General features: G+C 48.5%; 1 protein-coding gene across 18 annotated transcripts; it reads right to left on the bottom strand.

Moving 5' to 3' along the window:
* Positions 1-1,131: 1,131 nt before the first annotated feature.
* On the bottom strand, positions 1,132-88,884 carry MAPT (microtubule associated protein tau). Of its 18 annotated transcripts, XM_080924267.1 has the most exons (15): positions 88,756-88,884; positions 43,357-43,469; positions 39,325-39,411; positions 36,664-36,750; positions 32,205-32,270; positions 28,245-29,006; positions 25,062-25,117; positions 22,313-22,510; positions 21,001-21,133; positions 19,850-19,903; positions 17,211-17,476; positions 9,746-9,838; positions 6,582-6,663; positions 5,498-5,610; positions 1,132-1,609 (listed from the first exon to the last, which is right to left on the bottom strand). In XM_080924267.1, the coding sequence occupies exons 2-15, from the start codon at positions 43,454-43,456 to the stop codon at positions 1,394-1,396; spliced, it is 2,313 nt and encodes a 770-aa protein (XP_080780393.1). In that variant the 5' UTR covers positions 43,457-43,469; positions 88,756-88,884; the 3' UTR covers positions 1,132-1,393. The 18 variants fall into 18 exon arrangements, with proteins under 18 accessions (XP_080780393.1, XP_080780403.1, XP_080780406.1 ...); XM_080924277.1 differs by lacking the exon at positions 19,850-19,903; XM_080924280.1 differs by lacking the exon at positions 22,313-22,510.
* Positions 88,885-121,896: the final 33,012 nt, after the last annotated feature.

Genomic DNA, 121,896 nt, shown 5'->3' with positions numbered 1-121,896 from the left:
GAGGCATCACCAGGCACACACTGGCTCCCATTCAGCAGGAAAGGGATGGAGTGAACCAAACAAGGTTGTAAGGTTCCTTGTGGGAGGCACACTGGTTGGATTCGTGGAACGTAGGACTAGAGACTAAGGCCCAAATCTTTGCCTTCCCTGGACTCCCAACCCCTAGTGTAGAGCAGGTATTGCCTATATCTACCCAGGGGCCAAGGGTGGGGCTGGGGGAGGCTGAGCACTCAGGACAGTGACACGTGATGTGCAGACGGCAGTGACAGGCTCTCATGGCAGACGTGGGCATGATAGGACAGGTAGAGTGGATACAGTGGCTGTGTGAAGGACTGGGAGGCCTGGGACCTCCATCCCAGAATACCACCTCCATCCCTCACACTGCAGAAGTGCCAGAGGACCAGGCTTGAGAACAGGCAGATGTCCCCTAAGAGGCACAAGTCCTTACAAAAAAACTGGTTAGCCCTAAAGTCCCAGGTCTATATGGTGGCCAAAATCATGGCTGTAGTTCCAAACTTCAGAACTCAGTAAAGCAGGTTTTCCTGTGAGAGCAAAGGGAAGCTCCTCAACTCAGGACCTCCCACCCTGCAGCGAGGGTGCCCTGGGATGTCAAGATAAGCCTTCAGAGAACCAATCTTCAAAGTGCCACCTTCTGGCCTACCTTCCTTCTGCCCAATACCCCTTCTCCCACGGGCTGCCCTTCCAAAGGGGTGCACACACCTACAGTACCCCACTGTGCTCCATCAATGGGCATCTGTGCTAGCTAAGACCGCTGCAGGCAGCCGGGGCTACCAGTGCTTCCCAAGCTACTTGGCAAGGAACCAGTGTCCCCTCTCCCAACCCGTCTTCCTCGCCTCTCTCTGACTCCCAGCCCACCCTTCTCTCAGCCTTCACTATCACAAAGTTAACATCGCCTGCCTACAGGCTCCACAAACACACCAAGTCTCAAATCTTTCATTGCTGCAGCTGTCCCTGATGCCCCTAGGAGTCCCTCAGCCACTCCCCAGAAGCAGCCTCCAGAGCCTCCTTCACCCTCTAATAGTCAGAGAGGGAGGGCGGGGTAGGGGGAAAAAAATCAATAGCAATTGCCCAAGGAAATATTGTGGGTTTTTTTGGCCATGTTTTTACATGTTTTTTTTTTTTTCTTTAAAATAGTTTATTACTAGCCCACAAATCAATTTGGAAAGATGAAATTTACTTTTTCCCATCACTGATTTTGAAGTCCCAAGCCAAAGCCGAGCCATAAAAGCAGGTTAGGGGACAAGCCAGTCAGCCTGTCTAGGAGGAGCAGTGGGGAGGGCAGAGGGTGAGGGGCCAGGTCATTCTTTTTTTTTTTTTTTTCCACACTCTCACTCTCTCCTCTCCATGATTATTGACCGCCCCAGGGGCCTGATCACAAACCCTGCTTGGCCAAGGAAGCAGACACTTCATCGGCTAGTGTGGCAAGCTGTGGTGAGTCCACCATGTCAATGCTGCCCGTGGAGGACACATTGCTGAGATGTCGTGGAGATGTGTCCCCAGACACTACAGGTGACTTGTACACGATTTCTGCTCCATGGTCTGTCTTGGCTTTGGCATTCTCTCTGAAGGTCAGCTTGTGGGTTTCAATCTGCAAGAAGCAGAGGGTGAGTTTAATGATAAGGCTGGGGAAAATGATTGTCTACACACCAGAGCTAGTCTGTGGTAGGAGGAAAACATTCATTCATTCATTCATTCATTCATTCATTCATTTATTCATTCATTTGTTCAGTTTAGTCTTGTTTTTATGAGAGTGTTTTTTAGGCTGGAAAGATGGCTCAGCCATTAAGAGCACTGACTGCTCTTCCAGAGGTTCTGAGTTCAAATTCCAGCAACCATCTACAATGGGATCTGATGCCCTCTTTTGGTGTGTCTGAAGACAGTATACTCATATAAATAAAATAAATCTTTTAAAAAGAAAAGACGGGGTTTCTCTGTATAGCTCTGGATGTCCTAGAATTTGTTTTATAGACGAGGCTGACCTTGAACTCAGAGCTGCCTCTGCCTCTCAAGTGCTGGAAGGCATGCACTGCCACACCCCATATTTACTTAGCACAGGCTCTCACTTAGCACAGGCTGGCCTGGAATTCTCTATCCTGCAGAGGATAACCTTGGACTTTGGATCTTTCTGCCTCTTGGTCCCCAAAGCTAGCACCTAGGTGTATGCCACCATACCTAGTTTACATAATGGTAGTATCAGACTCAGGGCTTCCAGCAACCTAGGGAAGCACTCCACCAACTAATTTGCATCCTCAGGAGCCACCACCCTACTTGTTTTTGTTTTCCAATTAGCAATAGTTGGCCGGGGTCCATCCACACCCGGCTGCCCAAAGACTGTGGCCTTTAGATATCCCACTTGTATAGAAATGGATACACATGTGCAAGTAAACACACGGCTTTGAACTTTGCTTTTCATGCTGGATACTTGCTTCATTATTGCTCACTTAATTTTTGTTAATTAATTAATTTATTTATCTACTGTGAGAAAGGATACCACTATGTAGCTCTGGTTGGTTTGGAAATCACTATGTAGACCAGTCTGGCTTGGAACTCCAGGAGATCTGCTTCCTGACCATTAAGGAATTTTAATCCAGCAACACGGCTGCTCTAATTAAATGCAAAAACCTTCTGGGTATATGTGATCTAAGTGGAATACAGACACACCCTTAGTATATAAATATCCCAAACAATGCAAGTAAAGTTAGTTTGTAGAAGGAAGCAGACAAGTTTGAAGGTGATGTCCAACTGAGGGGCAGGCAAAGTGATAGATCAGAGGAAGATCTGAAAGAATAAGTCAGAGATAAGATATGCCTAATTCTCACAAGAAGAGAGAGGAAGGAGAGGCAACTTGAGAGAGCAGGGGAAGAGAGAGGGAGGAGGCAGTTTTGCTGGGAGTTTTACCGAGGCAGGTTTAAGAGAGAACACCCTAGACACGGGTGAAGATAAAACAATCCAGAGAAGTAAGAAGAAGCCAGAAGATTAAAACAGACTGCCAGAGTTGGTTTGAGGCCAAGCAAGGTAATTCAGTGAGAAGGAGCAGAAAGAAGTCAGTTTGAATCAGCTTGAAGAATGAGCTTTGAACCAAAACAGGTGAGTTGAACCAGCCAACCAGAGTTCAGAAAGAAAGAGTGAGCTTGTTCAGCAGTAAGTGTAGGAGGCTGAAAACACTTTAGGCCTAGATTAGATTGTACGGAGACTAGAATCTTCCAGTACTAGGTCTAGGTTAGCAGACTGACACAGTAAGCCTTTGGAAACAATTACTACAGGAGAATAAAGGTTACTTTTCACCTGACTGATGGGATTAAAATCACGTACTACCACATGTGGCTGTATATCTACTCTCTCTCTCTCTCTCTCTCTCTCTCTCTCTCTCTGTGTGTGTGTGTGTGTGTGTGTGTGTGTGTGTGTGTGTGTGTTCACGTGCCCTAGAGCATGTGAAAAGATCAGAAGACAACTTGTGGGAATTGGTCTTCTTCTAACATCTGTGTCCTGGGAGCCAAACTCAAGGCATCAAGCTTGACTGCAAGCACCTTTACCCATTGAGCAATCTCACTGGAGTGGCTCGGTTTTTTGATTAATTACTATTAATCCCAGGCTGGTCAGGAACTGGCTGTCCCTCAGTCTCTCAATTGCTGGGATTACAGGTGTGTGGTGGTAAGGTTCAGGCATGATATTTTGATATTCCACCGAGTGTCATGCCAATGGCTATACCACTGCAACATCCACATCGTAGTCTATCTACTTCCTGCTGACGCATGTGGAGGCTCTTCTGTCTTTCCCAAATTACAAATAATGCTGAGTATGAATAACCTTAAGTGGCCTCACACATCATTTTACATGTTGTGTTTAAGTGTATCCTACAAATGTAATGCCTGTCTGTCTGTCGGTCTATCTGTACCGGGGATAGAATCCATAGCCTCAAGCATGCTAAGCACTTGTCCTCCTGTTAATGTATTTTTCACTGGCTTGATGTAATTGTCATCTTGGAGGCTTACTGACTCAGTCTGCTAACCTAGGCCTAAGCCTAGAGTGTTTTCAGCCTCTGAGACTAGCTGCTGAATAAGCTCACCCTTTCTTGTTCTTTCTGAACTCTGGCTGATTCAACTCAGCTGTTCTGGCTGAAGCTCCTCTTCAAAGTGAATTATTCAATCTGACTTTTCTCTTGGCCTCTCCTGAATTTCTCTGCTCGGCCTCAAATGAACTTTGGCAATCTGTTCTAATCTTCTGGCTCCTTCTCATTCTCTGGCTCATTCTGTCTTCACCTGTGTCTAGCTTGTTCTCTCTGCAACCTGTCTCTGAACAACTGTCCCAGTAAAACTGCATCCTTCCTCTTCCTGCCCTGTTCTTAAGTAGCTTCCCTTTCTTTCCTTACTGGACATCTCTGATTCAGTCTGTCAGATCTTTCTCTGGTCTGTCAATTTCTCTGCCTCTCAATTAGAAGTCACTTTCAAACTTGGGTGTTTCCTTCTACAAGCTAACTTTATCTTTACTGTTAGGGATTAAAGGTGTGTACTAAGGGCCTGGCCACACCTTGAAACAGGTTTATTCAGTAAAGAACATAATTTTGGGGCTCACAGTGTGATCAAACATCCTGCAACACTCCACTGTTGCTTCACACCACCAGCTCCGGACTCTGATGCTTACAGCAAGAAGGTAGTAATCTGGCAAACCAAAGAAGCCACAAAGGAGAAGCGGGCTATAGAACCGCTGATGCCGGTGGCAGCCACCACACACCCTATACCAGAGATTACTAAGGTCATTTCAGGTGTCAGCTTAAGAAATCATGTCACAGGGCTGGGGAGATGGCTCAGTGGGCAGAAGTGCCTGCAAAAGTTTGCTCTGCAAACACCAAGGCCTGAGTTTGAATCCTTGACACCCAAGTCAAAAAGCAGAGCATGGCTGTGCACACCTGTACCCTGTCACCTCAGTACTGAGGGATGCAACCAGGTACATCCCAGAAGCTCACTGACAGCCAGCTTAGCAAAACCTGCAAGATTCCAGTTCAGTGAGAGACCCTGTCTCAAGAGTGAAAGGGGAGACACTTGATGTTCTGCGCTGGGCTCTGCATGTATGTGCATGACTGTGCTCACCTGTACACTCATGTGCATGTAACACAAAGTGGGGGAGGATGGGTAGGGAACAATGCCATAGAAAGCATGAGATGGCAGTCTGAGGCATGACCCAGGGTTCTGTGCAGGCTGGACAACCTCTCCGCCGGCTGGACCACAGCCTCAGTCAGCATTATGACTTTAATACAGTTCCTTATGCTGTGGTGACCCCCCCATAAAATTATGTTGTTACCACTTCATAACTGTAATCTTGCTACTGTCATGAATCGTGATGTAAATACCTGATATGCAGGATAGGATATGCTATCTCCAAAGGGGATAGGACCCACAGGTTGGGAATCATTGCTCTTGGACCAATCCACCCGTTAACCCTCATGTCCCCATCTGATCTCCCATTTGGCCCCCTTTACCTTCTTATTCCCTCCTCCAGGGACATGAGTGATATTATCCAAGGAGCCAATCTTTGACTGGACTCTGTCCTTGAAGTCAAGCTTCTCTGATTTTACTTCCACCTGGCCACCACCTGAAATACAACGCACATGAGCCTCTTGCCATCTTCTGTGGTCTGGGGGACCTAGCATATGTTAAATGAGCTTGAAGCCTTCAGAGCAAAGTGCTTGGACTGCTGAAGACTTTGAAGAAAAAAAAAAAGTAGGTTAAGTGTCACCATTCAGGAAACATGGCCACTCTGACTCCAACACAGGCTGGGCCAGTGATCAAAGGAACAGCCCATCCTCTGAGAGTTGCCAGGGCTCTACTTTATTTAGAAAGAGGCTTAGCCACAGGAAGCCCCTTTTAGGGCTTGCAAACTACCCGCCTCTTCTCTAATGGAGAAGGTGCAGGTAGGATATTTACCCTGCAAAATCTTCCTCCTGAGATGGTTCAGTGGTACGCTTGGCCACGAGAAGGCGTGCTGCATTTTAAACCAGACGCCTTCCAGCTGTGGAAATTTCCTTAAGAACACTCTGTAAGCCACAGCCCCTCAAGACCTTGGAATCAAAGTGCCGGTCAAATGCGCAATGAGGAGAGAGACCCTAACTTCTCCTTTGGCTCAGTCACCACGCCTGAGTGTAGAAGGAGAGGAGGTGACCTGTACTGTTTTTGGGGAGGGTACTTTCTTTGAACAATGTTACCTTGAAGATAAGACAACAGCCCAGAAGGTCTCATGTTATAGCTGGTGCATTAAAGTGGCCCCCATGCTGGCTAAGATAAAGTTGGGATGTTCACAGATCCAGCCTTTGGGGGACCCCATTCAGACCCATGGCTGGTCCTTTTGTACGGGCTTTTCTGGACAGCCACAGGATGGGCTCTAAAACCAGTTCCTCGTCCCCTTCCACCCCTTGTCTAGGCTGACAAGCAGGGACAGACCCAGGTTCCAGGACACACAGTACTTTCACATTTAACATTCACTGCCCAGGTTACCCTATTCCAGGAAGCACCCACCAGCCCAGCCGGCCCTCGCCTGCCCCAAAACCTGCCTTCCTCAAGTGCTACCTGGCTTGTGATGGATGTTCCCTAATGAGCCACACTTGGAGGTCACCTTGCTCAGGTCCACTGGCTTGTAGACTATTTGCACCTGCAGGTCAAAGAGGATGGGAAAGAGACAGAATAAGGGGGGTTAGGTTACTAGGGGTGTAGCAGTGCATAGCCTGATGGACCATTCGTCAGTGGGTCTCATCAGCTACTGAACACATCCCACTCATGGAAAATATTCTCCCCAAATCCAGCCATCCCCCATCCCCCAGGGAGCTGGGTCCTCACCAAGTAGTTGTGGGACCTAACCATCTTCAATCCCAGAAACACAAGACGCTCTCATGGAAAAGCAGAGATACCTGGTCCTTGTATGAGACCACCGTATCTATGTAGCGGATACTTAAATATAAAAACATGAATCCTTCTACTGATGAAAGACCGATGACACCCAGTGGAGGAAGAAGCGATAGGCCTAGGCAGCCCCTGCACCTTCTCCTCAGAAGAGTCTCAGAGAAGCCGGTGAGGATGGGCGTGCTTCATTCAGGAAGCTCCCATGGTCCTGGACCACCAGTCAACCAACAGGACCTTGGACAACTCTCTGACTCAGGGTAAGAGCCAGTTGGTGTCTGGACACATAATCTCCTGAACACTTCAGCCTCTACTGAGAAGAACAAGCGACACCAACAGGAGGCAGGCACAGCTTCGGTGAGTGTCTCAGCAAGCGTGAGTGAGCAGACAGGACACACAGGGGGACCTCCCAGCCTAGGGCCCTACATGTGGCCCAGCAGCAATGCCTGCTCTGGTTTGACCTACAGGACACCCTGAAGGAGACCACCCAGGCAGATGGGGCTCCTGAAGGCCAGGCTCTCAGATCTGTGGTTTTACAGCTTAGACAGATGCTCACTAACTGCCACTGGCTGAGCCCCATGGGCCTCCCATACAGACAGACTGTGGTCTTTCCAGGGCTGAGGAGGCTCATCTCCTGTCCCCGTCCCAGGAGAGGGGTGGCCTCATGTTCAAGAATCAATAAAACAAGGTGGTTTTTACAGAGGTCTTAATGGACAAATCCTTCTTGTTTTCATGGGTAGCTGTGCTGATGGTGTTTTGTGGTGTGTGTGTGTGTGTGTGTGTTTCCTACTAATGGACCTGACGAAAGAAGAGGGCCACAGCTTCATATATCATGTGCTGGGGTGTCAGCCTGCTCTTGAAGAGGGTGGGGAAAGAGGAGATAATCCCAAGGCCAGTAGGAGCGCTGGGGCAGGTGATAAAAGAGGAGCCAAGGGCCTCCAGGAAGAAACAGGAATGCTACAGGGACCAGGGCTTCCCTCTTTCCCCTCTGGCCCAGGTAAAGTCACTAGAGAGTCAGTACTAGGGGGTGGGATGGGGGATAGGAGAAGTTGGGAGTCTGGAGTGGCCAGAGGAGAACGGAATGTACTGTGTAGAGAATGGAGGAGCAGCTGACTGGGGTCCTAGACCTGACAGACCAGCCCTGGAGAGGAGACCACAGCCCAGCCAGGAGGTGGACATGGATGAAACACAGTTTTCTTGCCTGCTTCAATCCCCTCCACCCAAGAGAGCCAGGAGTAAGCTAACTATACAACCCAAATGCCAGAGGCTTTAGCCACCAGCCCCCTCCCTCAAGAGAGCTTTCTCTGCAGGTCCATCCTGTAGTCAATGGTGGCCACAGACCACACACCCGGCTTTCTCGTGACTCTATATAAGGTCTTATCTAGCTAGCAGGCTGATAATTGCAGTGCACATTAGAAAGTTCTTTGATATCCTAGGCACTGTAGCCCCTTCAGGCAATCAGCATGTGACCAGAGCTGCCCTGAGCTGGCTATTCTCAACTTCCCCTACAGGAGCATCCGCCCTCTACAGCCTTTGGGAGCCCGAGTGAGTCCTCTGACCCAGCAACAGACCAGCTGCGAGCAAAACCAGACGCTTCTGGCTTTCCTCCCGAGCCTCAGCAGGCCTGGGTTGGGAAACTAAGGTATCATAAACAGCATTACAGGGCCCAGGGACAAGGACACTGATCTTAAAGAACACCTCTTCCCACAGCCCATGCCTTTCTATATACACTGAGAGCCCATCAGACAGGGCAGTAAGTACAGTATAGCCAACAGCCCCGCCTTTCCTCATGAAACAAAACAAGTATGGGAGGTGGGGTGGCAGGAGTGGAGGACGGAGGAAGAGGCAGACACGGTGAGTAAGCGCGAGGAGGCAGTAGCCACAGGGCCAGCACTTGCTGCTCTGGGGCCAAAGGTCCGAGAGTCAGAAGGCAGGGCAGGTGTCAGGCTGGAGGCAGAAGCACATTGCAAGAATAAACCCTGTGGGCTAGGCACTTTCTGGAAAGAGAGCCCATCCCTGCTTCCAGCACTCACAAGGCGGAGTCAGAAGCTCTTTCAGAGAGCCCAGGCCCCTCCTGGGACTGACCCAGAGCTGGTGAGCAGGAGCTGGCAGGGAGAACGCTGAAGCCACTTCACATATTCTGCCCTGTTGGGCACAGGCCAGCCGAGAGGACAAGGGAGTCCCTAAGTCCATGGAGGGAGCCGAAGAACATCTCACTGTTAATTGCTGAGGGTGTGCTGGGTCCCCAGTGGTGTTTAAAGAAGGACAAATTTTTAAAAAACCCTTCTCCGGCAAACAACACAGGCAATGTTACCTGTCACCTCTGGTTTAGGCTCTGTGCAACCAGAGTCCCTGTACTAGGGGGAGAGGAGTGCTAAATTTAACTGAGAGGCTTGGGAATTGTTTCCTCTCTTCTAAGATGAAGGAGACCCAGATGAAAAATGGAGGGTGGCTAGGGTCCTTTCTGACCTTGGCATGAGACAGTGTCTAGTGGGGTCCTATGAACCATTCACCCACAGCAGGAACTGTGGGAGGAGGTGTGCCTCTGTCTTCAACCCCATTTCCAACATCCACGGGGCTTCTAGGAACACATACATGGCACCGTGGGGACCCGGCTTCTCAAGAGAAGGGCCGGTTGGAGCTGACTGCTGTCCTTATTCTGTGGGACCCTCCATGGAGCAGGGAGGGGAGCCTGGGGCCACAGACACAGCATGGGGACACAGGAGGTCCTGAGCCTGAGATGATTTATTCTATGCAATGTCTCACAAGGACACACTCGTGACACTTCTCACAGCAAGGGCTGCAGCACACCTCGTGGAGAGCGTGACAGTACTCACACTGCCTCCGCCCGGGACGTGTTTGATATTGTCCTTTGAGCCACACTTGGACTGGACGTTGCTAAGATCCAGCTTCTTATTAATTATCTGCACCTTTGGTAGCCAGAAAAAAGAGTGAGTGACGACCACACCCAGAACACGGCCCCCTGACCTGTGGGCAGCTGGGGAGAGCCAGGGCTGAGCCCCGCCTCCTCAGGGGACTCAGCTGCCCTGGGACAGCACACTGGAAACCTACCAGAAATCACAAACCTGGAAGTAAACAGGACTGGGAACAGGATAACAGAGCTGGGAGGCCACCAGGTTGGGTGGAGTGACAACGGTAAACAGGGAGTCCCCGATGTCAAGCGATCGGAAGGAAGACAACAAAAATCCAAACAGCCCCACCAGTGCAAGGCACCTTACAACAAACACATCCCACGAGGCTGGAGAGTTGGAAGGGTGAAGGTTCCGAGCCAAATTATCTTGAACTGAGCTGGTGAGATGGCTCAGGGTAGACACTTGCCACAAGACCCCCACGTTGTCATCTGACTTCTGTATGCAGCGGTGTGCACATACAACACTTTAAACTATCCTAGGGTAATATTTTAGTTTTTTTTTTTAATTGCGTTTTGAGACAGGGTCTCTCTGTGTAGCCCTGACTGTGCTGAAACCCAGTAGTAGACCAGGCTAGCCTTGAATTTACAGAAATCCTCCTGCCTCTGCCTCTGGGGCAATGAGATCAATAGTGTGTACCACCTACCCAGCTTATATTTTAGATTTTTAAAAAAGATTGTACTATTTATTTATTTATTTATAGATAGGATTTCTCCGGATGTCCTGGAATCCCCTTTGTAGATCAGGCTGACCTCTTGCCTCTGACTCCCACATGCCATGATTGAAGGTATGTGCCACCACAGCCCAGTTGAGCTTTAAAAAAAATCCTTAAAAACCCGGGCAGTGTTGTCTCACGCCTTTAATCCCAATACTTGGAAGGAAGAGCCAGGCACTTAAGGCCAGCCTGGTCTATAGAGATAAACAAATCTGTGGACAGAGTCAGCTTGCTTCCTTGCTGGGGGTATTTAGCAGTGGTTGGTTTTCACCCATGAGGTGAGTTCCAGGCAGGGGCATGCATTTCCTGGTTGAGGGCACTGGCTGGCACTAAAAAGTTTCTGTGTGAGACCCACTCAGCTGTTGGTCTTGGATGGCCGTTATACCCTTCTGTGTCTCAGTTTCCCCACGTGTGCTACTCTCATCAGTTCCTTGGGATAGTGCCCTATCTATGTGTGCCTGCATGTGTTTGGTTTTCTTGCTCTTTTTTTTTTTTTTTTTTCTTCTTTCTTTTGAGAGAAGAGTCTCATGTAGCCCAGGCTAGCCAGGCTAGCCTCAAACCTGCTATGTAGCCAAGATAATGTTGCACTCTTTAGCCTCCTACCTTGGCCTCTCAGGGCTCAGATGACTGACATGTGAGACCACCAAGGTCAGCCTTACTCCTTTTTAACCTTTCCCTGATAAACTTCTAAAGCAGATGCGTCTGCTTTCAAAAAGGGCCAGGAAGCCAAGTGTGGAGGCCCATGCTTACCATCCCTGCCTGTCTGAGGTAGGAGGATAGTGAGTTCCAGGCCAGCCTGAGCCATAGAATGAGACCTCTATACACACAAAAAAGAAAAAGAAAACCAGAATGGGAGCAGTTTAGAACCAGAAAACAAGCTGGGCGGTGGTGGCCACGCCTTTAATCCCAGGAGGCATGCTTGTACGTTGTGATTTTGAGGCCAGCCTGGTTTACAGGGCTAGTTCCAGAACAGCTAGAGCTACACAAAGAAACCCTGTCTTGAAAAAAAAAACCAAAATAATAATAACAAAAACCCCAATAATAATAATAACAACAAAAACAATAATAACAATAATAAAACAAGCAAGAAGATGACGTTACAATACAGGGCGGTCACTGAGATACACATACAGTTCTATTTAGCACCAAGCTTCCTGGAAGTCAATGGGAAAAAGGAAACGTGATTGATTACATAACTCGAGATTTAGCAAAGAAAACGTAATGTTTTTTTGAGGAAGACGACTGTTTGCTAGACACGAATTAATCAGAGGATGTTAAGCAATCACACATGGTCTGCAACATACATAGAAACCCCGCCCTGTGTGTGTGTGTTTCTTATTCTAACCCCACAGGAAAGGAAACAGCTTTTGTGGGGTTTGGCACTAGATAGAATTACTGCTAGTGGTCATGTTAAGTCGATGCTCTGTCTGACACTCAGGTTCAGAGGGGGGAGAAGAGGGTGGTGGTTGGCCTTGTGAAACTGGAGCCCTGAAATACCGTTTCTCAGCAACAGCAGCAGGGTGGTGCCATGGCACTGGGCATTGGCTCTGACTAGACACTGGAAATATCCTGGAGGGAAAAGAGGACATTTTCATCTGAGGGCCTTCTATTCAGGAGGGAAGTGTTTGTGGGTGAGGAGTGGCTGAGAAGCTGGCTGGACCCACTTTAGTTTACACATCCCAGAGATCCTAAGCCATGCCAAACCCTAGGTGGACTTTGTTGTTTCTGCTTGGGTTCAGAACTCTCAGGGGATCCTTTCTTGGCCCCAAGCCTCTAGTCCCAGGAACTCCCAGACTGCTGGTACTAGCTGGGCTGGGCTTCACTTGGACAGTGGGCCAGGGCATCACCCCATGTGAAAAATAAACCTGGTGTGAGCAGCTGAGGCCCCAGGAAAAGCCTTTCCTTAGAGTCCGAGTGATGGGGTTGGGGACGGGTGCAGAAAGCCTGCCTGTATCCACACTAGCCAATCTGTGAAAGCCAACAGGTCGGAGGTCAGGCTCCGTTAAGGCTGCCTTTCAACAGTGGTAGTGGCTGGGGATAGAGCTCAGTCAGTAGAGAACTTTCCCAGGATGCACAAGGCCCCAGATTTAAGCCCTCACACTGTAGAAAACAGGATATGGTTGATGCAAATCTGTAGTCTTAGTACCTGGAGTACTTGGAGGCAGGAATATCAGAAGTTCAAGGCCATTCTCAACCACATGAGTGAGAGAGACTGCTCTTCCAGAGGTCCTGAGTTCAATTCCCAGCAACCACATGGTGGCTCACAACCATCTATAATGGGATCTGATGCTCTCTTCTGGTGTGTGAAGACAGCAACTGTGTACTCATATATATAAAATAAAAAATTTTAAAGGCTTTTGTTCTGTGTCAGTGAATATGTTGCATTTAAAATACAACTCCCACCCTACACACATACATAAAATGTTAGCATATTTTAAAAGTGTTCATAGCTCTGCATAATCATAGGCAGACAGAAACAAAAAGAAATGGGCAGAGATGAAAGACAGACAAAGACTGCCGGTTAAGGAAAGACTACTCTGAAAAGGAAGCAACAACTGTGTGGGTGTGGGGTGGGGGGCGGGGAGGTCCAAGAATGCAGGCTGTCTACAGCGCTCCATCGCCATCTTGTGGTCAGTCATGATACTACAACTTCTATAAGCGTTGACTTGGGGGACTCGCAGGAGTGTCCTGCGTGGACCTGAAAATCTTCAGAGGGGCTCTCCGTCTGCTCAGTCAACCAGGAGGGCAGTAACCAAAAACTGGCTAGGGAAAACGTGCAGTAATAATGGGAACCACCATTATTATTATTAATATTATTATTATTTCTTGCTCCTCTTCTTCTCCTCCTCTTCCTTCTTCTCCTTCTCCTCTTCCTTCTCCTTTCTCCTCCTCTTCCTCCTCCTTCCTTCTAACACAATCTCAAGTATCCCAGGCTACAGCTTTGGTGACAGTATCAGAATGGGACTTGGGACCCTGAGCCACACCCTTGGCTTGTCATTTTATCTCTTACTTTACTATCATTTCTCGTTATTTGATGCTTTCTTTCAGTTACGTGTGAATTTCTACAATTTAAATAAAAATTGAGGTGGCCCAGGCTGGCCTTTAACTCCCTGGTCTTGAACTAACGATTCTGCCTTCGCCTCCCACGTGGTGCAGTCATAGATGAGTGCTATGCCAGGTTTCCTCCATTCCAAGAAAACATTTCTCACTCCAGGAGAAGCCCTGGGACAGGATGAGCCAAGGTGGGCTTCCTAGGCCTCTCGTCTGCAGAATAGAAGTCCTCAACCTGTGGGTTGAAACCCTTCCTGTAGTGGAGGTCAACCTTGAACTTCTGAGCTTCCTGTTTCCTGCAGCTCTAGGACTATGGGTGAGTTCTACAAGGAAGTGTTTATCTGGTGCCTGGGACTGAACTTCAAGCATGCTAGACACATACTCTACTCCTGGACCCACATCTCCAGACTCTTACAATTTTGCCTTTCATGGCTAATAATTATTTTGCGACAGGGTCTCATTAAACAAACATTTCAGGAACCCAAGTGGTCAGCTCAGCTCTCAGAATCCCTCACCCGTGGGTGTCACCGGTCTTGTCCATCAACCTGGAATAAACGGCTTAGCATAGCTTCTGGAGGCGGTGACACCGCTCTGTGCTTGCAGGGCTGAGGGCTTGTTCAGACAACCCTCCTGCCCTGTGTTCCACGGCTCTGTCACATCCCATGCTGTCACCCCTGAAGTCCCAAGGCAAGTCGCTTTGTCTTCTTGGTAGCCAACAGCTTCTGTGTAGCTCAGCCCAGCTCCTTAGATGGGGCCAGCCAAGCCCTTTTCTTCTGTGGAACACTGCAGAATGGTGCACTCCCTGTTTGGGCCAGTTCCTGGTACTGATGTGAAAGAACTACCCAACCTGGTAAGCAGCCCTGTTTCAGGAAGGCTCAATGCTCCTGGGGCATCATGGGATGCAGAAACTCCCCTCAGTAACCATAGATCAGAGCCCAGGGGGAACTTGCCAGGGGAGAGCTAGGGGAAGGGCTCTCTAGGTGGATGACTGTCCCTGCAGATCAGAACAGAGCAAAGCAAAAACCAGAGCTTCCCAAGGGGTAGGCAGCAGAAGTGACACTGAGAAGCCCAGATTGGGGTTGGCAGAGTCATGGAGGTCACTGGACACAGTGCGGAAGGAGCCATTCTCCAGGACCAGAACAAATGGGAACAGGATGATGTCTCAAGGAAGGAGGGGCACAGAGGGGACAGGAGCCTGACAGTGGCTGAGACCCGGGTGGCATCTGAGATGGTGGAAAGAGAGGAGGTGTCTGTGTCTGCCTCAGGGTCTCTGACTTGCAGGTATTGTGTTCTCTCAACGACCTTGATGGATCTGCTTCCTAGTCTGGATGCTATGGTTGGGAAGGGAGGTGGAGGAGCCTGTGTTTCATAGATTCTGGGCAACCTTAATTCCTGACACCCAGGACTTTGATGGTCACAAGGGTCCTGAGTTGCAGCTTCCAGGAGGTGATTTGTTTTTATTTTGACATTTTTGATTTAGTGTGTGTGTGTGTGTGTGTGTGTGTGTGTGTGTGTGTGTGTACAAATCACCTGCAGGAATCAGTTCTCTCTCCACTCAAGTGGGTTCTGAAGATCAAGCTCAGACCGTGAGTCTTGGTGGCCCATACCTTCACCCTCTGAGGGGCCCTGACAGTCATTTTTGAAAAGTGGATAAGGGCTGGAATTCTGGAGACCATGAAGCCAAATGGTGGAAGGCAGCTATGGTTGCTGACCAGAGCCTCCACGTGGCTTCAGACTCACTTTGCTGAGGCCCTGACCAGGTGACGGGGGTCCCATGAACCTTTCCTTCTATAAACCACGTGTAAGCTGCAGTGGGGACACTGAGGACCAGCAACGTAAGCCGAGCTGCTGCCACAGAGAGAGGCGCTTTTCACCTCCCTCCAGAAGCCCTGGCGATGCAGGAAGTGAGCGGTAAGCAGCTGTCATGGTTTCCTCCACAAGAGGGACCTTTGCGAAGGTCTGGTTCAAGGGTGGGAGTGGCACCCGGAGGCCGAGGGCCAAGGCGTTCTGAATGCACATCCTCTTCTGCCTGCTGGTGCTCTTTCTCAGGGAGGGTGCAGTTCCACACCCACAGCTTCATCCTGTCCCTGGGGTTATGGGCAGCTACTGAATGCTGGAGGAGCTTCAGGGCCTAGAGCTTGGACCAAGAAGGTGCTGATGGCCACCAAATCCCTGTTGCTACAAGTCATTGTGACCTTGCTGTTCATTTTCCTCAGATGGGCATGTGGCTCTGCGGGCTTTTCTCCTCCTCTTCTTTCTTCTCTTCTTCCCCCTTCCTGTCTTCTTTGAGGCAGGGTCTCCTGTATAGCCATGCCTAGTTTAAAGAGCACTGTACGGACCAGGTTGGCTTGAAACTCACTATCACAGATCTACCTGACTCTGTCTCCTGAATGCCACCAAGCAACTTGTCTCTTTGAGGCGGGGTCTTGTCACATAGCTCATTAGCTTCAAGCTCATGTTCCTCCCAAATGCCATGCCCTGACCCCTCCGGATGGAGGCAGGCAAGTATCTTTGGGAGCAGGAGAACACAGGCAACTCTGAGAGGAGTTGATACAACCTAGGACCAAGCCAGTGGTCCAAGCCAATACCCAGTGATGTCACGGAGAGACAGCACTGAGCCTGAGGCCAGCCTCTGTCCTGGAGAGAAGAGTGTCGTGAACTTTAACCCAGATGCTCACCGTGCAGAGCCAATAGGAGGGTCTGGAGCTCCCCAACAAAGTACAGGGTTCAGGGAAGGTGCCCACAAGGTCTGTAGCCAGCTTCCCTCTAGTGACCAGCCCCAACCAACTTCAGCAGTAGGGAGAGTGCCCACTGTTCTGATGGAGGGTAAACACTGGCCCTAAACTCTGAGGAGCTCCTTTAGCCCCTTCAGAGATGTGTGGTCAGGGCCCAAAAGACAGAGAGTAGTTTGAACAATGGTCCACAGAACCACACCCCACATTTGCCTCCTCTCAGTCAGTGCTGGGTGGGGAAGGGACAAACTGTGTTCCTGTCCTTTATATGTTGATACCCCAACTTTACAATGACTGTTTAGAGATAAGGCCTTTATGGCAGTGTTGAAATGAGGTCAGTAGGGTGACCATAATCCCTCAGGGCTAGTGCCTTCTAAGATGAGACTGGGACTCCCTGAGAAATACCAAGGGGTGCAGAAGGGAGGACTCTGGAGAAACTTGGGGCAGGGGGGTGTCATGCCTGCTGACACCTACATAATCTCTCTCTGTTGCAGATTCCAGAACCCTGAGGAAATGTCAGTCAGCCTGAGCAACTCTCAGGAAGAAAGGAAGGAGGAGCCTCAGGATGCCTGGGGACCAGAGGTCTAGAAATTTCAAGACAGCCATAGAACCAGCTGCTCTTATTAAAACCTTTGAATTTCCCCAGAACCAAGGGTGGAAGCCCAGCCCAACAAGGGTGGTGGCACCCAGCAAAACCCATAGGCCACCATAGGTGGGTCCCCTTACACAAGTGATTGTCACCTGCCCAATTAGCAAGTCTAAAGAGAGGAAGGGAGGAGGAAGTACTTTATTGCAGGGAGGGGTGGAGAACATCTGGCTGGAGTGGGAACTACCCGCCTGGGCTGGCTTCCCGAAAGGCCCGCCACGCCCTTACCTTGCCGCCTCCTGGCTGGTGCTTCAGGTTCTCAGTGGAGCCAATCTTGGACCTGACGTTCTTTAGGTCCGGCATGGGCACCGGAGCAGTCTGCAGGCGGCTCTTACTGGCAGACGGTGACTTAGGGGGAGTGCGGACCACGGCCACTTTCTTGGGCTCTCGGGTGGGCGGCGTTGGTAGGGATGGGGTGCGGGAGCGACTGCCAGGGGTTCCTGGAGAGCCGGGGCTGCTGTAGCCGCTTCGTTCTCCGGATTTTGGTGGTTCACCTGGAGGGTGGAGAGAGGGGAAGGGACTGAGGCCACGTGGGCATGCGGGATGGGGTGGGGCAGGGGCGATGTCGGCAAAGTCCCCGAGGCCCCGGGACTGGGTGCCCACTGCCAGGATGCAGAGGGGGATCTGGGAGAAGGCCGTTTGTAGAGAAGCATCGCTCCTGCCCTGCCGCTTAGATATAATGATAGCTACTTCTCAATAAAACAACTGAAATCTCATCAGTGCCCAATATGTTATACCTCCTCCCAGGGAAGGTTCAACACTCCCCAACCCCTGAAGTGCCCCGAAGTCAGGAAGATGGGTTCTAGCCAATGCCTGTCACTCCCCTTGGAAAGGGAGTGATTGGGTGCCATGGTACTTTCCCTAAACTGAGGGGGTGGTGCAATGGCCCAGCCCTTATGTAGACTTCAAGCTGGGATCCTCCTGACCCTTCCCCCACACACCCAGAGCTCCTCTTAACTGTGGGAATGCAGAACAGTGAACCAATCCCCTGCCCAGAGCTTTTGGCACAAGCCACGCCCCCACATTGCCGAAGCCCAGAATGGCCTTCCCCTTGCCCCTTTCCGAATACCATCAGATTCCAGGAAAGCTGCCTGGACTTCTCACTAGACGCTGTCCACCCTGCATCCTTCACCTCCGCTCGCTTCCAGAACAGTACCCACAGCACGTCCAACACACCTAGAGTTCACCGAGCCACCACACCATTGTTTAGTATTTGAGAGCTTCCGATGTTAGCAGGAGGTGGGACTTGTGGCATGCAAATTTTGGGGGCCCCCACCCAGATCTGATAGAACCAGATATGACAGAGGCATTGGTCCTGCAAAACTGGTCTTTCTCAAGCTTCCCAACCCATAGCAAGGAGCATCATAGCTGCAGCCGGTCTCCCTCAAAGCATCAGTGTTCAGACTCAAGTCTCACTTCTCAGAAACCCCTAAAGCCATCAAGCTCGGAGATATATGGAGCTGCTGCTACTCTGGGCTTAGCCCTGCCAGAGATACAGCGTGGTAGTGTCTTTTGGGCGTCAGATCCCATTATAGACGGTTGTGAATCACCATGTGGTTGCTGGGATTTGAACTCAGAACCTCTGGAAGAACAGTCAGTGTTCTTAACCACTGAGCTATCTCTCCAGCCCCCTGGGTAGTAGTGTCTTGTGGCCCTTCTTTGACACTTGCAAAGCAACCTTGGGTGAGCCAGTGACCCTGTCTATCTATGCCTGTGTCCTCATTTGAAAAATGGGGGATCAGAACCTTCAAGATTTTGCTACGAAGGGTTGGAGAGATGGCTCAGTGGTTAAGAGCACTGGCTGCTCTTCCAGAGGTTCTGAGTTCAAATCCCAGCAGTCATATGGTAGCTCACAACCATCTGTAATGGGATCAGATGCCTTCTTCTGGTGTGTCTGAAGTGTGCTCATATACATTAAATAAATAATTATTTTGCTATTAGAAGGGTATCTGGGGGTTAGAGAGATGGCTCAGCAGTTAAGAGCACTGGCTGCTCTTCCAGAGGATTCGGGTTCTCTTCTTAGTACCAACATGGTGGCTCAGAACTGTCTGTCACTCCAGTACCAGGGGATCTGAAACCCCTTTCTGACTTCTTTGGGCACCAGGCAAACACCCATACACATAAAGTAAAAAGAAATCAATGTTTAGGACAGGTGAGGCAGGGAGGTCACAAAGGACCCTGCATAGCACCTTGTGTGCTGAGTGAGCAGTCACTAAACGCAGAAAAAGTTACGTGCGGTGACATGCTTCTATACTTTCGGCTGTCTGGGAGGCTGAAGCAGGAGGATTATTTGAGCCAAGAGAGAGCAGCCTTGGCAAATAGAGGGAGAAGCCTGCCCCCTTTTTTGAGACAGGGTTTTGGTGTATAGCCCTGGCTGACTTGGAACTCATTCTGTAGACCAAGCTGGCATCGAACTCAAAGAACCATTTGCCTCTGCCACTCAGATGCTGGGATTAGAGGCATGTACTGCCTGATGAGATGCCATTTTTTTTGACCAACAAACAAACAAAAAAACAAAAAAACAAACCAAACCTCAGTCCAGCAAAACCCTCTGCCTATTAGTAATGCTTCCCCACTGGGACTCAGGTTAGAGACGGTCCAAACCCCCAACACTCCCAGATGTCTCCAGACACATGTTCCCCATCCTACAAACAGCCCCAGTTCCCAGTGTAAATCTGAACACACAGGATGTAGTCCATAGATACCCCAGTGCAAACCGTACTTGAGAAGTAGGTTCAAGACTGGGCCTCTCTGGGGTAGCCTGGGCTAAAGCAGCACTCCCTCCCAGCCTTGCAGACAAAGCAGGAGGGCAGAACACACACCAAGAAGGTCTGCTCACCCATTCAGGGCAATGGACCCAGAATTACCTCTCTCAGATTTTGCCCCTGCAGGGGGTAGTTTTCTCTGCTGTTGCTTGGAAGCTTAAAAAGAAAAAAACAAATCCATAGACAGCTTCATTATAATGAGGCTCACAGGAGTCTCTGTGAGTACTTCAGGTGGTATCATCTGGCTGGTCCGCCTAGCATAAGAGGCAAGCGGAGACAGATGCCGGGACCAGTGAGGAAGATGTAGCCAATCAGCATGGAGCCACCTAAGCATGGGTGGGCCTGGAAGAGCCCCTGTTCCCACGCTATTGTGTGAGTCAGGCCAGCACAGTATTAAGGGAGAGGTGTCAGAACAGAAACACTTAACACATCATTAATGCTCCTAGATCATTAGTGTATGAGAAACACCAGACCCATTGGGCAGCCCAGCTCTCAGGCAACACCATTTACAATGCCAAGTAGAAGCATGCAGCAGGCAATAAGGGCTGCCTCTGGCCAAGAGAACAGGGACTCGAGCCAGGCCATACACAGAGCCCCACAGGCCTCCTGGGTACTACCAGGGAGCAATGCTGGCCAAGCAACGGCATCCAAAACCCTTCTGGGAGCAGGTCCTCAGGGCTTCTATTCCTGGTATCTATACTGGATGTGAAACAGACCCACTGTAGCCTGACCAGGTTCTTAGTGCTAAGTGGCTTTTGTTCACAGGAGGTTGGAGTAATGACCACAGCACTGAAATAAGAGCCTTGAGCTTTGGAGAAGGTGCCTAATACCCCAGCTGTGTGAGGCTGAGATGTTGGGGAAAATCGTGGAGAAAACCCTCATGATTTCCGGCCCAGACTACTGATCCTCCAAAGAGGCCGGGGACCTGCCAATACCTTCCTCTGGGGCTGCCTCCCCAGAGTCGTGGGTTCAAGGTCACGCCCCTTCCCTGCAATTTATTAATCACGTGACTGCATTTCTCTCATGCTTGTAAAATGAGCAAGATTTATTTCACCAATTAAAAGGTGAGGGCTTATTAACTTGCCTCAGACAACTGTCAAAGGATTAAGACCAAGACAAACGCTCTAGTGCTCAGCAAACCGCAAGGGTTAGTCGGTGCCAGGGGTTACTAATTGTCGGTGGCCTCCTGAGGCAAGGGTTAGACCTTCTGGAAGTTTCTGGATTATAAGAAAGACTCCAGAGAGCATTCTCACCTGACCCCGGAGGAGTCTTTGGGCTGGGTGTGGTCTTGGCTGGGATCCTGGTGGCATTGGATGAGCCTTTCTGGCCCGGAGTGGCTGCTCCCCGAGGTGTGGGGGTCTTCGCCCCAGTTTTGCCATCAGCCCCCTGTAAACCGAATCAGGGTAGAAGGTTTTCACCACTGAGAAAGGTAACTGTCACCAAGGAAACGTCAACCCCACCCTCCCACCTTGACTGAAGAAGGTGAGAGCAGAAATAGATGCTGAGGTCTTAGACCAGACTTGAGGGTTTGTGGAGCACACAGCCCCACCGTTCACCTGCACGTTAAGCACCAGGATCCTCTTAGATGAATTGTGGGCTAGCCTGTGTTATAAAGTGACAGTACTGTTTGAAGCAAGATCAGGGTCAGAGTAGATCAGTAGGCTGACCCTGAAAGACCACACCTGGTGGGTGGACACCCATTTTTCAGACTCTTAATTACAGGTGTAACTGACAGAGGCTGGGTTCAGCAGAGGCCCTTGAAGACCCACATGTGCTTTAGGCCTCAGCAGAACTAACGAACAACCAAACCACGTCTTTATCTGCTGTCTCCACGGCCCCTGAGGTCTCGGTGACTCCTTAGGTGTGCCTTGAACCCTTGGCCATGAACACTGGCTGAAAGCCGGGAGCCAGAGGTGACACAGCCCGTTGGCTGTAAGTGAGTCTGATGGTCGGCAGAAGACCATTAGACATGGCATGAACTACACAAAGAAACCACATGAACCACAGACTCGGGAGGAAGGGAGGAGAGAAGGAAGTGTTGGGATGGATGCAGCTGGAGGCCGTGCCACCCACCTGGAGGCGTGGTCAGTTACCATAGGAACTCTAGGATTTCTCTATTATTTTTAAGAGGAAGAGTCTTTCTATACATTACTGGCCTTCTAGGCAATTGCAGTGACTCCCCTGCCTCTTACTCTAGGGTGCTGGAATTATGAGTGTCACCACACCTGGCTTCTTTTTTATTTGCCAAGCTAGAGCCTCACTCCCTCTGTAGCCCAGGCTAGCCTGAAGCTCTCGCTCTATAACTCAAGCTAGCTTCAGACTTAAAGGAATCAGTTACAGGCATGAGGTACCACACTCAGCTCAGAGCCTTACAAACTGGGATCCTCTGGTATCTTGGGGACTGCTGCCTCCAGGGAAGAGAGAGGAAAGAAGCACAGGTCCAAGGCCCCAGTGCCCTCCTTGTTCCTTCTTCAACCATGTAGCCCTGCCTATGAATTTAGCTGAAGAAAGCATTTGAACACCATGGTACAGCAGCCTGGGTCTTGCCAAAGGTGGTTTCCTTACCTTGAGTTTCATCTGCTTTGTTCCAGGACTGCCATTTCGGGGTGTGACAGAAGAGACGTGTTTAGGAGAGGTGGCTGGCTCAGGGCACACGGCAGGGCTGGAGGGTTTGATCAAAGGGTCTGAGCTACCAGGAGAGGGGCGTGTGGGGCTAAGGCAGGGCCTATTGCTCGGGGTTATAGCACAGGAAGGTGTGGATGTCTTAAACATAAACATAAATAAAATCAAAATGAAAGTCAGCACATGGGGGATGGAAACAAGTGGAAAAAATGATTAAAAAAAAAAAAACTAAACTAAACTAAATGCAAAGAAGGTAGTCACAGCTCAAAGCAGCCCTCTCCACTGCCCTTCCAATAAGAAAGGACAGCAACTCTGTCCCCTTTGGTACCGGGTCACTTGTCAGCTACACACATACTACACGGCTGACATGGGATGGACATAATTAAAATCAAATAGTGTGGAACTTCTACAAGACGCCGACGGACAGATGGACGGGGCTGCTGTGCTTTCTCTAGCAATCGGACCTTGTTGTACCTCCGACTTGAACACCGGCCTAAAGTTGCTTCCCACTTAGTAAGCACGTGGAGACCATCAGAAAAAAAGGCAGCAAGATTTTTCTCAAGAAAGAAGGGTAATGTGTTATGGGTCAGAGACTCAGTCTCAGGGAAAAGCACTCAGACACCTCCCCTCTCTCTCCACGGTGCCAACAAAATCCTGATGCTTCAAAGAGGATTGTGTCAAAGTCAATCAAAAGCGTCTGTCTGTCAGATGTCACCAAGGAGACACACACACATATGCAAACACCCACATCCATAAACGTGCATCTGTGAACAGATGTGCTCATACACACATGCATGCATGAACACACACACACACACACACACACACACACACATATGTACATGCATATATACACATGCTTTCTGATTAAACAAAGACTCAAATATAACTAATGCCATCAATGGAATCTTGATCTGGCCAAAATTAACTTGGAAGGAAACAGGTGTCTGTGTGGCTGCATGTCCTCTGAGAAGGATCTAGGTAGAAGGCTGAAGGCTCACACCATGGTTGCCTCTGGCAACACTGACTGGGAAGTATGGCCCTGGTGTGGTGCAGGGTGTGAGACAGACTGTTGGAAATACAGAACTGAGAGGCCAACCAGGCAGTAGTGGCGCCTTTAGTTCCAGATCTTAGGAGGCAGAAGCAAGTAGACCTCTGAATCTGAGGCCAGCCTGGGCTATAGAGCAAGTTCCAGGACAGCCAGGCTACACAGAGCAACCTTGTCTCCAAAAAACAAAAATTAAAACACAAAACAAAAACAAAGAGAGGAAACAGAACAGCCAAGTGTGGGCTGTTCTAGAGTCCTGACCAGAAACTATTGTGTTTCCTAATTCTCTCAAACTTTCCACCGAAGGGGTCAGGGCTAAATCTGTGTCACCAGCACCAGGAGGAGAGTCCAAGAGACAAGCTCTCTAGGGATTCTTTCATAGGAGGAAAGCAAGGGCGGGTACTGGAACCCCGTGTTCCCTAGCTGGACAAGACCCCTCTCCCTATTGGAAGTTTCCTCTACCCAGCCTAGATTTGGCTCCATGCTATCCTGTGAGTCAGTCTAGGGCACGGACTGTGTACAGTGTGTACACTTGAATCGTGAATACATGCATGCTTGAGCAAGCATGAGATCAGGACTCTCCATCCCTCACTCTGGAACCCAATGAGCATCTTGAATGACAGCTGTCACTCCTGCTTCAAGAAGTGGGGCAGGGCTAAGTCCTGAGCACTGTGACAGGAAGCCCTAATGAGTACAGAACAGGCCCTTCTGGGTATGGTCCTTAATCTCTGTTGCCTGAACCTAGCTAGTACCACCCACATCTGGAGACTCATTGGGGCTCTTGCACCATTTACAGGACAGATGTTCTGGGCAGCATTCATAGAACTGTCCAGTTGATCCAATCTGGGCTGTGGTGGGATTTTCCAGGAAAATAGTTCCGAACATACAGCTTCAAGGTTTTCTAAAAGGTGTGGAGGGAGAGGATAACATGATAAAAATGGAAGACAGGCGGGGCTTGGGATGCTGGTCTGTGGGAAGCGGGCTGCTTTATCTACTGGGGTTGGTTGCAGAAGATGGGAAAAGGCTTTCTTTGAACCACGCTTTTCAACCCACACCTTTCCAGAGTTCGTTTAAAGGAGGCACTGCTAATTCAGAACCCAAGGCAGCTCTACATACAACTCAGCAGCCGAGGCCACCAGCCTGTTCTCCCTAGACATGGCTCGTCTGATCCTCCTTTCTCCGTTTGCTGTTTCCTGCTTAGACACACTGATGCTTCCTCTCCCGTTTGCCTCCTAGCTCTTTCTCTCTGAGAGCTCACCCAGAATCCTCCCTGTCTTTGGCGGGTCACTGCCTCCCTAGCTCATGGATCTCTGGCTCCCAGCGTACTCTGCGCATATTAAACATTCTACGTTTACTGAGCCTAGATCTCTAGTGGTCAGAGTCAGAAGTGCAAACTCCCAACTTTACACACACCTTCATTTAAACTATGAGAGACAGGCAGGAGGTAGGGGAGGAACTGAGGACCGCAGACCACTCTTTCCTGTGTTAAGTATCAGGACAGAAACGCTGCCTTTGTAAAGAACAAAGGCTTTGAAAAGACAGCTGTCCTCTAGTGACAAACACTCTCCACCCATCATAATGAGAGCAAACGCAGGCAGGGAGCGGAGACTTTTGGCAAACGAGACGGGCTGGTCTATAGCTTACCTTGGCTTTCTTCTCGTCATTTCCGGTCCTGTCTTTGCTTACACTGGCCACGCGAGCTGGTAAGAAACAAAGTGAGAAAGCACGTGATGCCCCGTTCTTGAGGCTCACAGAAACACCAGAGTTCAGGGGTGGTGGAATGAGTTTCCTTTGGTTGAAACCGGCTGACTTTCTTAGTCCTCAGGTGTTCGAGGTCATTAGTATCACACAGTACACACAGGGCCATTGCTCACAGCAGCCCGGTGAGAGGGGAAGCAGGCTGGCTGAGGGTGGGAACATGCAGAGAAATGCAGCAGGTGCGGTTAGAGGTGCAGGTTGATACAGGGCGGTGGGAGCTCTCTCTCCTCATCGTCCACCCCACTGAAGGCAAGGCCATCTAAATGCCCCAAGACCACGGATGGGGATAGCCCAGCCTGGCTTCAGGCTGCAGATTGATCCTTCAGTTAGGGTGGTGGATTTCTCTTACTGTGGCCAGGCTTGGCCTTGCTTTCCCGTGAGATCCCCATTTTCTCAAGACCCAAATGAAGCCACCTTTATTTTCCTGTTCCATGATAGGAAAGATCCTCAGACCACCTTCCTGGCCACCTTATGCTGACCATCCCAAACCCCATCCATTCCAGGTCATCTGCTACCAGAACAGACAATCCCAGTGAGGATAGCTTCATCTTTGTTGTGGAGTGCAACCTCAGAGCAATTTACTAACCAGGACCTTCCACACCAGCTGAGGCTGATTTCAAAGGAGCCCTTCCTAGTCTGAGCCAGCCCTGAGGGCGCCTTGCCACTACTGGAACCTTCAAATACAGCACATGCCACTCACAGTTAACCTGTGGCTCCCTGCAGGTGGATGAAGACTGGACTTAGAGAGTGACCAGTGTTTACTCTCCAACCCCGTTTTACTGTTGAAGAATCACCTGGGACATAGCATGCAGACTCCGGGTGCACCAAGGCTGTGTGTGCACTGAGGCTGTGTGTGCACTGAGGCACCCAGGACTCTGCATTGCAATAGGAGCTCTTATGAGTTCCTTCCTCTGTCAACCCTGTGTGTCTGTTTAGGGCACAGGGCTGTGCCAGCCCATTTCTGACACGGGGAAGGACCACCATTTCCTCAAGGTTAGACTGTCACAAACCACAAAAGCTGCAACTGCGACTGTTCCCAGGCTCGGTGACAGCAGAACCCCTGACTATCTGAGTAGTTCCCTTGCCTAGGGTGAGAGCAGTCCCTTGGCTGCTGTGCAACAGTGTCTGCTGTTCTACCCTTTGCATCTGAACCACAGTGTAGCTGATACACTCTGCCACTGTTTCGTTTCATTTTGGTTACTCTTTCACTGGAGTAACCAGCTGATCACTGGCATTGATACTTGTGTGGACTCCAGAAGAGGCCTCCTCCTTAGAGCCCCCCCCCACCTCCCCCACGCACAGTACAGCAAGGACTCTGATGAGCCTACAGTGGTGGAAGTGGTTGAGCTTTGCTAGGCCTGTTTACTGACTTATTTTTCCCTTCTAAATTCACTGTGCCGTAGAACTACACCCCTCCCTACCCCTTATCCCAGACCAGACAGACCTATTGACATCTGGAGGACAAGAATTCTATAGAGTGATACTTCGGAAAACAACCTATACAGTTGTTTGTCCTCTTTTGCCTTGGGTTTTGAAACATGTCACAAGGCTTCCCCTCCCTCCGCCTTAGCTTTTGTTTTAAGATAGGGTCTTACATGTCTAGTCTTGAACCCTATTTCCCTTCTTCTCCATTCTGAATACAGTGCTGACTGAAGGCATGTGGCACCACACCCAGATTTTTTAGAAAACATGATCATGCTATGTAGCCCAGGCTAGCCTTGAACTCACTGTGTAGTCCAGGCTGACCTCAAACTCACAGTGCTCCTTTTTTGTCTTAGCCTCTGGAGTGCTAGGATGGCACGCTGTGCCACCACCACCCCTGCAGGCTCTTTCATTTATGATATAGTGCACTGTTCTCTGTAAGTAGAGTCTAATCAGTCGTTAAAAGACAAGTTTTGACTCTGAGCTTGAGAGAAATCAGTTTTTAAGTCCTGCAAATAATTCTAAAATGTCAAGTCTTCTATCCTTACATTTATTTATTTATTTATTTATTTATTTATTTATTTATTTATTTATTTATTGTACAAGACATGACTGTTCGTGTGTGTGTTTGTGTGTGTGTGTGTGATATACATGCCTCCACACGTCTGTGGGGGTCAGTGAACTGAGAACTGACACCCAGAGTTGTCCTTTAATCTCTATGCACGTGGTATGTCCTTGCACCATGCGGGTCTTCAAAATGGAACTTAGATCATTAGGTTTGGTGGTAAAGTAACTTTACACGCTGCACCATCTCTGAGGCCCAAGTAACAAGTGTTCTAGAATCTTAAAAGCCACGCATGGCCCTACCATTCTGCAGGTTCCAAAGGGCTCCAGAATGGGTTCCACACAGGGACCCTGCCTGTCCCCGACTGAGAGAAGGGTCACTTTGGAGCTGGAAGGTGTGCCTCACTGCTACAGTCAGGATGGGGGAGAGGTTATTGGGCCACTAGTCACCTTCACAGGTGTAGCTGTCATCTCCAGATGTGACAAGCTGTCTGCTAATAAGAGCATCAGAAGACAGGCTGGTGGACTCTGTCTCTGCACCAGGAGGACACACTCTAGCATCTTCTGGAAGATGATGTGGGGACCAGAGCAAGAGTGTGCCTTTCAGAGCAGACCTAACTGGATTCTGAACTTGGCTCCATCCATTACTTCATCGGGAGGTCTATCACAAGGTCAATTTACTGCTCCCAGGCTCAGTTTCCTAATCTGCAAAGTGGGGCTAATGAAGCCTACTTTGGAGTGCTGGGGGTATTCTAGATTGTGAACGTCAAAATACATCATAAGCCCTCAAAAATGAGTGATGCTGTTATCCACTCTATGACGTATGCCTAGGCCATGGTGGATACATCGGGTGGCAGAGAACCAATCAGGGCAGAAAGCACAGGTGTTGGTGACATGCAAGCATGAAAGGAACACGTGATACCAGAGGCTGAGGGCAGGGCTTGGGGAGCGGGTATCGGCCCAGGCGTGGGTTTAGTGGTTATCCTGGAATCTCAGGGAGCAGGAGTCAAGGCCAGAAGCTCGTGACAGTGTCCACAGCCTGAAGGGGACCAGGGGAGGAGTGAGAGAGCTTAAACCACAGACCTTTCAGTTGAGGAACCCGACTGACTGGCCTTCCCGGTAGGCCGGCTGCAGGCTGCTTGTCAGGTGGTTCCAGAGGGCTAGCCTCTTTCGTGCCCTTTCCCACAGAGGGGCTCTGGGCCTTTTGCTCCTCTCCAGGGGCCCTCACCACTGTAGCCCCTTCCAAATCCTGTTCCTTCGGCGTGCTGGCTTTGATTTCCACGTGGAATGTGAATTCAGGGGCGGCCTCATGCCCTTCCTCTACGGGCCCTGTGCCAGGCCCGTCTGCCTGCGAGACCTGGGTCTCTGCGGAGACTTTGGAGGAGAAATCAGCAGCAAGTGGGATAGAACCCTCAGCTGGGAACCCAGGCATGCTGGCGGTCTCTCCGGAGACCCCGGAGGCAGAAATGGAGCTGGCCTGAGGGGCTTCCCTGCCAGGGGCCAGGGAGGCCTGGGAGGGAGGGGAGTCCTGGGATGATTCATCCATGGTGGTATCTTCATCCACCTCCTCCTCACTCCCCAGCCTGTCTTTGCCCCAGCTTTCCTCCTGAGGTGGCTCTTGCTGTAGCAGCTCAGAGGCTGGGCGGCTTCTCTCTCTGTCCTCAGGTCTTGTTCCCAAGGGTTGGCATGTAGCCTCTCTGAGGCCTTGTGGCAGGAGAGGAGCCCCAGACATGCTAGGCACCTGTTGGTGGGTCCAGTCTGAGATCCCTGTATCTGGGGCCTGGCCTTCACGACGCCCTGGCTCGACAAGCAAACTTTGTGAGAAAATCTCGACCTTCTCCGGTTCTGTGTGAAGATACCCAGCAGAGGGAAGTTTCAGAATGGGCAGGCCCTCCTGGGTAGGTTCTGGTCCCTGATCCTGGATGGGCTCCTGAGGACCAGCTAGTGAAGGAGGGGCTGGGTGGGTGGGATGCTTCAAGGGACAGTGAGTAACCGCCAAGCCCAGAGCATCTTACCGTTTTTTTTTTTTTTTTTTTTTTTTTTTCACCTAGTGCAGTGAGAGGCCAGAAACATTTGTACTCAGTCCGTACTGGACTTGAATACCAAGCTCCTGCTTAGAAGCCTCTCGGGCATCTCTGTCTGCTGGCTGGGAACTCTCGGCCTCCTCAGGGTTTGAAGAGGCAGTGGGTGGCAAACGGTTATCAAGTGTTAAGATACCGTTTGGAGAACCATAGTCCCTGGCATAAGAAAAGATCCCTCAAAGGTACTAGGACCCCCCCCCCCAAAAAAAAAAAAGAGACAGGAGCCTGGCTCATACCCAGCTCATTGTTTTTATCCACTTGGAATAAATGCTCTCTCTGCCTGTAGCTTGCTGTAATACCCTCTCTGGGCTTCAGTTTTCTTGTCTGTAAAAGGGAGAAGACGGGCTTGGTGACCTCTGAGGTACCTCTGGTGTCTGGCCCAGAGCCTGCTGGCACCTCTGTGGCTGGCTAGCATGTGATTATGGGTTCACCTTACTATTCACAGAACCCAAGCCCCAAGAAGATTCTGGGCTGCAGATGGCCTTAGCTGGATTATGACAGTGGCCTGCCTTTCTGTTGTCTGTCAGAGCCTCTCGCTGATGGAACCTTTGTTAAGAGAGCCGCCTTAGGATTCCTGTACATGGAATGGTAGCACATTTATAGCTCTGTGGTCATTCTTCACGGCCTGCCTCAGGTGAGGCAGGAGCACTGGGTTCCCGCTGACTGCTCACCCAGCACACTGTCCAACAACTCAGCGAATCTAAGCATATTGGGTTTCTTTTTTTCTGGATCAGTCACGTGATGCTCATGTGGAACCCCCTCTAGGGTATTTGACTGTGCACTGAGGATGCTGGGATAGGATGGAGGGTCCAGCATCTCCTGGACCTCAGGCTAGCCTTAAACTCACAATGAGGCCAGGAACGACCTCAAACTCCTTCCCCTCCTACCTGTACTTCCAAGTGCTGAGATTACAGGCATGTGCCACCACACTTACATAAGTGAACTTTCTGAACGTCCTACCTGGTTCCCCACAAACTATCCCAACCATCTAACTAATTTTCTTTAAATAAAACCAATAATCATAAAGGCCTCAGGGATATAGAAACTGGATAAGGGATGGAAAGGAGAGGGGAGGACATGTATACCAGAATACGTGTGTAACTCTAGACACACATAAGTAATATGTACACAATACCTCTGTCTCTGGCCAAGTGGGACTTGCCATGACTGGCTCACCAACAAGGGACCCAATTCTGTCCTGGCCCCTCCTTCCTAATGGCAGGTTGAGTTTACAGTTACATTTAATTATGGTGCCAGTATCAAGACTGTCACGTGGCAGCTGATCGCTGAATGCATTCCACATACACCAGCTACTGTCCGGAAAAAACACCCTTTTCTGCTCCCTATCAGGTAACTTACTGAGGCCTTTGGTCAGTTTCAAGAAGTAGGAAACCAACATGGGTCTGGGCTGCGGAGCATCAGTTGGCTCACAGGCCAGAGGCCAAGACAGCTACGGACCATGATTTCACCCAACAGATTTGGGCCTCTATTACCTTCAGGAAAATGCTCCCTGGGCTGGAGAGATGGCTCAGTGGTTAAGAGCACTGACTGCTCTTCCAGAGGTCCTGAGTTCAATTCCCAGCAACCACATGGTGGCTCACAACCATCTGTAATGGGATCTGATGCCCTCTTCTGGTGTGCAAGTGTACATGCAGGCAGAACTCTATACATAATAAATAATTCTTTAAAATCTAACCTCCACCCCTAAGGGGGGAAAAAAGGAGAAAAAAAGATTCCCTAGAAATTATTTTTGACTTGGGTGTCCTGGATATACTGTCTGCTATACTGTAATATCTTCAAAGATTCCAGTTAAGTTGAAGGTCCAAACATACACAGCACACATACAGAGCAAACACACACAGTAAAAACACACAGTAAACATACACAGCTAACACACACAGCACACATACACAGCAAACACACACAGTAGGTATACTGTGTGTGCAAACTAGTGAGAAACCTATGCATAATTAAAACTAGAAGGAGATGGGCTAGGAGGATCATGTACACAGCTCCCAGGGGGACTGTGAAGTACTCAGTAAATATGAAGTGAAGGCCAGGATGCAGCTCGGTTATTACAATGCTCTCTTGGCACACAGGAAGCTCTGAGTTTGATGGCAGAACCGCTTAAAATGGGGTGTGTAGGGCACATACTTCTAACCTCAACATTCCAGAGAAGGTAGAAGTAGGAGGGTCAAAGGTCAAGGTCATCCTTGGATACAAAAGGAGGCCAGCTAGGGCTTTGTGGGATCTTATCTCAAAACAAAACCCTTGTTTAAACACAGGTGCACTGGGAGGGGCAAAAGGAAAATAAGTCCCAGGTAAACACAGGACCATGACCAAATGTCTCCAAGTCTCAGGAGCCTAGTGTCCAAGTCACCTAATGAGTGACAAACTTGGCTAGAGGTCAGTGGGGCAGAGCTTTTCATGGGCAGCCAGCACCACTAGACAAAAGACATCGCTTTATAGAGCAAAGAACACCACCTCCCAGCTCCTCTGTCACCCGTGCCTGACTGTTCAGCTCTCAAGTTCATTTATCCAGAAAAATGATAGAGAACAAAGCCGGCTCATGCTCTGTGTCAGAAATCTCAATCTCCTAAGGCTCTCTGAGGTTAAGAAAAGGTAATTAGGTGTAAAGACTGCAGAGAAGAAAGTTCGAATGAACGGACTTTGGTGGTGATGTGATTGACAGGCCAGAGGGCACCCTGTCAGAGTATCACCCACCGGGTTCATCCCCAGGCTAGGCAAGACCTTTTTCTTTAGGACCCCCCACATCCTGGATAGGAATCAGGATGGCAATAGAAAACTATAGAGCCCAGCTTTGATACAGGCATCCCCCTCAGGTCTCCTGGACTCGTACATTAGGTCCCAGGGCTAAGATGTCTTTTCGAAGAAGAGCCCACTAAGTGCTCCCATCTCCCTCCTCCCAATCTCTGGATCCTAGAGTCGATTTGGGACACACCTTGAGTCACGTGCCCAGCGGCTTGGTCCTCCAGGTTCGGGGTGTCTCCGACGCCTGCTTCTTCAGCTGGTCCGAGGCAGTAAAGGGAGAGGACAGAAGGGAGACCTGTTACTTTTTGTTGCAACCCATGCTCTGTCCCTGTGTTCCTCACATCAAAGGTGTGCAGATGTGCATCCTGCAGGTCCAGCTGCAGTGCTTTGGTCCTCTGCCATGGCCATGGCTACAGACAGTGATGATGACACCAGCACCCACACGCCTTCCAGGTGACTGCGACCCCAGGAAAGAGCTTTCCCACAGGGATGCCAGGACTTAGGGGGGTCACAGATGAGTCACAGTGGCACTGCCTGCCCTGGCCAGCACTTTGGGAAAACTGGGGTTCAGGGAGAGATTGTACTTGGTGTGTGCCCAGGAGCCACCACATGTCTGGCCTCTCTGAACCTCTAATTCCTTATTGGGAACCTTAAGGATGACGTGGGCTTGTCTTGTAGGAGGATGCTGAAGGTCTAAAGAGGTACCCCAAGCTGCTATGCTTCTTCCCTTTAAACTTTGCCACACATCATACCTAATACAAGCACTGCGTGGCTGGAGTGAGGCCAACGGGGCCAGTGGGCAGATTTTGGGGGTCTTTGGGCTCTTCCAGACCCAAGCACTGATCTCAAGAGCAAGGGGAAATCAGAACCCAGCAATGGGGTGACACACACACTAGTCTGGGGGCAGAGCTGGGGTGGGGATAAAGCTAGCCGGCCCCTGCTGATCTCAAGGCCTCGAGGCACACCAGAGGCTGCTGCCTTCCAGAAGCATCCACACAGTGCCAGCTGGGCCATCACCCTTGTCTTCAAACTAAAGTGGTCAAGCACACTTGCCACAGGGATTACAGAGCCTGAGTCCACCGTATGTCACAGGTAGCCAGATGGCTGTCTGAGGGAGGGTGGGGCCGCAGGGAGGCGGCTGAGAATTTAGAAGCTCTCCACCCAGGTTATCAGCTCAGACACATCTAGGTCTTTTGTGCTGCCTTTTTTTTTTTTTTTCTTTTTTTTTTGGGGGGGGGTGACTGTTTCTTGTCAGATAACACCGCACTAGCCACACACTGTAGACGGCCAGGAAGGCAAAGTCCAAGTGTGGATTTGGTCTGAGCAAGGTTAAGGAAATGGAAGACAGACTGAGCGAGAGTAAATCCAGCTAAGCAGTCATGGAGTCCTTAGCAGACATAAAGGGATCCTGGCTCTACCACTGCCCCCAGCACTGTGAAACTAAGAAAGCATCCATCTCACCAAGGGGGTGCAGAACTGTGATATCCTGCCCCTGGTGTAAGGCAAAGATGGTGGGTGATGGTAACCTGTCTGAGCTCAGCTGGGGGGGGGGGAATCAAAAATCTCAAGGGGCAGGGCAGAAGGCACTGCGGGAGTTGGTACCTCTTTGAATGTTCCCAGGGGAGCACTTTCAGGGAGACACAGGTTCCCTGCTCTCTAGGGAGACAGCCACCCTCCCTCCAGGTAGAGTCACACAGCGCCCCTGAGCAGCTCTACTGAGCACCAAGAAGCAGCAGACACGTGCTAACAGAAAGTACAAGGTGAGGCCCTAACTCCATCACCAGCTGGAACCTTATCAACTCTAAATCCACCAGAGGTTAGTGGCCTGGGGCTGAAGTGGCACCCTAGGGTCTTGCAATGCAGGTCAAACTGGCTTTGCACCCACTCTGTAACTCAGCAGGTCTTGAACTCCTGATCCTTCCAGCTTAGCCTACCAAATGCTAGGATAATAGTCGTGTGTCGGCATGTGTAGCTTGGCCCCATGGTCTTAAAAGCCCCACCCAGAGAGATTCTTGGCTTCTTTTCCCTCTGGCTTGGGATCTGGTGATGGGAAGTCTGGGCCCTGCCTGGGAACACAACAGGCTAGGGGCAGGGCTGGCCCTTCTATGGTGGCTGAGTAAAGGTGGACTGTAGCAGTCTTCCAGCAGGCCGTGCAGCCAAGGTTGCTGACATCTTCACTATGGAATTGTGGGCATGGGTCAGAGATGGCATTGGGGCATCTTAGATCATGCCTTATGGGTCACTAGTGAAAGTAAGTCATCTCCCACAGGTGATGCCATAGCTAGGTCCCTAAGAGGAGGGATGAGGCATCCTTCAGAATCCAATGTAGAGGAAGCCATCTTTATGAAAGTAGGAGATAGGAGCTGAAAGGGGAGAACCTGGAAGGTTTTAAGAAAGGTCTCTGCAGTAGCTAATCTTCACTGTTGACTCAACTAGATCTAGAATCACCTTGGGGCTGTTGCTGTCCACACGTGGCCATGACTAAAGATTCATATAGACAGGATTAACTGAAGGAAAGACTTATCTTGAATGTGGGTGGCACCATTCCATGGCTCAGGGCTGGGGCAGTAAGGAATAAACATAGAGAAAGGGAGGAGAAACCACATCCAATGCTACACTCCTTTCTGCTCTCTATCCACCAAGAAGAGCTTTCTTCACCCCAGGCAGCTACCACAACGCTCTGTCCATGGTCACAGAACCAAACAGCTATGAACCCTCTGAGCCCAGGAGCCAAAACAAAGCTTTCCTCACTGAGTCATCTCTGTCAGGTGTCTGGACACTCAGGAGATACTCCATGAGAGAAAGGGTATCCTTTAAGCCCCTGCAGAGAGTGCCAAGCAGCCCCTGCCCCTCCTATCCACCCGTCTCACACTAGCTCAGAGCAGCACAGCTGGTTTAGAACAAGGTTGTGGGCTTGACTGTCACATCAGACCAGCCCTTCGGATGAGCATTTATGAGCTGTGAGGTCTTCTTCCTTCTCATCACACTCAATTTATAGCATGGTAGGGAAGGCCCTCCACCAAGTAAGTGAGCTACATCCAGCCCTTCGCCGCCTGTTTTGAGACCACAAGAACTATAAGGCATTTCTGATTACCCAGTGGAGGTAGGAAAGTCTAGAGTTTTTATTCCAGCTGGGGGACAAACCTCTTCAATGACAAAACTTTGAGGGGCTGGAGAGATGGCTCAGCAGCTAAGAGTACTGACTGCTCTTCCAGAGGTCCTGAGTTCAGTTCCCAACCACATGCTGGCTCACAAACATCTGTAATGGGATCTGATGTGTGTCTGAAGACAGCTACCATGTACTTGTTTACATAAAATAAGAAAATCTTAAAAAAAAAAAAAAAAAAAAACTTTGAAAGAATAGCCAGAGACAGAGAGAATCATGGGACCCCATGACCTCACCCTGTAAGGCGTCCTGTGGCTTTCAAGCATTCTTCATGTTCAAGGCTGAGGCCTGGCCGGGCGTTAAGAACATCTAACCCCATCTGTCTCAGAAGCCATTACTCCAGTCAATCACTTTGCAAAGCGGAAACACAGTGTGAAAGCCAGGGTGACCCTGCAATGGGTTTTCTCAGTGGATCTGCCAGAGGCTTGCTATAGGCTCCTAGTCTGTTCCCTCTTCATTGTCAGTCTTGCTGGCGTTGGAACCATCTAGAAGACACACCTCTGGGCTTTCACAGAAACATTTAACTGAGGCGGGAAGACCTACCCTGAACATGGGTGTCACCATCCCATGGGCTGGGGTCCTGGGGAAAAAGGAGAAAGCCAGCTGAGCACCAGCGTCCGATGCTGTCTGTTTCCTGACTGCAGATGCAGTGTGACCGCCACTTTCCTGTCACATGGAGTCCGTCCCCTCAAACCATGAGCCCTAACAGACCCTTCCTTCCTTAAGTTGCTTTCGTCAGACATTTGGTCACTGTAAGGAAAAGGGGTGACTGGCACAGTTGCAGAGAGGCCCTCCTCAGGAAGGGGTGCTCCCATCTCCGCAGCCGTGGTGATCAGGCATCCCTCAGTAGGTAACTGGGCAACTCAGGTCCATCCTGCTAACGGCTGGAGTTCTTTGTGAGCCGGTGGAGGGGGCACAAAAGGAAAGTACCAGGGGCTCTGGGCTGTGTTGATTCTTGCCTAAGGTCCCAGCATAGGATGACTTATGAAAGTCTGAGCACCAGAGCCCAGGGCTCTTTCTGCTGCTTCGATGCCTAATTCCTCATCCACAGGGGTGGAGCACACAGGGTTGGAAGGCAGCAGCACATCCTAAAGATGGACGTGAGGTCACACTTCCGAACGCCTGCACCATCCCATTAGACCTTCAGAAGGATCCAGTTATGTGGTCACTGTAGCACGCTTGGTGCACCTGGGGGTAAACTGTCCCCTAAAGGTGACCTGCTTGCTACTTACTGTAGCGGGGCCTGGAGAAACTGTGAGGAAGGCAGAAAACCTTCCCTAGAGGCACTGACTGAGATGAAGGCCAGCAGGAATCAGAGGACTGTATTGCCTTGTGGGAGGCAGTTAGACTCCAAGGCAGCCACTGCCAAGTAGCCAGGATGCCCGGGAGCCAGAGCAACTTACTCATCTGCTGCACCTGGCTAAGAGGATGACCCGTCCCCGAGGCAGGTCAGCTGGCTGGCAGCCCTGGGGCTCACCCTCACCTGTGGTTCCTTCTGGGATCTCCGTGTGGGACTGGGCAGCCGCCTGCTTGTCGGGAGCTCTCTCTTCCACTAGGGGCGCAGTCAAGTCTGGAAACCACCAATAGTCACCCTTCTGCTTATGCGGGGGCAGTGCAGGGAGGGGCCTGCCAGCCACATGCAAGAAAAGCCAGCTCAAAGCAGGGCCACAGTGTTCCCGCTCATCTCCCCAGGAAGCACACTGACAGTACCCCCTGCCTGGAAAGCCTAGGGGGGGCCATGTAAGTACTATCAGGGACGGAGACTGACTCCTTGGATGTTGAAATCCTGTGTGATCTTCGCGGCAATGCAGGGGGCGAGGCTGGGACTCAGGCAGTGTGAAGAGAGACTGAGCCTCAGCTCCCCCCCCACCCCCCCCCCGCAGGGCTTGGAGTAAGCCCTCTGTCGGCTATCTTTGTTTGCACATTCATAGAACAAGAGCGCCATCTCTAGGTGACCTTTAAAACTTCTATCGGTTCTAACCCGCCCCCAACCTCCTCACATCCAATGAAAAGGCACAGAGTTCCTTGTGTGGCAACAACCAGACCAGATCCAGTTTCCTTGATCAGAGAGAGATAGAGATCACAGGCCGGGAACTGGAGGATTCTTTTCAAGGCCAGCACTTTAGCTCCTCGGGAACCTACGGCCTCTCCTCTAGGTATGCGAGGCACACCCAAGGAGTGGCCGGCTTCAAGGGATTCCCAGAATTCCACACAACTTGTCCACAAAAGCTGTTTTCATTATGATCCTGTCCAGTGCAGATAAAACAGCCCTGACTTCCTTTCTCTGAGGGTGAGTGAGGTATGTGGGGACCCACGCACGTACGGGTCCAGACTGCCTGAGTGGGTTGTTTCTTCCTGGACAACGGTGACACAGTACTGAAAGCCACCTTTGGGAAGCCCGCAGCCAGGTTTGGTTCCAAGGCATTCTCAGGGCGGCAGACAGCTTGCAGAACTGTTCTAACAGGACGAGCAGGAAGTGCTTTGCGTCACTGTGTTTTTCAGAAGGGCAAAGGAAATGTAGCCAGGAGGTTCTCACCAGGCTAAGGGCCATGCCACCTGCATCCTCTGAGGATGAGCCAGCATGCCAGACAATTGGCAGGGGCTTGACAGCCGTGTTCTTGATTTATCCAAAGGCAGATGCTGGGGGAGATGGTTTAACTAAATCCTCATTCTGTAACAGAATTGCCAAGCCATGATCGGGGTGCAGAGAGGGCTCAAGAGTGGAAGCTCCAACCCCCTTGGAAGGCTAGAGAGACGGAAGGAGAGAGATGTTATGGGCCATTAGTTAAAAGCCATTCTCCCTGTCCTGCCTTGATTGGTTGGTTGAAAAGCAAGGTGCCCAGCACCCCCAGTTTTGCAGCCCACGGTGGCCAAAGACCCTGTTCTAGCCAGTGGATGAAAGTGGCAACTTCCAGGAGGAACTTATAGAAATTCATTCTTTTTTTTTTTTTTTTTTTTTTGTTTTTGTTTTGTTTTGTTTTGAAACAGGGTTTCTCTGTAGCCTCTGGTGTTCTGGAATCCACTCTGTAGACCAGGCTAGCCTCAAAATCAGTGATCTGCCTGCCTCTGCCTCCCAAGAGCTGGGATTAAAGGCGTGCACCACCACTGCCTGTCACTTGTTCATAAATTCATTCATTATTATGAGACATGTGCACAGTATGTCTCTGTAGTCACATGCCATCGTAATGTGCGGGAAGTTAAAGGACAACTTTGTGGAGTTGGTTCTCTCCTTCCTCCTTTACGGTGGTTCTGGGAATTGAACTCTGGTCCCTGGGCTTGCACAGTAAATGCCTTTATCCTCTGAGCCATCTCACCAACCATGTTCTTGTTCCAAGGCAGATAACGGAGTTTGGGAGTGCAGCAGCCATTCTTCACAATGAAGCAACCGTCCAACCACTGAAGATGGCAAAGGACAAATACAGAAGCACTTACATGACATTACAGGACTGTGCCCATGTCCGGATAGCTTATACTGCAAGGCAAAGAGCCTCTTTAGTTGGTAAAACGTTTGAGTTCCAGCAGCCAAAAGTGGTAGTCTTAACTAACCCACATGGGAAGCAAGAGATCCGACCAGTGAGCATTTCAGGAAAAAGACAAGGAGCTTCACAAGCCAGACACCACGTATCTGGAGTGAACAGATTACACGAGCTGAAACACACTCCATGCCCAAAGTCCAGAGCCCAAGAAATGAAGATGCCACACCCAAACCCATTCCTAACAAATGACCCGCCTCCCTCCTCAGTCAAACGAACATTCTGGGCTTTGAATCCCTGAAAGAAAAGGCGTGGGCTTATGATGGGATCACAGAGGGTAGCAGATACAGGACAAGAACCCTACTGAGCCGTGTGTGTGCCCCGCCGTGCCACACAGACTAGCTTCTCCAAGCATGGAACACCCAGGACCACACACGATAATGATGTTCAAGGTGCATACCACCGAGCCAGTCGCAGAAGCAGGTCCTAGCTCCCACTGCCCAGCAAAGCACTGCGCAAGCACATCTCAGCCAGCAGGACAGGAAGCTGCGAGTACAGCCGGGAGGGCGGCACGCAGTGCGCAGCCGCAGTGCAGCCATGGCGTTGGGAGGGGAAGCTCAAAGCAAGGTAAGCATAAGCTGAAGGGAGTGGTGGGAGTAGGGAGGCCCCACCTTCAGCAGTTGGAGTGCTCTTAGCATCGGAGGTCTCCGACCCTGGTTCCTCCGATCCATCATCGGCCGGGGGCTGTGGGGGAGACTCTGGAACATATACAGTGAGCCCTCAGACCTCAAAAGGAACCTGAGAGCCCTGTCCTATTGAGCTGCAATCTCTTTAGTGTGGTTATTGTAGCCTTATGATCAAACCATGAAGGAACCAGCACCTCCAACGCAACCATGTTCCACTTTTTGGGGTCCCTGGATGAAAATGTGGGTGAGATAGAGGTCCTCTGAGTAGACTTGGCTGTCCAGGAACTCATTTATAGTCCATGCTGGTCCTGAACTCACAGAGATCGGCTTGCCTTTGCCTCCTGAGTGCAGGAATTAAAAGCGTGCACCGCCCGGCATAAAGGGATAGATAGATAGATAGATAGATAGATAGATAGATAGATAGATAGATAGATAGATAGATAGATAGATAGACAGACAGACAGACAGACAGACAGACAGACAGAGATATCCACACATTCTTTAATCACCTAGGTTTAACTGAAGCAGAGGCTCTAATATTGACAGCCTGACAATACGGATCAGGAAAGCCTGCCCCTGAATGAGCAGAAAGCCCTCTCTTGCCTTCCCAGTGGCCTCTCAGCCTTCAGGTCTCAGCTCCTCATCCCTGATCTCAGTTAACCCATTAACTTCACTCTCATACCTGTATTGGCTGAAGGTTTTTCTTTTGCTAACTCCCCTAGGCCTTCGTTAGCATGGCTGTGTTTAAAGAGATGCAATGCCCTGCTCCTTGCCTAGCAAGTGAGCCTCACCATGGGAGGTGGTAATTCTGGTGGTGTTTACTTCACCTTGTGTGCTGGTTTGTATATACTTGATCCAGGGAGTGGCTATTAGGAGGTGTGGCCTTGTTGGAGGAAGTGTGTCACTTTGGGAGAGGGCTTTGAGAGACCTTGCTCCTAGCTTCTTTCCAGGCAATCTTCTGTTTGCCTTTGGAACAATATGTAGAACTTTCAGCTCCTCCTGCACCATGCCTGCCTGGATGCTGCCATGCTCTCACCAAGATGATAATGGACTGAACCTATAAGGCAACCCCAATTAAATGCTGTCCTTTCTAAGAGTTGCCTTGGTCATGGTGTCTTTTCTCAACAATGGAAATCCTAACTAAGACTTCTTGGTTGAAGAGCTTTTAGGGTAGCTCTGTGCATCAATAAGAATGTACAAGGTTCTTTTTTCTTTATTATTATTTTTTTTTTGTTATGGTACAGATGTTGACTGGTACTCTCCAGAGGCTACAAAAGCCAGCTGCATACTGTATCAGTGGGACAAATGGGCTCTCACCAGGGAGGAAAGTCCAATATCACCCTATTCTCTACAACAGATTAGCACCCCATTCGGTGGTTTGAATGAAAATGGCCTCATCGGCCCATAGGGAGTGGCACAATGAAGAGGTGTGGCCTTGTTGGAGTAGGTGTGGCTTTGTTGGAGGAAGTGTGTCACTGTGGGGTAGGCTCTGAGGTCTCAGAAGCTCAAGCCTGGCCAGTGTGTTACCGTCATTTCTTGCTACTTCCTAATTTAGATGCAGAACTCTCAGCTACCTCTCCAGCACCATGTCTGCCTGTGTGCCACCACACTTCCCATCATGATAACAATGGACTAAGAACCTCCGAACCATCAGTCCCAATTAAATGCTTTCTTTCATAAGAGTTGCTGTGGTCATGGTGTCTCTTCATGAAAACAAAGCCCTAACTAACACACTCCATCAGGTGCAAGCTGAACACCTACTGTCATGGCAAAGAGGTGCCCACCTGGAGCCCATTCAATCTGTTGTCCTTGAAAATAGAATTTCGATAGAATTCAGGACAGACCTGTGCCTACTTAGGAGGCCACATCTTTCTTACTCATGAGACACCTTGAAAATGGAAGCCATACACTCATGATGGTTGGTTTTCTCAACCATGTAAAGAGCAGGAACTGTTCTCAGGTAGATGTGTGTGAGGCTACACACACACACAAGGTAAAACTATTGGCTTGAGGGCCACGACTGTCACAGCAATGCTGTAACATTAGAAATGGCCCTTGGGATGGGTGTGGTGGTGTATGCTTTTAATGCCTGCACCCAGGAGGCACAGGCAGGCAGATCTATGAGTTTAGACTAGCTAGGACTACCTAGTGAGCTACAGTATAGTTAGGGCCATGTAGAGAGACTGTCTTTCAAACAAACAGGCACCTCTCCATCTTGGTGATGATTGGACAAAGCAGGGAACATATTTAGGTCACAAGGATGCTGAAGGCAAACCTGGGGTTTGTACCAAGAAGGTCTAGACTAGATGAGATAGTGTGAGGTCCTCAGGGAGCTACAGAAAGTCATGTAAAGTCTGACCCAGGGCCGGGAATCACTGAGCATGGATGGTACTTGCTAGGAAGCCCTGTGGTTGGGTCATTCAGTGGAGACCCTTGGACAACAGTGAAATTCTGGGCTTCTAGGGTGCCGGAGGGGCAGCTGGTTCTATGTACAAAGCAGAACACAAAGAAGAAAGGCAAATGGAATCCAAGTACACTGAGGGATGAGAGACTTCCCACATCCTTCAGCGCGCAGGCCAAGAAGGGCCCTTTCCATATTTTTTTGTTTTCTCACAGTGTCTCTTGTATCCTGTGTTGGCCCCAGACTCACTATGGACCCCCATCCCCGTCATTTTATCCTTGGAGGGGGAGAAGAGGGAGAAGAAGCCTCCTTGGAAGGTCTGGAAAGCGTTACAAGGCGGCACCTTTTGATTCACGAGTGTGTGTGACCACCTCTCCCACTCCACAGGCTTTCTGGCTGCATCTACTCACAGCCCAGTGTTTAGCATCCACTTAGACACGAGTATTCAGAGTGTTGTCCCTCATCATTATTCTGTCGCTCACTTATCTGAGCTGTCATGATACCTTCTGCCAAGTCAAAGCTGTCACTCCACCCCTACAAACGGCTCATCCTAAACCCTCGGTCGAAGACTGAATTTGATGAGAATCGCTTGGGTGTCTTTGGCTTCTAGGACAGCATGCTTGTTTCATAGCATCTTCCAATGTGTGTTCTCTCTCTCTCTCTCTCTCTCTCTCTCTCTCTCTCTCTCTCTCTCTCTCTCTCTCTCTCTCTCTCTCTCGTGTGTGTCCCTGAGCACCCCCACAGCTCCTGCACACACTCACACAGTGAAATGGACAAGCAGCGAGTTTGAAGGAAGAGAGTTTGAGGCCAAGCTAACACAGGTGGAAGACTACATTATAGACCCTGCAGAGGCTGATGCAGTTTCAATGAATTAAACTAAATCTGGTAAGTGCTCTAAAACATTTACATCCATTATTTTTATTTATGCATATGTATGGAAATCTGTGAATGCAATGTAGGTTGTAGGGTGTCAGTTTCCCAACACTGGGCTGATTGATGGGGGTGGGGGGTGGGGGGCAGGGATTCTGGGAACCAAATTCAGATCCCCTTGAAGAGCAGCAAGTACTCTTAGCCACTGAGCCATCCCTCTAGCCCTAAGCAGTCTGAGACAGGATCTCTCTATGTAGTCCTGACGGAACTTGAACTCACTTTACAAACCAGGTTGGCTTTGAACTTTGAACCTGCAGTGGTCCTCCTGCTTCTGCCTCTTGAATACTGGAATTACCAGACAGTGGCAACATGCCATACCCAACCTAATGCAGTTCATTAATGAGGATATGCTCAGAATCCCGGAGTACCATACTCTTGCCTACAGAGTCCAGATGGCCAGGTTTGTGTAGCTAAGGACTTAAAGAGGCTCCTGTGAACTGAGAATGACAACCTCTCTCCCACTTTGTCACCCTGTCTGGGGAGGTGAATATCCAACACCCTCACATTTTTACTTTTCTTAGCCCATTCGAATTAATGAGACATCCCTCTCCTCATGCTCTAGTACGATGAGGTAAGAACAGCTCCGTTAAAATCTAGGATTTGAACCCCTCTTGCCAGCCCCTGCTGAGGCAAACACAGACTGTGTTCCACTGCGACTGGCCAGTTGTGTATGCCCACCCACTGACCTTTTAAGCCATGGTCCATGTCTCCTTCTTGGTCTTGGAGCAGAGTGTAATCTCCAGCCTGGTCTTCCATTGTGTCAAACTCCTGGCGGGGTTCAGCCATACTGCTTCAAAGCCTGGGGTAAAAAGGCAACGGAGCAGGTTACGGGTAGGTGGGAGGCTGAGCCTAGCGACCTGACTTAGGGTAGTGAAGTTGGGGACAAGGAGAGAGCCACATCTCCCCACAAGTCACAGCAAACTGACAACCTCCCATCCAGCACACTGATGCCCAGTCTCATTGAGTGTTCAACGTCCCCACTAAAGCAGGCGACGTTTCTGTCTCCTGTCACCTGCCGTCTCTTTAGCTCATATCTGAAACCACAAGAAGATGAGGCAGTGACTCACAGTTGTTCCTTACTCTTCCCATGTCACTGAGAAGCTCTGTTGACTCGTAAGTAGTTCAGTGGTTATGGAGGGAAGGTGGTTGCAGGGCCCTGTGCATGCTGAGCTTGCATCTTTACGGGGTAGCGCCCTGCCTTGCATCTATATGGGAAGACCCGCCAGCATCCTCCAGCCCTTGCATGTCCACCCAGTCAGTGACAAATGGAGTAATTTGCAGGGCATAGCAGCATCTGGAGAAAGATGAAGCGGCTGGTTTGGGCTCTGCTCATGGGCAGAGACAACACCGAATCGGTGCCCTAAGGTGAAATTGGCTGCCATGTGCATGGTTAATGGGGGCGTAAGAGTACCTGCTGGCATGGGGGTGACAACCATGTCCAGGGGGAGAGTTCAAAGGCTAGAACTTGATGTGGGTAAAGGAGACAGGAAGGAAGACGTAGGTGTGGGAAGTGTGGCTTAGAAACTGGTAGAGTAACTCTCAAAGTTGAAGTGCAGTTAGGCAGGGGATTAGAATCCACAAGTATTCTAAAGGCAGGGGCTCAGATGGCTGGGCAGAGAGGGGTAAGGTAAAGAGACACCATGGGGACAGGACAATGGGGCCATTGCTGAAGATCACTGCTTGAGAGAAGACGCTCCTTCCCCAAGGCTGCATTTCCTAACCAACGATTCAGTTCACACCGCTTTGATTGGGTTTCCACTGCTGTGATAAAACACCATGACCAAAATGGAATCAGAGAGGAAAGGGCCATTTCATCTCACAACTCCCAGGTCACACATAGCAGAGGTAAGCTCAAGGCAGGAACTAAAGCAGAGGCTGTGGGGAAACACTGCCTTGAACTGGCTTGCTCTTCGGGGCTTGCTCAGCTTGCTTTCTTATACAAGTCAGGACCACCCGGTCGGCTAGGCCCGCCTAGCCTAGTCGTCAATCAAGAAAAGGCCCCACTGATTTGCCTATAGGTACACTGATGGAGGCCTTTTAGTAATAGACATTCTCGGACAACTTTAGCTTGTGTCAAGTTGTTAAACAAAGCAAGTCACAAACAACTGGAGATTTTTTCATTTAATAAGCTCTGGGCAATTTTTTTCAACCACCTGCTCTGACTTCCATAAAAATTACATTTATTTCATGGGTCTTTGCTTTTATGAAATTTTTTTGTTTGATTTTTTTGGTTTGTTTTTTGTTTTTGTTTTTGTTTTTTGTTTTGTTTTGTTTTGTTTTTACAAAGCTACTTTTAATACTTTGAGCTGTGCCCCACAGAAATAAAAAACACTGGGAGGAGGTAGCCTCCCCTCACCCTCATGAGTGGTCCAGGGGGAGAGAGGCTACCTGAGGGAAGGAAGCACAAAAGGAACCCTCTGCAGACTCAGGGCAAAGGGAACGCCATCAGTGCGGGGACCTGTGCGCACTGCAGGAAGAGACTGGGGCATGGTGGGACTGGCTCCAGGCACACTGCTTGGGTTCCTGCTTCTGCTGCATGAACTTCTAGTCCTCTGCCGGTGGGCAGAAGCCCATCTTCTCCTTGCTTTTCCCGAACCAAGTTGCTCTGCTTCTTCTGGCCTGCAAGCTCTCTCTGGTTACCATGGTGACGATGATAGCAGCGACTCCAACCTGCCTCCTTAGCGTCTTGGTTTGCTTTTTTGAGACAGGGTTTCTCAGTGTAACAGAGCCCTGCTATCCTGGAACTCACTTTGTAGACCAGGGGATTTTTTTTTTTTTTTTTTTTTTTTTTTAAATAGAGGTATTGGGCTGGAGATATGGCTCAGTGGTTTAGACCATTGACTGCTCTTCCAGAGGTCCTGAGTTCAATTCCCAGCAACCACATGGTGGTTCACAACCATCTGTAATGGGATCTGATGCCCTCTTCTGGTGTGTCTGAAGACAGCTACAGTGTACTTACATATAATAAATAAAATCTTTTAAAAAATAGAGGTATTGCTATTATTATTATTATTATTATTTTAATTTATTGGTGTGTGCATGTGTGAGTGGAGGTCAGAGATCTATTTTAGATATCACTCCCCAGGCAACAGCTAAACTCACTTTGTAGACCAGGCTGGCTTCGGACTCACAGAGATCCACCTGCCTCTGCCTCCAGAGTGCTGGGATAAAAGGAATGTGCCAGAGCTACCTGGCCTGTGTTATCTTTTCAGTCAGTGTGTATGAGACTGTGTGTGCACACTTGTGTGTGTGAATGCCACTTATGTGTGCTTAGGTGCCTCAGGATATGGCAGAGATGAGAGGCCGACCTTGGGAGTCTGCCTTCTTCCTCTGCGTGATTTGAGACAGGGTCTCTTGCTTTCTTCTCACTGTGCATAGGTCCTCTCTGCCATTTTTCAGACCTCATCTCCCAATGTGCCGTTGGAGCACTTTGATTACAGACACACGTGCTCTTCGTGTGGTTTCTGGGGATCTGAACTCAGGTTCTGACGCCTGTGCCGCAAGCCCTTTATGCACTAAACCATTTTCTCGGCCCTTCATTCTACTTTTGAGACCCGGGTGAGCCTCAAACTCTCAATCCTCCTCGCCAGACCTGTCTCTTCTCCAGTGTACTTTCTTTTCTTTCAAAAATTACTTCATGTGCATTGGTGTTTTGCCTGCCTGTATGTCTGTGTGAAAGGGTCAGGTTGCCTGGAACTGGAATTAAAGACGGTTATGAGAAGCCATGTGGGTAGTGGGAGTTGAACCTGAATCCTCTGGAAGAGCAGCCAATGTTCTTAACTGCTGAGCCAGCTCTTGAGCCCTTTCTCTGGTATATTTCTTATACTCTCAAAAAAAAAAAAAAAAAAAAAAAAACAACAACAACAACAAAAAAAACTTAAAACTCTGTAAATAACTGAGTTATTAGCAAGAATCCCTGCACTGTGGCCCCTCACTGTTCTTCCATTCAAGTACCCACCAGACCCTGTGTAGATTCCAAGATCAGCTGAGCTCAGCCACATTCAGGGTGGTATGTTCATGGACATCCTGTTTTCTCAATGTGGAGTTTCAATTGCTTTCCATGTTACATTGTCTTCAGCTATTTCTAGAAGTTTCCATACCTGCCAACTGGGGAGCTGGAGAGCCAAGAATCACTCAAGCATCTGGGCAATGCTCTGCAGCCTACCGGTTGGGGATGGTGGTCCAGGGTTTGTCTGATGCTCAGTTGTCTCATTAAACCCACGCACACACCACTGTCTAGGCCATGACCTGGCTCCTAATGATCCCTCTGCCCCTGCACACATCCCACCCACTTGTCAGGGCTAGAGGTCCAGACGCCCCCGCCCCCAGAAGAAGGATGAATTGCAGGGTCTGTGCGGAAATTAAATCATCCTTAAAACCACAGGCTACTATTTGCCATGTAAAATAAATACATCTCAAGGGTCACTATTTTCCTTGTGGGGGATGGGAAAACTGTCTAAGTAGGGAAGGTTCCCAGTCCTGAGAGGGCAGGTGCCCTTAAGATCCAGTCCCTTTGTTATATATATATACCTTCCATGGATGGGCTTGGTCAGCTGGGGTTTCAGGACCTAGGAGCCAAGCCAAGAAGGAGCTTCATGGTAGAACACTAACTAGCACATACAAGGTCCTGCTCCATTTGCAGTGTAGGGAAGGCAGATGGAAGAGAGGAGAAAGGAAGGGAGGATAATGAGAAAAGAATGTTCTGGAACATCCTTGGGGTCCATTGGTCCAAAGCTCAGAAAGGACAGATCCCTGGAGAGCGAGAGGGAATGAACGACTCTTTCCTCGGCCTTATGACACACTGATGACCCAGGAGTGGAAGAGGCCCACGGGACACCTGCCTGGGCTGGTGCCTCAGAGCCTGGCACCAGGAAGTATTTACCAGACACCTGGCAAGGAGGCGAGTCATTGACAGCACGCTCCTCGTAGGCCCCTTGGGAGCCTTTGCGGGCTATCACTTTAGATAAATACCTCCACTGACATTATTACCATTGTCACTTTAACAGATGCATCTCCCAGACCTTTGGAGGCCCAGGAATGTGCAGATGAAGCCCCAGGTTCTTCTGTCCCTGAAGAACAGTGGCTTCCCAGCCTTAAAGACACCGGTCCTTTTGTCTTCTGTACAGCCCGTTTGGCATCTTGGGTGGCCCTCTGAAGTGTCAGGAGGTGGACAAGCAACTGTCCTTTTGCCTACCTCTCTGAAATCCTCCTGGGGCCCTGTTCGCTCTCTTAAATTTGTCTGCTTTTTCCCTTGGCTTTCTATGACAGAGCCTCTGAACTCACTACAAACCCTTAAAGTGGGCAGGACAAGAATCCAGGATAGGCAAGCAGCCACAGGGACTTGACAGGCTTGTGAGGCTTTTCAGTCCACTGAGGATATGGCTGATGCCCTCTGGTTTCCAACCCTGCTACCCTGAGAGCAAGGGTCCCAGTGGCCTGGGGTCTGGGGACTGATTCCCCATCTGGGACCTCAATTTGCAGATGTCTACAAACCCAATTAGCAGTTGCCTTCAGGCTTCAGAAGGAAGCCCTGGTCTTTCCTAGCTCCCAGATCTTCCAACCTTCTTCCCAAGGGAGATGGGAACTTCCCTGGACTGCAGATTGCTCTAGTCTGGTGGCGTTTCTTGCTTGAGATGGGGCTACATTAGGCTTCCTTCATTGCCTGGGTCCCGCTCCTGGCAACATGGTTGTTTCTGGAAAACTCCTTGGGTAAGAGAGCGGCCTCAACGCCCTTAGGTAGTTGAGTAATTAAATACAATGACTTCTAAACTCCAGCCTCTGCATTTTGCAGGATCGCCAGGAGAAATAATTAGTACCTTCTTATACCCGAGGAAACAGGCTCGGAAGTGTTGAGTAACTGGTGTAGCTAGAGTCTGAACTCAGATCTTTTGTCACTAAAACCCATTTCTAAGCTACTGTGCCACATCGCTCACTGCATTTCCCACAAAAGGGCAGTAAGAGGGAAATTCGGGGAAAGCCAGAGTGAGGCTGGTCTGGGTTCTTTGATTCGGCGGTGCAGACGCCTGTGAGACCCGGATCCAGCAGCTTCCTGGAGCAGGTGGTGGACTGGGCAGCTCCGGGTGGGGTGTTTCTGCTGCGCTCAGGCCTCGCTAGGGAGCGCCAGACGCCAGACTGGAGGTGGGGGTGGGGGAAGGAGACACCGGCGCTGTGACTCAGCGGATCTGCACAGCCAGGTTCTACTCCTAAGGAAGGATCGTCCTTACCAGCCTTGGCTTAAAAACCCAAACTGGCCTCAGGTAAGAGGGATGACTGCATTGCTGAATGTATTGAAACATCACATTTACAGCATGTTAATTAAGTCCATAAAGTGTTTTTGTTTTAACAGAAACATCAACAACATCAGATCCTAACTGGGAGTAGTTACGCATACCTTTAAGCATACCTTTAACCCCAGCACTTGAGAGGCACAAGCAGGCGGAACTCTGGGAGTTCGAGGCCAGCTGAGGCTGGCTACCCACCTACCTACCTACATATATACATAAAAACATATGTGTCTCAACAAACAACCCCACTAAATCAAAAATAGATAGCAGGCAGATTTGGTAAAAAGCAAGTAGAGACAGAGTTTCCAAATTGCCTCCCAATGGACATTGCTCTCAAGGGTTATTTCCGACCACACGACTAGCAAGGCCAACTGGGAGAACACAGTAAGACCTGGTCTCAAAAAATCAAGGGCTGAGCTGGGCTGTGGTGGCTCATGTTTTAATCCCAGCACTTGGAAAGCAGAAACAGGTGGGTCTCTTGAGTTTGAAGCCAGGCAGGCCTATAGAGAGTTTCAGGACAGCCAGGGTTATACAAAGAGAAACCCTGATGGGGGGAAGGGGGGAGCGGATCAAGGTCTAAACAGACAGCTAGAGGTTAAGAATACTTGTTGCTCTTGCAGGCGACCCAGGTTTGGTTCCCAGTACCCACAAGGTGGTTCACAACCACGCCCAATGCCGTTTTCTGATCTCTGGGAATAGGCATGCATGTGGCACAATATGTAAATGCAGGGTAAACAGCCTTCCACACAAAGAAGGGACATCTTTTAACAAGAGCTATTTTTTTTTTTTTTTTTTTGGTGGCCTGTACGTTGCACCTTTCCTCTGCTTCTGTTCCCCTGGAATCTGTCAGGGTCTGTCGGCAGGAAGCAGGATTTTCCTAAGAGCAGAAACCATGTTTTTACCTGGTTCCCGGTACTGGTGTATTTAATCGCTACAACAGCTGGTTACTTCTATAGGGGGCTTAGGAAGATTAATTTGTTGAAGCCATAGAGAGTCAGGGTTCAAAACCCAGCACTTGAGTGATAGAGGGACTCCTAAGCTATCCTGAGCTACAAGTCTAGTTTGAGGCCAGCCTGGACTATGTGAGTTATCGGCAGTGGCTGATGGCAGCTAAGGAGTATGAGCACATTGGCTCAACCAAAGGGAATCCCCGGATTCCCCCAAGGACCATCTCCTTGTACTTGAGATGCAAATGCCTGTGGTCCAGCTCTCGAACTTTTCCTGTAACAGCAGGCAGCCTTGCCACCACTGAAGCCAAGGCATGGAGGAAAGCCCTCCAGTCAGGACGCAGAAGAGCCTGCAACAAAAGACAAAATCATCCCCCAAAGTTTAAAGGTATACATGCCCTCTTGAGGCCAGGTCCTGGCAGCTCAGAAGTTACATATTCTTTTGGATGTCATCACCTGTCTCTCTAACAGGGGAGGCGAGGACGGGTGCTCTGCAACGCCGATCTCTAATCAGTGGTCATGTCACATTGCATTTACCACAGAACATTCCAGAATCGAGCAGCAGTAACAGACCCAAGGGTGAAGCAGAATGGCTGAGTTAAATGTGAGGAAACTGAGCATGCACAGAGGAGACTCACGTTGGTGAGGAGCTGCAGTGACTCTGGGCCTCTATCAAGAGAGAACAATCATCATTTGTGTAAAAAGATGAAGGGAAGTCGCTTCAGAGAGGAGGTGGCAATGCTGTGTGCACACAGATGTCATGGCTGATGTCAGCTGGCTGCTGGCCACCAGGGTAGAAAAATCATACATTGTGCCTGAGAGGACAGTTCTGGTGTTTTCGAAACATCTTGCTATAATACCCCAGGCTAGCTTTGAACTCATGAACTTTCTGCTTGACCAATCCGCCCCCTACCTCCAGCCATCTCTGCCCCTGGCTAGGATTAGAGGTGTGTACTACTATGCCTGGATGCAGTTCTGGTTTTATGTAAGAGTTTCTGGGGATTTTGTTTGCTTGTTAGAACTAAAAAGCTTTGTAACTACTGATATGGTCAAAAAGTTCAGCCTTAAAGGCGGGGCACGCCGGTAATCCCAGCAATCCCAGAGGCAGGCAGATCTCCATGAGTTCAAGACAAATGTCATCTACATAGTGAGACCCTCTCTCAACTCTCCCTTCCCAAAAAAATAAAGATAAAGGTTGCAATGCCTGTGTGACTTTAGTTTTCCTCTACTTTCCCTCTCTGAGATGTTTTTTTTGTGTGTGTGTTTAGTGTAATTGCTCTGTTACTGACAACACCCCTGCCCTCCAGACCCAGGTAGCTTTGGGGCAGGAGCTGTCATGTGACATATCCTAATGGTGGTAGAGGTGGGTTGCTGAGTCTCTGTCTGGGTTACGAGCCACTTTAAGTCTACCTAAGTCTCTGAACTCAGAGGCATAATAGATAAGGGAAGCTTTTAGATCCTCTATTCCATTTTCCCCATCTTTTGAGGCAATGTCTTATGTGTAGTACAGGTTGGTCTTGAACTCTCAATCCTCTTGTCTCAGTCTCCCAAGTGCTGGGATTACAGGCAAGAGCTACCACGGCAACTTTACAGCTTCCGTCTTTGTAAGCCATGTGTATGTTCCTTTAATAAGAGCAAATACTCCTATAGCCAGGTACTACTTATGTGTTTTTCTACTCTATACCGAAATCGCCTTGCCTTCAGTCTGACACTGGGCGAGGTTTTGTCTAACTGCAGACCTGCGTATGCCACACTGTGCACGGAGAGTCAGGTGTCAGTCCTCACCTCCTGCCTTGTGGTTTGTTAGGTCAGCTGGCCTGCCAGCTTATGGAGAGTCTCCTGTCTCTGCCTCCTGACTCAGGGGATTATAGATACTCAATGTGACAGTATCCGGCTTTACACAGGGATTCCAATTCAGGTCCATATGCTCGACCTCAAGTGCTAATTTACCCACTGAACCTTCTCCTCAGCCCTCACCTGTCCTTCTGAAGGCACCCGGAAGCACACAGACTCATCTTCAGGGGCTTAGGGAGGCTCACAGGAGAGCCCAGGGGACCCCCTTTGATCCTTTTGAACCAGGTTCCCCTGAAGCCAGACCCCAGGATCAGAGATGCCCTCTTTGTATCAAGCCTGGTACAGACTGACCCCAACCTCCCTCCCCCCTCCCCAGAATGCCCCGGGTTCAGCTTACTAAGTGAATTAATTGGTGGTCAACTCTTCAACTTCGTGGCTTTGGGATCTGAATCACCCTGAGGGAGAATCTTGGTTCACATTTCTCTTCAGATTTGTCTAGACAGAATACTAGTGTGGAGTCAAAAGCCAGTTTGAGTCAGCTGGGGAAGTGGAGGAACTCTCGGGTGGTTTTAGGGTAGAGAGAGGAAAGAACACCCCAGGGGAAGGTTGGAGTGCTGGCTCCTAGTACAGTCCTTGGGTGAGCACAGGGGAGATGAGGCAGATCTGGGGGGGACAAACCGAGCCTGGAACTTTCCCCCGGAGAGTCTCAGCTTGCTGGGAACTTGCACACAAACAGTGGGGGAGGCGGGAGTTTGAAAGGCCACGGAGAACAGGTCAAAATTGGCTCTGTTTTTTGAAGACATTTCATTAGATGGGGACAACAAGGCAGCCAGGGGAGGAAGAGGAGAGAATTGGGGAGGAAAGGTGGCAATTTTTTAGATGTCTTCATACCTAATTTTTGAGTCTGAGGACATGTCCTGAGGGGCATGGGGGAAAGGCCAGTGTCAGGAACCATGGTTAAGGAGCAGTTGCCTCTCCATAATGAATGACCTGAACTTCGTGTTGTCTTGGATGGACAGAAAATAGACAGTGTTCGCAATCACATGGAAGAAATGACACCCTGGGTCTAGGACACGAGGTTTAGATTCTCTCTTCAGTGGAGGAGTGGGGGGAGGTATCGATATGTAGCCCAGGTTGGCTTTGAACACCTGATCCTCTTCCTGAGCCTCTCAAGTCCTCAGAGTTCAGATGCATGTCACCATAACCAGTTGCCACCCCCCCCCCCCCCGCTGCCTTCCTTCTATGTGGAGGCAGCAGGAAAAGAATTCACCACCAGGGCTGCCTGGGTTCTTCATTACTAACTGTGTGACCCTGGGTCAATCACTCAACCTGTTTGAGCTTTAGAAGTTGTCTAGAGGATGTCGGGGTTAAGCAATTAATACATGTGTTTTAAAAGCTACACAAGGGCCATGTCTGGTAATTATCATTAAAGCCTTATGGGTGAGTCTAAACCTTTATGGCATAGTTGTATTTTCAGACCAAAGAGCTTCTCAGGGCAAATGTTCCAACTCATCTCAGATCCTCACATGGAACAGGTTTGCTTCAGGTTGTGTTATAATAATACTCTACCTGAAGCCACCCTTGCAGAAGCCCCTGAAGTTTTATAAAATTGGGAGCCTACCAGGGGAGAAACACCCACTAGCAAAAGAATTGCCAGCTCTCTTTAAAAGCTCGTTTGAAAATACCCAGGGCACGTGGTGCCCCTTGGCCCTCTTGATGCAGCCTCTGGCCAGGCAGGGCAGATGGCGGACCCAGTGAGATCATCCCCTGGTCCCGTGACACCCTGGGGACCATGCCAAAACCCTGTCCTGGCACACCCTTCGTGAAGCCAACCACTTTGTAGGAGGGGTGAGGGGCCTACAAAGGCCCCTTCAAGAGCAAAGAGAAACAGTAGAAATTATTCATGAATATCACTTTTATAGAGAACATGTCTGTGAATGTAGACAAAAACCCTCAGGCTGCAGAAAGAACAGGCATTTCTTCAAAAGTATGGCAGGGAGATGTCCCCTTGGGAGACACCCTCTTATAGATACCCCCTTAGGAGACACCCCTCAGGAGATGTCCCCTCAGGAGACAACCCTTTTGACTGCGTGTTTTCAAACATCTGCTATGTTGACAGCTGATAAAGAGAAATAAACACACTTGGGCAAAACAAAATATACACTCACCAGAGGTCAGCCCACTGAGGACAGACTGGCACTGCAGACCTGGACCACTTAGAGTGAACACACAGAAATCTAGGTCAGGGAGAGGCAGGAAAAGGAGGCCTGGGCACACATTTGGGTTCTGCGCCCCAAGAACACACTGCTGAAGTGGCAGCCTTGGCGGATGCCAAGTGTCCACTGTGCAGCCGAAAGACCCAGAGAAAGCCTGGATGGGAATTATGTCCAGAAACGGGGAGGCTGGTGGGAGTGGGGGAAAGTGGGATTCAGGGAAAGCTGGGGGTGTGGGGGTGGGGTGGGAGGAGGGGAGGAGGGAAAGAGAAAGAAGTCCAAAGAACTTAGGAACTGAGATTCTACTTGAAAAATTGAAAGTGACAACAACACTTCACTGGGGTGGAAGAGCAAGAGGGAGAGCATGTTACTGCGTGTGTGCACACTTATGTGTTTGTGTGTACGTACTGTGTGCATATGTACACGAGCATGTGTATGTTGCTGTGTGTATGTATGGCTGTACCGTGTATACATGTACATCAAGAGGGAAAAAACGGTCAGTGAGAATTATAATCATGCCGTATGCCTCCTCTGGGTTTCTGAGTGTCCCAGGAGTCACCAGCAGAACCACACACAGATGAGTGTGGCAGGTCCATGCTTATAATATTGGCACTTGGAAAACTGAGGCAGGTTATTAGATGCTCAAGGCTGGGCTACAGAGCAAGATCCTATCTCAAAAAGATGAAGAGGGAAAAAGAAGAGGAACCAGAGGTTGTTTTCAAAAGTCACAAAAGTTACATGATGTGGCAGCTCATGACTAATCCCAGCGACGAGGTGGGACAGACACAGGGACAGGTCTGTGATTTCGAGGCCAGCCTGGTCCCTGTTCTACATAGTGAATTTTGGGCCAGCCAGGGTAACATAGTAAGAAACTGTCTAATCGCAAAACATCAGTTTAACAACGAAACACCTCAGATCAAAAGTTGCATAAGAGGCATGAAATTAAATTTCTCTTCTCTGGTCATGTCTAAAATTAGAGATGCCCTTTGAGCCTGGGCACAAGCTAGGACTCCCAGCTGGCCCACAGAGTCTGCTGCTGGTTGGCCTCAGCTTCTCTGTCTTCAGTCTCCCAGCAGGATCCTTGGGATCCACAGGGTAAACAACAACTCACCCCAAGGAATGACTGTACACAGAGTTCCCTGCTGTCAATCTGGCTTTGGCTTAAACCATGTCACTAAGGAAATTTTGTCTGTATTAAACTGTCAAGGTGGCTTGCCCATTGTTTGTAGAGTCTCAGGATTGTATTGGAGGTGGGAATCTCAAAAAACAGGGCAGTGGTGGAATTTGGACTGTTGCCTACCAGGGAGCAGAGGGCATAGGACAAAGGCCCTGCCAGAGAACATCTTCTGGGGCTGGTGGGCCACAAGACTTGCAGATGAACCATCCCTGCAGGGAGAGGGACATACCACATGCTGGGCTAACACGTTAAAGCACAGTGTTCATGAACAGGATAGGGCAGGAGTCATGGACAAGGAGGCCAGACGGTTACCAGGGAAGGTGCTGGGGCAGAGGGTGGGTTTCAGGAGCCCCCTGCCCTTCAAGGCTGGGAGTGCAGAGGAAACTTAGGAACACCAGAAACAGATCTTTCATCATAATCTCTTTGGAAGAATTCCATAGTTGGTCTCCCTGGCCCTATTTCCTTCCCTGGAGGATTGGAATCTAACAATCTGGACACTGGGGAGACAGGTTATCAATGTCACACCATGCACACGGTTGGTAAGCACCTTGAGGGGAGAGACTTCTGAATGAATTACTTTGAACTACTGGAAAGCCCTCAATACTTGTGCATGGGGCAGGCGCCTCATCAGTGAGCGGGAGAGTGGAACAGTGTTCTCAGAGTGTTCTCCGTATTCCTGTGTGTCGCTTCCAGGCCTGCATGTGCAAGCACACAAGCTTTCCTGTGCTGAGCCTTCGAGCTAGACATTAACAAAGAGCATCACTCCCGAATTTGGGTCCTGAGACTGTTGGGGATGCCAACAGTCCTGTAGAATCCAGATGCCTTTGCTACCTCTAGGTTCCCAAGGACAGGTATAGTGAGCACCAGAGTCCCCTACAGGACCACTCTTGACCATTGCTCCAGGCAGGTCTTGGGCCAAGAACATCCCAGGTTGCATATGAAGGCTTGATGAGGGGCCCTGGCCTTGTGAGTAGAAGGAAGTGGGGAGGGGAATGGTGAAGGGACATCAGGACAGAGGCAGGATACCCAAGGGAGTCTGCCCAACTGCTGGGAGGAGGGGAAGGTCTCTGAGGGACAAGGCCAAGCACAGTTTCAGCTGCTGACCTTCTGCAGAAGGTCACCCTGTGAGGCTGGGATGCAGGCAGCTAGCTCCTGGAGACAGAGCCAAGTGCTTGCCCGTGCTGTTCCCAGTCATTAACCCACAAAGGTTAAACTCAAAGGAGAAAAGCTCGAGACAGCCTCAGGTCCAGGGTCCACCTTCTCTGTGGGAAGGAAAGCAGATGTCACTGTGATGAGCCTACACAAGATGTGGAAAGTGACCCAACCAGTGAGTGGCAAAGGGAAAATAAGAAGTTGGCTGTCCTCTTGGGCTGTGCCAAGTCTGGGCCAGAAGCTTTCCATGTTTCTGAGAAGCGTGTGCTATAGTCTCAAGGTTGACAGGGAAGCTGGAGCTGAAGACAGAAGGTTATGAGCTACCTTAAAGGGATGCTGGGATCTGAACCTGGGTCTTCTAGAAGAGCAGATGACACTCCTAACTGCTAGGCCATCTCCCCTGTACATGCACCTGCATGTGTGTGCTTGTGCGCACGCGCATGCACACACACCATTTCTCCAAACTGAGGATATACCTCAGTGTGTAGAGTGCCTGCTATAAGATGCACAAATCCTGGGCTGGACCCCAGACCTGCACAAACTAGATCTGATGACACAGACCTATATGACAGAGCTTGGAGAGGCAGGGGTGTCACGTTTAAGGTCATTACAGACTTCATAGCAAATCTGAAGTCAACCTTGGATACTGAAGTCACCCTAGGAAAGAATTTGCTCTTTACGGATGGAGAGATGGCTCAGCGGTTAAGAGCACTGGCTGCTCTTCCAAAGGTCCCGAGTTCAATTCCCAGCAACCACATGGTGGCTCACAACCATCTGTAATGGGATCTGATGCCCTCTTCTGGTCTGTTTGAAGACAGCTACAGTGTACTCATATGTAAAGTAAATAAATATATATACATTTTAAAACAGAATTTGCTCTTTAAAGTTAAAAAGTGAGTTACGAGAGCAAAGCTGTACCTAGAGGGTATGGCTCAGTGCTTGGTAAATGGAGGTGGCGCTGCAGATACTTCACTGCCCTGTAAATTCATTTATTAGCAATCCAGGTGTGAGTTACAAAAGCAGAGTGCTTCTATGGCAGCTCATGCCTGTAACCCCAACACAGGAAGCTGAGGCAGGGGAATGCCCACAAGTTTGAATAGACCCTACATCAAAAAATTCAAACAAGCTGGGCATGGTACACCTTTAATCCCAGCAATCAGGAGGCAGAGGGAGGCAGATCTCTGTGAGTTCCAGGCCAGCAGACTGGTCTACCGAGTGAGTTTCAGGACACTAGGAGTGTACAGAGAAACACTGTCTTGTGGGGGAGCCAAAATAAAACAAAGCTTCATACTAACAGGCTGCAATGGGAAGATCAAAACACAGGAATACTGGGATTAAAGGCATGTGTAACTGTGTCACCAAGGCGAACTCCCTCTGCCTTGTGTGCAGTATTTTGCAGGGAGGTAAGGCATTGAGACAGGGCTGGTTTGTAGCCCTGGCTGACATGAAACTCATAATGTAGACCAGGCTGGCCTTGAACTCACAGAGATCCCCCTGTCCTTGCCTCATGAGAGAAAGGGACACACAGTGAAATACACAAGAGTTCATTAAAGTAATTGTCTCTTCTCTGGCCACTGTTACAAACACCTCATACCGTGGTTATTTCTAAAAACGATATAGAAAGGCGGACTGTTAAAGCAAAGGTTAGCTCTGGGCATCTGCTGACTGGAGATGTGGCCGTTCTGTAGGACTGAGTTAAAGAGCAGCCCTCCTTCAGTGCCCAGGAGCTCCCAGTTTGCAGTGGGCCCCAGGAGAATAAAGAGAGATGCTTCCAGCTCATCAAACGCCTGCCTATTGCCAATGTCTGACCCTCTAAACACTGCCTCACACAGCAGCCACAGATAGAGAATTCTAGAAGGCAAAACTCAGCGCAGTGTGAGAGCTGGTTACGGCTCCCCAGGATCAAGAGATGAAACCCAAGCAGGGCCTGTGGAGGGTGACACCCCTGGCAGGCTTTGGCCATCCCTTGGTCCCAGAAACAGAAGCAGCAGCCAGCGCGTGGTCCCTGCAGCCGTGACCTACTTCCCTGGTCTGTTGGCAGGGACCAGACAGCTGTGACAAAGCAGAAATAGGTGTATTTAGGATTACCGTGGGCTCGTTTCTAAACAATAGTTATCACATTCTGGGGATGAAAATCATAGTTAGAACATCTAATCTTGGAAATCAAACAATCATGGGGGTGGAGTGGAAGGTATTAAAATATAGGCTGTGGCTGACAGATCTGGGTTTTAAATCCCGACTTTTTTTTTTTTTTTCTTATTTTGTTTTTGTTGAGACCGATTTTCTCTGTGTAGCCCTGGCTGTACTGGAACCCATTTTGTAGATCAGCCTGCCTCTGCCACCTGAGTGCTGGGACTAAAAAATCATGAAGCTGAATCCAAATTCTAGTTTTTGATGTGCTGGCCATGTGATCTCAGGTGAGTGACATAACCATTCTGAGCCTCAATTTCCTGCTTTGTGACATGTGCTGGGGATAAAGCAAAGTCTAAGAACCTGGCATCTCAGCTCCGTTCCCCACCCTTTCTGTATCTACCTATCTATCTACCTGTGTACTTTATTTATCTACCTTTATCTATCTGTCTATCTACCTATCATCTTTATCTGTTTATCTATTCCTGCATGTGTGTACACACGTGCTATGTCACAAGCATGTGAAAGTCAGAGGACACCTGGTAGGAGTGACCTCTGTTCCTCTACCATCTGGGATCTGGAGCTTGGACTCATGCTGTCAGCTTGGTGGCACGTGTCTTTGTCCACTGAGCCATCTCGCCATCCCCCCTTTTAGTCCTTAGCAACAAGACAAACTCTACAGGTGCACAAACCCCTCCTTAGAGCACCAGACCCCATCCAGAGGGCACTTAGCTTGGTAGAGGTGGGCATGTCATGGTCCTGCCCTTCAGGAATCTACTAACAGTAAACAAAGACCAGGCAATCTATGCCTGAGAATTAGGAGACTGGATTGCAGGTGGGGAGACTAACAAGGAAAGAGGGGAGGTTTAAGTAGGATTAAAAAACAATGAGGTTGGGTGTGGGTAACGTTTATTGAGCTCTTTCTGTATTTTCCTAAGTAGGTCACAAGCCTGGACGGGTTGGGAGAAAAGTTCCCTGGGGAAGTGACGTTCATGTTTCAACCCAAAGGATGTGGACGAGCTCTCAAGGAAAGTGAGGCTGGAGGAAGGGACAGTCCAGGAGGAGGGGCTAGAACAGAAAACTACAGGGCAGGAAACCACAGATGTCTTAAGGAGTCAAAGTGTAAGGCCTCCCTGGGGTATATAAGGAGGCCAAGACCAGCTTGGGGGAATTGGGGGAATTTACTGAGACCTTGTCTTAAAATAGTCAGAAGAACTGGAGGTGTGGCTCTGTGGTAGAATGCCTTCCTGACATGTGTAGGTAAGGCCCTGGTTCAAACCCAGCACGGAAAGCAAAAACAAAACACAAAACCACAAAAAAACAATTCCAGATCAAACCCAGCTGGGAGCAGAAGAGGGTTAAGGCCGAATGAAGGAGACTCTGGGTTTAATTTGTCATAAAGATGAAGATTGCTTACTTACTTAATTTATTCTTTAACTATTAATGCCTTTGGGATTTTAAGTGTGTGTGTGGGGGGGGGAGCACATGTGTAGAGGTCACAGGACACCTTTCAGGAGTTGGTTCTCTCAGTCCACCATGGGTTCTGAGGATGGAACTCTGGTCATTGTTCGCATTTGTGTTGTAATAGCCTGGACCATCTCGCCCGACCAAGGAGAGTTATTTAGTTTAATATATACTGGCAGGGAGGCCATGGTGGAGAACACAGAAGTATAAAAGGGGAAAAGAAACCTAAGCGAGGGTCCTGAGGTGAAGGAGAGGCAGTGAAAGGCAATGGGCGGAATCTGAGGCTGGGGTGGGAGGCTGGGCCGCTGCAGGGCAGGGAGGAGGAGGCGAAGTACGAACTTCAGCTGGTGGACTCTGCTGAGTACAGCTCAGCTACAGACCAGGGCCTCCCAGCCCACAGGTCGGTGGAGCGAAACATTTGCACACTGGAAGTGTGGACATTGGACAGCTGCAGCCAAAGCGTTCCCACCCCCAACACCTAAGGCTCACCAAACACTCAGTGAATTAAACTGTCAAACTATCATTATGGGCTCAAAGTATATTTCCATTGTGGCAAAAGGGCAGAGGGCCGGCTGGTACTCCTTCTCCCAAATAACCATTTTAGAAAGTTTCAAACCTACAGAAGAGTTGCTTAAATACAATGAACACCATAGGTCCAAGACCCAGCCTTACTTACTGCTAAAGGGGCAAACTTCAGCTGTCTCTATTTAGATATATATTTATACAATGCTATCTATATAATAAAGTGCATATGTGCATGAATAAATATTTATATTCACATTTTCCCCTGTATGTGAGGATCAGCTGCCTATATGTATCTAAGAAACTTACTGTGGGAGGGGTAGCAATGCTCAGTCTGAGAAGGGGACAAATAGAGAAGATATAGATAAGTTTCATTTCAAAGAATTAGTCTAACTGGGCTGGAGAGATGGCTCAGTGGTTAAGAGCACTGACTGCTCTTCCAGAGGTCCTGAGTTCAATTCCCAGCAACTACGTGGTGTCACACAACCATCTGTAATGGGAGCTGATGCCCTCTTCTGGTGTGTCTGAAGACAGCTGCAGTGAATTTACTCATATACATAAAGTAAATAAATGCTTCTAAAAAAAAAAGAGTCTAACTTCTTGAGTTCTTTGTATATATTAGATATTAGCCCTCTATTGGATGTAGGATTGGTAAAGATCTTTTCCCAATCTGTTGGTTGTCATTTTGTAAGCCACCATCAAAGAGTACACATGGATGGACCCATGGCTCCAGCTGCACGTGTAGTAGAGGATGGCCTTGTTGGGCATCAATGGGAGGAGAAGCCCTTGGTCCTGTCAAGGCTCGATGCCATGGTGTAGGGGAATGTCAGGGTGGGGAGGCAGGAGGGGGTGGGTGGGGGAGCACACTCTTAGGAGCAGGGGGAAGGGGATGGGATAGGGGATTTCTGGAGAGAAAACCGGGAAAGGGGATAACATTGAAATGCAAATTTAAAAATCCAATAAAAGAAAAAATATGAAAAAAGAATGAGTCTACCTCCTACAGAGCCTTTGGAGCCAATCACATGACACCACAGGGTGAGTATCCCAGGCAGGCACAGTGGTGCATGCCTTTAATCCTAGCACTTGGGAGGCAGAGACAGGTAGATCTCTGTGAGTTTGAGGCTAGCCGGATCTACAGAGTGAGTTCCAGACAGCCAAGGCTACACAGAAAGACCCTGTCTCAAAAACAAACAAAAAAACAAGCAAGCAAGCAAGCAAGCAAGCAAAACCCCAAATACTTCTGTCTGTCTGTCTGTCTGTCTGTCTGTCTGTCTGTCTGTCTATCTATCTATCTATCTATCTATATCTATCTATCTATCTATCTATCTATCTATCTATCTATCTATCTATCTATCTATCTATGTGTAATGTGTCTGTATGCACACGCATATACAGGCCAGAAGAGGGCGACATTCTCTATCATTCTCAGCCTGTTCCTTTGAGGCAGGGTCTCTCCCTGAATCTGGCACTCATATTTTTCTCAGCTAGGCTGGAAGCTTGAAAGCCCCAGAGATCCACCTATCCTCATTCTCCCAAGATCTGGGCTAACACATGCTTGGGATGCTCAGTTCGTTACTTGAGTACTGGGGTTCGACCTCCAGTCTTTGTGATTGTGCAGCAAGCATTCTGAACTGCTGAGCCATCTCTCCACAGAGTCTCTGAAATCTAAAACGTTTTGATGATCCAAAGATTCAGATTTTTGAGCATTTTGGGATCAGGGATATTTAAGTAGTATATCTAAACAAATTTTCCCAAACCTTCCAGAACATCCCCCTTCAATCTAAAACACTCTTAGTTTCTAACATTTCAGGCAGTCTTTGGGGGTGATCCACTGTCCAACCACATTCTTCATAGATTGGTTGTCATTTTGTTCGTTTTGAGACAGGGTCTCACTATGTAGCTCTCATTGGCTTTGAATGCAAATCCTCTTGCCTTAGCTAGACTATATGCTGGGATTACAGACACAATGACTGACAAGTGGACTATTTTCTTCAACCTACTTTATATTAGGAGACATGACCTTACTCTTAGGCAGGCTGGTCCAAACTTTGAGTCAAGTGATCCTCCTTACAGATATACACCATTGGACTGTTCTTGTTTTTAATATTTATTTGTTTATTTAACTTTTTATGTATGGGAGTACATTGTTGTCTTCAGACATGACAGAAGAGGGCATTGGATCCCATTACAGATGGTTGTGAGCCATCATATGGTTGCTAGGAATTAAACTCAGGACCTTTAGAAGAGCAGTCAGTGTTCATAACCACTGAGCCATCTCTCCAGCCCACCACTGGTCTGTCTTAACTCTAGCTTTAAACTCCACATTTAAGAAGTAACATGTGCCTACATTATGAAGAATAGAGATAAAACTGCTGGCTACCAATGGAGACATTCCAATGAATCTTCCCACCCATTTCCTTTTTCCTCTGCTTGTTTGTTTGTTTGTTTGTTGAGACAGGGTCTTACCATGCAGCCTAAGCTGGACTTGAACCTGCATTGACCTTCCTACTGCAGTCTCCCCATGGGCTGGGATTCCAGATGTGCTCTGCCACACTCAGTCTTTCCTGCACATTTTGAATCTATTTAATGCTGGAGAGGTGGCTCAGCATTAAGAGATCTTCCAGCTCTTGCAGAGGATCTGGGTTTGGTTTCTAGGATCCACGTAGTGACTAATAAAGCACCTGCAATCAATTTCCAAGGGATATGTTGCCCTCTTGTCTTCTGTGGGCACCAGGCACACATGTGGTACACATACATACATGCAGGCAAACAAAACTAAATACATCTTTTAAAAATTCCAGTGTGGAGAGATGGCTCAGTGGTTAAGAGCACTGATTGCCCTTGCCAAGGTCCTGAGTTCAATTCCCAGCAAGCACATGGTGTCTCACAACCATCTGTAATGGGATCCGATGCCCTCTTCTGGTGTGTCTGAAGACAGTGACAGTGTACTCATGTACATAAAATAAATAAATAAAATCTTAAAAAAAATCCACAGACACAATTTTCTAATGGCTGTGCACTATACTACATATTTATCTCTTAGAGCAGGGGTTTGGGGGACACATATCAGATATTCTGCTCATTAGGTATTTACATTATGGTTCATGACAGTAGCAAAATTATAGTTATGAAGTAGCAAAAACTATTTTATGGTTGGGGTTCAGCACAACATGAGGGGGGGCTGTATTAAAGGGTCACAGCATTAGGAAGGTTGAGAAGCACTGAGCTGGAGGGTGGAACTGTAGCTTGTCTGAGGTTTTCTGCAGTTAACAACAGCTCGACAGACGTCTTCATCTGTAAACCAATGTTTGTCCCCCATTTTCTGAGTCAGTGTTTTTCTATGTAGCCCAGGCTAGCCTACAGCTCGGGACCTTCCTGCTTGAGCCTGCACAGTGCTGGATGGCAGGCATGTGGCACCCTGCCTGGCTCTAATAGTAACCCCCAGCCCCCACTAATTATTTCCTGAGGACAGATTCTGGAAGTATTCGGCACCAGAGGGCTCGCATCCCTCCCCGAACGTCTTCCTTCCACATGCCCTCTCTCCTGCACCGTATAGGCGCCCGATTGAGCAACTGCTGCCTCTGAAGCAGAGGCAGGCCGAGATGTCTGAGCGGAACGAGGAAAGGTCGTGGAGCATAGAACCCACTATGTCTCTTCTTATGGAGACCCCGGAGGTGAAGGGGGGAGGTCCAGGGACCACTGACTCCACCCTGCCTGGTTCTCACTCAAGAAATGGTTGCGGCATGACTCGGCATATTGCCACCATCTGTCTGACACAGGAGGTGAGAGGAGGGAGGTAAGGCCGTTGGGGAGAGCGCAGGAAAGAAGCCTGCCTCCACTCATGCTCAGGCAGCAAGACGAGTCTCACCCTGCCCCTCCCACCCCCCTTAGCTCCCAATACAGCTGTAGAAAGGCCACGGGAGGGACAGAGTGGGTACACATTCATCCACCCCTCTTCACTGCCCGGAGAACGGCATCTTTATAAGGATGGAGGGGGAATCCCACGGGATGCTGTGCTTCTGATGACCAGCAAGCATTGCTCCTCTGCCAGGAGGCTCCAGCTAGGGAGGAGTAGCAGTGTCCCGTGTCCCTGGTTTGCAGGGTGAAGCACCACCGGAGGTGTCTTGGTGATACCATGGGGCTGGGAGCAGCTCTACTGGTTGGGATGGGTGAGGTGGCCTAAGAATGGTTCTGGGGACAGGAAACTGTCTGTGTAATAGAAATAAATGCTTTGGTTCCTGAAGCTGAAGACTTAGGTCACATGACAGGATGTCATAGTTATCCCCAGATCTTCCTCAGCTCTGGCACTGACAGGAATCTTATTTACTGGGGGGTAGGGGGTGGAGTTTCCTCGAGGGTTTGTGTTTCTCAGGAAGAGTAAGCAGTGCGTGGGTAACAGAGCTGCTGGTGAACACATGAGACACATGACTGGGGAGGACATGGGTCACCGTCACAGGGGCCTGAGGGATGAACATCCCCAGGACATCTTACTCTGGCTAAGGTCAAGAGTAAACCCACTATGGAAGACACACTGTGGACCCAGCCATGACTATACCAGGTTTGGGGGGGGGTGGCGGGGCTCCTGTTCTGTGAGCGCCCCAAATCTCCTCTAGACCCCACTTTCTTTACTTTCCATGTGGTCTAGCTCTCTGGTTCCTAGAGGCTTCCAGAGGGCAGGGGTTTGTCTCAGTCACTCCAGAATCCACAGTCCCCAGCAGCAGCCATCAGAAGGAGGGAAAGAGACAGGGCTGCTGGTGGTCCCTGCTCTCTGACTTGCCTACCTGTCCCCTTCCTTACAGTCCTACTTATCTCAGGAAGTTCTACCTGCCATCTGCCTGAAGTGCTCCCTCCATAATCAGTCCAAATCAGACACCCAGGAACATATTCACTCCTCCAGTTTAGTTGCCAATGTTTAACGAGAAAGATCTCTCTCTCTCTCTCTCTCTCTCTCTCTCTCTCTCTCTCTCTCTCTCTTCTCAACATCTCTCTCCCAGAGCAGCATGCTGTCTGCCATGCCCCCCTCTCTCTCCAGATGATTTCACTTTGTAGCTCTAGCTATCCTGGAACTCACAGTGTAGCCTGTTTACTCACAGAGATCCTCCTGCCTCTGCCTCCTAAATGCTGGGGGAATAAAGGTGTGTGTCACCACACCTGTTGACATGAGGGATTTTTGATGGAAGCAAATTTCTTTAACTTTTTTGAATTACATTTTAGCGTGTGTGTGTGTGTGTGTGTGTGTGTGTGTGTGTGTGTGTGTGTGTGTGTACATACCAGGGTGCAGAAGGGTCAGAGGGTAATTTTTTGGAGTTGCTTCTCTTTTTCTACTGTGTGGATTGTGAACTCAGACTGTCTGACTTGGCAGCAGGTGACGTTACCCTCTGAGCCATCCTGCCAGCCCTAATGGGAGTATATTTTCCAACTGATCTTGAAATATTAGGATGATCTGGCCACCCTGGGCTCTCATTATCTTCAGATCATTGGTGGCACTGGGGGGAGAGGGACACTAGGTGACATAATGCTCTGTGGAGCTTTTTATACCCTGTCTCTTGGTTAATAAGAAGTGTGCTGTCCCTTTAGTCCCAGCAGTTGGGAGGCAGAGGCAGGTGGATCTCTGAGTTCAAGGCTCTCCTGGTTTACAGTGTGAGTTTTAAGACAGCCAGAGCTACACTGAAAAACCCTATCTTGAAAAACTTACAAAACAAAAAGGAAGAAGAAGAGGAGAAGGAAGAGGAGAAAGAGAAGGAAGAAGAAGAGAAGGAGGAAGAGGAGGAGGAGAAAAAGGAGGAGGAGGCAGAGGAGGAAGTGTGCTCCCACCTACTACTGTAAACACTTTGTGATACTCTTAACCTCCTCTCCAGTCTGCTAAGCCTCTCCAGGGAAAGTGGTCCTGCCCTGTAGGTTGGGAGCTGGGCCTCTTGGCTCTCAAAACCTCTGTGCAAAGAGAGAATGCTAAGCAGCCGCTGGACTCTGGTGAGGTTGGGTTTGTCTGAGGACAGCTCATACTGGCTGTCAGGGCCTCAGGCCAGGTATGGAGTTCGTCGACAAGGACAATTGCTTCTGGAACGTCCCCACCGCTGGCTCTGTACCAGGCTTTCCATGAGTAAGGGACACCCTAAAGGAACACTCTATTCTGATGGAAATCCATGCGGTGTTACATGCCTGTGATCCAGCACTTGGAAGATGGAGGTAGAAGGTTGGAGTTCAAGGTTAGCACTGTCTACATGAGATCCGATCTCAAGCCAAAACAGCTAAGAGATGGCTCATTGCTTAGGGACACTTGTTATCTTTGCAGAGGACCCAGGCTTGATTCCCAGCACCCACATGGTGGCTCACAACCATCCCTAACTCCAGTTCCAGGGGTTTCCGTGTCTTCTGACCTCCCCAGGCACTAGGCATGACTGTGGTGTACAGACATCCGTGTACGCAAAGCACTCATATACCTAAAATAAATAAATCTAAAATGGTTTTTGGTTTTTTTCTATTCAAGATTAAAACAAACAAACAATGGAGAAGTTCATAAGAGTCTTGATTCAATATTTTCAGATCCGAACACAAGTATTAGAACAAATGAAGGGCTAATATCAGCTTAGTTTCACCTAAAAGTCCTTGGAGGGTAACGGAGTAACAATGTCCTCTGTCAGAGATTTCCCTGGATTTGTGTGGAGCTGTGTCTCTGTCCCACTATGTGGCAAACCTGTGTGATGCTTGCAGCCACACAAGCAGTTAGGTGGTGCTGGACAGCGCTAAGGGCCAGGCAGGTCTCAGCTGCACACTAGTCAGTGTCTAGAACCCTTCTGTCTCCTGTTCTCACCTGGGCCAAACAGCAGGGCTCTGTGGATGTGTCTCAGTGTGGACTTCATATGTGTCCTCTGTAGCCTGCAGATGACGGGTATGTGTGGTGGGTTTGGGGGGGATCCCAATGCACAGGAAGGCACCCACACAGCCACCCTATTCCCTGGCATCCTTGGAGGACTGGGAAGGGTCAAAGGGCAATGCTAGGTCTCTGGTAAGTGGGCACTGGGGTGGGGGACCAGACAGGGAGGGGAGAAGAGCTCTCAGGAAGCAACAAAGGAAAAAGGCCAAGCAGCCCCTGCACTGCCCAGTGAGGCTGCTATGAGCTAAGGGCCAATGGGAAAGTTATCTAGCCACTTTGGACCTCAACTTCCTTAAGGAGAAAACCAGAAAGAATCTGCAAACACCCTGGCACAAACTCATTATGCCGAAGAAATGAGCTGAACCAGGAATGTACCATCTGTTCCATGCTCACTGGCCACCCCCACATCTCCAAATAGAAATTCCAAAAATGGGCCCAAGACCTGTCACCTGTACCACATGGGTGACCAGACCTGGGGTTCTGAGCCTGAAAGAGTCTGGGAAGAGCATCATTCTCGGCACCTTTGCCATAAGCCTACAGCCTGTCTGTAAGGTTCCTCTGGCTGAGGCTACCAGGTGCTCAGCTAGCCTGCTAAGGCTGGTAACAGCATGTACTTGTGATAGACTTTGAGAACACCGAGGTACCACATCATCTCAGCCCCTTTAACTCAGCTGAGGATTAAACCCACCAAGCTCAGGAAGGAGACAGATGGGGAGGGAGGGATGACCCACGGTGAGCACGGCCCACTCTGGATGTGAACCAGTTGTTTTCCATGAGGACATGTGGAGGTCCAGCCACAGGTACTGACTACAATCAGAGAGATCTCTGTGTTGGGTGTGAGGAACCTTTCGAGGTCTCCAGAGTCGAGGCAGATGGGAAGCTGGGGCGAGACCTTTACAGCTTCCCTCCTGCTTGCTTCAGGTGAGCAAACCTGATGTGGGCAGAAGCAGTCAGCAAAGAAATCATACAGGGGGTGAAGGGGGACTGGGAGGGGCATGGTCAAGGCAAATGAGAGAGAAGCGGGTCCAACCCTTCATCACTGTTGTACTGTACTGAGCCTTTTGAAGGCCGCATCTCACTGACTGCTCTTCCAGAGGTCCTGAGTTCAAATCCCAGCAACCACACAGTGGCTCACAACCATCTCTGGTGAGATCTGATGCCCTCTTCTAGTGTGTCTGACGACACCTAGCGTGTACTTATATATAATAAATGAATAAATTAAAAAAAAGAAGGCTGCATCTCTAGTTGGTTCCTGGAGAGTAGAGATGGTCTCCAGGGAGCAGAGTCCCCAGTATATTCTCTGTGTCCTTCAAAGGAAGCAGGGGTGATCTGGGCAGGCAGGGATTCTGAAGGAGTCCTGCTCACCATGCTGAGCTGCCTGGGAAAGGACTGCCCAGGTGCAGGGTGTGGAATCTGCCCTCAGGAAGGCAGGGAGACGGAGAAGGCAGCACCCAAACAGAAAGTGCCCACAGCCCTGGAGCGGCCTGGAGCAATGAAGCCAGCCTTGATATAAAAAGGATTTGAGATTATAAAACAGATAGCTCCATCTGTGGGGTCACATGGCATGCAGTTCCCCAGTGGGTAGTGTGGATTGTCCCCATCTGTGTTAAGAGGTGTGGAGAGCTTTTGGGGGCCTGATGGGCAAGAATCTGATTTTAGGCCAGGACAAGGAAATAGGCTATTTCAGGCAGGAATTTGACTTTGGGCTAGGACAGGGAAGTAGGCTCAGCTATCTCTGTCATTCTGATTAGCCCTTAGAAACAGTGATCATGGGACTTTGTTTATTGCCTGGCTTGTTCCATGTCTATTGTGTGTTCATTGTCTTGCTTGTTCCCTTAACCTAGAACTGACCTTATTACTTGCATGTAATCAAAATGGTATAAAAGCCGACTAGGAAAAAATAAACCCGCCTCAGAACTAGCTGGGGTCATGCTACAAAGTTGTCTAATTATCTTTTTTTTTTAACCTTTGCTCCTGCCCTGGAAAACCTGGTGACTGAGCCGGTTTGATCAGGAATTAAACACACTAACCCATTTTTCCTTGCACACCTATCCTGTCCATCTTTGTCTGTCCAAGAACAGTTGGCTTCTGGGTTCAACTACATAATATGTTGCATACATGTTTTACACAGACAACATGCATGTTATATTTCTAAGCTATTTTGTTGTTTTGAGACAGACTCTCTACTTTGTAGCCTTGGCTGTCCTGGAATTCATTATGTAGACCAGGCTGGCCTCAGATTCCTAGAGATCCACCTGCCTCTGCCTCCCAAGTGCTGGGATTAAAGGTGTGTTTAACCGTGCCTGGCTGTGCCTCGGCTATTCTATTCCTATGGCTTATCTGAAAGGTTCTTCTGTGTAAGGCTGTGAAGAGTTCATGCTAGCTGGCAGGGCCTGGTGCAACAGCTTCTCTGTTTCTCTGTGACGTAAGATGGTTAGTACAGATGAGAATTTCTTCCCTGGTACATCACTCAGGTTACCTCCATGGGTGGGAGTGTTAAAAGAACAGTCTTCATAGCAGGCCTTGAACTTTTTTTGGGGGGGTAGAGAGTGTTATCTGGGATAGGGTCTCTTCTGTGTTTTCTGGGTTGATCCTGAATTTACAATCCTTACTTAGCCTCCCAAGTCTAGAATTACAGAGTGACTACCGATTAATCCAGTCAAGACACAGTCCGAACAGATATGTCCTCTCTTTGAGGTGAGCTGGTGGCTTTGTGTACACATTTATTATTTTTTTAACAGCAATGCATACACTGAGGGATGGGGAGGCAGAGAATGGAGGGTAGCAAGAGTGGATATGGTCTCTCCTGTGTCCCACTCACAATTGTCCTCCACAGAGGCTGCTGTTGAAATTGAGTTCCGTCTCTCTTGAGTTCTGTTTCTCTTTTTGAGATCCGGCTCTCTCCTCAGTTTTGTTTCTCCTACTGAGTTCTGTCTCTCCTTCTGAGGCTCGTATCTCCTGAGTTCCATCTCTCCTGAGTTTTGGGCCTCCTGAGTGTGGCCTTGTAGACTGCACGTCCCTTTTCTTTACTCTGTTGGTACCAGCCATGCCTACCTTTGCCGACCAAGGGACCATGCACTGAACGGTCCATCTACAACAGTACAGAGACACACTGCCTTCCTTTAAGGACCACTCTCGTCGGCAGTTCCTCTCCAATTGTCACATGACGGATAATTCCCCACACGTAACCTTTGCTCACACGGGAAGGATGAGTTCTCAAGACTGTGAGGTTCTGTCAAAGGCTGAGGCCTGCTTGATAAACTGCAGTCACAGCGCCCACACTGTTATCTCATGAACAGAGGGGACATTACCATAGTTGGACCAGCCACCTCTTATAGTTGAAACGAAATAGCTTTCCATGTTAATTCTCCTTTCCTGCTCCCTATTCCCCTCATTCTTCCATGAAGTACATTTTCTCTTCTATAAGCCCTTGGCCTATTCTGGATGATCCCAGAGTCCGTATGGGGGTAGAACTGTGGGATCTTCTGAGTGTGGGGAACAGCCCAGGAGTGGAAGACAGTGCTAGAAAGGAATCTTTTCTGGGCTGGCCTGTGCTCACCTGGATGCTGGCTTGCAAGGAGACCTCCTCACAGGAGAAAATGGGGTGTCAGTCTTTAACAGCTGTCTCCAATCTAATGCTTTTCAGTGTGTAGTGTGACAGGAAATGATGAAACATTTTGATCCACTTTCCTCAAAGGTTTTTCTGGGAATCTGGACCCATCTGCATCTTCCGGCATCTTTTAGGACTGTCGGCATGTCCTCTCATTCAGCAGGGTCCCACCATTCACCACTGAAAGGCTAGGAGGAAGCCCCATGAGCCGTGAACTTCCTAGGGGCAGATCAGGTGGCAGAGGCACAGAGCAGAAGCTAGGTATGGTGGTACAAGCCCATAAGCTCAATTTTTAAGAGGCGGAGGCAGGAGGATCACCACGAGTTTGAGGCCAGCTGGGATACAGACCGAATTCATGACCGGTCTGAGTTACAGAGTGATACTAGGTCTCAAGATTAATTAATTAGTTAAAAATAAATCAAGGTGTTAGTGGGACTGTATTGTCCCTACGGCTGACAAAAGCCCTCACTTCTTCAGTGTTATCAGCTATCCCTGGCTAGGGGGCACCTCACACTGAGCTCTGCTTCCAGTAGCTCACACTGTGCTCTCTGCAGCCCCCCACCCCCAGGGACTGAACCTAGGACCTTGTGCATGCCAGGCAAGTGGCCTGCCACTGAGCCACAGCTTGCCTTCCCCTATTTCTGTTCTAAGAGCACCGGGATAATCCGGCATTCCCTCTTCATCACCATTAATGTAATCACAGCTGCAAAGACTCTTTTAGCAAACAAGGTCATGGGCTCTTGGGATTAGGACCAAATGTCTTTAGGGGACATTCTGTAGTCTCCTATTCCTATGAGTTTTGTTGTTGTTGTTGTTTTTGTCCAAATTCAGTTGGACACCCTGTGGTTTTTCTTAGATTATATTTTTAGTTAGGTGTATGTGTGTGAGGGGAATGGCATATGCACAGGAGGGTGCAGCCCACAGAAGGAGAAGAGGATATTGGATTCCCCTGGAGTCGAAGTTACAGGACGTGGGAGCTGGGCACCAAATTCGGGTCTTCTGGAAGCAGTAAAACCCGAATTTGGTGCCCAACTTAGCCAACGAGTCAACTCTTCATCTCTTGGACACCCTGTGTTCTATTTCTCCAAGTCCAGTAGTTAAAAAAATTATTTATTTACTTATTTAATATACGGTGTCTTGCCTGCATGTACCTGTGTGTACCGTGTGTCTGCCTCATGCCCTTGGAGGTGAGCAGAAGGCTTTGTATCCTCTGGGACTAAGTTATAGACAGTGGTAAGCCACTGTATGGGTGCTAGAAATGACACTCAGACCCTTTGGAAGAGCATCCAGTGCCCTTCTGAGCCACCTCTCCAATCCTGATTTGACAATTCTAACACCTCTATCTGGAAATGCTATCTCTAGGAGTCAGTTGTATTGCCAGCAACCTACACCACAGACCCGACCCTGTTCACAGTCGGTGGAGTGGGATTTGTGGCTCATGATGCCATTCCAGGGTTCAGGGAAACTTAAAGCCGCCTGACTTAGCTTTTAAAAAGACAACTGTAGCCAAGCCCGGTGTACAGAGCAAGTTCCAGGACAGCCACAAACAAGCAAAAAACCCAAACAATCAAAGACAGTTGTAAAACACACACACGCACGCACACACACACACAGTGCATGAGCTTCTACTGTTAGCATGTCAACCCAAATGCAGAACTGAAACTACTCTCCAGAAGGTAGAGAGATAAGCACATGACCTATGCATTGTCCTTCTGCGTCACTTTAATTCATACTACATCTATTCATGAATCCGAATCTATTTATTCACCCATTCAGTGGTGACTAGCACTCATTCATGCCAGAGGCTGGGGACACATGGGAGGAAACGCCTTTCAACATACTGGGTGAACTAAGGAGCCTCTTTCCCGGGGAGGCTTCCAACAGTGGAATGAGATCCTATCACTGGAATTACACACAATGGGCATAGCAACAGGAAAAGGGGAAAAAAATAACTTGTATCTGAAGATGAGTTACTTGATCGGCTGCATTAACCTGAGGTGGCTATTTCCTCTTCCGCTGTCTTCTGGAGCCTGGAGATGTGTATGTGTGAGCTTGGACTTTGGCCTCCTTGGACCACCTCAGCAGTAACATGTTTCCCAGGGCAGCCTGTTGGGCCCCCACCCCCACCCCGCAGTCTCCTCCCACTCCTCTTGAGCTCCACAGGCCCCGCCCACTCCTCTTCAGCTTCCCGGGGGGTGCCTGGACAGTGGGATGTTTCTCAACTATCCCCCCCATTGCTGCAGTATGGGAACATTGCACCCACAAATGACACCTACGCCCAAGCACATCTTATGCAGCACAGTTTTCGTTTTTACTTAAAAGGAGAAAGCAATCTGTGTCTTTACCGTATGGAACAAACTCTCAGATTTCTGACCAATTCAGCCAGGCAGGCAGGCAGCAGCCATTTCTGTTTTGAGGGGAATGTGGTGAGGTCTGTCTATACCCCAGCTCTTTAGCTGCTGTTAACCAATGACAGGTCCCCCTCAGGTGAGTGCAAGGGTTCAGGAGAAATCCCGAGTTCAAATTCTGCACCTGGTGATTTCAGGTACCCCTTTGACTTTCCTGAACCCCAAGACAACTCTCCAAATCTCAGCACCTTGATGTCCTCTGAACCCCAACATAACTACCCAAATCTCAGTGTCTTGATGCCCTCTTTTTTTCCTCTTTCTCAGATTAAAAAAATTAAAAATGTAATTGGCAAACGTGTGTGTGTGTGTGTGTGTGTGTGTGTGTGTGTGTGTAAACAACTCTGGGAGTCCGTATTCTCCTCCCAGTGTGGGATCAAGGGATTGAGATCAGACAGAGGCACTTTTACCCACAGAGCCTCTAACTAGCTCCCCTTTCCCCGTCTGGAATGCCAGGGACAGACTGCAGTAGGACCCTGCACACATGCTCTACCACTGAAACCCACGCTTGAGGAGAAAGAACTCTTAACTCGCAGGCTTCAGTCAAGAGTTAAATGACCCCATGTAAACTGTAAAGCACTAGTTCCCGGACTGTAACGTGGGGCTCAGGAGACACAATCAGACTGCACAGCAACCCAGAGTCCAGCTTGTGCTTGGTTTGTTTGGTCCCCCCCCCTTTTGTTCCTGTTTTGCTTTTGAGACAGGTTCTCACTATGTTGCTCTGGCTGACTTTGAACTCAGAGAGCCCTGCTTGCCTCTGCCTGCTGAGCGCTGGAATCAAAGGTGTGTGCCACCATGTCCTGCTCCTGTGCCTGCTTTAGGTGACCCGTGTCACTCACTGATCTCAAATACCCCAAATGACCCCTCTTCTCTAAAGTTGTTCAAATCACACCAATTTTAGTAAATCCAGAAAGGGATTTTCCTTGAGTGTTCTTTGAAAGTTTGGGACCCACTAGGAGGCGGGGTTTGTCCTACTAGCAAGTGGGGCCTCACCGTTGGAGTCACTGTGAAGATGATCCTGAGTCTTACGCGGCACAGCTTTTGGCAATGAGGTCCCCAAACTCTTGTGTAGCCTTTTACGGGTTATCTAGTAGACCACTGAGACAGACACTCTTGTACCCGCTGCCATATACACAGGGACACCCACTCTCAGCTCCACAGGATCCATTAAGTGGGACGTCCTTCAGGAACTGTGCCTTTTGGTTATGGTACTTTTTTTTTTTTTAATGTACATGAGTGCTCTACCTGCATGTGCACCTGCAGGCCAGAAGAGGGCATCAGATCCCATTGTAGATGGTCATGTGTCACCATGTGGTTGCTGGGAATTGAACTCAGAACCTCTGAAGGAGAGGGACTACAGGGTCTCCCTCTGTCCCATCAACCCACCCTTTTCCCCAGCAGCAGAAGCTGCCTTTGTCTCATCCAGGGAAACTGTCTCCTTTAACTAACTCTGTCCCTGGAGACACTGTCTAGCCCTTCCCTGAATTTATTTACAAGCTCATCCCCCAGCCTCTGATCATTAGGAACCTCCTGGCACCGTGGTGGGTGTGAATGTTTTCCCGTGCTTTCAGTGAGATGGAAGATTTTAAGAGAGTGGAGTTTGCTCAGGGTGGACCTGTCAGTGATGCTAAATTTGGTTTTGTCATCATGGGGCACGTGAGGCAGCAGCCTGGTTTAGAGGCTTGCTTTCAGGTTAAAATAATTTCTGCGGGCTCATGTTACAAGTGACCCATTCATGCGGGCATGCTTCCCAGATTCTTACCACTACAGACAGGTTCTCTGGCTCCTCGTGGGGCTGGCAGAGAGCTTGGAGCCTTGTGGAGGAGGCCCAAGGGCTCTGACATGGACTAGACCTGGGTTTAAGACATCATCTGGCTCTTTGCTAAGCCCCAAAATTTCTTTGCTTCTCTGCAAAGTGCCCCAGCCTCCGTGGGGGAAACGAGAACCGAGGCACAGTTTTTAGTAAAATAAATGCAACCAATAATGGCTACGTTCTGTGCATCTTCATACAGATAAACGGATCTGGATCACCGGAGACACTGGTTGATTGGCTGGTTTGAAGTAGAACAGACAGCAATCAAATATCTCACAGAAAATGTGGTTGTTATTTTTAGGTGTTCAGAGCCTTGGGACTGTAGATCTGCAGGGAAAGGCTTGTCTTCTTTAAACAGGTCAGGCTCACCCAGCCCCAGCCTGCACAGCCTGTGAGCACACAACCCTATTCACCCAGAGTGTGCTAGCAGGCACATCCTGTAATCCCAGCACCCAAGAGGCTGGGACAGGAGGTTTACCATGAGTTTAAAGTTCACTTGGACTATCCACTGAGATTCAGGTCTGCCTAGGTTCCAGAGTGAGACCCCATCTTCAAACAAAACGTTCTGAACCAGCTGAGGGCTGGTTGCATGACTGCGCATGCGCTACAGGAGCAGTCGCACTCGGCGATGCAGTCTCGGCTCTCAGAGGACAGATAACCTGGGGGATGGGGGGAGACAGGAATTGCACACAAAACAAGACAAGGGGATGACAGCTAGACATACGCTACTCCAGTGTGGATGCGCGGGAAGAGAAAGTGTGTGGGGTTCCTGGATCTAGTGTACACAGGTGGGGACAGAGACTGCGGAGTCTATACAGCTGAGGAAGGCATGGCCTGAACAGTGCCATGGTGGGTGAGAAAAGTGTCATCTATAAAGGAGATATGGCAGCCAGCTGTCAGTGAGAAGAAATCTAGGGTCTGGGTGAGGACATGAGGGCAGGCTTGACTTAGGTGACAGAGAACAAGACCCGGATTTGTGGGCGGACACGGGCATGACAGACAGACAGCATGTTGCTCTGGGGTACTTTAGAACTCACTCTGGGGGTTATAATTGTTTATAAATGATGTCAGGGTAAGGACTAAACTCATTTTGGCGTTAGCAAAAGTAGAACTGGAGATGTCTGCAGGAAGCCGGCAGGTCTGCTCCAGAGACGTGGAGGGAGAGCTTAAGACTGCAGTTCACCACTCAGGGGGCGGGAAGATGGAAGGTTTCAACAGCCCAAGCGGTTCTACGGAGCAGTGACGTGGGGTCTGTAGACACTGAAGCCCACTGAGGTGGGGCCAATACCCCTGGACATACAGATGACCCACCAACCCCGTTCTTCAGAAACCTTCCATTGGAGCTCTGTGAGTTCAATCCCCAGTGCTGGGAGTAGGAGGATGAGGACAAAGAAAACTTCCATTCACAAGACGAAGCCAATGAATTTCAGCCCAGCGGTGGCTCAGTTAAAGCCACTCAGTTAAAGAGCCACAAAAGTTTCTCGATATCAGGGTCTGGCTCTAATTTCCACTCGCCTTGGTGGATTTCTGTCATATGCGACCATGGACTGCCAGGGCAAATCCACCCTGGGAAAATTTAGAATGTGAGGTTCTGTGTCAAGTTTATACCAATTAGGAAGACACTGAAAATTCCATAAAAAATGGGAAAGCTCCCAGGAAATTCCATTCAAGGATCACAACTAGAGACCAAGAGGAAGTCCCAGCTCCTTTCTGGAGAGGTCTAGAAATCACTTGAGGTCATCCCGCCCACTGTCCTGACCTTGGGGTCTCCTCTGTACACCGGGGACAGACTGGCCTGTGAACGAACGCATGTCCATCCTTCTGGGCATGGGCCAGTGCTGACCTGGGGTTCACCACGGAGGACCGGCTGCCCCCGGCTGGCTGGGAACAGGAGCAAAGCGGCCACAGCTGTGCCATTTCAGTCTGCACTCAGCCCACTAGGGACCTCTGCTCAGGGAGCTGTAGCAGTTCCTGGGGAACAGCCCCTCCCTGCACTGACTTCTAAGCTACCCCAAGAATTTCTCATGGACAGTTTCCATGCTCTGTGGCTATCCGTTCCATTGCAAGGGGACAGTGCGTCATTCATATTTTGCAGATGGACAGAGGTCTAGGAGCTCTCCATCTTTGCCAAAGCTCTCTTATTGGCCAATGGGAAACTGGGTGATTAAATTCAGGATGCAGTAGTGGGTGATGACTGAGACCCCACCCAGAGCAGCTCACTGACTTCTGTAATTCTGTCTCATTAGCCACAAATGAGGGATCGAGTCTTAAATCTCATTTTAAGCCTTGGTCCTGAGTGTCAATTTATGGTATAAATCCTGCTTTTCAAAAGAAATTTTTCTTTCCTGAAATTTTCTATCAGCCATTAAGCACTGGCTTGTGACTATTACTAATATTTTATGATACCAAAAGGCGAGGCATGTGCTTTAATGCACGCAGACCTTATTAGCACTCTGCAGGGAACGGTGCAGCCTTGACTAGCCTTTTCTCAGGCACAGCTGACAGAGAGGGAGGGAGGGAGGATGGGAGGGGAGGTGGGAGGAGGGAGGGCGGGACGGACTCTGAAGCCAGGAGGAGGAGCCACCTGAGACACTGAGCCACCTGAGACGTATCATTCCCAAGAGGCTTATTGGAGGAGAATATTCAACAAGCTTATAGAAGGTCCCGGGGAGTCTGTGAAGATCTTTCCGTGTTTAAGCGGATTTAGGGATTTTTATTTTCTTTTTCGAAGTCCATCTTCCTGAGCTGGCTGCATAGGGGCGGAGCAGAGACTGAACCACTGTAGTCATAGCAGATTGAGGCCATGCAGTATTTCCTGTGTTCTTCTGGAAAAGGACGAGGCAGGAAGTAGGCTGGTGATATTCCGAAAGCTGTCTTAGTCTTCAGGGCAATGGGTAGCTTTGGAAGAGGCCCTGTTCCCGTTCACATTTGTCCAGGCTGTGGCTTTCATTGTGCCCTGAAGGCACTGGCGGCTACTCTGTCTTACCTGGCCAACTTCTCCTCTGACGATTAACATAAATTTACTTAAATTCTGATGCACTGCCAATATCAAAGTTAAAAAGTGGCCAGGTTTTCAGCAAGCTCAACATAAAAACCCCAGACATAGTCAATAGTCACATTTATGGCTGTGTAACCAAAAACAGTCTTTAAATTGAAACCTTCTTTTAGGACTGGTCTCAGATTATTAGCTCATCGGCAAACCTCCTTTGGGGGATAAGGCCACTGGGGAAGGATACGGGAAGACAAATTATCTGGAGGACAGTGTTTTTTTTTGAGGCTCAGTGGGGGTGGCCTGGTGGTAAAATACCACCACACATTCGTGAAGAGTGAAGTTTCAATCTCTAATGCCCACATAAAACCAGCTACAGCGGCCTATGTCCATAACACCAATACTGAATGGGCTTGTGTTTGTGTGTGTCTTATTGGCTAGTAATGAAAATGTGATGCTCACTAAGGTGTGAAAGGGCTGGAGAGATGGCTCAGTAGGTAAAGAGTACCGCCTGCTCTTCCATAGGACCTGGTTCAACTCCTAGCACCCACACGGCAGCTCAAAACCATCTGTAACTCGCAGGTAATCTGATGCCTCTTTAGAGACAGGCACCAGGGACACACATGGCATACAGACATACATGCAGGCAAACACATTCCTATAAAATAATAAAGTTAAGATTAAAAATAAGATGTGGGGCCATTGAGGGAGACACCACACCTCAGCCAGTGGCTTCCACACACACACAAATACACAAACACACACATAGGCATACACATACAAACACACACAGGCATACACACAGGCATACACATATACACACAAACACACACAGGCATACACACAGACACACAGAGGCATACACACACAGGCATACACACGCAGACACACACATAGGCACACATACCCAAACACACATAGGCATACACAGACACACATACATGCACACACACAGGCATACACACATACACACACAGGCAAACACAAGCACACATAGGCATACACATACACACAGGCACACACACATACATACACAGGCATATACAGAAACACACACAGGCATACACACACATGCACACACAGGCATACACATACACAGGCATACACATACACACACAGGCACACACACAGGCACACACACATGCACACACACAAGCACACACACAGAGGCATACACATACACAGGTATACACATACACACAGGCACACACACATGCACACACACAGGCATACACATACACACACAGGCATACATACACACACACACACAGGCATACACACACACACACACACACACACACACACACACACACACACACACCTCCTGAACTGCCTTGTAAATGAATGGCAGGGTGAGATTTGACAGAGAACAATTGTGAGGGTTTTTGTTAGCCCTGTTTCATTTCATTTTGCTCGGTAAGCCCCCTCGAATTTTGTTTACACATGGTTTGAAGCCTTCTGAGGGAAAGCTGTCCTGGAGAAGGCAGCCTTCTGTGAGTCTTCCCAGCATCCCCCACTTATCATCTTATGCTGGCTGCGGACTACACAACAGGCAGTTATGGACCCAGAGTTTTTCTGATATCCTTGGTGTCCCAGGGAGGAAGACATCAAGATCAAAGTACACCCCTGGATCTTCTGTGGCACACTGTGGCGTAGGTACCAGGACAGCATCACCCACCTGCTCTTCTTGGGAGGACAACACTGAGCCACAGGCTGGAAGGAGGAGGAGCATCAGGCCCAGAGAGCACAGATGTCCTTCTCGATGCCAGGGAGTGGAAGGGCCACAGATGAAGTGCCATTATCAGTAAGTAGAGATTCACTTCCTGTTGATTTCACACTTTGTGTTGTTGGACCTTGAATAAAACCCTTCCCTAAGAGGAGTTTAAAGTTGTGTCTTATGTGTATTCTGGGGGCATTAAAGACAGGCAAGAGGTGGGCAGGCAGGAGTATACCCGCCTTTAACTTAACACAAAAGTCTCTCTGGTAGGTGCCTCCTGCAGGAGAAATGAAAGACTTCCTTGAGGCTGGGATCCACGGGGCCTGTCTGCAGTCAGGGCAACCTCCTGCCACAACCAAGCTCTTGCTCGGGGTCATCTGGGCTCATTCTGAAGCCTTCTCTGTCCACCCTGCTTGCTATACCGATCATGTAACTCGGACAATCATATCACTTATAGAGGCACACTATAGAGGCTGGGAAGAGTTCAGAAAAGTGTCTTCAAAGCATAAGGAACCACACTGCCTTGCCTGGCTTGTATGTGGGTGCTGGGGATACGAAATCAGGTCTTTATGTTTATGTGGCAAGCACTTTACCTCCCTAGCCACCTCCCATCAAGCCCTAGAAATTCTTATTTTAGAGTCTCAGCTCCAGTGATGCTCACCTGTAACACCACCATTGTGAGTTCAAACGGGGACAGGGGATCCCAGAAGTCATGAACCAGCTAGTATAACCAACTGCTTAGCTCTGGACTTAATGAGAGATGTTGCCTCAAAAATTAATAGGGGGCTGGAGAGATAGCTTTGTGGTTAGGAGCACTGGCTGCTCTTCCAGAGGACCTAAGTTAGATTTCCAGTAGCAACATGGCAGCTCATAAACATCTATAAGTCCTGTTCCAGAGGATCCAGCACCTTCTTCTGGCCTCTGTGGGCATTAGGCATATACATGGTAAACATACTCACAGGTAAACCAAACACCCATACACATAAAATAAAATAATAAAATAAAAATTTTAATAAATAGATAAATAAGGTAGAGAGCAATGTATAGCAATCTGATGTTTTGTCTTCTGGCCCCCACCTGATGTACACATGCACACAGCATGCCTACACATGCACGACAGGATGCACATATATGTACACATACAAATAAGACTTTTCCCCTAAAGGTATAAATAAGCAGGTCCAGAGAGATGACCAAACAAGTAAAGTGCTTGTTTCCAAACCTGATGACCTGGGTTTGAGTCCCAAGACCCAGACGTTGCAAGGAGAGAACTGACCCTCACAGATTGTTCTGTGAACTCCATATGTGAACTATGGCATGCATGTATATGCACACATTAAGTAAAATGTTAAGGTTTGGTCTGTTGCTATGTATTGTAAAGCTAAATACTGGCCCTGGTTGCCCCCAGGGAGGAGGAGAATCTCAAGTAGACCCAAGTGATGAATAAAGACGTCTACAGCCTATAGCTGGGCAGAAGAGAGGTAGGTGGGGTTTGGGTTCCCATGCTGGGGGTCTGAGGCAAGGACCATGAGGAGAGAAAGAAGGTGGAGAGAAGAGGAGATGCTGAGAGGTAAGTGAACAGCCCAGATGGAACTCAGGGTTATGGCTAGGGACATAGATAATAATAGCAGATATCTGCCAGCTCTAGTACTGATTGAGGCTTATTATCAAAGTTTTGTGTTGTTTATCTGGGAACTGAGTCATCTAAGTGGGGTAGAAACTCCTGACTGAGATTAAATAATACAATAGTAAATAAATACACTATCTATCTATCTATCTATCTATCTATCTATCTATCTATCTATCTCTCTATTTTTTAAAGGTTCAAGGGACTGGAGAGATGGATAAGTGGTTAAGACCATGTACTGCTCTTGGTCTGGTCTCCAACACTCACACCCATGCCTCAAAACCACCTGTAACTCCAGCACCAGGAGGTCAGACCTGATGCTATTTTGGCCTCTGAGGGCACCCTTACATACTTGCCCATGCTCATGCACACACAAATAAATAATTAAACAAAACAGAAAACAATTCTTAAAGATTAAGAACTGCTCTATCATGACCTTGGCCTTGATCCCACAGCGAGGGGCCTTCTTTAGCTTGCTTTATTGGATCACATGCTCTGCCTATTGGGTACCTGGCATTCCCAGGCTTCATTTCTCAGGAGCATGGATTACTTGACACTGTCAGTCATGAAGGCTATGGACTTCTTCAGGATGGGAGCCGCTTCATCTGCGATCTCATCCCCAGGCACTGCCCTCCATTATTGTCATTACATTCCCAGTCACCAGTATTCACTTTTATTCAATGAGCAAACCTGAAGACCTCCAGCCCTAACATACTGAGCCAGGCAGATCACCCTTCCCATGAGGGAGTTGGGGAGGGGGGCCATCGGGTGTGTAGGGAAAGCTGGTGTGGGGACTCTGCGATCTAATCCTGGCATGGAGTAGGTTTCAGGAAGGAAGCAGACAGATTCGGGACAACAGATAAGTCCCTGTGCTTGCTATGGCAAGAGTTCTGCGTGTTCTACATTTAAACATGGGTGTGTGTGGTCTTGGAGATCTACTTCCGCCCAAACAACAATGCCTGGTCCCAGAGGATCTAGGCCTGGCTCCTACTTGGTATGATTTATCTGTTGCAGTGTATTCCAACACCAGTGGCCCAAGATAATCTTTCCATACATTATCACGAGTGTCCATCTGAAGGATACCGTTAAGAATGCCATTTACTGACATGCCGGGCCACGGTAATGGTCCTATTTCCTTATTTAAACTCCTAGGCAACCTTCTATATAGTCACTATTATACCCCAGGCCTACCAAGTATCTAAGCTTCAGCATAGGATGGATTATTGGGAAGCTGGGACTGGCATCCAAGGATTCTAAATCAAATGACCTCTAAACGCCCTTTGTGTTGGGCGCCTTCTCTCCAGACACTCACAACACTTCCCTGAATGTATGAGATACATTACCGGGGGTTTTTCTACTGAGAAGCTGATTGAAGGCTCAGTGGAGAACCCGCTGGCACGTGAGCAAAGGGACAGGTTAAGATACCGGTCTGGAAGTCCCTTGAGGTTTCATTTTTCAGAAGCCCATTCTACCCACGCACCTAGAGAACAACCTGGAATGCCACAGCTAGCTGGGGTGACCGCAACACTGCTCCCCCCATGCTCCCTGAAAGCCCTAAAGCAGAAGTCCAGGAAGTGGAGGCAGGGAAGGAATTGCTGGCTGGCAACAGCTTTGGCAAGATGACAGTCGTAAAGCAAGTGTGACAGTATGTGTCCCATCCCTGGCACTGGCAGGCTAGGAGGGAGGCCTGCTCACCTCGGCTGCCTCACCTTTCTCACGGACAGCAGCAGTGAGCCCATGGCCGATGCAGCCTCAGTGGCACCGAGGCACACAGAAATAATGCAGACGCACCTTGGAGTCTGGGCAGGCAGCAAGCACAGACTCCAGGGCTCACGTTGCCCACAGGGACTTGGCTTTTCGTGCTCACAACTCGAGATATGTCCACAGTTTCAGGGCTGGGCCTCAGCCATGAGTGCCGATGTTCAAGCTCTGGGAGGGACAGAATCTAAGGCAGGAATCTGACACCCCCCAAACCTCAGTGATTTTTTTACCCCGGCCAGAGCTGAATCCAACCGGTACTCCAATCTCTCTCTCTCCCCTCCCCCCACCTCTGTGTGGTATGTACGTATTTGTATGTAGGTTGACATTTGATGTCTTCCTGTGTCACCTTCCACCTTATTTTTAGAGACAACGTCTCCCCGTGAGCCCAGAGGTTGTGAATTTGGCTAAGCTTTCTGGTTAGTGAGTTTCAGGGACCCGTTTCCACCCCTGCCCAGACTGGTGTAGTAGTTGTGTACAGCAGGACTCAACTTTAATGTAAGTGCTAGAGATCTGAACTCAGGAAGGCCCTCATGCTGGGGGCCCGGCATTTTAACAGCTGAGCCATTTTCTTAATCCTGGCTGGCCCTTCACACAGCAGATAAGTGGAGAATTCCTCAGTCACGTGGGGGTTAAGCTTTCTGGGGAAAATTTGCTCTCTGATAAGCAGAGCGCCAAGGTGGAGGGAAATCCTTTGTCCCAGATGTCCAGATCGGAAACCAAAGGACTCAAACCCACACCCCTGAAACTTATTCCAGCCTGTGATCCAATCAGACTCTTGCAAAAGAACTGGGTGGTTGGAAAAGCCTGGCTAGGTTCCCAGGCTAGCCCACAAAGCTCTATTAAATCTCACGGGGCTTAGCTGCCTGTCCTGTGCTGTGCATCCTTAGTTGGTTCTGAACTCTCTCTGGGCTTCGGCTTCCCTGTGTGTCAGAGGGTAACAGTTCCTAATGTTCCATGAGGTGCTGTGAGACTCCATGAGGTAGGTCGTCTCCAGCAGTGCACAGCACTCCTGGAACATAGTCCCTGGGTGTGATTGGGATAAAGTGCCAGAGAAACACTGCTCTTCAGCAGGGCCTCTCTGTGACAGTGCCATCTGGCAGCTGTCCTGTAATGTTTAGTAGCATTTCTGGCCTCTACCCACAAGATGCCCCCAACACACACTCCTTTCCAGGCATTTTAGCAACCTCAAGGAGGACCATGATTTTCCAGGAGAAGACCGGGTTTCAGTGGCATTATGAGGCCCTATTTAGGGGTAGGGACTTTTCTCCTTCTCACCTGGCCAGGTACCCCTAACTCCTATATGCTGAGTAATCAGATGTTCCCCATCTCCATCCCAGTCACCTGCAGCAGGAACATGGCCACCCCGCACAAGTGGGCTGCTGGAGTGTGATAGCTCCCTCTAGGCTCTTCATTCCCCTTTACCAACAAGGTGCAGGTGAGCCACCTGTGAACACTGTGGGGCCTGAGACAGAGCAAGGACGCACAGGAAATCACAGGCAGCTGTGTGGGCACCAACCGGACACACAGACAAATATACTGGATTTGTCTCCAAGCTTCCCAGATACTATGACCTTGAATGTGCACCCCTCTCTATGTTTTCTTTGATGCCCCCCCCTGACCTGAATCTCTACATTGTATCCACTCACCTGTTAAAGGAAGATGACCAGACACCCATTATATGTCTAGCTCTACATTAGCTCTCTAATAATTAAAAAAAAATCTTTTGAAGTGATTCATTTTCACGAGGAGACCAAAGAAGGGCTTAACTAAATAAATATAAGATAAGGCATAGTTGGGAAGGTTCATATATTTGGCTGAAAAAAAACCCAGTGCATGTTCATACACAACCAGGAAATCACAAAAGTCATATACATATGCTCTAGGGAAATGGAATGGAACACAATTCCTTAACATCTTCAACAAATGGACTGTGCATGTTGATGTTTAAAAGGGAGAAGGAAATGTCAGTCTACACAAAGGACACCCCAGTCCTGTCATATCCCCAGGCCTATCTAGCCCTCCAAGGATGAGTGGGGCAGAGAGACTGCTCAGCACAACGGCTCATTTTCCCAATGGGAACGAGTCTGACCTTACCTCAATCAAACCAAGTTTTCTCCTTGCAATTCCTGGGCACTATTTCCTTTGTTCCTCTCTGGGGAACAGAGCCTGACACCAGAAGCCACTTAAAAGCCACACCCTTCCACCAACATGCAATTGTGTAGACAGGGTCTGTGAAGGGGCAAAAAGGCTCACCGTGGGCTGTCATTAATCTTAAACAAAACCCAGAAACATTCCCAGTCAAGCTAAGGAATATTCAAATCATCCAAAGGTGAACCCCCAAAGCCAAGCCAGGTTACTATATCTGAACACATCTGCCAGTGAGGTAAATAGTGCAGAATAGATCGGCAGTCGTTACAGCGGGCCTGGCAGCTGGGAGAGGGATGGGCACAAAACTTTTCCAGATAGCCATTTACAGAGAAGCTTTGCAAATGTCGAATGGGCAAGCAATTCTTATGTGGCAGACACAAGCAGTAGATCGAACCCAAGATGACATCTCAGAATTGTAACCACAGAATTTAACCTGTCGTAGGTTCATACTTCTTTCTCTGCTAGGAGACCCGACAGTTGAAGGGGAGGAGTAGGGACCTTGCAAAAATTGGGCAGCCTTGTAGTTTGTCCCTGTCATCCTCCCAATGCTAGCCAGCCAGAAAAAAAGACTCGGAATTACAATTTCTTGAACATTAGAGGGTGAACAGGGCCTCCTGGGCATAAAAGGGATCACCCACCTACAGAGGGTAGTGGGTGAAATTTTGGCTCTTGAACCCTTTGGGATGAGCCCAGACTGGCTCAGCGCTCCACAGCCCCCCGGCTTCAGCACAAACTTCTAGCTTCTGAGGTGAACGAAGCTGGCTTATTAAAGCAAGCCAGGAATGAAGGAGCTTCTCAAACTCTGCAGAAGGGTCACGCAGCAGCCCCGAGGATCTTTCATTAACAATTCGAAATTGCCCGACGATCTTTCATTAACAATTCGGACCTTGGGAAGCACAGTACCTCACTCGAGCCCTCAACACAGTGCAAAATGAGAGCGAGTTCGAAGACGCGTGGTCTGAGCTTTTGTTTCTGCACTGGGTGAAATGTTCTCTCTCCTCCCCCTACCGCTGATCTCCCACCGAGAGAACTGTGACACCTTTGCCCAACGGGCGCTATAGACAGCCTCCCTCCCAGGCTTCCCTTTTCTGTGCCTACCCCAAGAGCCTGGCTTCTTCCAGATTAAGAATCCTGCTCTCAGCATCCCGTCGTGTAGCGAGGGATGTGTCATATTTGATCATATCTTTTAGATGCTCATGAAATCGCTGCCGGGCGGGCTCAGCCACGCCACAGCCTCAGGCCGCAGTTTGGCCGGGAGAGGGCGTTCCATCCCCAGCCGAGACATTCTCAGAAACGCACATCAATCTGGCCAGCTTACGTGGGCCCTTAAGGAGCTCGGTCTCAAAACTGCTAGCCTGCACCAGTATTCGGCCGCAGAATAAGCCAGAAAACCTCGAAGACTGAGTTTACTGTAGGGTGGGGAGGCTGGGACCTGTTTGCTTTTTATCCCTCTCTGGTTTCAAGGGCTGCTGTAAATGTAGACTTTTAAGTTAAAGTCCCTCGTTTAAGTAATATTAATAAAATAATATCAGTCACCACGCTTATAATAAAAATACATTAGCTGCATCTATCTGGATGCTATAATTGTCATCAGGGATGAAGGGCTTCTTCCTCGCTTCTTCCGGCACTATATCCTGCTACCTCAGGGTTCTGAATCTCCGTGGAGTAAGGGGCGGGGGTAACGCCCAGAGGTTCCTCCTCTAGCTGATGTGGTTCCTATGGCAACCCTAGCCCCCCCCCCTCGTGGATTGGGAGGGATGGGTGTGGCCGCAGCACCCCAGGGAATCTCATACCCTCTCCTCACACTCTCCTACCGGGAGAGACGGCAGGGTTCAAAGGTGATGGTGGTGGTGCGGGGAGTCGAACTTGCCGAATCTCCCTATTCTCGAGGGTTAGCTGGCTCCCCTAGCAGTGCAACACGATGGGGTGTGGTCCTCAGGACAGCCTAGGTGTGGGAAAGAAAATGCTTCCTCTGAGGACTCCTGCACACGGGAGTCTATCTCGAATCCCACCCATGTGGCTCTGGGCCGAACTGGGGAGAGGGCTGCGCAGGGTCACGTCCGTTCCATGCGTGCCCAGCAAGACTGTAGATCCAACAAAGGGTCTGAAATGCGTGGCGAAAAAAGGATGGAGTTGCTCAGAGCGCGTAGGCAAATACCCTCGTCGAATGAAAGCTCCCGCCCCCCGCCAAAAAAATAAAAAAAAATCAGGGTTGGGAGCGCAGATCCTAAATGACACGACGAACAAAGCAGTGGGCTCCCCTAGAAGACCTCAGGTGAACCGCAAGGCTGCAAAAGCAAAACGCCAAGGTTTCGGTGTTCGTCACCCCCCTGCTCCTTAACATGGGTCCAAGCCGGGTCCTCCAAAGCCCGGCCACAGCTCTTGGCATGCTACGATAGAGACGTGACTCGCCGCAAAAAGATGGCACCTCGCTTTCAGAAGGGGGGAAAAAAACGGAGGAGGGGTGGCAGCGGGAGGAGACACATCCTACTCCCCCCTCCTCGCCCACCCAGGTCCACACCCACTGCCGCAGTGAGGGGCGAGCCCTGCGCGCCAGCCCGCGCCTCCGGCAGGGAGCGCACATGTCGGGAACCCGGCGCTGAATGCAGAGAAAGAAACGCGCCCCGAAATGCACCTGCAGCCCTCGCGTGGGTCTGTGCCTGGCTGCGACGCTGCGCGCCCTGGAGCTGGGAGCCGCTGACACCGCGAGGCCAGGTGACCCCTGCCTCTTCGAGCTCCCACATTGAGATCCGCGCACTACCATCTCTCGGGCACGGCGCTGCCCCTGTCACTGTACCAAGCGCGCGCAGGGGGAAGGGCGGCTAAAGTGACAGCGCCTGGACCCCTCCCCATCCTCCCGATTCCTCCCAGCCCCCAAATGTCCCCTGCCGGCTTCTGAAGGAGGAAAAGGGGAGGGGGCGGGCCACCGCCTTAAATCAGGGCCAGTGAAGGCCGTGTCAGAATCACTGCCAGGGAGGTGGAGAGGCATGAAGGAAGTCATCTTTTCTAGAACCCGATCCACACCTTCCTTAGGGCTGATGGCAACCAGGGGCAGAGAAATCTGATTTTAGGTTCGGTTTTTGGGGGCCGTCATTAGACCCCCATACACACACAGACCCACGCCCATTGCGCCAAAAGGCTGAGATCCAGATTACAGAACAACCCCTTCCCTAGGTCACCGTCATCCGCGCCCCACCCTGTGGGCACAACCTCCCCCTCATCTGCGTGGAGCCGATGGTGCGGACCCCAGCACTCATAGATACACGCATTCGTCCGCGTGCGTGCATCTCTTGCACGCATTCCTTCCCAGCTTCCCAGCGCCGAGGGCGCAGAGAGGCCCCCCGCTGCTGCGCCTGACTGATGCCCAGCGCCCTAAATCCATCTCTGGGGCGAGGGGCGGCAGGAGGATGGCGCACACGGGGCAGAAGGGGACCGGATTTCAGAGCTGCTGCGCTTACCTGATAATCGACAGAAGGCGAGGACAGAAGAGGACAGCGGAGGAGAAGGTGGTTGTGGCGGTGGCGACGGCAGAAGGTGGGCGGTGGCGGCGGCGCTGCTGCTGGTGCCGGAGCTGGTGGGTGGCGGAGACTGCGAGCGCGCGCGCGGCCGAGAGAGCGCGTTCCCGAGGCCGGCGGGCAGCGCAGGCGCGAGCCACGGGAGCGCGAACCTCCCCAGGGGAGGGGCAGGCAGTGAGGCCTGTGCGGGCACCTCTCCTTCCGGCCGTCAGGGGGCGCGCCCGAGCGCCCCACAGCCCTCCCCTCCCCGCGCCTCCCGGCTCGTCCCTCTCCGCGCTTCCCTTCCCGGGTCCCGCCACGCCTCGGGCCGCGGTGCTGACCGCCACGCGCACGCGCGTTCTGTGGCGCACGCGCACCCCGGCCTCCCGGGGCTGCAGCCTTTGTCTAGTCCAGGGGTCTCCTCCCTCGGTCCCCGCGGGGTCCAGGCAGAGCGCTGTGCCTGTCGTCCGCTGTGCCTGTCGTCCGCTTTTCAGTTCACCTTCACTGGTCGCCAGGGCGGTACACCGTGTACCCCAAGTGCTACAGGCAACTCGAGTCTCCCAAAATGTGGCCCTCCAAATAGAGCGCACTTTCCCAGAGGCAGCTGCTTGCTTGCTTTTTTTTTTTTTTTTTTTTTTTTTGTTAATGGCCAAAGTGAATGATTTCTTTGACTAATCCCCTTGAAACAGTTTAAGTTGATCGTAATACACTTTTCGTGGAAAAATATTTTCTTTTTTTAAATCAAGGAGCTTTCAAACCCATTAGGTGTCTTAACTGTGGCCCTAGGGGGGAAAAAAAACCTTAAAGTAGGCGAGTCCTTAATGATGCTTACCACACTGCATTTTCACAGAGTTATTTTTATTTCGCTTATTGAGACACCTTTGTATAGCTTGAGAGCTGAATTTTTAAGATGCCTTCTGAGGATGGCCACCTGCTGAACGTCAGGCTTCCTGTTGAAGCTGGCCATTAATTCTGATTCCAGCCACCCAGGCGTGGGCTGTGGCTCTAGCTTAATTTCTTAACCTCCCCAAAGCTCAAAGCTCTTGGACAGCTGGAGCCTGCTCAAATGTAAGGAAAAAAGGCAGGCGAAAACTTGCCTTGAAGCTTTAATTTGCATGACTTCTTTATTTTTATTTTTTTAAAAAATATTTGTTGTATGTGAGTACACTATCTCTCACTTCAGACACACCAGAAGAGGGCATCAGATCCCATTACAGGTGGTTATGAGCCACCATGTGGTTGCTGGGAATTGAACTCAGGACCTCTAGAAGAGCAGTCAGTGCTCTTAACTGCTGAGCCATCTCTCTAGACCATGACTTCCTTATTTTTCAAGGTAGGTTCTCACTATGTTGCCCTGGCTGGTTTAGGGCCCACAGAGGTCCTCTCCTGCCTGCCTCTGCATCCAGAGTGCCGAGATTAAGGTGTGCACTGCTGTCCCAGCTACTGTTTAAAAAACTCCAATGTTGAACTGCGCTGGCTCACATCTGTAATCCCAGCATTCAGGTAGGCTGAGGCATGAGTTCAAGATCAGCCATATGAGCTTAATTACTGAATTATTCTGGACTCATGCAAATGGGGCCAATTTATTGTTTCCTTTTTAAAAGGATTGCTTATTTTATATACACACGCACACTGTCGCTGTCTTCAGACACACCAGAAGAGGGCATTAGATCCCATTACAGGTGGTTGTGAACCACCATGTGGTTGCTGGGAGTTGAACTCAGGACCTGTGGAAGAGCAGTCACTGCTCTTAACCACTGAGCCATCTCTCCAGCCACAGGAGCTAAATCTTTTAAGACCTGAATTTCTAGGTCTGACCTTGCTATGCTTCCAGCCCCCACTACCCTGCTTCAGGACTCCTACCTCGGTTCTGGATTAGCTAGTAACTTAGTTAGTGGTCTTCCTGCTCAGTTTCCCCCTCTCTCTGGCCAGGTGTATTCAGACAGAATCAGTTTTCAGACAGAATCCTTTCTGTCATGGCGGTCTCTTGCTCAAAGATGTCTACCAGCGTTCAACAGGTGCACTTAAACTCTTTGGCCTAGCATCTGGTCCCCCACCTTGATAAGGGCTCCCGTCCAGTCTGCTTTCCTGGATCTATGACTGAGGCCCCTGAGGCCATGCCACTAAATTTCCTTCCCACCTCTGTACTCTGGGGCTTCCCTTTGCCTCCAAGGTCCTCTCACTCTTAGTCCTGACCACCAATACCCTATCTAAGCTTCAAACTCAGGTTTAGATTTTACCAAAGCCTTCTCCGCTCACCCCAAGTACAGCAGATATTTCCAATCTCTATAAGAAACTTAGACAAATTATTCCAGAGGAGAGGAGTAGAATTGGTATTTATCTTTCAGGGTTGGCATTTTATTATTGCCTTCAGCAGTTGCCTTTTTCCTGTGTGGGTATCCCAGGCCTTGCATGTCTGAATAGAAACTTAAGGTATTGCAAGTTTGTATCTTTGACTCTTTCTTTCTACCACCAGAAAGACATACTGCCTGGTGCTGCTCCTGCAGCCGAGATTCTGGAGTAAAAGGCCCAAGGAAGCGCATACACCATTGGGAGCTGCTTCTTAGCCTGGCAAAGCTAAGCTGACTATGGCAATTTAATAAGTGTGTGTGTGTGTGTGTGTGTGATACAGTAACAAGTTGCACTCACTAAATGATAAATTGTATTTATGTCATTATCATTTTCCAGGTCAATGCTTTTGTTACACTTTACTTTCTTAATATGTCATTAGTAACCATCAAAGTGACACTCCTCCACATTGAAGTTTGTCCTTATGAGCCCCTAATATAGACTATGATTGAGAACTGTCAAGGACCTAATGACCCTGCAGTCCCCTGATACTGAATGGTCACATTTGCCTACACTAAATGATGGTAATGAATGCTAGAGAGAGTCTTAAGCAAATCTGTCCTTTAAATGTATATGATGTGGAGTTGAGTGTTCATTCCGGATAATTTGATCACTGTGGGTAGCTAATGGCTCACTAATGCAGGCCAAGAAAATGTATCCCCTCTCATCCCTCTGCCCCTCCCTCTTGCTGAAATAGAAAGCTCATGGCCTCTAGGGTCCAGCACAAGCCCACACATGGAGAGTCATCGAAGGCAGATTGGCACAAGGAAATGGAAACCGATAGAGGCAGCAGCCTGTGGGTCCGATTTTAGCCATCATGTGTGAGGTTAGACAAATTCATTACCTTCTTCTGGCTTCAAGTCCTTTATTGAATAGTCTCCGATGGAGTTAGAGCCCAGATCGATAAAGTCTGGAAGGTCTGCCACCAAATGTATTTACAAAATAAGCTGATACATTGAAACACACGAATCCTAACTGTGATGGTTTTAATTTGTTTGCAGTAGTACAGGTAGGTATCCCAGGCACATAAACTGCACATAAGCTCTTCCTCCGATTATGGAACCAGGCTCTTTCCATTTTGTAGCACTGCTGTTTTCTAGGTCCTTGTTCTTTAGGAGAATGAGGCTAGATTATCACTTAGGGGTCCATCTGTAGGAAAGAGAAGAGTGTGTGGAGGAAGTGCTAGTTGTTCCAGAGGCTAGCACGGCTCGATTTAGTAGACTACTCCAACTGAAAGATCAATAAATGTAGGAGATATGTGGGTTCTGGAAAAAGAGGATAAAGAATTTCAGTAAAATGGGGTCTGCCTTATATATTCTATGCTTGGAGCTAAAAGGACCCTGGGGAAAAATGAAAACAGACCTTGAACTCTGTTAAGAGACTGTGTGTGTGTGTGTGTGTGTGTGTGTGTGTGAAATAAATATATTGGAAGACCATGGAGGACAGGAGGGTGGAGAGCTACTAGGGAAAGATAATCAAATTTATTAAAATAGTTGCTAAGAAAGGTATTGCTAATGCATCTGATCAGAGGGTGGTTCACCTGTCTTACACCATGGAGCCCTTTGATATTTCAGGGTATTTTTAAATGCATAAAGTAAAATGTGTACAATTACAGGCCAGAGAGCTAGACTGGTAGTTAAAGTGCTTACTGTTCTTACAAAGGAGCCAGGTTTGGTTCCCAGCACCTACAGTAGGTGACCCACAACTGCTTGTAGCTCCAGTTCCAGGGGGATCTGATGCTCTCTGACCCCCACAAGTACCCGCATGCATAAACTTGTGTCCCCCACAAGTACGGGACACATAAACTCATGTAAGCACACACGCGTACATACACTTAAGTAAGAAATAAATATTAAGGCATGTGAACAATTAGAAAACAGACCTTTTTATGAATGGTTATCAGAACATTAAGCCAGTGTGCTACAGTGTGTGGTGGGCATGGAGATGTGTTGCCCACATCCCTTCAGGGAGGGCATGCTCCAGTGCCGGAGAACCCTCTTCAGACAGACCCCAGCCACAAAAGTCCCCTGCTTCAAGTGGACATGGTGGCACATATCTGTAATTCCAACACTCATGAGGTAGAGACAGAGGAATCAGAACTTCAAGATCGTCCCAGGATATTGAGTAAGTTTGGGTCCACCCTGAGCTACATACACCCTATCTCAAAAACGAACAAATTAACAAATAAAACAGTAAGTAAGCTCTCCGTCCCTATATTCAATGGCTGATGATTCGAGCAAATAAATAAGTCCTTCCGACCCTACAACAAACATTCATTATGGATCATTTAGAGTAAGCTCTGTTCTTCCAGGCTGTTTCATGGTGAATGGAGGTTTGGCTTTTCCTATCCCCAGCCTGGGCAGATGCCAATGGAACAGTCTAATAAAACATTCTGTATCCCAGACTCACTGCTGCTTAGGACCCTCAACCCAAGGCCATTGGTGTCAGGAATGGTCCAAGAAAGTAATAGGTAAGATGGCTACTCAAGCTAGTGAGAACCCTGTTACCTGTGGCCATTTGAGTACAGCCAGCCCACCACAGGCAGCAATGTGGTCATTAATGTCACTGGGCATGGTGTGCGGTATATTTGCTGTGGCAAGTCAGGTGTCTGGAACACTCCCAGGCTCCACACCAAGTAGAGTTTGCTCAGTCAGCTGAGTAGCACTAAGGGCTGAGCTTCCCAGCAAGGCTGGCAATGGCAAGGTCAGAGCCCTTCTGTGGAAAGGAAGATGTTGTAGGTGGTGTTCCTTGGATTTTTAGATTCCTTGAACAGCTCTGAGCCTGCAGGAATGCCCTTGTCCATCTGTTTGGGAAGAAAATGCAGACTTCCCTTAGGCTAACATGTAAAAACTTCAAGAATATTTGCCCTCCACACTCTCTCCTGGCACAAACACAAACTAAATAAAAACAAGCATTAGGTCACAGTGTAAATCAGCCAGGTATGATAATCTCATGAGGAATAGAAGGGGACATGCCCTAAGGGACCTGCGAGACATAACCAGTATGTACCAGCACGAGGGACATGGGGCGCTGGACTATTTTTTTTAATTATTTTAATTATATGTGTGTCTGTGTGGGGCTATGGGTAGATGCCTGCAGAGACCAGAGGAATTGGAACCCTCCAGAACTGGAGTTACAGGTGATTGTGAGCTACCTTGTGTGGCTGCAGTACATACTCTTAACTACTGAGCCATCTCTCCAGCCCCAGAACACGTCCTTATAGTCAGATCCACTGATGGGCGTGGGCACGATAGGACCCAGAACCACAGAAGGCAGATGTGGCTCTTCGCTGTGTGACCACAGATTAATTACTTAGTTTGGTGCAACCTGTGTTTATTACCAGGTGATCCAAGCCACATTGCTGGTGACCCTTACCCATCTACACGACAGCTTCTCTAAGTTTTTGAGACATGTACTTCTATGGTAAGTCTTAAATATACGAGGAAACCAGGCCTGGTGATACATGCCTAGAATACCAGCTCTTGGGAGGTAGATCAGGAGGAGCAGAAGTTTATGTTTATATACTAGGTTCCATAGAGAGTTCAAAGCCAATGTAGCTACATGAGACCATATATTTAAAACCAAATAAACAAAAGATAATTAGTACTGGCTTTATTAAAGGGTACATGTTATCATCTTCATTTTTTCTCCATCTAGATACTGACTCTGACTCATTAGATAGATACGGAGCCTTGGGTTGGCTGACAGAAGTCCCTTGGGTCCTGTGATGGTTTGAATAGGTATGCCCCCCATAGACTCATGCCTTTGAATGCTTGGCCCATAAGGAATGGCACTATTAGGAGGTGTGGCCTTGTTTGAGTAGGTGTGGCCTTGTTAGAGGAAGTGTGTCACTGTGGGGGCGGGCCTTGGGGTCTCCTATGCTCAGGCTACATCCAGTGTGACTCAGTGTCTCTTTGCTGGGGTTAAGACATGGAACTCTGAGCTTCTTCTCCAGCACCATGTCTGCCTGCATGCCACCATGCTTCCCACCGTGATGGTAATGGACTAAACTTCTGAAACAGTAAGCCAGCCCCAGTTAAATGTTGTCCTTTATAAGAGTTGCCCTGGTCATGATGTTTCTTCACAGCAATAAAACCCTGAGTGAGACAGGTCTGTAAGCTTGATTCCCATGGTTTCCATGTAGAAAATTGAACACCCCTGCCACATCCCTGGTTAACACACACACACACACACACACACACACACACACACGCACGCACACATACACAGGCACACACACATGCACACAAACACACATGCACACACACACACACACACACACACACACACACACACGCACATAAACTCTGTGTTGGATTGTGGAATGAAACTATAGCAGTTGGGAAGTCCCTACTTTTTTACACTCTACGGCAGCATACTAAGTGAGAAGCAAACGGGAGAGTTGAGGAGAATGATGCTTCCCTCAGGGATGTGGAGGAGGCAGGAGTGGGGTTCCCTTCACAGCTCCATTTAATCACTGCTCTGGCTCACAAGGCACAGGATCTAAGACGACACGGAGAGCGGCAGGCTCCGTGGAGCAGCGGCCCTGAGAGCCTGAGGAGCCAGAGGTGCAGCCTTTGCTGGGAGAGATGAACAGTTTCAGATACACGTGTGGCTGCCAAACGTTTGCAACCCTGACTATGTTAAAATTTCCAGCCTGTGCTAAAAATCTAGCCTGTAGAAATTTTTTCCCTGATTATTATTAGTGTTATTATAATTATTATTTAAGCTTTAGTCTTTGTAATCTTGACTGGCTTAGAATTCATGACGTAGAACAGGCTTGCCTCCAGTTTGTAGCAATTCTCCTGCCTTTTCTTCCTAAGTTCTGGGATTCCAGGTGCACACCACGCTGGTCAGCCTGGGTGTCTTTCAGTTTATTGCTCTCCAAGCCTGTCACCACCTGTTTAGTGCTGATGGCGCCGGGCTCGGTAAGTGGCTCATCTTACTGGTGAGTCTGTGGTTAGGCTTTGTTAAGCAGTGTTCTGAAGTGAGCATGCAGAAGGCAGAGGCTTTTCCCTGTTGGTTCTGGTGTAGCCGGCGTTTGCTTCTTCTAGGATGCCAGGGGTGCCCTAAGCCTGGCTGCACAGCCAGCGCCTAGTGCCTTCCTCACGGTGGCATTTACAGGGCTTGGTACTGCTGAGAGTCAAGCTCTGACTGCTTCTGTGGTGCACTCACCCGGCCTGCTTTGGCTTTCCTGGAGTGACAGTCTCTCTTGGGACTTTCTCTACCCAGATACTGCCTACCCCAGGCTTCCCTCTGCCCTAATCTAGGCAGGCTTCTGAGAATGAATGACCTTGGACATCTGATCCTTCTGCCTCCACCTTCCAAGTGCTATGATTACAGGCGTGAGCTAAACAGCAATAACGGCTAACCGATGCCAAAAAACAGCCCGGGGCCTTGTGATAGCTAAGCAGGCGTCTTCCAACTGAGCTATACCTCCAGCCTGGAAAGACTGTGTGTTGTACATATGTTTATGTGCTCATGTGTGTGTGTGTGCGCGCGTGTGTGCATGTGCGCACATTTTTATATTTATGTGTGTAGAGATATGGAGTTCTTAGTTTCTTTTTGGCCTTACTGATTAAGACAGGTCTCTCACTGAAACCTGAGCTCACCAACTGGCTAACTGGCTCCACCCAACCTTCCATCCCCTGCTAGGTGCCTGAGGTTTCAGGATGCACTAGCACACCTGCCTTTTATATCGGTGCTAGGAATCCAAGCTCAAGTCTCCATGCCTGCAAGGCAAGTACTTTACCAACGGAGCCACCTCTCTAGCCCAAAGATTCTTTTAAACGAGTTTTAAGAGTCAAATTACTTTGTGGTTTCTGTTTCCTGTTTGAGCCTGATACAAAGGGATCTGTGTTATCTGGACATTCTTAAGAACATTACTTGGGCACACTACCCAATGACATCATTCTAAATGTGGTGTATGAAGGTGGGTCTGATGATGTATGCCTAATCTGACATTCAGGACACTGAGACAGGAGGAGCGCTTGTTCAAGGTCAGTCTGGGCTTACACAGTGAGAACCAGGTTTGCCAGGGTGGAAGAACAAGACTCTGTCTCAGCAAAACAACAGAAAGGACACAAAAATATGTAAGATGAGAAAAAGACACATTTAAAAGTTTCGGTAAGTTACACAAATTCCAGTTGAAGGGAGAATAAGTTGAAGGCTCTCGTGTCAAAGTGATTGATAAGCAGGCATAGGACCTGAATTTGGATCTTCAATACTTATGTAAGAGGCCAGTGTCTTAAGGTTTTCTTGCTGCGAAGAGACACCATGGCCAAGGCAAGTCTTTCTTCCTTCCTTCCTTCCTTCCTTCCTTCCTTTCTTTCTTCCTTCCTTCCTTCCTTCCTTCCTTCCTTCCTTCCTTCCTTTCTTTCTTTCTTTAATGTGCATTTGTGTTGGGCCTGCATGTATGCTTGTGTGAGGGTGTCAGATCCTGAAGTTATAGGAAGCTTTGAGCTGCCATGTGGGTGCTGGGGATTGAACCTGGGTCCTCTGGAAGAGCAGCTAGTGCCCTTAACTACTGAGACATCTCTCCAGCCCCCAGACCACTGTAACTCTTATACAGGAAAGCATTTCATTGAGGCTGGCTTACAGTTTCAGAGATTTAGTCCATCATCATCCCGGTGGGAAGCATGGCTGAGTACAGGCAGACACGGTGCTGCTGGAGGAGCCCAGAGTTCTACATCTTGATCTGCAGGCAGAAGAAGGAGACTGAGCATAGCTTGAGCATAGGAAAACTCAAAGCTCGCCCCCACAGTGACACACTTTCTCCAGCAAGGCCACACCCACTACAACAAGGCCACGCCCACTCCAACAAGACCACACCCACTCCAACAAAACCACACCCACTCCAACAAGGCCACACCCACCCCAACAAGGTCACACCCACTCCAAAAAACCACGCCCACTCAAACAAGACCACACCCACTCCAACAAGGCCACACCCACTCCAACAAGGCCACACCCACCCCAACAAAACCACACCCACCCCAACAAGGCCACACCCACTCCAACAAAACCACGCCCACTCAAACAAGACCACACCCACTCCAACAAGGCCACACCCACTCCAACAAGGCCACACCCACCTCAACAAAACCACACCCACCCCAACAAGGCCACACCCACTCCAACAAAACCACACCCACTCCAACAAGGTCACGCCCAGTCCAACAAGGCCACACCCACTCCAACAAGGCCACACCCACTCCAACAAGGCCACACCTCCTAATAGTGCCACTCCTCATGGGCCAACCATTGAAATGCATGAGTCTATGGTGGTGGCCATTCCTATTCAAACCATCCCAGCCAGATACTGCACTCTGCAACTACGGTTCCAACACTGGGGAGGTAGAGGCAGGAGGATCCCTGAGATTTGGTGGTCAGTTAGTCTTGCTGAATCAGGGAGGGAGCTTTGGGTTCAGTGAGAGACTCTACCTCAAAAAATAAGGTTTGAAATGATAAAGGTAGACACACTCCAATGTTGACCTCTGGCCTCCATATACTTGTATGTAGACAGGTGTGTGCAACTTCTGTCTTAGGATTTTACTGCTGTAAACAGACACCATGACCAAGGCAAGTCTTACAAAGGACAACATTTAATTGAGGCTGGCTTACAGGTTCAGAGGTTCAGACCATTATTATCACGGTGAGAACATGGCAGCATCCAGGCAGGCGTGGTGCAGGAGGAGCTGAGAGTTCTACATCTTCATCTGAAGGAAGCCAAGAAAACACACACACACACACACACACACACACACACACACACACACAGGGCCTTGCCGAACCAGTGATAATTTTAGGGGTCTGGTTTGAGCACATACTCCAAAGACAGTGAAATTACTAAATCTCATAAACCATCTTTGATCACAAAAAAGTGAAAGGCTTTTTGAGTGCTGGAATGATACTGTAAAGGAAAGGTGAAACTTTGTGTGGGTAGTTGTGTGTGTGTGACTCAAGCACACTCATGAGTGGGTAAATGTGCCAATGGGCATATATAGAGAGGTGAAAGCAGGCTGTTAGGTGGCTTCATCTGTTACTTTCCACCTTGCTGCCTCGAGAGAAGGTCTCTCACTGAACCGGAAGCTTGCTGATTTGGGCAGGCTGGCTATTGAGCTCTCAGAAGCCACCTGTCTCTGCCCTGCAATGCTTGGGTACAGACACATCCAACCATGCCACACTTTTTATGTCAATGCTGGGGACATTGACATAAAAATGTCCTTGTGGTTTGCAGAGGAAGCATTCTTACCGAGACATCTCATAGTCTCCCAAAGAGAAACTCGAGTGCATAAAAGTTATTTTAAAAAATACTGTATAAAATTCCCTCAAGCTTTCTGCAGGCGGTGTTTATAAAATGTGAATGAATTTTGAGTTCCCATCCCTAAGACCTAAGACTTCTTATTACGACTACGGATATTCACAAATGCAAAAAAAAAAAAAAAAAAAAAAAAAAACCCTGAAATTGGTACACTCTGGTCTCGAGAATTTTTGATAAAGAACACACAGTTTGTATTTCCACTGATAAGGAGAATGACACATAGGAATACTCTCTAGAGATTGGAGATAGCATATTCCATACCTGGGGATGCTGTTTTGATCAATACCCAATCCATATAAAAGGCTGTCAGGATTAAGTGGATCTTCAAGAAGAAAGGACTCTGCAGCAGGGAACATCAGCTGTTCACTTTTATGTTGTCAACATCATGGGGTCTGTGAGGCTTGAAGTAGCCACCATGACAGGGTCTTGTGTGGTGCTTGTACTGTGTCCCAGAGTGAGAATCACTACCTCAGTGCCAGCCCTTGATGTCTCAGGGCAAGACTGTGCCACAATTGCCACCAGCCACAGGGCACATATATCTTTTTGAGAAACAGCTGGCACGCTGTTGAGCGCTGGTAAAAACACAGTGCCTGACCATGGAACAACAAATGACCTACCTATACCTCAATAACCGGCTTTTGTCAGACCAGCCAAATCACAAGGATAGGCAGGTTGAGGCTCAGTCATTGATAGATGCAGGTGTTGCATCTGAGCTGGATGCCGAACAGAAGCAGAGGGCACAGGCCATTACATGTCATGCTTCTTGGCTCCCTCCTTCACCACATCCCACCCCTTGCACAGACCTGTGGCTACATTAGAGTCCCATTTATCCAGCTGGTGGATGTTCTGTAAATGGGTGAGTCGGTTCAGTATATGGGTGTCACTGCTAAAAGTGATGGGAAATAGACTATAGGTTAACTAAAGAGTATCCCCCGCCCCACTTGAGTCAACGTAATCTTTCTTAAAAGGGGCTTAAGATTAGAAGATGTTCACACTCAAGGCATGAGCAGTCGATCACAGATCACAGACTGGCAACAAGGAGTCTTTGAGGCATGCTGAGGTCAGAAGCATGTAGCATGCTATGGGCTGGAGTCCCAACTGAATAAGGAGAAAATGAACAGAGTTTGCCCATTCCTCCCTCTCTGTTTTCTGACTTTGATGCAATGGGATCAGCTGCCTCACGGTCTTTCCTCCAAGTCTTCCGTGTCCCTGATGTACTGTAAATGTTTGCCTCATTTTGTCTCGAGATAAGCTACTAGTACACCTGCCTCCTCTTTATTAATGAGTTTGCTGTTGAGTATGTCTCAGGAGTTGGTTGAGAGTACCCTGTACTGCACCCTTAGTGTTTTGAGAAAAGACAACAGTGCCCAGGCTTACCTCAAACTCTTCAGTTTCCTGCCTCTCAAGTGCTGAGGATGCAGGAATAAGCCATCAAGCCCAGCACCTGGACACTTCTTGGTCCACCCTTGCCCAGCTGATATTGTTGAAGGACAGGTGCATCATCTGAACCTGAGAAGGTAGAAACTTTAATAAATTTTTACAAACATATGTCTTACATTAGAGAAGATGCATCATCTTATAGTTCCGGAGGTTACAGTGGATCACTTGGACCTCTTTCTGGCTGGTCTAGGGGACACTCTGCTTCTGTGACTTTCCAGCTTTGGGACCTGAGTTCAAGGCATGTGGCCTGTAGCCAGAATGGCACCAGTCCAGCCTCTGCTTCTGTCATGATGTTTCCTCACTAGACACTCCAGTCTCCCTCTTCTCCTTGTCCAGGCCCTATGACTACATCAGCCTATCCATACTACACAGAAAAACACCCTATCCCCCACTTTAAGCTGGATATTGTTTTGTTGTTTTCTCTAAGACAGAATCTCACAGTAACTAAGGCTGGCTTCCAACTCACAATCCTCCTGCCCCAGTCCCCCAAGTGCTGGGATTACAGGTGTGCACAATCATGCTTGGCTACACATGACACTCTTGATAGCATTCTTAAAAACAGATTTGCATATAACCATAGATAGTGGACATACTTTGACAAGTTCAGCTGAAATGTAAAATTTTTTTTTTAATAATGAATATAGCATTAACAGCACATGTGACTACCATTATAATAAACAATGACAAATACATTACTTTATTACAGAGGGCCTTGTGACCAGCTAAATTCTAGGAAACCCTGGAGAAGAGCCCAGAAGCTTCGAAGAAGCTATCTCACTTGCTAATTCCAATTACAAATAAGCAGTGTTTCTTTTTGTGTGTTTCCTGAAAACACATCTCAAAAGGCACCTTTTCTGAGAATGATCACAGCTTTCAAAACCTGCATCCCTTTATTTCTGGTTTTTGCATTCAGAGGCTCGAATTCAGGGAGTGTTTAGACAGTCTAGCATGCATTCCATGCACTTGATCTACCTAATTGCTATCGGGAGCTGTGGGAAGATTTCTGACAGCCTTCCCTCAAAGCTATCTGGAGAGATCCCAGTGAGTGAGGATGCTCTGGAGCACACACAGAACATTGGCTCATGAGGCAAAAAGGTCTGGTTCTCTGGGACCAATCACTTCCTTTGAGTAACTTGTAATGTGATGCCATGCCTTTAATCCTGACACTCAGGAGGCAGAGAAAGGTCAATTCCAAGAGAGAAACATCTCAAGAAACTAAAAGCACAAAAGAAAACATTTAAAAGTGAAAGAAAAAAAAGTGATCCACTCTTGCGCTCATATGTAAATATTTGGACGCACAAAGTAAGGTGGGTTTGTGTGGATTGGTGTCTATATGCAGGTGAGGTCAGGCACAAGATAAGGCAAGGCCTGTGATTGGGCAGTGAAAAAGAAAGGTGGGGCAGAGTTTTTGAAAGGTGGGAGGGGGAGGAGAAGAGAAGACGAAACCAAGATGGAGGAGGAAGGTGACTCACCGTGGCTTTAAATAGCCATAGGTAGCTTTGAATATCTTATGAGGGATGGGTTGTTATGGGGGCAGTTTGTCTTGTCTAGGTGGGCAGTTTATATCAATATCAGTTGTCTCTGAGTTTATTGTGTGCATGTTTTGTGGAGTGAGAATTTACCGATATAAATCTGATTGATAAATCACAAGTTTCTAGAGTTTTGGTTTTACTGTGCTATTGGGAATTGTGACTATAACCACAGGGGGCAGATGCAGGGAATTTGAGCAGAAAGCCATGAGAAATGCGGCCACTGCATGGGGTTACAATGGAGGTGGAGAGGCTGCCGGGGATGGAGAGAGGCGCTAGCGTGGCATGGCGCCTGATACTGTCTCCACCTTTATTAATATTTACTATTACAGGGTTTGGACCCTAATTTTTTGTTTACTTCTCACTGGTTATGGGGTGGACTTAAGGTCCCTGGCCACTGTGACATTCCTGGAAGCATTCTTCTCTTTCCCTTAAGTGTCCCACTGATGCCCGTCTCCCCACATCAGAGACTGCCGATGAGGACGCTGGTTACGGCACTGTAATTTCCGTCCAGGAGCTGAATGAGTCACCCTACCGACCTACTTGGCTTTTCTTGACGCTGAACATCCCTGCCTGAGGGACAGTCCACTCATTTGCTCAGAGGGAGAGCCCCAAACTCAAAACTTACTGCAGAGGAGCAGAAATCATCTTTAGCACTTGCACTTGCAAAGTTCCCTCCCCTTGGAAGAAGTCATCAGAATTCTAAAATGTGCCAACACCTCTGCGTCTGTGAGTCTTGTGATCTGAAGGCTGTTGTTTGCATTATTTTACAAGCTATTCTCTATTCAGGCAAAAGGCTGTTGTTTTCTGCATTTTTAAGACAGGCTCTCAAGTATCCCAGGCTAGCCTGGAATTTGTCAAGTGGGTAAGGATACACTTGAACTCCTGACCTTCCTTCCTATCTCCCCCTTGCAAATGCTAGCCCTATAGGTCTGCACCATGGTAGCACCTCCTTTCTCAAGAACAACCGCTGGCTGTAATCACACAGCGTTTGGGTTTTTTTCTCCTAGAGAAGCAGGATGCTCATCCATCATCCTCCAGTAAACATGATCCTGTCTCTACAGTTCAGTGAATGCAGCAGTGATTTGGCCCTCTAGCTGCTCAGCACAACTCTGTGCTCTCTTAACCTTTATTCATATTTTAAAAAATCTAAAATTAGCTTATTTGGGAGGGCTTCAACTGGATATGGTGAGACACAGGCAGAGTGTGAAGACCTCAGCTGGACATTGTGGGGCATGCCTGTAACCCCAGCACATAGAAGTAGGAGAATGGCAAATTAAAGGCTAGCCTGGGCTACATAAAAAGACCCCATCTCAAATTATCAGCATCCATCAGGGGTGAGGCTGATGTGTGGTGGTTTTAGGTTTATGTGACACTGTCCCTTACAATATTAGGATGGTGGTACGTGTTCTGATGGTTATTTCCCACTGTCAGCTTGTTGGGATTTATGTGTGCATATATGTGTGGTGTGTGCATATATGTGTGATGTGTGTATATATTTGTGGTGTGTGCGTTTGTGTGGAGGCCAGAGAAAATAGGTGTCATTCCTTAGGAGCTGTCTACCTTGGGTTTTGAGATTAGAGTCCCGAGGACTCGATAATTAAGCTACACTGGCTGTTCATTGTGCTTTTTGATGACAGAAAAAAATGTGACCAGGTCTGGTGTATCTGCTATCGTGATGTCCCCACCAAGGTGCACTGTATCTCAAACTGTGATCTGGAATAAACCCTTCCTTAAGTTTCTTTGTCGGGTATTTTGTTAGAGCAATGGAAAAGAAAACCCAGACTAGTACACATGTCATTATGCATTTGTTCAAACCCTCAGTATGGACTGTGGGCTCTGGCTGATCATGCCACTTGGAGACTGATGTGTGTACATCTCTGTTTAGGTCGTGTGCAATGGACAAGGGTGGCTATGTATAGCTGGGGACCTATGAGGTCTCTGTACTTACTGTTCGATTCTACTGTAGACTTAAAATTGCTCTAAAAGCCGTTAAGGTCTAATTTTAAAATTAAAAGGTGAAAAGTAGGAATGTAGAATGCTTACTTATCTTTCACAGAGTTCTAAGTTCAATCTCCAGTCCTACTGATGTGTGAGTCCAGCACTCAGGAGGTGGAGGTAGGAGGATTAGAAGTTCAAAGTCATTCTGGGCTGTGCTGGAAGTTTGAGGTTAGCCTGATCTACATAAAATCCTGTCTCAAATTGAATTTAAACATTTGTGTGTGTGTGTGTGTGTGTGTGTGTGTGTGTGTGTATAACAAAGTTCATTAGGGGTCAGATACCATCTGGGCAGTGTGAAATGGTTGGATTTAAACTACCCTGAGTAGCTTGAAAAATCAACTTTTAATCCCCCTTCCTAGTGTATTCTGTGACAAAGTCCCTGGTGTATTCAGGAGTCAGGTAGGAGATTTTGCCTCCAGGGGATTGGCTTCTATTTCATCCATGTTTGTGGGAGAAATCCTCTGTGGCTTAAAACAGTAAATGAAACCCATTGCAGCATTATACAGTGTTTCAAATCCATCACTGCCCTGGGCATCAGCTGCCCCAGCCATTAATGTCTCTCTGTGCATGGAAATTTCTGTAGCGTCTTATAGCTTACGGTTCTTACAGCTCATGGATGGGCCGATATTGGGGGGAGGGGTTGCAGTTCTGACAGCTAATGTCAGTTTCTCCTACTTGGGTGTGTGGAGCGATGAAACCGACAGCTGGGGCAGTAGAGAGAAACCCCTGGGCTTCGAGGTGCACCGCAGGGGATGACTCTATTCACACAGTCTGGTTTGCCTTGCATAGAGAATGAATGGCAAGTCACTGTGATTGATATTCTTGGTCTAATGCAGGATCTGGAATGCTGCTTTATAATGTGATTTCCTGTAGCTCTTGCCTTTGATTCACGGTATCTCTAGATCCATTCTTGCCTCTCTTCCATCTTCCTGGAAGCTCTAGGTGTGTCCAACTGCCAGCCTGAGGACTGAATGCCACCCCCACCCCACCGCCGTGGTAGCTATGTATGCAACATAACATTCATAAATTTACTGAAAGTGAGATTTTTCTTGCACATCTTTTAACTTATTGATAAGAACATTGCATTGAAATGTCATAAGGTTTAGACACTTTTGAAGTGAGCTTTGCTGTTAATTCCAAAACAGCGCTTGCAGGAGGGCACCTGAATGATTGGTGCTAGGGTACCCCACAGCCCAGAAACCCAGAAAACTCTCAACGAAGCTGGGAAGAAACCATCACACAGAAGCTGACAAGCGCAGCCTGTCCTTATCCAGGGCACACGTGGAGGAGGCAAGTGGGCCACTCTCCGCTGCTTCCCTAAAGGTCTGAGTTGCTGTTTCGATGGCACAGCTTTTCATTAAACTCCTCAAACTCCCCCTCAGGGACACTGTCAAGTTTTATCAGACTGTGAAATGAAACAGGTGGGTCTGAGTGCTGAGGGTGCGGCCCTCTCTTCCTTCTCTTTCCTGATCACAGCTGAATGCTCACACTGACACATCTGAGACAGCGATGGTGGCTTGGAGGTGAGTTTTGGTTACAACATCAACACATGTGCACACGTGCATACGTACACACCCCCATCATTATTAGACACAAATGTTCTTTTCTCTGCGCATTTTGCCACCACCTCCTTCTCATTTCCCCTCCTCTGAGACTGAGTCCCAAGTAGCCCAGGCTGACCTTGAACTTGATATGTAGTGTAACCTTGAACTTCTCATCCTTTTGTTTCTACCTTAGGAGTTCTGAGATTATATTTGCATGCCAACTTTCACACAGTGCTAGGTGTTGAACCCAGGACTTTCTGCATTCTAGGCAAACACTCTACCAAGTGAGCTATATCCTCAGTCCCCCTCCTTCCTGAGACAGGATCTTACCTGGTAACTTAGGCTAATTTCAAATTTACTATGTGGCCCAGCCTGGCCTTGTACTCAAGAACTTTCGACTTTAGTTTCCTAAGAGCTGGACTTACACACATGCACTATCATATCTGCCTCTGTGGTGGCTTTTTACTTAGGTTCCACGTCACAGTTTACCACTGAGAGAAACCAAGTCAGGAACCCAAGAAGAGCAGGAACCTGGAGGCAGGAACAGAAGCAGAGGGCATGGAGAAGTGCTGCTTACTGGCTTGCTCCTTATAGCTTGCTCAGCCTACTTTCTTATACCATAAAAGACCATATCTGCCCAGGGGTGGTACTGCCCTCAGGGACCTGGGCCCACCCACATCAATAATTAATCAAGAAAATGCATTACAGCCATACCTATAGGCAGATATCATGAGGGCATTTTCTCAATTGAGAGTTCCTCTTTTTAAATGACTCTAGCTTATGCCAAATTGATGTAAAACTAACCAGGACACTATCTTTCTCCACCCTATCCCCTGGTTACCAGCTTCCCACTACTCTGGGGTTGCTGCTCTGGGGTTATTCCACTCCTTGTATTGCCTAGGCAATGGGTAGAGTGCCTATCCAAGGCATCAAAGGACCTGGGTTTGATTCTCTAACACTTCCTAAATGGGTATACTGCCACATAGACTTGTTATCCCAGCAGGAAGATTAGGAACTCAAAATCATCTAAGTCTAAGATAGCTCTTAGCCCATCTGAGCCTGGACACCCTGCCTCAAATCAATTAGAATGGAAAAGTTAAGTGGAGTGATATCTTTGTGTTTGTGTGTGAGTGTGCATGTGTGCATGTGTGTGTGTATATGTGTGTATGTGTGTATATGTGTGTATACATATGTGTTTGTTTGTGTGTGTGTGTGTGTGTGTGTGTGTGTGTGTGTGTTTGTTTGTTTCTGGATGGAGGAGGAACTAGAATGGGCTCAAAGTAAAAAAATCCAGAAGTTCTGAATTGATTTCCAAGATTGTCCCATTGAATCCTGTCAATTTACAGATAGAAAAACTGAGATCCAAAGAGGGAGGCCCAGTATTTATTCAGCAATGGTAGTGTGCAGGTTGATGTCAAGGCAATAAATGATTAAACAGTAGGGAGTGGGGCAGGGACTAAGTTGGAAAATCGTAAAAGGAGGAGAAAGCAGGAGATTTGGGAGGAGGCAACATGGAAACTAATGTGGATGTTTCTCTCTGTGGATCTATAATGGAAAATGTTGTTATGACTATTTCTAAGAGTTTATAGGGGTCAATTTATCTTATCTAGATGGGCAGTTTTTATCTTGTTCACTGATTGTACACTTATTGTGTAGAGGGTTTGTGGATTGAGAATTTAGAATATAAACCTATTTGATAAATTAATGATTGTGAAGTCATGTTTTTACTGGGTGGTGGAGGAAAGCGAGAGAAAACAACATGCTGGGGCTATCTTAGGTCACCCAGGATAGAAGCAGCAGGGGTGGGGGGAGTGTACCTTGCCTGAGTTCTTAGAGGCAGCATGGAGCAGCTAAAATAAATATACCCCAAAGTGCCATCTGGACTTAAGGGAGCTGGCATTTTGGTGAGATAAAAGGTTAACCACCTTTTAATATTTACAGTTACATTAGTATATTTTAAATTCAAGTATGGACAATCTCTTGCGTACATCACCTGTCAATAAAAATCTGATGGCCATTAAGTTGAGGGAGGATTAGAAGGTGAGACATCCAGTGGGGAAACAGAGGAACCCTGGGAAATAGTCAGGTGCAGGAGTGTGAGGTTCAAATTGGACCTCTTTCAGAACCCCTTGAATTAGACTCATGGAGGTGGAGATCGATGCAAAAGCAAGAGCAATTTTATTGTTCCAACATGTTGGGGCCATCCCACTTCAAGAGGGAAATGACCCTGAGTAGATTCTAACAGGGGATTATATACCTTTCAAACAACTGGAACAGAATTCGAACAATGGTAACTAGGCAAGGGTACTATGTGCTATTGGTGAAACAAAACAACCTTCAAACTGACTCATTTTACCATTTGGGATTTTTCAAAAAAGGTCATAGGTAGCTTTGTTTGACAGTTTGGCTCATAGCTGTTCTGGGAACTAAATTAGCTCTATTCTTCCTGGAAGAAAGGGGTCCTTGTGCTTGGAAGTTTGTGGTGAAATTTTTCACTGGTCTTAGATTGATCCCAAATCTGGATCCTTCAGGAGCATTCACCACAGGACATGGAGAAAGTTGGACATATGGAACTGAGGAGAGGTAACCAGCCATGTGACCAACATATAATAGCACAAACAGATTGAGTTAGTATTAAAATGAAATTCCTGGGTCTGAAGAGATGGCTCAGAGGTTAAGAGCACTGACTGTTCTTCCAGAGGTCCTGAGTTCAATTCCCAGCAACCACATGGTGGATCATAACCATCTGTAATGGGATCTGATGCCCACCTTCTGCTGTGTCTGAGGAGTTACAGTGTGCTCATATACATAAATAAATAATTCTTAAAAAATGAAATTATTGCATGCTGCACTTATGCCAAAGCCTAGGCAGGACAACAGTCCACTCTTCTTCCCTGGAGAACAAACAGAGGAATGGAGTCCTTTTTCGGTGGACCTCTGGTTTGGGGTGGCATTGCTTGACTACTGAAGATTAGAGAGGTATAAGGAGAAGTGGTGTCCCCAGCCGAAGTCACTTGATTGCTGTCCCAGAGCCCAAGTTCTCTCTATCTGCTGAAATAATCTCAGAAGCTCCAGACCTTTTGCTGATCCTCAGAGGCCATGAGGTTTGTGAACGAGTAACAGCCATGCCCTTGGGACTAGGTCTATTTGTTACTGCACCATGAATTTGCTTTTTCTGACTGTTACGACACCCAGACACAGAAGACATCAACTCACATTCAAAAAGGACACCAATTCAAACCAGGGGAAGAGGCTGTTCAAATGCAGAAGTTTATTTATCATCTGTTTGTCTGTACACCTACCTACCTACCTACATAACAACCGTTTCTGATTTTTGACACAGGGTCTCACCGTGTAGCTTTGGCTGTCCTAGAATTCACTCCATTGACCAGGCTGGCCTTGAGCTTACACAGATCTGCCTGCCTCTGCCTCTGCCTCTTGACTGTTGGGTTTAAGGGCGTTTGCCACCATGCCCAGTTCAAATGCTGAAGGTTTTAAAAAGCTGTGCTTAGAGTTCATTAAGCACCAGAAAGCTAAACAGAACCTCCATAACTTGTGTGCTATGTTTTGGTTGTTTACTGATTCAGGACAGTCACACAGAACATGGGCACAGGGAGTCCCCTTCTTTTTCTGCTGCAAGATATGGTGTTCTGGCTCCACCACTCACAGACAGGCTTTTGTGTCCAACAATAGAAGCATCTCAGGCCTGCATGCTTTGTTGGTTCGTCCACAATAATGTCTTTCTCTTGTCAGTGACCCTGGCGTTAGGATATGAAATTAAAATTATGAACAGAGTAAAGAAAAAAGATCACACTAGATGATTACAGACACCAAGGGTTTTTTTTTTTTTTTTTTTTTTTTTTTTTAAAGACGATAAGGGGGAGAGCCCACTAGAAAAACCAGGGGGAGGTGTTCAGTCAGGGTTTTAAGAATTTCTTTAGTCCTGACTTCTCCAGTGCCATGAAGTGTTTTGCTTCAGCTACAGGACCCCAACATGCTTGAAGATATCACAAGATTTATTTCCACTGATAATTGGTCACATGTAATGGTGGTGACACATTTTACACGAAAACACAAAACACAGAAATTAGAGTTATGTTCATAGAGTTTCAGAAATATCTTTGGCTTTAAGCCTTCAAAAGTCTGGTACAACTGTTATGACAATGATGATGATGATGATGATGATGATGATGATGATTACTATTAATATGTGTGTGCGTGTACACATGCATACACATGTGCTCAGTTACACAGGCACCACAGCACATATATGGAGTCCAGAGGACAATTCAGTGTCCATTCTCACTTTCCACTTATTTGAGGTCAGGTCTCCTGTTCACAGCTATGCTCACCGGGCTGGCTACCAAACTCCCTGGCATTCCCCTGTCTCTAGGACCCATCTTTCTATAGGAGCTCTGGAATTTCAGGTGTACTACCCTGGTTGGCTATATGTGGCTTTCAGGGATTCGAACTTATGTCTTTCATATTTGCGTGACAAGCACTTTAACTACTAAGTCATCTCCTCAGCTCTCTACCTCTTTTCTTGTTTGGAAAGAAAGCATTTGGGGAAGCACATCTCTAAGAGTTTATTTGCTCTAAAAAGAATGTAGTCCTTTGAAAAGCAGTATCCTGGGGAGAGGGGAGAATCTGCTCCCTGTCCCCCACAAATGCTGCATTTTAGGGTAAATCAGTTCTCAACACCCGATGTGTGAAATCCTGAAGTACCATCCTCCGTCTGGGCTGGTTGCTGAAGAGTAAGACCACAGCAGCATCTCAGAAGCCAGGGTGAGCTTCCCAGGGCTCCTGGTGTGAGCCGTGAGGACTGGGCACTTTGGGGTGCATAGGGGGAGAAGACAGAAGCTGGATGTTAGAAGGGAGAAGGTCACATGGGATTATGCCTGCCCATCTCTATGTGCAACAGGACCAGGCCACCAGCCCAATGTGGGATGCTGTAGACAGACACCTACTGTCTGGTTTTCTGGGACTCTTTTTCCTCCTCGGGATGGGGAGGTCCTTTTACTTTGATGCTTTGAACTTTTTGGCTCTGGAGGCTCTTGCTTGGCCAGCCTCTCTCTGGCCATGCAAATGAGCTAATAATCCACATTGGTCTATTTCTAAGGACTTTCTAGATGGAGCTAGAAGAGACTCTGTTTTCTGCTGGCCACATGGTCAGTGAGTCCACATAACTGGAGATATTCCAGCAGCTCAGTGGGCACAGAAAATCCAGGCAAGTGGATGGCAGGTTTTGAGCTCAGGCTGAGCTTTCCTGCCCTCCCTGTAGTCTGCCTCAAGCACAACTCCTTCCCTTCCATCCAGCAAAGCTGCACGTGGTGGGGACTCAACCTTGGGTAAGCAGGCAGGAAGGCATGTTGGAAGTGTCCAACATGAAGAAGTAAGCCCAAGTCAAAGGAGCTGTAGTCAAGTTGAGGGCCCACAAGGGTAGGGCGCCAGAAATCTAGCCCTCCAGAGAGAGAAGGGTTCTTAAGAAATGGCTGGCTAACCAAATGACTAACCAAAGACCAAAAGGGTTGGGGAGGTGGTAAAGCATGTGCTTTGAAAGCAGGAGATCCTGGACTCACATCCCAGCACTCACGTAAAGAGCCAAGCTCAGTGCAGTGGAAATCCTGACACTGGGGAGGTAGAGACAGGAGCTTCTCCAGGGCTTATCAGTCAGTCTCACCAAAGGGATGAGCTCCAGGCTCAAGGAAGGATCTTGTCATGAAAATTAAGATGGACCGTGACTAAGGAAGACAGACAGTGGAGACCTTTAGCTCTCACACACATATACGCACACACACACTCACAAATTATAAATAAGTAATCAAAAGGAAAAGAGTGAGATAGGATGTGGTGGTTGCCCAAGGCAAATGACACTATTGGGGGTGTGGCCTTGTTGAAGTAGGTGTGGCCTTGTCAAAGTAGGTGTGGCCTTGTTGGAGGAAGTTCAACCATGTGGGGATGGGCTTTGAGGGTCTATGCTTAAGCTCTGCCCAGAGTGTGGAAATCAGTGTTCTGCTGCTTTCTTTGGATCAAGATGTAGAACTCTCTGCTCCTCCAGCAACATGTCTGCCTTGATGCTGCCACCTTCCCACCATGATGATAATGGACTGAACCTCTGGAATGGATTGATGGGGCCTGGGTGATCAGATAAAGGTGACAACCACATCTAACTCTTCTTAAGAGGTATTCTTCCTTGCTCCTGTCCTCAAGGTTTTATCTTGTGACCCTGCCTTCCTCTCTTGCTCTTGTCCAAACCTAGCTGTCTGGGATCTACCCTAAGCTGTGAATAATGGAGCCAATGAAAACATAACTCAAAGCCTACCAGCAGGATTCAAGGGTAAGAGCCCCGGGAAAGAATAAGATGGAGTCCAAGAGGTTGGACCTTTGAGGGCTGAGCAAGATGGCAGTCCAGAGTCAAGGAAATGCAATGCAGGCACAAGGCTGTGATCCCAGAATTTGGGAGGCAGAGGCAGGTGGATGTCTGTGAGATCGAGGCCAGCCTGATCTATATAGAGAGTTCCAGGTCACCTGGGGCTGCATCGTGAGACCTCGTCTCAACAAATCAAAAACCAAATACCGAAACAAAATAAAAATCTCAACCAACCAATGATAATAATAAAAAGCCTTATCCCTATCATCTGTGCCTGAGGAGGCTGCGTGGAGAATTGCTCTGAGTTTGAGAGCCGTCTTGAATATATAGTTAGACCCTGTCTTAAACAATAACAAAGAGAGAAAGGAAGGAAGAAAGATCAAAACTAAGAGATTAATGCTGCTAATGATGCTATTAACTGGGAATTTGATTCAGATGTCAGCGAATTCTGTTCTGGTTGTTTCAAATCTGTTTCTTTCTTTCTTCACAGCCACCTCTTTGTGTGTTTTCTGACCATCTGTATTTCTATTGCAAAGAGCCTGTTCAGTCTCTTTGCCCATTTCTCCCTCTTGGATCATTTGTCTTTTTTTTTTTTCCCTGTATGAATCTTAAGGACTCTGTAAAAAAAATTTTAAGTTCATACAGCTTATTAGCAGCTGAACTAGGAAGAGAGCACAAGTCTAACCCAACCGCCCATTCCTACCATCCACACCTGTCCAGTTCTTCTTGGCCCTCTGGTCATCCTTTTCCCCTTATCCTGTACAGTGTTCCCAGATGTCACAGACTTCATTCTTAACAGTGTCCCTCAAACACGGCACACCAGGATTGCTGGGTCCATGGTACTACTGTATCTAGTGACCCCCGTGGGCATCTGGTCAGGATCTTGTTTGGATGCAGTTTGCTTTCTAGCTTTCTCGGAAGTCTCTCTCTTGGCAGAGATAAGCTGAACAGAGAGCTTGCTGCCGAGGTCCCAGAATGCACCATTTGGCGGATGGTCTCCTTCTTAATTGCGGTCCTGGCACTAGTAAAACCTTCTCTGCCGGCAGAGCGGAAGCTGCAAGAGGGGGCTGTGTATCTTAGAGCACTGGACCTGTAATTCCCAGATGCCATTCAAGATGCTTAACTCCCCTTGAGGGCATTATCTCATCCCCTAGCCACAGCCCTGGGATTGGGCAGGAAGTAGTAGGTGTGGGCATTGCTTGGGCAGCAACAGAAGCATCTATTTGTCTAGCTGCTCTGATCCCAGGAATCGAGCCTGGTTTCTTTGAGGTCTTTGGTGGCTCTGATACGGGGTTAAGTAAGCATCTTGTCATTGTGGCTCTGTTGAAGATGGAGATGAGACAGGGCATCATTTGTCCCCAGTGGGACATGTGTTTTGGATGGGGAGAATGGTGTAATCAGTTGCATGGCCATCCAGAAGCTGTGACTAAAACCTTATCTGGTTAAAGGGCCTTTCCAGTTGTAGCCTAAGAACTTTTGAAGGAGTTTGTTCTAGATCACACACGTAGCTCTAAATCCAAGCACAAGAGACAGGCAGTGGGAGCCTTGTGACTAAGGGGACTGGTGAGGGGATAGAGCTCAGTTGGTAGCATGTTTACTTAGCATTCAGGAGTTCCATTTGATGTCTCCCTCCACAACACACACACACACACACACACACACACACACACACTGCACAGACTGGGTATAATGGAGATGCCTGTAATCCCAGCATTGGGAGGGAGAATCAGAACAATCTGGAGCTCAAAATCATTCTCAGTTATACAGCCAGAGGATGCAAAGCCCCCACAGCTGGAGTTACAGGTACTTATGAGCTTCCCTTCATGGGTACCAGGAATTGAACAAAGGTCCTCTGCAAGACCAGTAGGTGCTCATAACCTATGAGCCCTTTCTTCATCTTTTCCTCCTCTTTGATGTTTGAGTAAATGATTTCAAACTTCTTTCCAACTCTCACCTCACTAAAAACTCCCAAGGGATGGGAGAAGGTCATAGGACAAAGAAGAAAGGGCTTGAGTTTATGCAGTCATAAGCTACAGGATCCTGGGGTCACTAGACCCTGAGTTACCCTAGAGCTCTCAGAGGGAACACAGCCCTCCTGGTGTCGGCTCGTCACACTTCTGATCTCCAGCCTGAAGAAATAGATTTCTGTGATGTCTGGAGTCACCAGCTGTCCTGGCAACCACAAGAAACTGCTAGGTAGGAACCAATGATGGCTTTAAAACTCATCAAGCAGCAGAGTGTGGTGGCTCACGCCTCCAATCTCATTTAGGAGGCAGAGGCAGTGTGACCTTGAGGCCAGCCTTGTCTGCATGGCCAGCCAAGGTTATATAGTGTGATCCTAGCTCAAACAAACAAACACAACAAACAAATGAGTTAATGAAACAAACAAACAAACAGCATAAAGCTGGGATGGGGGACTGTAAGTTTTCTAATGGATACATGCTAGCAGCCTGAGGACAGAGTGGATTTATATACAGCAGGAGTCAGGAAGCAGGTAGCTAGTCTAGGCTGGTGATCTCTGTAGGGGAGCAGTCTCAGGCTGCTGCCATCAAGCATGAGGAAGTTGCTGTAGGTATTTTTCCACACACCTGTATTCAGACTAGGTAAAGACATGGCTATTCCGTGAGCCTCCGGGACATGGCTGCACTCACGTGAACAACTGCCAACACATTCACTTAAGACTTCATCTGCTCTCCACGCTTCCGGGTTTCCAGAACGGTAAGAAATAAGATATCTGCTATCCAGCCTGTAGGGTTTTGTTAGAGCTGTGCGAATAGACACACAAGGAGGGAGCTTCTTGGGTTCCATATAGGGGACTGCCAGGCCGTGTGGGGGTGGGAGGAGACTGGTGGGTCTTCATTCATCAGCCCCTGTGCCCTTATCACCCATCTGACCTTTGGCTAATTCACTGAAGCCATATATTAGACCAGCAAGGTGAGTTCCTGGCCAAATGACCAAACCCAGGCCATGTGGTTCCTTTTCCAGTCAATGTCAAGTGAAGAAGAGGCTGCCAACCTTAAACATTTGAGCCACTTAGGCATGCAGGAGCACCACCCGGTCATGTGGGAGCACCACTCAGTCACGTGGGAGCACCACCCAGTCATGTGGGAGCACCACCTGCTAATGTGGGAGCATCACCTGTTAATGTGGGAGCACCACCCAGTCATGTGGGAGCACTGCCTGGTTATGTGGGAGCATTGGGGGTACATCAAGTGGGGCTAGGAGGTGAAGCTCAGTTGTCAGAGTGCTTGCTTATTGTGCATTCGATTCCTGGCACCTCATAAAACCAGGCATGTTGGTACACACCTGTTAACCTGACACTTGTGGAAGAGGCAGGAGGATCAGAAGTCAGATCATCCCCAGGCGTGTGGTAAGTTTGAGATCAGTCTGGGATACATTCAATCACATCTCAAACAAACCAACAAAACCACAAAAACAAAAACAAAACAAAACAAAACAAAAAAACTCAAAACCAACCAAAGGGAAATAAAAAGTAGAGAAGAGGTTAACAGCAGAACATTTATTTGCCTGGTATGCTCATGGCCTTGGGTTTCATCCCCCAGCACAACAGGAAAAATATTTCTTTAAAAACCTTTCTTAATTGTGTGTGAACATGCTGTGTGAGTGTGTCCATAGGCATGGCATAACACATGTGTGCAAGTCAGAGGACAGCTGTGTACCCATTTTTCTCATTTCAACTTTACATGGGCTATAGAGATCGAACCTGGGCCCCCAGGCTTGTGTGTCAGGCCATCTTCATATCCCCCAACACCTCTTTTCCTGGCATGGTGGTGCACACCTCTAGTCCTGACACTTCTGAAGTGGGAGAAAGCAGTCTGGGCTGTGTCATAAGTTCCAGTGCAGGCCTCGGTTGGGACGCCCTGTCTATAAGCGTAGGTTTAACGCTGCGTTAGGCTATGTTTGGAGTTTGCTTGTTGCTGCTGTAAATAAGACAGGGCATTTGGGGGAGAAGCCAGCCACTTACTGCCTCTGAGCCTCACGTCTCAGAGACAACCCACTGCCAAAAGTGTCTTGTGTGTCCATTGTTTTGGACAAAGGTGAGAATATCCTTTGCCTCTGGTTTTCAGCCTTAGTTTTGCCTTAACTACAGAGCCTAGACTTGCTTCCCCATGACTAACTTACAGACCTTCCTCCTGACTGGCGGTGGCATGGTATTTCCACATGCTGTGACTCACGCAGGGCTGGTGAATCCCTATCATCAGAGGTCTGGCAGGAAACAGACACCACCCTTCCTGTCTGCATCTCAGGGGCCGGGAGCCTAAACTGAGCAACATCAGAATGTCTTTTTTCTTTGCTCCTCTGTAGTCCAGAGTAATTCTTGGGTTTGAATTGTTTGCTCATACATTATATAACCATTTCCCACACCATGTCTCTAGACTGGGCTCAACAAACTGCTGACCTGTTCTACCACCTGCTTCCATAAAATCTGTCAGAGCATGGCTATGCTTAGCTACTTTTCTATTTCTGCAGGATAAGATATTCTAACTCATGTACTATCTTGTGGCTTCTGTGAGTCAGGAATTAGGTGATAGATTAGCTGGGTCCTCTACCCAGCATCTCACCAGGCTGAAATCGAGGTTTTCATTTGGCCCACGATCCCAGGGTGTGCATAGTCTTCTTTTATTTTATGTGTACGGTTGTTTTGCCTACGTGTATGTCTGTGCACTATGTGAATGCATGGTCTCTCACAGAGCCTAGGAGAAGACATTGGATGCCAGGAACTGGAGTCACAGATGATTGTGAGCTACCATGTGATTGCTGGAACTAGAGCCCAGGATCTTTGAAAGGATGGTCAGTGTTCTTAACCACAAAGCCATTTCCCCATCTCTGCCTATAAACTTTCTTTAAAGAGCTGACCTGAGTAAGCCAGGCACTCCTGAAGAAACTTTTGCTTTGCTTTTTCACTCAGTGAACTAAGCCTTGTATCTGTGAAATGCCTTCATGTTACACATGGTATGGTATGGCCACTGGGGAGGAATCATTTCATAGCCACAGATTCTGCCTTGTGTGGAGAGGAATACAAATCTAGCAACATGGATCCCTGTTCTGGGCCTGTGCGATCTAGCTGAGTAACTCACCTTTGCCCTCTGGCTGGAACGCAGACACCCTCTTAGCGCACACCTTTTAATCCCAAACAATGAAGGTAAAGTTAGTTTGTAGAAGGAAACAGACATGTTTGAAAGTGATGTCTAATTGAGGGGCAGACAAGGTGATGAATCAGAGTGAGATTTGACAGAATGAGTCATGTAGGATACATCTAACTCACACAAGAACAGCACAGGAAAGAGAGACTACTTAAGAGCAGAGGCAGAGCAGAGAGAGCAAGAGTGAGAGAGGGGTGGTGTGGGGGTATGCATATCATTTTTATTTGGACAGTTTTACAGAGACGGGTTGCAGAGAGAACAAGCTAGACACAGGTGAAGATAAAACAAGCCAGAGAATGAGAAGGAGCCAGGCGGTTAGAACATATTGCCAAAGTTAGTATGAAGACAAGTAGAACAATTTGATCAGAAGCCAAGAGAATGTGGATTGAATCAGTCAGCTTAGAGAGGAGTTTTGAGCCACAATAGCTGAGTTGAACCAACCAGCAAAGAGTTCAGAAAGAGCCAGAGGCCAATTACATCTGATGAATAAATGTTACTTTTACACGTATGCCCAAGGGAGATCTTTACATGGATCAAGAATACTGGTTTGGTGCCAGGATGTGTGTCTGCCTTTCTGCTGGGATGCCCAGAGCATCACTAGGGGAGGCAGAATACAGTTCCAGAACACAGTCTGTAATGAGGATCCTCAGTCTGTCTTTCTTCATGTGGGAAACACCTGAGTCGTGGGAAACACCTGAGTCTGGGACTATTGCTGTGGTTGGTCTCCTATGTACCCATTTGGGAACTAGTGAAGAGAGGTTCCCTGTCTGTGATTCCCCTCAGAGCATTCACACTTCAGGTAGGAAGGGGAAGGCAGAACCCAAGGAGCTGAGAGAGAGGCGGCCTTTTCCAGACATTTAGGTGTAGCTCTTTACAGTGAAGGTCTCCCCCGCCCCAGCACGGTGATCCTGGATGAAGGGATGGTTCTTACTTGTCCAAACTGCTTTATTGGATGGTGAATGTGATGCCCTTGGTGGTGACCTCTAGGTTAAGATGCAGGACTGTGGAGTCAGGGACAATGCTCCCATGGCCGAAGGTAAAACAAGAGGCTCAACTAGTTTAATGAGGGCAGAGAAGGAAGTGGAGGCGCACTGAGGCCACAGCCTTCAGAGGAGGCTGAAGGAGTTCATAGACCTTTTCTCATGAGCCCAGCCCAACTGTTGATCCTGATTTTGTGAGCTCTCTGCCTATCTCCTTGGCTACTTTTCTTGAGTTTCTTTGATAAAATTTTTACTTATTGAAGACAGAAGAGTCTTTATTCTTTCTTTTTGATATTATTATTATTATTATTATTATTATTATTATTATTATTATTAATGCATAAGGAGGCACATGGACCATGGAGAACATTTAAGTTCTGGAGTCAAGCTTAGCTCACCAGATTTACACAAATCTGAGAAGCAGAGTCAGTTCACTGCCTGACTTTTTCTTTTTAAGAAAGATTCTTGCTACATAGCTCAGGTTAACCTCAAATTGGATCCCCTCCTGCCTTTACCGTCCACGTGCTGGGATTACAGACTTGTGCCTCCATGGCCAGCCTCCGAAGGGTCGGAACACACTTGCACAGCATATATGTTGGCACATACCTGCTAACTCTAGCTCCTAGGGAAACTAAGTTCTGAAGGATGATTTGAACACAGACGTTGGAGGCCAGCTTGGGCAACAGTCTCTCATCTTTAAAAAGCAGGGAGGGGTTGGGGATGAGGATGTGGCTCAGTTGATAGAGTGCTTGCATGCACAAAGTCCTGAGTTCAAGCATAGCCAAGTGAGGTAGTACACACACATAATCTCAGAACCCTGGGCTATAAAGACAGAAGCAAGAGGATTAAAAGTTCACAGTCATCTTTGGTCGGCTACATAGAGAATTTGAGTCTAGGCTGGGCTACCAGACCCTGGAGAGGAAAGGAGGGTGAAGAAAGGAGGAGGGGGAGATGAATGGGGAGAGAAAGAGAAGAACAGAGAGAAGAGGGATATTTGTACCCCTCCCCCAATCCTTCTACTTTGGTGAGACCCTCTCAGTCAGGGATTCCGTCCGAAGTTTCTCTACAGGACCTTGGACAGTACCCAGCACTGGCCGACTGGCAACCGAGGACCACAGTTCTGTGATTCCGTGTGGGAACCAGACAAAATGCTGGTTCAGTGGAACAGCAGAGAGTATGTGTCGGGAGGGTGAGCGTTTAAGACCCATATAAGAATAATCTAGGTGCTCAGGAATTCCTGGGAGATAGATTTAGCCAGGGCAATAGACTGATCCTGGAGGCCTTACATCCCAGGATGAGAGGTGAGAATTTGGGCAGGCATTAAAGATCTGTGACAGACATTAGCTGTATTATTTTCTTTAACAAGGATTCTAATGGAGAAAATGGGATGCACCTAGAAATAGGCTTTACTTTGTTGTTTTTGAGACGGGTTCTCACTACACAGTCCTGGCTGGCCTGGGGCTTCCTATGTAGACCAGGGTGGTCTTGAACCCACAGAGATCTGCCTGCCTGTGCTTTCCCAGTGCTAGACTTAAGGGTGTGCGCCAGCATGCCCAGCGGGACTTTACATTTAAAGGAATTGAACACATAATTTCATGTGCTTTTGAGGCCTGTCTGACAACATCTAGATGCATGCATATGATGTGTACATGATCAATTCGGAGTGATTAGCAGCACATTTATCTCTTACACAGTTATCATTGCACTGTGATGAAAACATTTAAAGATTCTTCTTGCTATATGGAAATATTCAATTAGTAACGTAATTATCCTCAGCACCAGAGAATACCATTGGTAACTTGTTACCTGTAGTCCAACCTTGCTCCAGGACCCCTCCCTCCTTCCATCTTTAATAATGGAAAGGTTGTGATAAATCCCAGAGAGCTTCCCAGGGTGGGGCTGGCAGGAGACAGTAACTGACCAAATCCTCTAAGCTGCGGAGTGAGAAATGTTCCTTTAACATACCAGAATATACAAAAGACTAGCCTCAAGAGCTTCAAGAGATTGATACAACTTTTCATCGTACCAAGCTGGGAGGGCGGCTTCGGGGAACAGTTTCCATCTCTTCCATGCATTGGCTCACGGAAGGAGAATCAGCACAAACTATCTGAACAGTAATATGGTTAGCAGTGCACCGTGAGCTTTGAAAACATTCACACCCCCAGTTCTCTGGAAATAAAAACCACCAGATCCATCTTACAAAAATTATCCGGTACTGTAGCTTAGAGTAACCTGATTCAAAACGGGCAAAATATTTGAACAGACGTTTCTTTAAAGAAGATTTGCAAGTGGCCATGGAGTATAGGTAAGATGCTTAGAGGGACCGGGCCCAGAGGGAGGGAAACCAACAATGTAAGGGGCAACACCTTCTACCATGGCTTTGGGCAACCTTGGGCTGGGTACTTTCTCTCTTTGTCCACAGCTCTGAAGAGTTCTGGAGGGCCTCTGCAAAAAAGCATGGTTTAGAAATCCTCTCCTAGTCAAGTCTTGTGGGTGGGGTCCTCCTAGAAGGGGCCAGGAGTGAGGCTTGGGCTTTCTAGACTGTCATATCAGGAAGCACTCCAGATGAGAGTTCCTGGACCAGGGGAACAGAGATCCAGCAAGCACTTGAAAATACTGCACGGGGTCTCTCACTTGGGATCCTGGCACTCTAGAGGCTAAAGCAGAAGGATTCCCCATTCTAAGCTAATCTGAATTGTACACTGAGATAGGGTCTCAAACAACAGCAACATTGGTAGGAAGTTTACTTAGGAACAAAATTAACTACCACAGCAGACTAGTCCCCACGAGTTAGAGATACGCATGGTAGGGTAGGTGCTGGAGATGCACACACTAGGGCAGGTTCTGGCCTTGTGGAGATGCCTCCCTCTTAAGAACACCAGTTCACTGTGGTCTGTAGGTGAGACCCATGTGGACTTTAGGTGTTTGGGACCTTCTTGAAGCCATGCTGTAGTTACTTCCTCCCAGAACCAGAATTCTTTTCCAAAAACACTTTTACTTCTTCACAAATCAGATCCTAAAGAGTCAATCCTGGACCACTGGGACACCAACTCTAAAGAGATATATTGATATCTCACCCAATGGAATTATTGTAGCGCCTGCCTGCACTTAGTATATTGGCCAGCAGGTGGCAGCACAAGAACACACAAGCATCAGCAGTGAAAGATGAAAAGCAGCAATGGTCTGGTTCTTCCGGTAACTCACTCCATCGCCTCCTCCTGGTAGCAACATTCTACACGGTCCACATTCTGCCTCCTGCGGAAGCAGACTCCGGGCATGCTCGGTACTGGCTTGGAAATATGCTAGCCTGGACGGTGTATGATGAACCTCCCGTCATTCTCAGCTGTCTTACGCAAAGCACAGGTAGGCATCATCAGTCCAGCTTATAGATGGGAAAGCGGGCT

Source organism: Micromys minutus (genome assembly GCF_963924665.1).
Source record: "Micromys minutus genome assembly, chromosome: 10".
In the NCBI taxonomy this organism is placed as follows: domain Eukaryota; kingdom Metazoa; phylum Chordata; class Mammalia; order Rodentia; family Muridae; genus Micromys; species Micromys minutus.
The sequence above is the reverse complement of the archived record's forward strand: the minus strand, read 5'-3'. Positions and strand labels throughout refer to the sequence as shown.

What these genes read in the sequence shown, in the direction of transcription:
- MAPT (XM_080924267.1), bottom strand. Translation starts at nt 43,456, where the DNA reads ATGGCTGAACCCCGCCAGGAGTTTGACACAATGGAAGACCAGGCTGGA. An exon ending in CGCTGGGCACGTGACTCAAG is followed by an intron (nt 29,007 to 32,204) that starts GTGTGTCCCAAA and finishes ATCTTCACACAG; the next exon opens with AACCGGAGAAGGTCGAGATT. An exon ending in AGGGGCAAAATCTGAGAGAG is followed by an intron (nt 17,477 to 19,849) that starts GTAATTCTGGGT and finishes TCCACCCTCCAG; the next exon opens with GTGAACCACCAAAATCCGGA.